Source organism: Drosophila ficusphila, unplaced genomic scaffold (assembly GCF_018152265.1).
Source record: "Drosophila ficusphila isolate 14025-0441.05 unplaced genomic scaffold, ASM1815226v1 contig_286, whole genome shotgun sequence".
NCBI classification, from domain to species: Eukaryota; Metazoa; Arthropoda; class Insecta; order Diptera; family Drosophilidae; genus Drosophila; species Drosophila ficusphila.
Genome location: NW_025064189.1, coordinates 8,748,682 through 8,888,177, shown reverse-complemented (window position 1 = coordinate 8,888,177; position 139,496 = coordinate 8,748,682). Strand labels below are relative to the sequence as shown.

The 139,496-nt window shown below is 42.5% G+C and overlaps 12 protein-coding genes, 7 non-coding genes and 1 pseudogene across 23 annotated transcripts; 12 read left to right on the top strand and 8 right to left on the bottom strand.

Moving 5' to 3' along the window:
• The first annotated feature begins 12,182 nt into the window (after positions 1 to 12,182).
• Positions 12,183 to 14,537, top strand: LOC108099206 (fork head domain-containing protein FD2). Its single transcript, XM_017202585.2, has 3 exons — positions 12,183 to 12,816; positions 13,723 to 13,978; positions 14,037 to 14,537. The coding sequence occupies exons 1-3, from the start codon at positions 12,455 to 12,457 to the stop codon at positions 14,535 to 14,537; spliced, it is 1,119 nt and encodes a 372-aa protein (XP_017058074.1). The 5' UTR covers positions 12,183 to 12,454.
• Positions 14,538 to 14,680: 143 nt separating this feature from the next.
• Positions 14,681 to 15,891, top strand: LOC108099192 (mitochondrial E3 ubiquitin protein ligase 1-like). 2 transcript variants are annotated; one of them, XM_017202564.1, is made up of 4 exons: positions 14,681 to 14,832; positions 14,890 to 15,365; positions 15,419 to 15,614; positions 15,669 to 15,891. In XM_017202564.1, exons 1-4 carry the CDS (start codon positions 14,728 to 14,730, stop codon positions 15,786 to 15,788), a joined length of 897 nt encoding a protein of 298 aa, XP_017058053.1. In that variant the 5' UTR covers positions 14,681 to 14,727; the 3' UTR covers positions 15,789 to 15,891. The 2 variants fall into 2 exon arrangements, with proteins under 2 accessions (XP_017058053.1, XP_017058062.1); XM_017202573.1 differs by lacking the exon at positions 15,669 to 15,891 and having other exon boundaries at positions 14,890 to 15,358; positions 15,419 to 15,503.
• Positions 15,892 to 16,168: 277 nt separating this feature from the next.
• LOC108099901 (mitochondrial E3 ubiquitin protein ligase 1) lies at positions 16,169 to 17,853 on the top strand. The gene is made up of 4 exons (XM_017203564.1): positions 16,169 to 16,315; positions 16,370 to 16,953; positions 17,006 to 17,213; positions 17,611 to 17,853. Exons 1-4 carry the CDS (start codon positions 16,211 to 16,213, stop codon positions 17,728 to 17,730), a joined length of 1,017 nt encoding a protein of 338 aa, XP_017059053.1. The 5' UTR covers positions 16,169 to 16,210; the 3' UTR covers positions 17,731 to 17,853.
• Positions 17,787 to 20,890, bottom strand: LOC108099893 (FGGY carbohydrate kinase domain-containing protein). 2 transcript variants are annotated; one of them, XM_017203553.1, is made up of 6 exons: positions 20,840 to 20,890; positions 19,921 to 20,145; positions 18,478 to 19,494; positions 18,344 to 18,418; positions 18,067 to 18,285; positions 17,787 to 18,006 (listed from the first exon to the last, which is right to left on the bottom strand). In XM_017203553.1, exons 2-6 carry the CDS (start codon positions 20,104 to 20,106, stop codon positions 17,857 to 17,859), a joined length of 1,647 nt encoding a protein of 548 aa, XP_017059042.1. In that variant the 5' UTR covers positions 20,107 to 20,145; positions 20,840 to 20,890; the 3' UTR covers positions 17,787 to 17,856. The 2 variants fall into 2 exon arrangements, with proteins under 2 accessions (XP_017059042.1, XP_043063712.1); XM_043207777.1 differs by having other exon boundaries at positions 19,921 to 20,137; positions 20,840 to 20,855.
• Positions 20,891 to 21,504: 614 nt separating this feature from the next.
• LOC108099942 (bifunctional peptidase and arginyl-hydroxylase JMJD5) lies at positions 21,505 to 23,189 on the top strand. Its single transcript, XM_017203620.1, has 2 exons — positions 21,505 to 21,983; positions 22,038 to 23,189. Exons 1-2 carry the CDS (start codon positions 21,711 to 21,713, stop codon positions 22,962 to 22,964), a joined length of 1,200 nt encoding a protein of 399 aa, XP_017059109.1. The 5' UTR covers positions 21,505 to 21,710; the 3' UTR covers positions 22,965 to 23,189.
• A 112-nt stretch (positions 23,190 to 23,301) lies between these two features.
• Positions 23,302 to 25,118, bottom strand: LOC108099952 (B-cell receptor-associated protein 31). Of its 2 annotated transcripts, none has more exons than XM_017203632.1 (3): positions 24,990 to 25,118; positions 24,328 to 24,899; positions 23,302 to 23,795 (listed from the first exon to the last, which is right to left on the bottom strand). In XM_017203632.1, the coding sequence occupies exons 2-3, from the start codon at positions 24,829 to 24,831 to the stop codon at positions 23,613 to 23,615; spliced, it is 687 nt and encodes a 228-aa protein (XP_017059121.1). In that variant the 5' UTR covers positions 24,832 to 24,899; positions 24,990 to 25,118; the 3' UTR covers positions 23,302 to 23,612. The 2 variants fall into 2 exon arrangements, with proteins under 2 accessions (XP_017059121.1, XP_017059130.1); XM_017203641.2 differs by lacking the exon at positions 23,302 to 23,795 and adding an exon at positions 23,830 to 23,940.
• A 243-nt stretch (positions 25,119 to 25,361) lies between these two features.
• LOC108100108 (protein DPCD) lies at positions 25,362 to 26,200 on the top strand. Its single transcript, XM_017203859.2, has one exon. It carries the CDS (start codon positions 25,502 to 25,504, stop codon positions 26,168 to 26,170), a length of 669 nt encoding a protein of 222 aa, XP_017059348.1. The 5' UTR covers positions 25,362 to 25,501; the 3' UTR covers positions 26,171 to 26,200.
• On the bottom strand, positions 26,181 to 27,317 carry LOC108100117. Its single transcript, XM_017203871.1, has 2 exons — positions 27,100 to 27,317; positions 26,181 to 27,039 (listed from the first exon to the last, which is right to left on the bottom strand). Exons 1-2 carry the CDS (start codon positions 27,121 to 27,123, stop codon positions 26,422 to 26,424), a joined length of 642 nt encoding a protein of 213 aa, XP_017059360.1. The 5' UTR covers positions 27,124 to 27,317; the 3' UTR covers positions 26,181 to 26,421.
• Positions 27,318 to 27,386: 69 nt separating this feature from the next.
• On the bottom strand, positions 27,387 to 28,862 carry LOC108099164 (UPF0415 protein C7orf25 homolog). The gene is made up of 4 exons (XM_017202512.1): positions 28,609 to 28,862; positions 28,227 to 28,553; positions 27,616 to 28,167; positions 27,387 to 27,546 (listed from the first exon to the last, which is right to left on the bottom strand). Exons 1-4 carry the CDS (start codon positions 28,765 to 28,767, stop codon positions 27,469 to 27,471), a joined length of 1,116 nt encoding a protein of 371 aa, XP_017058001.1. The 5' UTR covers positions 28,768 to 28,862; the 3' UTR covers positions 27,387 to 27,468.
• A 371-nt stretch (positions 28,863 to 29,233) lies between these two features.
• LOC108099651 (splicing factor 3B subunit 3) lies at positions 29,234 to 35,645 on the top strand. 2 transcript variants are annotated; one of them, XM_017203286.2, is made up of 9 exons: positions 29,234 to 29,364; positions 29,633 to 29,895; positions 30,550 to 30,915; positions 31,249 to 31,723; positions 31,816 to 32,150; positions 32,709 to 33,016; positions 33,192 to 35,166; positions 35,350 to 35,406; positions 35,599 to 35,645. In XM_017203286.2, exons 2-7 carry the CDS (start codon positions 29,670 to 29,672, stop codon positions 35,163 to 35,165), a joined length of 3,684 nt encoding a protein of 1,227 aa, XP_017058775.1. In that variant the 5' UTR covers positions 29,234 to 29,364; positions 29,633 to 29,669; the 3' UTR covers position 35,166; positions 35,350 to 35,406; positions 35,599 to 35,645. The 2 variants fall into 2 exon arrangements, with proteins under 2 accessions (XP_017058775.1, XP_017058783.1); XM_017203294.1 differs by lacking the exons at positions 33,192 to 35,166; positions 35,350 to 35,406; positions 35,599 to 35,645 and adding an exon at positions 32,330 to 32,436 and having other exon boundaries at positions 29,235 to 29,364; positions 32,709 to 32,822.
• On the top strand, positions 35,200 to 35,281 carry LOC122319937. The gene has a single exon (XR_006245405.1). It is a non-coding gene; the product is annotated as a small nucleolar RNA Me28S-Gm3113 (small nucleolar RNA).
• LOC122319916 lies at positions 35,445 to 35,529 on the top strand. The gene has a single exon (XR_006245384.1). It is a non-coding gene; the product is annotated as a small nucleolar RNA Me28S-Gm3113 (small nucleolar RNA).
• A 40-nt stretch (positions 35,646 to 35,685) lies between the features above and the next one.
• Positions 35,686 to 35,761, top strand: LOC122319928. The gene has a single exon (XR_006245396.1). It is a non-coding gene; the product is annotated as a small nucleolar RNA Me28S-Cm788 (small nucleolar RNA).
• Positions 35,762 to 35,922: 161 nt separating this feature from the next.
• LOC122319929 lies at positions 35,923 to 35,994 on the top strand. The gene has a single exon (XR_006245397.1). It is a non-coding gene; the product is annotated as a small nucleolar RNA Me28S-Cm788 (small nucleolar RNA).
• A 30,034-nt stretch (positions 35,995 to 66,028) lies between these two features.
• On the bottom strand, positions 66,029 to 66,541 carry LOC108099070 (annotated as a pseudogene).
• Positions 66,542 to 93,367: 26,826 nt separating this feature from the next.
• Positions 93,368 to 93,467, bottom strand: Trnai-uau. The gene is made up of 2 exons: positions 93,430 to 93,467; positions 93,368 to 93,403 (listed from the first exon to the last, which is right to left on the bottom strand). It is a non-coding gene; the product is annotated as a tRNA-Ile (tRNA).
• Positions 93,468 to 94,322: 855 nt separating this feature from the next.
• Positions 94,323 to 94,420, bottom strand: Trnai-uau. The gene is made up of 2 exons: positions 94,383 to 94,420; positions 94,323 to 94,358 (listed from the first exon to the last, which is right to left on the bottom strand). It is a non-coding gene; the product is annotated as a tRNA-Ile (tRNA).
• A 15,766-nt stretch (positions 94,421 to 110,186) lies between these two features.
• On the bottom strand, positions 110,187 to 114,216 carry LOC108099723 (protein extra-macrochaetae). Its single transcript, XM_017203349.2, has 2 exons — positions 113,357 to 114,216; positions 110,187 to 111,378 (listed from the first exon to the last, which is right to left on the bottom strand). The coding sequence occupies exons 1-2, from the start codon at positions 113,921 to 113,923 to the stop codon at positions 111,343 to 111,345; spliced, it is 603 nt and encodes a 200-aa protein (XP_017058838.1). The 5' UTR covers positions 113,924 to 114,216; the 3' UTR covers positions 110,187 to 111,342.
• Positions 114,217 to 120,071: 5,855 nt separating this feature from the next.
• Positions 120,072 to 120,143, top strand: Trnam-cau. Its single transcript has one exon. It is a non-coding gene; the product is annotated as a tRNA-Met (tRNA).
• A 4,443-nt stretch (positions 120,144 to 124,586) lies between these two features.
• LOC108099714 (probable serine/threonine-protein kinase mps1) lies at positions 124,587 to 126,227 on the top strand. The gene is made up of 2 exons (XM_017203337.1): positions 124,587 to 124,752; positions 125,143 to 126,227. The coding sequence occupies exons 1-2, from the start codon at positions 124,620 to 124,622 to the stop codon at positions 126,036 to 126,038; spliced, it is 1,029 nt and encodes a 342-aa protein (XP_017058826.1). The 5' UTR covers positions 124,587 to 124,619; the 3' UTR covers positions 126,039 to 126,227.
• Positions 126,228 to 139,496: the final 13,269 nt, after the last annotated feature.

The following is a 139,496-nucleotide window of genomic DNA, read 5'->3' as shown; positions in this document are numbered from 1 at the left end:
ATTGGGTTTTCGGGATTGGGATAAGGAAAACTAGGATTTCCATTGTGTACACATATACTTATGCCGACTTCCTATTAGATGCGTAACTCTGGACCCGCCGAAAAAAGGGTGGCGTCAACATTTTTTTCTTGTTTTTATTGCTGCCAGCAACATCAACAACAAGGACAATAACAACGGCCAGGCAAACTGGCAAATGTCCCACTTGTTACCAGAACGCCCCCTCCCAAAAAACAAAAAAAAAAAAATAGAAAGTGGGTGGGGCCGAACAGCATTGGCGATAGGGAAAATCGGGCCATAACTTTTGTTTTGCTACGTACATAAAATGGCGCCAAGCAACCTATATAGGCCAGACATCAGAGGCGAACAGAAGCCAACGAGAAAGATGTCTGCACTGAGCGAAAAGCCCACTGGCCCAAGATGAATCTATTCTGAGTGAGTTTTCGTATTTCAAACATAACAATTGGAATAGAATAAATATAGGAACAGATACGTTTCCAATCTCTACTTAAATATGTATCCCAAACATACGATTTAACCTACTTACATTTGCTCACACTCTTTTTTTCGGAGTGCATTGGCTTAGGGATGAGACGCAGGAGCACATAAAGTCAAGTGAAACTACTGGCAATAGCAATTGAAATCAAAAACGTGCCATCAACGGCTGCCCCTGGTTGTTGTTGTTTTGTTGTTCTTGATGTTGTTGTTGGCGCTGATGTTGTTGATGTCGCTTGTTGTTGCTGCTGCTATTGCTATTGCTATTGCCGGCGTTGTTATTGTTGTTGAAAGCATCTCTTCTGCACCAGGAGCCGACCATTATGTAAATTGCGTGAAGGACAAGGGGCGGAAGGGTGGAGCGGTGGGTGGCTTTCGGTGGGCGTTGCTAGTTGCTGCTGCTGCTTCTCCTGCTGCTGCTGCTGCTGCGGCGACTGCTGCGGTTGACCAGCAACCGCATCATTAACGCTTTGGACAGGCATTAGGAGAACGCAATGACAACTGGCTGAGGTCTCAGGCTGTGCGTCCGAAATATGAACTAAAGTGATTTTCAAATATGCCACACAGTCGTCGTCCCAGGCACTTTAGGACTAGCCATTGTTGCTGCCGCCTGCCATTGTTGCTGCTGTTGCTGTTGCCTATTGCTATTGCTGTTGCTGTTGGTGTTGGTGTTGCTGCTGTGCCTCGTGCCAGATTAAAAGCTGTCACAGACCAAACAAAGGCAACCGCAGCAGCAACACAAGGAGCAACAACAGCAGCAACACAAAGGATGGCCAGCAACATAGGCAACAGCAACAGCAGCAGCGGCAGAGGCATTTATTGTCCTCTCTTTGGATTTGCAATGTATGCCGATTTATAATCAATCAATGTCAGCGCAAAATTCGAAATGGGTGGTGACGCCTACTGCACTGCTAAAAAATGACATCGGAGAGCAAAGTGCGCCGGAAATCGAAAAAGGAGGTATAGAAAATTAACACGGAAGCGAAAGATTGATTTATATGAATCTGAGATGTGTGTGACAATCAAGAATGTTGAAAATTTGGGATTATAAAACTTCTTGAATTTTGTAATATGTTTCTATGGCAGAGCTGGAAATTTAAGAGTTGCCTCAAAATCACTGTCAATATATAGTTTATTCTTTTCTGAACATAAGACACTTTCTACGCACCCCAAATCTATGAATTTGATTGGAAATTATTCCAGTTGAAGGGCCTTAAGTAAAATGTTTTATCAGAGGTAGATTTTTCTCTAAGTGCTTTTCTCTGGCAGCCTCTTTTTCACTCGCTCCCCCGGGCGACTACGTGGAACGTATGCTGAAAAAAGCCTTCATTAGGCCCATAGACGTCACGACAGGACTTCGCTAGGGCCAAAGGCGCGTTATTTATAGTGCGTGTCCTATTAATGCATAATCGACGTCAATCTTGGCATATTAAAGGACTAACGCGGCCTAAGTCGCTTCATATCCTCGGGCTATCTCCCTGATTCTCCCTGCCCCCCAGCGTCCTCTCATCCCAGCTCACCCCTCGTCACGTTTTTTGGCGATTTTAAACCAAAGATAGATGGCCAGAGATATTTTTTGGCAGCCACTGGCTACTGGTTGCCTTGAAAATCCTTTTCGGTTTGGTTTTCCAGTGGTTAATAGACCGAAATGCGTGTCAAATTCGCCAGCGAATTGATGAACTCGGAAAAAGGTCCGCTGCCACCATTAAATGCATTAGCAGCGATAAGGAAAATATTTATGAATTTAATACTTTGTCTCTATAATGATATTTTGAAATCCGTAAGGTTTCTTTATAAAAACTAAACACCTGGCTTAAATATATACATATTTAACATTCCTTTTTTCCTCCTTAGCTTCTTAGGACATCCTTTCTATTCTCAGGTTGCTTTTTATAGCACACTTATCAGATTTTTCATTAAAAACCTATTTTAAATTCTATGTCAGCCACTGTTTCCTTTTCGCAAATCCAGGCCACATTCTTAGCCAGGAATTTACCTCGGGTCAATTATTTCACTTATTTAACAGGCTTTAAAATTTCGCCGCAAATCCACGCCTCCTCTAAGTCGGATGTTTAATGACCAGGAGACATTGTGACAGCGTTGACAACTCGCTGTAGAAATGGTAAATGACAGGAGTGGGGGGCGAACTCAGGGATTCAGTGAGCATTAGAGGAAGTAAGTCGCGGGCATAAAAAGCCGAGTTGTAATTTGAGTAATTAAAATTTGACACGATAATCGAAGCGCTGGAGCTGCGAAGCGGCTGGAGGAGCAGGAGGTCGGCCACAGCATAAAAATAGGACTGGAGCAGGTAGATCCAGATCCTGGAACCGCATCGGCGCCAGCCCTTTCGCCCAGATTACAACTTGAGCGGCCTTAATGCCCCGCACTTTATGTATATTTGTATATGATTCTTTGTGTGTATATAAGGCCTGGCAGTCAATGTCAAACCACAGACTATTAAATACACACGCCGGCACGCGAAAGTGCTGAAAAACAAAGCCAGCGCAAGTCGAGAGATGAGGATGCTGAGTGCAGTGGAAGAAAATACTTTAAAGCACACTTTTAATTGTCATTATAGGTATTTCAGTTGAAAATGTACAATGGAAGTGGTACCATATTTAGTTAGGCGTCCCTGACTGACAAAGTGAAAAAGTAAGTAAATGAAAGGGTTTGAGGCTTTGAAAAACAGTTCCTCCAAAGTTCGGGGATCATTATTACATGACGCCCCAGTTTTTCTCTCAGTGCCCAAATGGCTGCGATGACGATAGCGATGGCGCTGGCGATGGCGGCGACGGCAGCTTCCATAATTCGCCTGACGACTCCGGGATTCGTGGGGAGTAAAAGCCATTAAAGTAACAACCAGGCACAGCACGTTTTTACGGCGACAAAAGAAGGTTCCTCAGGATGGCTCAAATCGGGGGGCACGAGCGGGTGGGGAGAGGGAGGTGTCTGCAGACTCAATCGTAAGCGCAGCAGTCAGCGTCATAAACGACGGCGTCGGCATTTAGAAAGCGCAGATATTCCTGTCAAAACGATAAGCGCGCCTTCTCCAGTGCGAAAAGACAACCAGTCAGCCGATGGCTGAAGGGGGATGGTTGTGGATTTGAACGCCTGGCAATCCCAGGCAGTCCCAGCATTTTTATGCGGCATCTTTAAACGCTTTGCGGCATTGTCATTTATGTATCTATTCCGAGAGCCCGGACTTTCTTGCATTGGTTAAATGCCTTACGGTAATTTCATTCACTTACGCGCACATAACTTGCAGAACTCACGTATTCCCATTCGGATTCGCATTCGCACTTTCACTCCCTTTCTTCCGATGGCAGGGGGCACAAAGTTATGGCCAAAGTGGGGTTGTGGCAGCAGATCCCCGCGCGAAAGGTGCGTAATGACATTCATGTGATAAGCACACGCACACGCACACGCCCCCAGGTGAAAGGTGGGGAAATTCGTAGGGCTGCGGCTAATGAGGCAAATTCCCAGATCCAGATCCAGATCCAGACCCAAGCCCAGAACCAACAAGGCAAATATGTACATAAATCTTTAGCGGAATAGAAAATAAAATATAGAAAACGGTAGCAGTTGGTTGGCCAAAGCTGGCCGCAAGAAATATGGATTGCTGCCTAATCACCTAGAGCACCAACAAACGGAATTGGGAATGGGATGGGAACGGGAATGGGACAACTCCTAAGTCGCGCAAATCCCAAAAATATTTCACAACTTTATCCCCTTAGGTGGGATTTTTGCGGGCAAATAAAAAAAACCCAAAAAACAACGCAGCAAACGAGCATCAGTAGCACGTTAATCAAAATGTTGGCGGGGAGCCGGGGGACAAAACGTCCTGCCCGCCAGATATGGCCATCTTACCAGGATCCTGGATCCAGGATAGGTACTCAGGATATACAGGACCAAGGCATCGAAGGCAAAGCGAAAATTTTAATGGCTCAATAAAAATGCCATTTGCACAGCGCTCTGCTGGCCCGCAGAAAGTTGGCTTTAAAGGCAATCGGCCAAACCTCCGCCAGCCGAAAACAAAAGCCAAACAAGGCTTAACACATTTCCCCAAAATGTTTATCTAATCAGCGCAAAGTATCCTGACACCTGAGAAGAGCCAGAAACGACAGGGGCACTACAAAAAAATTTAAGGACACATTTAGAAAAAAGGCACTTTTTAACACAAACATTATTAAACAAAAAAAAATGTAAAAAGTAAAGCAGGTATCAAAAACTTACAACTAATTGAAGGAATGTGGAATATACCTTCAATAAATCTTTTAAATTGTAAACTAAACCTTTATCAAATGTAAAAACCAAACAAATCTTTTAAAGAGGTGTCTCGAAAAGACTGATTGCCATTTCCTTAGCTAAATTTTTCAAGTGCATGGACATTTTTTTTAAGTGGAGAAGGGCCAGGACTTTCGCCAGGAGGCAGCTGTCAGGGCATTAATCTGCAATTGCCGAAGATTTCCGCCTTCCAATCGAATCAAATGTAAATCAGGGAGACAGAGAGGCGAGTTGGGAAAATGGAAAATGGAGGGAGGCCATTTGCTGGTTTTCCACTGAACTAGTTGCACATCTCTGCGCCCTCACACGTATTTATTTCTTCTGGCTTTTTGTTTTCGGGCGGGAGGAGGATTTATTTTCGCCACCCATTTTTGTTTGTGGTGCGCTTTATCAAACAGAAAATTTAAAAAACAAATAACAGCCGAAGAAAACAGCAGCGGCCACAGTAACAACAAGAACAACAGACGGAGGCTGCCATTAATTTTTTATTGGTTCTCCGAAATCCGATTCATGCCTTCTACAAAGATTTCTCAAACATTTAAAAGTGCGAAAAGATCAAAGCGAATTCCAACTTATTGTTCCCCCGATTTCGCGGCTTAACCAGAGGAGAAATCTGTAAATTCCGGGAGGAGAGAGTACGACTACGAGTGCGTCCGAGTTTGTACTCGTAGTTCCCCTGATGATGTGGCATATTTGCTTGTAAACATTTGACGAGTTCCGTTTTTTCACTCACACCACCCAACACCCATCACCCAACAAGGGACCACCCACATTTTCCTCAAAACTCGGCCATGGAAAATTAAATCAGCAGCTTCTTGCGCTGGGGTTACAGTTCTGGTTCCGTTCAAACTGATATTTTGCTGGCTCTGCCAAACCACATATCAAACTGTCGACCATTTACATTGGGCTTACAACGAGGTGCGGCCCGTGCCAAGTGGTTTTTGGCTGCCGTTGTTTTCATAACATTCGTTTCCCCTTTCCCCCCGTTACACGTACTTCCCAACCAGTGCACACAGCCCCCCGAAACCAAAACCAACCGCCCCGTCCCGAAAACTCGGGCAACTTTTGACGCCACTCTGTCTGCCGCGCCACGCCTCGACGGCCTGCATTCGTATATAAAAAATATTCATACGTAGATGCCCTTTTTATTATGCACTCTTCGCCAGCGGGTGCGAACAGTTTTGTGGTGAACTCTGGCATTTCCCACTCCGCGATGGCTTCGCAGGCGGAAAAAACTGATACCCAATGGGGGTCAATACTAGCTGTTCGGCGAAAAGGTCGCTCGCAATTTACAAACTTCTGGAGTCAGGGTATCCTGCAAACTGCATTTCCCGCGGTTTCGCTAGTGCAGGTCACAGTAAAGATTTAAGACAATGAAGAAGTTGAGACCGCTTCGAAAGTTGTCGAAAGTCTTTATAACATCAGGTCTCTGAAATATTTTCTAGCATACTTTTTGAAATACTATATACTTGGAGCAGTCACAGTCCCTACCCCATCAGTTATGGTTTCTTATAAGTCTTGCCTTTAATCCCTTGTCTTTAACCCCTAAAAGTGAAAGCTAGAGCTGATGAAAGCGGATAGAGCCGTTCGCTTATCAGTTAAGGCCAAGTTTCGCCTCAAAATTGAATCTCCCGTGGGAAGTTAGTGCTGGGCTCTTTGATTCCAGCCCTTCGATCGCCTGGAGGGTATAGAAACTTCGATGTGGCAACAAGTGCCACCGCATTGCTGGTTATAGCGTCACTTGTGGGGAGTGTGGGGAGTATGGGGTTTTAGTACGAGGGCACTCCGGGGATAGGGGAAACCAGCCCCGCTTGTTTACACGTGCCTTTGTTGCGCGATGCGTGTGTTCCGGACTGCGAGTACGGAATAGGGAATACGGAATATGGTCGGGAGTGCGGGTGTGTGTATGGGCACCGCATGAAGTTTTGCCTACTTGTATTTACATACAAACAAGTGCAGCAGCAGCAGCAACAGCAAGAGGGAGTTCTCCACCCCACCTCCCCAATGTTGGCTGACTTTCCCATGAAAAATAAACAAGCGTTTGGCTCCGACAGTCGCCAAGATGTCTGCGACGGGCCCTGGCTTTTGCTGTTGCTCTGGCTCACCTGGTTGCCCCGAAAGGTGGCAGGGGTGTGCTGCAAGGTGCACTCACAAAACCGCTCAATAATAACTTGATTTACTCTGAAGGACACATCTTAAACTAGCTTTAAACTTGTGCGAAACTAAATAAATTAGAGGGATTGTTCTAGGAAATGATTTTTCTAATACTTTTAACTTACCCATGTTAAGTTTTTGGTTATTTACATCGAACTTTAAAATATGGCTGGAGATGGCACCTTTTTTATGATATTAAAATACGGCGAAATAGAAGATACGGCGAATTCACACACACATTCGCGATCGGGCGTCACTTGTTTATACATACATATATGTAAAATTGTAAGCAATTGAAAACTTGTTTATGAATGATTTTAAGTTAAAAACTAGAGATCACTTTGTCACTGGTGTTTAATTATAACTGCATTGTGTTTAACTTTTGCTTTTACATAAGCTTAATACTTTTTTTCTAATTTGGAATAAGTAACACAAGAATTAATGAAGCCGGCAAAAAATGCGATGCATCGCGATGCAATAACCTTAGTAAAATGGCGACGAATTAAGAAAGAGAGAATCGCCGTGGTCTATCAAAAGTGGATTTCTGTGGATTTCTCTTAATTTTCTTAAAGAGACAAAAGAGACAAAACTTAAATGGAGGAGTTTGATAAACTACAAATACATATTTATATATTTTTTAATACATTTTTATATTTTAAGCCATGAGACAAGAGTGTAAAATAATCGAAAAAAAAAACTTAGCATACATTTTTAGGTTCAAGTACTTTCCCAAATCGCGAAGAAATAAAACAAATTTAAATAATCTTAGTGCTACTTTTTTTGAGCAGTGCAGGTCCTTGGGGAGTTGTCAGGATGTTGCCACTGCCTGTATTTTAATAATGCATCGAAATGAAAGTGGCTGTCAACTGGAGATTTGACAGCTGCTTTATGCCGGCGACAAGGATCGATGATGGAATCGCAGTGGACTGGTAGGTAATGCCCATTGGCATCACGTCAGGTGCGTAGACAGACTTGCCACAGATTATTTCACTTAACGCCCCGGATAATGCGAGGTAATTGGGTGGGGGAAATGGGGAGGGCGAGCGGGGAAACCGCCGGCTCATTAGCACATGGCACTCGAGGAATCCCCAGCCCGCACTTACTCATAAATGCCATAGATCTTTTGGGGGCCACCAGCTGGCCCACTCGATGGCATAAACAGATTGCATGGGGCCCGCTTTGAAGTGCGAATTACCCGCGGGGTCAACTCCAACAAAATATCAACACAAAAACAACAGGGCCCCTGGAAAATACCAGGGAAAATGGGGCTTTGGTTTCGCTTTTCGGCCGTAATACATCTTGGAAATCTGTTTAATGGGCCGCCGGCCACTTGAGAGGCTTTTCCGAAGCTGTTGCTATTTTAATGTGGTCGATATTCTAAATTTAAACAAATAAACAAACATCCATCCAATGCTGCTTTTGCTGATACTGATGCTGCTGCTACTGCTGCTGCTGTTGAAAGTTTATTGTTTTTAAACCTGTGCCTGTGCAGCAAAACTGTTTGATATTCCTTTTCGTTTGCCCGGTTGAGTAGCCGATAATTTGGCACTTAAAACGTGCGAAATTCATTCACATTTCCACTTGATTCATTTTGGCCGGGAAAAGCAATCAATGTGAGTGCTCGCTTGCTTTATGTTTTTCCGAACACATCCGCCCAGCTCCTTTTTCCCCACCGTGAAAACGAAAAACTTTTCTTGCGGCTGGAAATCAATATGAGTAATACGAAATAATAATCCATGAGATTCCCGTGGTTTGGGGGCCACTCGATTTCGATTTGTGTATAGATTGCTCTTTTTGAAGATGCCAACCAGCGGCGAAGGCGAAGTTATCACTCAATTTATAGGTTTTTCAAGTGCAAATGAGGTGCTGTCAGAATGGGGGCATTACAAATGATTCGAGTGAATTAAAGTCAGGAGAAGTTAGGAAACTTTAAAGGCATCAGTTCAAATCGGTTTCTTTGATACGGTTAATTAAAAACTATAATTGAGTGTCAGTCTACGTTTCGAGCCAATATAAAGTATCCTTAAGCTTTCGTATTAGTTTTATTGATTTCAAGGGGCAAATCAGACATTTATCTTTGACTTCTTCAGCCAAGACGAAAAAGGGTGAAAACCGCACAGGATTACGCAACACAAATCAATTGCACTTGCCAACAAACTCAATGGCTAAATAAATTATGGTCTTCGCTTACCGCTATCGACTCGAAACCCGCCATTAATTAACACCAACCCTTTGGCCAAGGAGCGGAATCGAAATGGCGGCGATTACTTGTGTGTCCAACACCTGTTACCAACAAATAAGGAGCGCAAGGCGAGGGGAATTCCCGCCGTCACAGGTCAACAACCAGTTTATTGCTCACGCATTTCATTTCAGAAATCTTCTGGCGTTCCGAAAGTCATCATTATCATCGAGGACAAGGATGGAAGCGATGGAAACGCTGGAGACGCTGGATCCGAGCAACTAGTGTCAAGAATCGCATAAATTTCCGATTCCGGGACGCTGAGTGTGCCATTTAATGGCCGGCAAAGGTCACGTTCACACCGCCGTAATGGCTAATGGGCAACGAGCGGTCCTGACAATTCAGGTAATGTGGATAATTTGCTGTCAATGATGTGGAACGAAGGGGCCCAGCTCTGCGGTCCTCGGTATTTGTTGTCAAACAACGCAGCACCAGCCCCTCCTCATCCCATAATAGTCCGTGCTGCATTTTACGGCGCCTATAAATAGGCCCCACTGGATGTTAATGCCGCCCGATGAACCGGGGGCTCTTGGGGCAGGCAGCTCCCCATCGGGTTTTGACAAATCACTGCTTGTTGAGCACAGCCACAAATCCGCGCTGATCGATGATTTGTTGTCTTTGATCTCTGGAACACCGAGTGTCGAGTGATTAAATCAAATTTTGACAAGGTGCCGACTGGCACCCAAGCGCGTTTTTCTTTAAGTGTGCCCAAAATCGAAGACCTTACAGTGAAACTTAGTTATTACCTTCCAAGCTGTGTTCTTAAATTATTTTAAACTGAAAAAAATCCATTAACAACTTGAAACACACGTTATAAGATACTGAAATCGACCATCGGGAAATGAAAAAATTTTGAATGCAGTTTCTTCAAGGACGCGATTACCAATATTTAGAGGTATGCCACTTTGAAATCGGACTAAAATTGGCAAAGTTATGGGCTGTGGGCCTCGAGAATTATGTCTCCTATTGGTAAAACATCGGAAAACTTTGAAAAATCTGGCATGAACAGGGGTCAAAATATCGACCATCGGGAAATGGAAAATTTTTAATGTAATTTTTTTATGAACGCAATTGCAAATGTTTAAAGGTATGTCACTTTGGAATCGGACCAAAATAAGCAAAGTTATAGCTTATGGAAGTGTATTTTTGGGTTTCCTTTCGGAGGTTTCACCTTTTAAAACCCCGTTTTGGTTGGGAATAAAACTTGATAATACTTTGATTATAGCTTCCTTTTTATCAGAGTTTGTGGTATCGAAGTTCCACTGCATTTTTGTTCATGTGAGTCTAAAACAAAAACAGGGAATTGATGGCATAAATCAAGCGATGACAACGGGAACAACAACATCGGTAGTCACGCACTAAACAATAACTATGCAATTACAAGCAGCGATTAAGTTGCGGTCGGGAGCGGCAACTAAACAAACAAGATCCGAGGCGTTTTATGGCTTAGTGCGACCGATACGTCAAAAAAAAAAATAGAGAACCCCAAAGAAAACATTGTTTCAGACCGAAGAACATTAGTATTGGGTTCTAGACTAAAGGCAAACCGAGCTGGGCCATAAAAAACAATATTTGTTTCGAATACTATTCCCAGCATAGGTCTAAAAATAAGCAGCGACATCTCTCGAATGTTTGGCCATCGAGAAAATCAGAGGATCACGCGCACTAGGATAACCCATTGTTTTATGACCCATTTTTACCAGCGGTAAGCGATCGTAAAATTTGAATAAATCGGGAGAGAGCGTGAAGAATCCTTTGTGGCATCTTCCACACATGTGAATAACTCAGCTTCAATTGCCTCGGTATTTGGTATTTTCGATTTGCGTTCAATGTTTTTATTTCTTTCAAATGATCTCTGCTTTCTACTTGAGAACGGCACGATCGTAAAAATCGATTGTAGTCCTGTTTGAAATGTATACACATTATTTTACGACCTTTTAAGATATAGACCAAGACTTTGGCTGCTTTGAGAAAATTGCGTACTTGACGGCAGAGTTTACTCTCGCTTTCTTTCGCTCGGAAAAGTCGTAAAAATCGGAAGGGAAATTCTACGAGATAGCAATGTCAAGGGACTGCACGGAGATAAACCTTCTGGCATTATCTTGGGCAGCTGTTATCCGGCGTATTGTTTAAACGAAGTGCTTCGTGGAATCCTACCATTTTGATAGTGTTTACAAACCAATTGAGCAGAGAAGTTATCAAAACTTTTGTTTCGCTTTTAACTGGGGGGTCCTGAAAAAAAAACTTCAAGACCAGAAGTTCATTTTAAGTTAAACAATTAAATAAATTATTGTATAAATAAAAATCTGTTAATAAAACGTATGATTTATTAAATATGATATACTGTTAAGCCCCTTAATTTTCTTACTCTTCAATTAGCTTTTTAATCTCATTCCAATTTTCAATTCAAATGACTGTAATTCATGTGTAAACTTTGCTCAATTTTCATTTGTTGAAAATTCTAATTTACATATTTTTCAAAACACATTGGAAACTCTCACAGACTCACATACACATTCAAAAAAGATCTAGACTCCGCCCATCTTCAAAAATACAGACAAATGAGAACCGAATATCGCTCTGAGCATATGGATACAAATAAACATGGAAAGAGTGGAGAATATATTTTCAAGCAACGCCCCCTTTTTACGAGTCGACACTGTAGATCAGTTATATATCTCGGATAATCGGTAAAATACTAATATAACCAAGGATATTTAATAGGGGATTTTTTCAATGCCAAAAATCTAATTAAAAGTTATATTGACAGAAATGTAAACTTACAATTTTTGAAAGATTATTTACATTCAGGATGTTTTATTTTTTATAAACCCTAAATATAGTTAATTTTTGTTTTAATCTATCCTTAAGGAAATGTGTTTTCTTAAGAATTACTCTCCCCATCTCTCGGAGAACCTAAACACATGTGGATCTTTTGGTGAGGGTGTTTGCATATCTCTGTATTTATAGACCAATACGCTGCTCTCCCCAGAAACACAGGCACATGAGTACTGGATGAGGCATTACAAGTGATCTGCGTATCCGAGTCCATTCATTAGTCGATCGGACTCCTTGGCTGACGCAACGAGTAGTCAAATAGCCGCGCACGTTCCTCCCACAACTTTGGGTAGTATATTTTCGTGAGAAACAGGACAAAGATCCTTTTAAATAAATCCAAAATAAAGTGCACAGTGCGTGTTTTTATCGAATTTGGAAGAAAAAACACAGATATTATCAAATTAATTTAAATTACCGGAATTAAAGCAACCGGAATACTTTCGCGAAATGTTACCGTCTTGCTATGCCAACGGATCGGTTTTGCCGGATAACGAGGAGCTCGTTAGCTCCCTTCTCGCCAATCCGGAATATCTCAGAGCCCAAGTATCCCCCAATCCATTGGCACCAAGTGCCGTCGGAATGGAGGGTCTGATGTGCGGATCGTTTTCACCTGCATTTTACTACCAGGGAATCGACAATTTCCTGGCCCTGCACAACAACATCTGGGGCTTACCCATATCCTTCCTGCACAACTCCCATCGGCCGGAGAAGCCTCCCTTCTCCTACATTGCCCTGATTGCCATGGCTATAAGCAGTGCTCCCAATCAGCGGTTAACTCTCAGTGGAATTTACAAGTTTATAATGGACAAGTAAGCTGGTTATTTAAAAACTTTAAATAATAAATTAAGTTGTAAAAGGATTCCACTACGTATAGTACATTCTCTCCAAGTTTTTTTTTTTAAATTTTTTTTCACATGAATTTGTTCGTTCTTTTAAAAATAAAAATCATGAGAAATTTAGATGACAGTCCTGACTAAATCAAATGCCAAAATAAACAATCGCAACATTCCGAATTTCTATACAAACCGAAGAAGTCTTCATCCCAAGACGCATTTCAAAACAGTTGTCTCAACTTTTGCCAAAAGTGGGATTAAATCAATGAAATATTGAGCGTAAATTTATTTTTTTATGTGGAAAATATATAAATATCACAAGGATTACTTGATCGTTCGTTTGTTTCATAAAAAATGGTTTCATTTTAGGTCTTTAAGTTATGGCCATATTTTTTTGAAATATTAAAAAATGTTTTCTTGCGTATATCTTTGTATGCCCGAATTCTTTTCCTACTTAAGCACATATTTTGTAAAATGGCGGGCAAATATTCAAAATGAAGCGCTAATAACTGAAAATACAAGAACGAGAACCATGACTTCATGTGTTTATAAACTAAAAATTTCCGATTTCTTTATCAACATAAACAAATATTATTTTTATTGATTTTACGGACCGCGTTGCTTAAACAAACCAAATGAAAAATGTAGATATTGGCTAATATGATGTGTATCAACACACAACATTTTTGGTATTGTAAAATAATTACTATTTATATATTGTTTTGAAATATAAATAAAATGTATTGATTTGTTTACAAACACATCTGAATTTTTCTGATTTCTAACTTGTTTAAATAGAATAATATAATATAATAATAATCGTTTGAACATAAAAGGATGTTGTAAGAAGCTAACAAAATACTTATCTTATATTTCTTGTAGATTTCCATATTATAGGGAGAATAAACAGGGCTGGCAAAACTCAATCCGACACAATTTGTCGCTTAACGACTGCTTTGTGAAGGTTCCGCGGGATAAAAACACGATCGAGGATAATGACAGTGCCGGTAAAGGAAGCTACTGGATGCTGGACTCCTCGGCATCGGATATGTTCGAGCAGGGAAACTACCGACGGCGAAGGACCCGAAGACAAAGACACTGCACCAGCTCGAATCGCTTCGAAAGGGAATCAGGAAAGGTAACTATATAAACAAAATAATTTTAAATAACGTATAATAATCTAAATGTACTCCCAGGATTCCGTTGATGGCAACCACAGTGCAGCAGAGATGCGATCGCAAAGCGAACCGCTGAATGATTTTGACATCTTCTGCAACGAAAGACCCAATTATTCGGACAGGATAACGGATCTGCATCGGCAGTATTTATCGGTATCTCTGGGATTCAACAGCCTCTTCAACAACGAAGCGAGGAGCACACGACCATTGCCCAGTTCCTCCCTCTCCGAGATCAGGGAATCAGCTGACGATGTGGATGCGTCTTCGAGTTCCAGCAAAACAGCCCACAATCCTGCGGACAGTGCCTCCCTCCATGAGGACCTACATTCCCCGAGCGCTTTTACTCCTCCTATCAATCGTCGGGAAAATATTTCTTCGTCTGTGCCAATCCTTGGCGATTCCTTTCGAGGACTCCAGGACTTGGTGACCAGTAACACTGCTGAAAACTCATCTGCAGCGACACCAATTCGATCAAAGACTACTCTTTTCACCATCGACAATATAATTGGCAAGCCATAATAAATCCGCTTTTTACCCTAGAATTTTAAGTTACTAATTAATAAATGGCTTTGACCAAACAGTGATTGAAATAAAAGTTAATCCGAAAATAACTCACCTCTGCTTGTTTTATTTTTTAAAATCGAAGTCCCTCATGAGATCAATGTCAAAAATATTGAAAATTCACAATATAACATTATAAAAACGAAAAATGGAATTTTTTAATGACTTTATTGCAGTTAGCGTAGATTTAACTTTGCTTGGGTTTTGTGTACGTGAATATGTACACAGCAGACGAGCATTCCAGGTGCTAAAGGTGCGTATACTTCATATTTAGCACTGAGTTTGATAACTGAATGGAGTGTTTCGCAAGACGGCGCCACAATATAAAATCGATGGTCAGTTGAAATCAATCGTGGAGCGTCAGCCTGGCAAAAAGATTCCGTATGCGGTAATCAGGGGATCAGTAAGCCCCATTTCAACGCTCCCTGACCACAAGATAACCAATGGAATGATATATGAATTGCGTAACCAAGAACATGGCGTAGAGATCGGGAATACCATTGGAGCAGTTGTTTTGAATGTCGACTTGGTTTATGATGACTTCAATCACTCCTCTTCTTCGGTTTTTGATCACGTTTGTGGTTTCTTCTCCGGCGTTCGTCAGAGGAGATTGCAAACCGCGGAGGAGGTTTTAAGGGAAGGATCATTCCTCACTGCTTTTGGGGAACTAAAACTGGATGGAGATACCTTGCGTTTGCAGTCTTCGCAAAAAGGACCTCTACTCATTACCACAGCCAGCAAACGGACTTTGTTTAAGCGTTTAGAAAACGTCAATAAAGGCAATTTGTGGGTTTTATAAATGTTCTAAACTATTTTCTTTAATTAGGAATTCTTTTCAGACTAAAACTGCTAGTTTGCAGCGCTATTTCCATTGTCCTGATTGCTTTTATTCTCAGAAAAATTCATCGGCGGAGGAAAGTTCAAATAGAGGAGGTCATAATACACAATCGCCTTGAGTTGGAACGCAGACAGAACCGTTCTTTAAATCTTTCCCAGGATATGTTATGTGTGGTGTGCTGCGCCAATCGCAAAGAGGTGATAAGAATGATGAGATTCCTTTTACCAATAATACCCATATCCTTACTCTAGATCATTATACTTCCGTGTGGCCATGTGTGTCTTTGCGAAGAGTGTTCTCAGAAAATAACAGTTTCTTGTCCCGTGTGTCGTGGAACCATAACCTCTAAAGCAGCTGCCTTTATCGTCTAGAAATCGAATTACTATTGTCCTTATAGTAGGACCTATTAGTGTTTATCTGTTGATCGAATTACAAAATTTTATAAAGTAACTTCTCTCTCCATATTTCTTTAAAGCTTATTGTTTTTATTTTTTACAATTCTAAGGTATGGCAGGAAAACTTGGTAGAATATGAAAAGCATCAGGTGTTTTTAATAAAAAAGGGTTGAAATTCTTTATACTTAAGAACCATATAGTTTTATGTTGGGCTACATTCTTCATTAATAATGTTGAATATTTAATGAACTAGTTCCCCAAATAACGGTGCTCAATTTCGGGGAACCACAGTGTTGAAAACGCGTTAGGAATAGCATAAGAGGGCAAACGAAAACACAGCAACACTGAACGAAAAAACATATGTTCCCTAGATAAAAACAACAATAACAAACCAAAACATGGAATTCTTACACGAATCAATAGCACTCGGCGTTGATTTGATAATACTGGGGTTGTGTGCGCGCGAATATGTGCACTATAAACGTACTGCCCAAGTGCTCAAGGTGCGTATACTCTATATTGTTTCGCGTTTCACTTATTTAACTGGTTATTTGCAGACGGCACCGCAATACAACATAGACGATCAGCTGAAATCGGTGGTGGAGAAGCAACCCGACAAGAAGCTACCCTATGCAGTGATCCGAGGAACAGTTACCCCCATCGGGGTTCCCCTGAGGAGCTCCCTGGTGCCCAGTGTAAGCGGAGTCCTGCAGATCGTGAAGCTGCACGAGCACAGGATCACCCGGGGATTCGCTGGCTTCTGGACGGAGCACCACAAGCTGCTGCACGAGTCCGCCAACGAGATGCCCTTTGAGTTGCGTAACCAGCAGCACGGCGTGGAGATCGTGGACGCCTTGAGTGCGGCGATCTTGGATGTGGACATGGTCTACGACAACTACGAGCCCTCGACTCTCTCCCTCTTCGACCACGTTTTCGGATTCTTCTCGGGCGTCCGCCAGCGGGGGCTGCAGACGACGGAGGAGGTTCTCCGGGAGGGAAGCTTCCTCACGGCCATCGGTGAACTGGAACTGGACGGAAGCTCACTGCGAATGCAGCCCTCGCGGGAGGGACCACTCTTCCTGACCACTGCCACCAAGTCCACGCTTATCAAGCGATTCGAAGACGCCAAGGCAGCATCGATGTGAGTACAGTATTCCTGAAGCACAACATTTCTAAACGAGAATCCCTTGCAGACTCAAGCTGGTGGTCTGCGGCGCCATTTCCGTCGTCCTAATCGGCTTTATTGCTAAGAAGATCTATAGGCGGAAAAAACAGGAGCGGGAGGAGGCCAAAATACGCAGTCGTCTGGAAACGGAGCGCCGGGAACGACGCGCGAGGAATCGTCCTCACACTTTGTCCCAGGATCAGCTCTGCGTTGTGTGCTCAACCAATCCCAAAGAGGTAATTTGTGGTTATTCAACGCTGTTTTCATTCATGGAAAAATTTTTACAATTATTTGCCGTGCTCTCCCTTTAAACAACATTTTAAATTGTGTTCTGAATCTTCAGCACACTTTCCAGAAATTATTTACAATCGAAAAATTTATAATTAACTTAAACTTCTGATATTCCTTTTTCTAAAATTTCATAAGCTGTAAAATTTCTGGCTAGTTTCGATAGTATTTATAAAGTTTATGAGAACGTATTTACAGATAAGGCTTTTTAAGGTATTTTTACTGCTCAAGATAAAACCACAAAAATTTCCACATAGTTTTTGAGAATTTTTATTGATCAGAATATGACAAATAAACAGAAAAGCAATCGTTTAGGATTTTCTAACGTATATAAATTTGTTTTAGATCATCCTACTGCCGTGCGGTCATGTCTGCCTCTGCGAGGACTGTGCCCAGAAGATCTCCGTCACCTGCCCCGTGTGTCGTGGGAACATCGCCTCCAAGGCAGCCGCCTTCATCGCCTGAAAATCAACCGAATGCCAACCACATCACAAAGTACCTGTGTGCGGGTCAACCCAATATTTTGTTACAATGCTCAAGTGCGGCATTTATTTTAAAATTATTTAAAGTCTTGACAACGAAAAGCTACTACTATTTAGTGTCTCCCTGCATAATGGTCCTGTATTGGCGCTGGTTCTCCAGCAGTTGCAGAAACACCTTGTACTTGCGATTGTGGAACTCCAGGGTCTCCTGGTTTGGCTTCACCAGCTGACCAGTGCCTCCCATGGCTTTCGAGGCGCTCTGAAAGCACAAATAGTAGGTTGAAAGCAGTTTGACATTGATTAGGTTTGCTAGGCTCACCTCCAAGCTATCAAAATGTCCCGAGGCTGCGGCTCCCAAGGCAGCGGCTCCCACGAGAACCATTTCCTGTTCGTCGGGGATTAAGCCGGGCAGATTGCAGATATCCGCGTGGCATTGCACGTACAGAGGATTCTTGGCCAGTCCGCCGCAGAAAAGGAGCGTTTGGAAGGGGGCCCTGCCGTACTGATAGAGGTTCTCTATAATGTGACGAGTGCCGTACTGCAAAGGGAACACACTACTTGTTATCATACCCAATCAAACATACTGTGCAACTTACAGCCAGCGCCTGAACGAAGGCCAAGTACTTAAGGGCCAGAGATTCGGTTCCTCGGGTCATGTCCAATCCAGTGATCTTGGGGATGCACTTTCTGGGTTAGGATATGATTAAAAACTTGGTATAGCACTGCTTACCACTCCTCGCAGCGTGGGATCGGCGACGGGCGAGCGATTGCCGTGCAAGTCCGGCCAGACGTGGATGTCCTGGGTTAGACAGCTCACTTGGCTGAGTCCTCGGGCTGCCGCCAGCTGCGGCAGCAACTGGTTGAGGTACTGGTAGATGAACCTGTCCTCCCCCAGCTTCTCCTTCAGCTCAGCGTAGGATTCGTGGGACTTGAGGACGTGGTCCAGCAGGTGGCCCGCGATGCTCTGGCCACCCTCGTTCAGGAAGTACCCCGGTATGATGGCATCCTGATAGGGACCCCAAACTCCCTGGGCGAAGCAGGCCCGTCTGGTGATGCTCATATGGCAGGTGGATGTGCCAGCAATCAAGGCCATTTTGCCCTGGACATCGTCCGCTCCTCGAGCGTCCTTCGAGCGGCAGCCAAACATTCCCAAGGCGCCGGCATGGGCATCGATCAGTGAGGTGCTCACCACAGTGTTCGCGGAAAGGCCCAGTTCTTGGGCAGCCTTAGCCGTGAGACCCTTGCCCACTTTTCTGCCCGGAGGCTGGACATCACTGCCCAGCTTCTCGAAGTTATTCCGGGTCAGCTCCTCCAAGTCCGCCTGTTCGAGGAACTCCTTGTTCCAGCTTCCCTCTGCCGCGTCGTAGTTCCACTTGCAGACCACGGAGCAGAGCGATCGGGTGTCCACGCCGGTGGCTCGCCAGGTGAGAAAGTCGGGCAGATCGAAAACCCTCCAAATGCTGCCGAAGGTTTTCGAGAGATTCCGCTTCAGCCACAAGAGCTTCGGAACCTCCATCTCCAGCGAAACCTGCCCGCCCACGTACTTCAAAAGCGGATTCTTGAACGCATTTATCTCCTGCGTTTCCTGCTCGGCTCGGTGATCCATCCAAAGGATGACGTTCTGCTCCGACTCACCCGTCTTGCTCACACTCAAAGGCGATCCTTGGGGGCCCAGAACCACCAGGGAGCAAGTGGCGTCGAAGCCAATGCCCTTGACTTCTGACTTATCGACGCCGCCAATGACTTTCTGTAAAATCAGCCACTGGGTTAATCTAATCTCCGCGAGAAACGTCGCCGAACGGCAGAGGTTATCGCACAGAAAAAAATTTAAGATCAGGTCTGAGGTCTTTAACTTTCCAAATTGGCACATCTGATAACTAAGACTAATGCCTTAGATAAACCAAAAAAGGTATTATACTTTATTAAATAATTAAAACAAGATAAGAGATTCATAATGTAAATTTTAATTGATGGAATATAACAAAAACAATTTCTACAACAAATCTTTATAATATATATTTTTGGTTATTTAATCACACAAATTTGTTTATTATTATTCCACTTATTTTTCTCATTATTAATTTGTTTTTAAACTGTTGTCTTGATTGATTTAATTTTTAATAGATTAACCGAAACTGACCATAAAATGTTTCTTTGTGCTGCGGAGACTTACCTTGACCACCTGGCAGATGGACTGCCATATATTATCGGAGGACTGGTTGTAGTAGCCCGGCTCTGGGTTCCAGGTCCTGATGGTCTGCACCGCCTGCTCCAGGACACGCCCCTCTGCGTTCACCAGGGCCGCCCTCGCACTGCCCGTGCCCACGTCCACGCCCACAAAGTACGGTCCGGATGCCATTTCCACGTCGCCGCCTCCGTCACAGACGCCTCTGATCACCTTGGCGGTCAAATAAATGTTATTGACTCGCTGCAAAACGCCAAACCCAAAACCGTGCGAAGTCGTCGAGCGTCGGACGCGAACTGATAAGCAACCTGATATACGAGCGGCCAGCAAACCCAGAAATCGTGTAAATTGACACAAGCAACAGTTTGTAAAGATCTCGCTTGATTGCTTATGAGTTCTTTAGGGCTTGAGTGCTTGTAAACATAGAAAGGCTATTTATCTAGTGGTTTAGATTTAGTCAAAGTAGCCGAAACTAAATGCCGGGCTATAAACATTTTTGAGGCCTTGTTAGATTTACACTAATTGTTTCATTCAAACTTTTCTACATTTATTATTTTATTTTTTAATTACGTAGTAGCATGTCTAGAATTTTAAGGTGAAAAATAATTCAAACCCTATTCCTAATTAATTTATAATACATAATGATAATAGACAAAGAAAAATTAATTACCATGAATTTGGATATATGGTAGACAGTATGCTGTTTTATATTGCATCTTATTAAGCTGGACAACATTAAATTTTCTCTAAATTTTGAATTGAAAGAATATGCACACCTGGTTTAAAAGCAAACTAGAAATACAAGCGGAAGCACACCTTATTGTTTCTGAATAGCAATTATTTGAGCTATATTTTGCTTTAATGGAGCTCATGCGCAGGTTGTTTATCAGCACAAAAATACACAAACCGTTTTGCTTTTATTTTCTCCGTCACTTCTCGCAGAACCAGTCGCGTCGAGTTGCTCTCAGCCACTAAAGCAAAGCCCTGGAAGTGCCTTAAATCAAGTTCCGTTTCAATTCAGTATTCAAACTTAACAGCAGCTGTTATCTGTTCCCAAAATACAAAACATGTTTCGAGAATCATATCCGATGGAACTACAAAAAAAACTTTATCCATCTAAGTTTATCTTAAAGGTGTTATTACCCCTGATAAAAAAGTATGCAGTTTTAAAAATGTATTGATAAAGTAGATTTATAGATAAACGAGAGTATTATCTAGCCTTCCCCTTCACCACTTCACTCGCAATATCAATCAATATTCAATCAACACCGCAGATAAGCAATCAACACCGCAGATAGTGCTTTATGTTTTTAAATAAATATTATTTATTGCATTGCCGAAAAAATCCTATAGTAAGTAGTGGTTTGCTGTGTTTCTGTTAATTTATATTATTCATTAACAATTTGTCAGAATATCAAAACGTTCAGCCTAAAAGCATGCACTTATTAAGTGTTTATTTTTTTTAAATTTACACACCAGAGTGAGCTAAAACATATTTTTTAACATTATTAGACGAGCAAGTGAAAGAGATTTTTCAAAAGCAAGAGACGGAACACCAAAAATAGCTGACATAAGGTAACTGAAAACTTAATCATTTAAAATTCTCTGTAATGAATTAACGGAAGATGGTATTTGAATCGATTTTTGATTACTTATCGATTTATTATTACTTAAATATGTCTGGCAGCTTAGCTGAGATGTTATCAAAATAGTTAGTCTGGCAACACAGCGGCGATGTTATCAAAATAGTAAACAAATCAAGAGATTGTAAACATTTAATGGATCCCACTCTGTTGGAACTGACCAAGCTACTTCCCCGGCTTGTAGATATCGAAAATGTGATCCAGGATGAAGTCGAGTCGCGCTATATTCTTAAAAGAGCCATAGATCACGTAGAGAACCTGCAGTCCAGGAGAGATTCCTCGGAAGAGGAAACAAGGTACCTTTTGTGTGCGCTGGTGGACAGGAATAGGGAGCGCATACACACAGGTCACTTTAGCAGTGTTCCGTTGAGCACAAGAAAGACATATGCGATTGGTTGTTATTTCAAGGTACGAATTAAGTAACACATATATTCGTAACTAAAAACCATGTTTCCTACACAGATTTTCTTTCTACTCCTCGAGAGCACGAGTTATTCTCAAAAAGAGCTCTGCAGTGAGATCCTGGATGAGGCCCAACTTCTGGGCTGCATGGACGACTGGAGTGAACTGAAAACTGCCTTAATGGATTACCTTGATAAGGGAAAAGAAGAGGATTCCGAAGCACTGCCCGTTCTGGAGCCTTTAGTACGAGTATCCTGCGCCTGTGATATACCCCAACTGGAAGCACCAAGCTTAAAGGAATTCCAAACGAAGTGCTTTCAAGCCAACCAACCCACACTCCTGCTCAATACCTTCCAGCATTGGCCCGCTGTACATAAGTGGTTGGATCTCAATTACCTTCTTCAAGTGGCCGGAAATCGCACTGTTCCCATAGAAATAGGGTCCAATTATGCCAGCGATGAGTGGTCACAGCAGCTGGTAAAAATCCGCGACTTCCTAAGAAGGCAATTCGGAAGGAATAAGGAGAAAGCCAGCCCGGAGATTGAATACCTTGCCCAGCACGAACTCTTCTCTCAGATACCTGCTTTAAAGAAAGATATATCAGTTCCGGACTACTGCTCCATTAGCGAAGAAGATCCGCCGGGATCTGTGGACATAAAAGCTTGGCTCGGACCAGCGGGAACCATTTCGCCAATGCACTACGATCCAAAACACAACCTATTATGTCAGGTTTTCGGTTCCAAAAGTGTTATATTAGCTGCCCCTGCAGATTCAGCAAACCTTTATCCCCACGAAAGCGAGTTTCTGTGCAATACTTCGCAAATAGATGCCGACCAACTGGATCTAGAAACCTATCCCCTACTCGAAAAGGTCAAGTTCTATAGATTACTCCTCCAACCAGGTGAGTGTTTGTATATGCCCCCCAAATGGTGGCACTATGTAAGATCAGAAGCGCCCAGCTTTTCTGTTAGCTTTTGGTGGGAATAATACCCTAAATATATTTATTTTGGAATACTAATAACAACGAGACTTCTTATTGACCATTGCTTCAGAACTTCTAGCCAAAAAAATCTAAACATAGTGAAATGGTTGCAATACTATATGCTCATCTTTCCCCGGAAATACGTGCAGTAATATTTTATATTAATCTATTGGCGAAAATAACAAAACCTTACTTTCGATCTTTAAGCGACCATTGACCGCCAGCTGGATAAACCTGTTAAATGACGTCATTCGACCAAACAATATATAGCTGATACTAATCAGACATGATGTGGACTATCAGTAGAAAGATGAGTCATTCGAGCGAACAAAACTGGAGGAGTACTTTATGGTTGTTCTTTTAATAGCCACGACGCATTTCGAGTGTGTTACTGTGGCAAACAAAACTTAACACATATGAATTAAATACAAAAATTTCAGGCAAAAGGAACGAAAGGGGTAAGCCACTATCAATAACCATATTCGTTATCAATGGGTAAAGTTGTGTGTATGAGGATTAACATTAAGATGTGTGTGCTTTTTATCGATTTCAAATCGTATATAATCTTTTTTAAATGTGCCTGCTTTCGCTGCCCCACCGCCATGATTTTAAGTCTTATCGGTATTTAAATTTTGGACTCTGTTCCACTGAGCTTAATCATCCTTGTTTCCGGCGCCACCGATGGTGATCTGCTTCTGCAGCTTGCTATATTCCTCGGTGAGTCGGTCGTACTCGCGATTCAGGCTCTCGGCCTGGGACTTGACCGCCTCCTTGTCCTTCTTCTCGCGGTTCAGGTCACTGGTGAGCTCCTGGACGCGCTCGCGCAGCTTGTTGAGCTGCAAAAACGATTTCGGATTGAGTTTCGATTGGGTTTTCGTTCGATTCGGGAGTGTGGGAATGCTAATGAGGTGTGGGCTTTGGGTGGGATACTTAGGACACTCGGGCGGTGAGTCCCTGCACACGTCTCCGCAGTCTTGACAGCTGTTTAAAGAGTTAACAAGATAGTTTAACTTTCGAGTAGTGGCTATTGTCTTTGAAGGCCCAACTTTTGTGTTTGGGTGTGGTTTCAAAACGTTCAGCTGCGGTCAAAATAATAGCAGTAATCCTATGATAAATTCCGTTTGAAAGCTTTTGCTTCTCAATTTTAAGAGAGAGCAAATCTTTCTGTGAATATTCACATAGAAGTGCACTCATATCATGAGCTACTAAATATTGTTTGCCTATATTTTGACCACACCTTTTATATATGCATTGCCATATCTTTACAGCTGGTAGTAGCCGATAGAACTCCAAAGTCTTATGTGTTAGCTCTCTAGACATGCCATTCCTGGGGATCGGATGCAGGTGTACAATAGACAGTCTACTCACCTCAATCAGAGTGGTGTCCTCGCCGGCCTCCTTGGCCTTCTCGGTCTTCTTGTCCTCCATCAAGGACCTTGCGGCTGCCGTGGCGCTTTGGGCCTGCTTCATCGAGGCCTCGCTCTGGGCCAAGAGATTCGCCTGGGCCGAAACCAGGGTCACCAGACGACGGATGACCAGAACCAGGAAAATGGCGAAGCCGGAGATGTAGAAGTTCCTTTGGGCCCGGAACAAGCGCATGCTGTGCTGCATCTCCACGTTCAAGTGGACCTCGCCAGTTTGCTCGTAATTGGAGTATTTCCTCATTTCGCGAATGGCCTCCAGCAGGAACAACACCAAGACTCCCATAATTAAGAAGAAATATATGTGTGCCTGCTGGGCCAACATGGCCAGGAACTTGGATTTGAAGAGGCGGTTCCATCTATAGGGACTCGCCACCGGGAGGACCAACAAGAGGACCAATGCGATCTCTGCGTAGAGAAATCCAGCGATCAAAGTCCACACCAAACTCATTTTTAATGTTTAATTAATATTCCCAATTCGATTTTCGCTTGTTCGATTAGCACTTGTTCGTCTGCTGTCTGCAAGGAAAAGTGTTCCCAAATTAGCTGGTAATTCCACAGATTCCGCGGGTGTCTATTTATAACTACGGCCGGAGAGCTGCCGCTTACTTTAAATAGCAAAATTTAAGTCGCTGCTGTGATGAAATATGCGAATTTTATGTGGTCACCGCGGCCACGTCAACTCTGTTTTTTTTGTATACAAATGAGACTGCCAACCCGCGCTGCATAACTTACTGTGATAAAATAGCCAGATAAATAGCTAGATGAATAATATTTACATGATAAACAATATATTTTAAATTTCTTTTTGTTCCCCTTAAGCTTAAAAAATATTACCTTTTTTTATTTTTGACAAAAATAGGTTAAACATTAAACTAATAATTCCTCAGAATGGGAAATACCGTCCTCCGCCAAAAAATTTAACATTAATATTAAGAATTCTCGCTCGCACTGGCAGCCCTGCTCATTTGTAAACAAACTGACAGCTGGGTTGCCAGGCCAACGACGAAATGTGCTTCTCCACAACTTTTCAACTTTGCGCCATCGATCAAATTTTCTCCCTCCGTCAGTTGTTTTTTCGATTCCATACAAATATAGCTAGTTACCCGTAGTCCTCCGAGATGTCTTACCAAACCTGGCTTAACTATCTGCAATCCGCGGAGAAAAACTCGATGATTAGTGGTCGGGCTCGCAAGGTGCTCTACAAATTCCCGGACGGAAGACAAATGGCTGAGGAATACAACATGGAAACGGGAATTGTTCAACGCCGGGCCTGGAAATCAAAGAGCAACAAGATGATGGGTGAATCGGAGTGGGAAATCGAACTGGGCGAGGAGCCCCGTCAACTGAATTGGTCGGGAAACAAGCCACAAGGAACTGGCGAAGATACGGACTCGTTAGCTGGCGGGGATTTCACTCTGCGAGAAAGCAACACCGCTCCACTGCTAACCAAACGGATCACCAAAAAGAACATCGAGTGGCGCATCCGTAATATGCCCTATAGTCTGGATGTCTATAACGTAACGGCCGATCCCGAAAAGCGGGCCATTATCGTGCGCACCTCCAACAAAAAGTACTACAAAGTCATCCAGGTTCCCGATTTGGATCGCTGTGGAGTCAAGCCTCAACAGGAAAACATTTCGGTGCACCACCAGTTCAACACCTTGATAATCACCTATCAAAAACCAGCAATACTATGTGAAATGGAGGCGCAGGTTCTGCTTCTGCTTAAAAATGTCGAAACTGAAACGGATATGGACGACCTGCTAAAGGGTTTGATGGCCAAATAAAAGACTTAGATTGTACTAACTACAAAACAATTATATGTATTATTATTTACGAGGCGGGTGTGGGCTACATCTTTGTCAATACCGGTATAAGATAAGGGGTTTGAGTAAGATGTCATTCGTCAGATGAAATAGTAGATGTAGATTAAAAAAACCTTTGCAGAGGCGTTTTAAAACTAAAAGGCCACAATATTCAAAAGAGATCTCACGAGCTAAATAAAAACTAGAGGAAAAATGCCTAATCACAACTTATTTTACTTCTGGAAACTTTCGGCCATGCCGGCATAACTGGCCAGCGAGGGGGCCGAAGAAGAGCTGGTGAACAAAGTATAATCGAAGGAGGGTAATTCCAAAGGAGCCAAAGAGGGCAGGTCCAGGTCCTCACTTCCTGTCAGTCGATGATCGTAGGGATCCCGCTCATCTTCATCCTTTGCAGCATCGGTCTTTTTTAACGTATCTATTTGGGGCTCCGAATGGGTCAATATGTTGGGAGCCTTAGTCGCCAACGAAGAAGTGAACTTAGCATCGAAGTCCTGCACTGTTTTGTCAATTGCCTTGGCCACTGATTGTGCGGATCCTCCGGTTCCACTTCCTCCAGTTTCCGGCCGTAATGGCAACATGGGACTAGTTTCCTTCAAAGGAGCAAAGTCTTTTAACTTATTTAAACCATACTGAGTTTTCCGCATCTCAATTTGGCTCAGTTTCCGTTGAAAGTCCAAAGTTAAGGTGTCCAGAACTTCCTTGGATTTCGGCAAGGCCACTCGCTTTTGCGCATCCTGCATATAAATTAGTGAAGTTTCCAGGGCTTTGATGGCCTCTTCATAGCGATGATTACGTATAAAGCGCTCAGACCTTCGCTCGTGGAAATGGGCCTTTATTTAACAAAAATATATTTTAAACTCGTTAAACGCAAAATTTCTCAGAGTTCTTACCAAATTCAAAGGTGCGCAGTCCATGTTTCGAGCTGTTTTGGCCCTGAGTTTTTAGTTCTCCTGTTTGATGAGGTGTTTTTTAAAAATTGTATTCAATACAATTTTATTAAAATTGAGTCTAAATGTGTTGTCTTAGTCTTTTAAACAACTAAGACGTTTGTTATTTTACTTAAGTCGCAATTTCTCCAAATTTCACTTTTGTTTACATATGTTTTCAGTCCGAGGTACGGCAACTCTACGGCTATCGAATTTTCGATGAATAAGATTTATCGGAATAAAATATCAAATTTAAATTAAAAAAGTGTATATTTAAAATTTATTTTGATCGAATCAACAATAATCATTATAGATAGTTAACAATTTCTTCATTTAAAGTGGTCTCCCTGTGGCCTGTTTACCTTCAGTGAGTGCAACAGAAGCATGGACAAACACAGGCACATTAATACCCTGTAAAAATACATAATATAAATAAAAAATAAACTAACTAAGCTATATATATTGTTTACTAATACACACCTGCATCTTGGCTGACCTAACAAAAGCCTTATTCGAAGTCACTGTGAAAATTTGTCTGGCCAAGCCAAAGCTAAAGATTTTCAGACTTCTCTCGTTCACATTGGCAGTAAAACGTATGTGGGAAAATTCCTCCGGTATGGTTTCCACATTCGGGTAAACGGTGACCCTTTTCATCAGCTCCTCGGCCCGTTTTCTTTCGCCCTCGCCCCCCACAATATCCAGAATACTTTGGAAGGCGTCGTAGGCTAGCTGGCAGCAGACTAATGTTTTTCCTTCTAGAATTTTCTCTAGCAGAGGTTTAAGCGGGGAGGCCCTTTCTCTTTCCGCCTGTTCGGTGAGTAGCGGTTCCTTGTAGACCCAATTCGCAGACCCATTGGTCAGGGCGCTCACATAGGCCAGAAGAGTAGTCACATCCAGATTCAATTCATTTGAGGTGGTGGCATATTGATCCAAATCGCTATCGGGTGAGTCGAGCGATGCTGTTTGTACGCCCATCTCCAGAAGTTCTTCATGCAGTGAGTCCTCGATTTTGTTGGAGAAATAAAAAACAATCTGAAAAGGGATAAAATCATATTTAAAATAAGAAGGTTACCCAGGAGGTTCTTACGCACCTTAGGCCTCTGGAACATGCAGAAACTTAGCTCACTGGCCTCTAAATAATCCTCAGCCTGATCCAAAACACTTCGGGCTCCAGGACTCACACATCCCTTGGCCGCGTCCTCCACGGATTTGGAGTTTCTCGCTATCACCTTCACCCATTTGAGCCCATTATTGGCCACGATATCCACTCTCAGGGGACTATCTCTCGATTCCAGGCGGAACACGGCATTGATATCCACCACACCTTGTTGCAAGCGCAGAGTTTTTATCAGGAAGTCATAGTACACAAAATTGCTGCTGGTTATATGATGTTCTTTCACCGATTTTGTTGTAATCACCTTAGAGAAAATCGTTATTCAGGGAAAGTGTTCAGATCATAAGAGAAAGACAAACCTTATTTAGAAACTTAAGTTCCTGTTGGATTTTTCGTTGAACTTTGCTGACCCCGGGAAGATCCTCAAATTCGACTAACGCCTTTTTCAGTTCCTCTCCCAACTTTACTTTCTTGTGGGCTTCCACGTAAAGTTTCTCTTGATCAGCTTTATCTTCCATTTTTAAAATTGAGTAATATTAACAAAAATCTCGAAATTGTTTCCAACCGTCAGCTGTTTCTGGTTGGTAAACAAAAATGGCAGATAAGCTTTTGGTTTTACAACACTAGAAACTCTATTTAGAGTTTGACTTATGTGGTCATACTATTTCACTAGAGATGTGAAACTATCTGAGAAAACATTCGGTATTTTTGCTCACGCCACGAAACTATCGTGAACATTTATACGAAATTATATATGGATGTCCTCTTTTTAAATTCTTTATCGGTTATAAACAGTCGCCAGAAATATGTTATAGGGCGCAATCGGACCTAATGCCACATAAACAAATAGAAGTTCCTTGACAAAAATCTCACCACGGGCTATCCGAGGCTCCAACCGAGGTGGTTTTAGGAAAAGTTGGCAAATTTAGGGCTTACTCGATTTTGGTATTTTTGTATGAGGGGCTAACTACGTTCTGGTAACACCGATTCCTTCTTTTGATTTTCTTTCGGCGAATTGAACGGATGTGAAAATGGAGCTCTCTAATTAACAATAAACCGAAATCCAAAAGCATCGCTGCCGAAATGTACCAAGTCTCCCGTTAAACCGGCAGAAGGTAAGCAAATCCACCCGGTGCACTTAATATTTCCAGTGTTTAGTTTATGCACGAAGTATCTCCAGAAATCAGAAATGTCTGTGCTTTGGTCGCATTTGAAGCGTGCTAAATTAACAACTAAATGCTGCTTACTAGCATCGTTAGGCGACACGACTTCCCATACTGTGGCCATGGTTTTCAAAGCGGTACAATAATTCTATCAAAATGGGCGATTTGGGTGACATCTTGTCGGCGACTGTACCTAACCTCAACTGTACTTCTATTGCAGTTTTGGGCAAAAGCGAAGAAAACCTTACTGCTGCAGAATGTATTTGTACAACTTGACCCTGCAAAAGGGCACAGGCGTGACCCACGCGGTGCACGGCAACTTCTCTGGCGGAAAGCAGCAGGAGGTCCTGCTGTCACGTGGCAAGTCCCTCGAGCTGCTCCGTCCGGATTCGAACACCGGAAAGGTCCACACGCTCCTTTCCACAGAGATCTTCGGATGTATTCGTGCTCTGATGGCCTTCCGACTGACCGGCGGAACTAAAGGTGAGCATTTGTGTAAAATCATTCCTATATCAGGAAAAACTTCAGTTTAAAGTAAATAGTAAATCTAAAAATAGTTTTTATTAGGAGGACTGAATAATTTCCCAAGATTAAGTATTATCTTGAACATGGCTGACACCATAATCGTGATAACCTAATTTGGGCTACATGGGCTCGTCAAGTGACTTGATGAAGATATTATGAACCCCCTACTTCTATTTAGTTTTTTTTTTTTTTTTCAAATTGTCATTGAAAACCACGTGGTAACACAGTAGCTGAGAAGAAGAAAAAAGGCACGTGGGGTATTAGAAGAATTTCTCCAACTCTATACACTATTAGATTCACTATAAAATCATTGTTCATTGTACTATTGTCTACATCTGAAGTTTCTCCTGAAAATATCTTATATTAAATAATAACCACGCCAGGCCGCACAAATCCCTATTGAGGCAACACTTGATTAGTTGACCCCAGTAAGACCTTATAAACGCGTCTAAGTGCGAGAAAAACCGAAAGACTTGACGTCGCATTTGCCATAAACCAACTCAACGGAATGGCGAATTGAAACTTCGAGTTACAAGATCAACAACTATTTCAAATATTAGTAATTATTAAAAGAAGGTGACCAATCTAAACAAAGTTTTCCTTAATTTTCAGATTACATTGTGGTTGGTTCCGATTCGGGTCGCATTGTGATCCTCGAGTACAATGCCACCAAAAATGCACTGGAAAAGGTTCACCAGGAGACCTTTGGCAAGTCGGGATGCCGGCGGATCGTGCCCGGTCAGTACTTTGCCATCGATCCCAAAGGCCGAGCAGTGATGATTGGCGCCGTGGAGAAGCAGAAGTTGGCCTACATCATGAACCGGGACACCCAGGCCCGTCTGACGATCTCATCGCCTCTGGAGGCGCACAAGTCGAACACCCTCACATATCACATGGTGGGCGTGGACGTGGGCTTCGACAATCCCATGTTTGCCTGCCTGGAGATCGACTACGAGGAGGCCGACATGGACCCATCAGGTAGGCATCTGCGCAATACCTAGTATAACCCCGAGAAGGCGCTTTAATTCACAGGTTTAGTGGATTCAACCACGAACACTGTCTGTACTTAGTGCCAGATGAATTGTGATCACTGAACCATTGGTGTTGCTGTAATTGCCTAGCTACACTTCACTGATTTGTGACCTACACTCCAAAATCTTTAAAAAGCTTTTTTGTTATCAATCGAAGGGGTTTCAAATACCTTTTTAACTTTGGTTCAAGATCTGACTAAACCTTTCAAATAACTGCATTAAGAATTCCGCTCTCTGTTATACCATAAACCATAACCAATATCCCATTTGTATATTCCAGGTGACGCTGCCCAGCGCACTCAGCAAACGCTGACCTTCTACGAATTGGATCTGGGCTTGAACCACGTGGTTCGCAAGTACTCAGAACCCCTGGAAGAGCACGCCAACTTTTTGGTTTCGGTGCCTGGCGGCAACGATGGTCCCTCGGGCGTGCTCATCTGCTCGGAGAACTACCTGACCTACAAGAATCTCGGCGATCAGCACGACATCCGTTGTCCCATTCCGCGCAGGAGGAACGATCTGGATGATCCCGAGCGGGGCATGATTTTCATCTGCTCGGCCACCCATCGCACCAAGAGCATGTACTTCTTCCTGCTGCAAACGGAGCAGGGAGACATCTTCAAGATCACTCTGGAAACGGACGACGATGTGGTGTCCGAGATCAAGCTGAAGTACTTTGACACGGTGCCTCCGGCCACGGCCATGTGTGTGCTCAAGACGGGCTTCCTTTTCGTGGCCAGTGAGTTTGGCAACCAGTAAGTGTACCCTAAGTTAATTCCCCTTTTCATATTTTGTTTTTCCTGATTCATAGAATCGTTTTTAATTTGTACTCCTCTTAAACTTGCAGCTACCTTTACCAAATTGCTCATCTGGGTGACGATGATGACGAGCCGGAGTTCAGTTCGGCCATGCCCTTGGAGGAGGGCGAAACCTTCTTCTTTGCGCCTCGAGCCCTGAAGAATCTGGTTCTGGTGGACGAACTGCCCTCGTTTGCCCCGATCATCACCTCCCAGGTGGCCGATCTGGCCAACGAGGACACCCCTCAGCTGTACGTGCTGTGCGGTCGAGGACCTCGCTCCACACTGCGAGTCCTCCGTCACGGCTTGGAGGTTTCCGAGATGGCCGTCTCCGAGCTGCCCGGTAACCCAAACGCAGTTTGGACTGTGAAAAAACGAGCTGATGGTGAGTGAAATGCTTCTCCTAATTCACAATCCTTAAGCTAAGACTAGACTAAGATTGAAACGTGGCTAATAACTCAACTGGTGCATTGATACAGATCGAGATATAGATTACACCTAGCTTTACACACGATTCCCAACAAGTCCCACAAGTTATCAACCACCAGTTCTCTCTTATTTCAGGCGCTTAAACACAGACGTCAATGTGTGAACTATCGAAAAAGACAAGCGATTATAGAGAATTTTCTCTCGTTTGTGTAAAATTTAAATTGTCTTTTGTGAAGCGATAGGTAAGGCAACATTTACTGCAGCTCATAAGTCAAACAGATACTACTACCACCACTACTACCTGAAAAACAGAAAATACAGAACTATGTTTAAGCCAGAAGGACATTGAACATGATGCGATATTTATCAACCGTGTTTCAGCTGAATTATCCATTGATTACAACTTGATAAACTGATTATTCAATGTCCCATGTGATAGGCAAAACTTATTATTCGATGTTTACATTAGCTTCATACTCACCACCAAAGTATTGTTTTGTTCCCCTACTTTTAGACGAGTTCGATGCCTATATCATTGTGTCCTTCGTGAACGCCACCCTAGTGTTGAGCATTGGCGAAACCGTCGAGGAAGTGACGGACAGCGGCTTCCTGGGCACCACGCCCACCCTTTGCTGCGCCGCCTTGGGCGACGATGCCCTGGTTCAGGTTTACCCCGATGGCATCCGGCACATCCGGTCCGACAAGCGCGTGAACGAGTGGAAGGCCCCCGGCAAGAAGTCGATCACCAAATGCGCCGTCAACCAGCGCCAGGTGGTCATCACCTTGTCGGGCAGGGAGCTGGTCTACTTTGAAATGGATCCGGTAAGCATTGGGTTCTGAATTCTGGAGAGGGGTTATATTTCTTGCTCTGATGACAAAAACACGAAAAGAACAATCATGTTGAGACACTATGTGTCCTGCAGTGCTGAGCTTTACCATCAAACACAAGAATTATCTTCTTTGTAAGCAACAAGCTAATTGGATGTTTTCATTACAGACTGGAGAGCTGAACGAATACACCGAGCGATCGGAAATGCCTGCCGAGATCATGTGCATGGCCCTGGGAACAGTTCCAGAAGGCGAGCAGCGCTCCTGGTTCTTGGCCGTCGGCTTGGCGGACAACACCGTGCGCATCCTTTCGCTGGATCCCAACAACTGCCTGACCGCCTGCTCCATGCAAGCGTTGCCCTCGCCAGCGGAGTCGCTCTGCCTGGTGGAGATGGGACACACGGAGAGCACGACGCAGGGAGCTCTGGACGATGAGGCTCCAGCGCCGCGAAGTGGTAGCAACAAGGGAACCATCTACCTAAACATCGGCTTGAGCAACGGCGTGCTGCTGCGAACCGTTCTCGATCCCGTCTCCGGGGATTTGGCGGACACCAGGACCCGGTATCTGGGCTCCCGTCCGGTGAAGCTCTTCCGGATTAAGATGCAGGGCTCTGAGGCTGTGCTGGCCATGTCCAGCCGAACCTGGCTGTCGTACTACCACCAGAACCGCTTCCACTTGACGCCTTTGTCCTACGAAACACTGGAGTACGCCTCCGGTTTCTCGAGCGAGCAGTGCAGCGAGGGCATAGTGGCCATTTCCACCAATACCCTGAGAATTCTGGCCCTGGAAAAGCTGGGAGCTGTCTTCAATCAGGTGGCATTCCCCCTGCAGTACACTCCGCGCAACTTCGTCATCCACCCGGACACAGGTCGCATGCTCATCGCGGAAACGGACCACAATGCCTACACAGAGGACACGAAGACCGCGCGCAAGGAGCAGATGGCGGAGGAGATGCGCAGTGCGGCGGGGGATGAGGAGCGCGAGCTGGCCCGCGAGATGGCCAACGCCTTCATCAACGAGGTGCTGCCCGAGGACGTCTTCTCGTCCCCGAAGGCGGGACTGGGCCTGTGGGCCTCGCAGATCCGCTGCCTGGACGCCATGCACGGCCAGACGATGTTCAGTGTGCCGCTGACGCAGAACGAGGCCATCATGTCGATGGCCATGCTGAAGTTCTCCATCGCGGCCGATGGTCGTTACTACCTGGCCGTGGGCATTGCCAAGGACCTCCAGCTGAACCCGAGGATCTCGCAGGGCGGCTGCATAGACATCTACAAAATAGACCCCACCTGCTCGAGCCTGGAGTTCATGCATCGCACGGAGATCGACGAGATTCCCGGGGCCCTCTGCGGCTTCCAGGGTCGCTTGCTGGCCGGCTGCGGTCGCATGCTGAGGATCTACGACTTTGGCAAGAAGAAGATGCTGCGCAAGTGCGAGAACAAGCACATTCCCTACCAGATCGTCAACATCCAGGCGATGGGCCATCGGGTGTACGTGTCGGATGTGCAGGAATCGGTGTTTTTCCTGCGCTACCGTCGCGCTGAGAACCAGTTGATCATCTTCGCCGACGACACGCATCCCCGCTGGGTGACGGCCACCACTCTGCTGGACTACGACACCATAGCCATCGCCGACAAGTTCGGCAACCTGAGCATCCAGCGGCTGCCGCACTCAGTGACCGACGACGTGGACGAGGACCCGACGGGCACCAAGTCCCTGTGGGATCGTGGTCTGCTGTCCGGCGCTTCGCAGAAGTCGGAGAACATCTGCTCCTTCCATGTGGGCGAGATCATCATGTCGCTGCAGAAGGCCACGCTCATTCCCGGCGGATCGGAGGCGCTCATCTACGCCACATTGAGCGGCACCGTTGGCGCCTTCGTCCCGTTCACCAGCCGCGAGGACTACGACTTCTTCCAGCACCTGGAGATGCACATGCGCAACGAGAATCCACCGCTCTGCGGACGCGATCACCTTAGCTATCGAAGCTCCTATTATCCGGTCAAGAACGTCCTGGATGGCGACCTCTGCGAGCAGTATCTATCCATCGACGCCGCCAAGCAGAAGAGCATCGCCGGCGACATGTTCCGCACGCCCAATCAGATCTGCAAGAAGCTGGAGGACATACGCACTCGATATGCCTTCTAAGGTCAGTTGGAATCGATAATAATATTATTATTTTGGGTTTTGTGATGACATAGCTATTTTACCTTGGGACACCTATGAAATGCCTTGATTAGTGTAAACTTTATTAACTGATAATAGCATTTTCATAGAGACTTTAGTTGTGTTTTAAAACAGACAAATAATGTTTTGATTTTTGTATTTTCAGATTCCAGCTGAAGACAAATCAGAAGCTCAAAGGGGGGAACTATCTTTATTGGATAAGGTAAGTTAACCAATAAATTAGGAAGCTATATGGGCTTGTAGTTTCCAATGATGATCTACGATTTTACCTTGGGACACCTATGAAAAATCTTGATTAGTGTAAAGTTATGTTTTTCTGATAGTAAAATATTTACATTTACTATTTTAAATTTAAGCGAATAGATTTAATTTATTTGTGATTATTTTCTTACAGTTCCATCCAACAAAACCATTAAACGCTGCCCTTAAAACGTTTTTAAGGTAAGAAATAAATGCGATTTAAAGTGATTTGTTTTTCGATTTAACACAATGATGTTTTTTACATATGTTAGACTAATGAAATGATTTGATTGTAAATTAGTAACTGAGGCCCTTAAAAATAAATTTCTTAATTTTTTGAATTGAATATAAATAATGGCTTTCAATTTCTCTAACATTCGCTTTTCTTATTTGCTTGCAGGAACATCGAAGAGAAAATCCAATGGACTTCACATTTGGCCATTTTTAAGGTAAGAAGCAGAATCAAATAATTGTTACATTTGCACAATGATGTTTTTACATATGTTAGACTAATGAAATGATTTGATTGTAAATTAGTAACTGAGTTTTAGTAAACCAAATTAAAAATTGAAAAATTAAAAAAGCAATTGAAATTAACCTGTCTTTGTTTTTGTTTTTTGTAGATCTTCTTGCGTTGGGGTATGTGGCGTTTGATTTTACTTTAACCTTACATTAGGTAAGTTGTTTATTGAAAATAGCATAATATGTTTTAACTAATTAAACTGTTTTTTTCCTTACAGTCTGTACGTCTGCATTAACTGCACATTTATCACCAATCAACCACTAATCGACTGCCGCCTATTTATGTTAGTCTAAGCCACTGTGCAGATGCCACGATCATTTGCACAACCTAAATATAACCATCCTTAGCCTTAGCAATTTTTAAATAAAATGCAACCGAAAGCGAACCCAGGAATGTGAGGTGATTTGTTGGCGGGTCTGCGAGGACGGGTCTCTGCATAATTCCAGTTGATGTGCGCCTGTCTTGTTGCGGCCTTATTATGGCCATTACCATGTGTCTTGGCCATTAAATCTCGGCCTTGTTTGCACTGCTCTTCCAGTGGAGTCCCGTTATGGGACAGGCAGATATTTGCTAAATGCCTCGTTTTCCATCCGCCCGGTGGTATGTACGCAAAATCGTTGTAATTTGTTATGTTTGCGGCATAAGCACAGTAGTTATGCAAATTGTCGCTCGGCCCGGTGGTCGATCGCTTGCCAAACGGGGCAAGTGCCTCAGTGCTGGCTTGTTTGGCTGCTCCCGGGTAGCTAAATCGAAATGTAAATACGATTTTTATCAAATTATATAGCGAGTTTTACTGCTCATATTTAGGTAATAAATGAATTTGAAGTCTGCTTCTAAGGGTTTGGGTTCCAAGTAAAAATAAATATTAGCTTAGGATTGTATTAAGTAACATGAGCTACACATATGACATCTCTGATGTTCTCAAGAATCCACAGAGGCATCGAAGCAGCCTCTTTTCCGATCTCGACCAGAGCTGTGCCATCTGGTTAAACGATTTATTAACTTCATTTCTAGATCATTAGATCGCATAACACGGACATTCATCACTTGGCACTGGTTCTCTCGGCCATACTCGTTTTTTGCCAGACTGGCACGCAAGTGCAATCTCAAGATCTCTAGGCAGCATCTACGCATGCGATTCGCGACGCCTTTGCTCTGCTGGTTCCTCTGGCCAAACGATCTGCGCCTTCGATAAGGACAATCAACGCTTGGCGCAAACACTTGGCACCCCGACCAGAGAAAAAAAAAACACAGAAGAACAAGCGCAACCTGCCCTGCAACACCTGCCACGCCCCCTCCGCGGCGCCTTGGAGCAGTTGCCATTTCTTGGATTTTTGGGAAGGAAGGTGGGGACTTTAGAAGTGTGTGGACTGCGGCGAGATGAGCAGATGCCCAGCAGGAGATAAGACGAAGGCCTCCCCTGTCTGCGGATTTTCAAAGTGCTGTCCGGTTGGCTACTTAGTCATCATCTCAGGAAAAAGTTACTAGCCAGGTCGACAATTTACATTTTAATGTCTTTTATAATCCAATTAATATTATAATATTTAATATACATAAATATTTATTTAATATAATATAAATATTTAATATCCAATCTTAGCTACTCTACCTCCAAACATCATCACTGATCCTTTGTTTTGGGGCGTGAATTGGGGACTGTGCGCATTGGTGGCTATCAGAGCCTTTTGATCGCAATCTGCGTTTTAAAGATCGCGGAATCGGAGTCCAATTCGCAGAGTTCCCAGATGCTTATCACCGCGAATGCCTTGCGTGATAAAATTTCGCACGAAGTGCCCCGAGATCCGGGGACTTTGGGGCATGGGTGTTGGCGCAGCAGCTTTTCAGCTGTCCGCCAGTTGCGTGTAAGAATTTTCAGCGAAATTCAGCCGGACAAGCCGAGATTTTAATCAGATGTCTGGTCCGGAGTCTGGATGTTGGACGTTGGATACTTGAGGCTGGATAGAACAGAAGAGCAGGCAGCTAGACCGACACTTTCCCTGAGCGCGACTGCGAATTAAATGGCCGTTCGCCAGTCACGTCTTTTCACAGTTAGCAACTTTATTAAAACTAACGGGCATGGCAAATAATTAAAACGCAGCGGAAAATTGCAAATTGCCTGCCGTGTAATAAATAGAATCATCAGAGTAGCTGGCGGATCCGAAGGGGAGTTCCTGGTCCCGGCCTCATCAGCATCAACATCAGCATCGGCAACAACATCATCATCATCAGCGAAAGGCAGAAAGCAGCAGCGGCAGCATTATTTTAATTCACTTAGCATCGTTGACGTTGCTTTTGGAGGCACGGTTAGAAAATATGGGGAATAGTCAATAATTGTTGGGACATTAAGTCTTCGCATTCTTTTTAAGCAACCCATAAAGATATTATTAGCAAACAGTGTAATACTTTTGGTAAAATTAGCACTTTAATTTTAGAATTTTATAAGAAGAGGGATGGTCAACTTATTTCACAATACATTCAATGAAGCTACCAGGTAAGTAAGACAAATTAAAGTATTTTAACTTAAGACCTATGCATTTCTTTCAGTGCCTGTCCTCGGCTTGGCTTTTCTTCGGCCTTAACTCAGACATGTGAGCTTGAGCCGGGGTCTTGAAGACTGAATCTGAAGCTAAGACTTCGGCTTAGCCGGCTGCTGGCAGCTCGACAAACCAATTATAAAGCGTAGAGTTTGATGTGCACGTGTTGGGAGAGATTGCGATTGGGAGAGGCTGTGATCGCGATCTCTAACCCGCGGCGGGTATATCCAATATACGAGTATCCGTATATATCGACCATCGGCCAATTAATGTGCGATAAGAGTCGAGCAGGCGAATTAGTTGCTATCTGCGATCAACGGAGGAAAGTAGGTGAAAGATGCTGGATTCTGAGATAAATGTAAGTGGATCATAAGAGCTAAATTTGAGAGCGGACTTATACAGTAAACCTGAAAATTAAAGGCATGTTCCTAAATGAATGTTATTACGGAAATAACTATAGGTTCTTAAACATAAAGAAGGTAAATTACCCATTTAATACATACTTATTATATTATTAACCTTTTAATGGGCTAATTTTGTGCTTTTGGATGTAAGAGAATTCTGTATAAGAAAACAATAAAGTGATATAAAACTATTTAAAAATGTTGTAATTGTTTTGGATTAATCATGCTTTACTTACTAACCTTGTGATACCTCTGCCTTAAGTATTTTCCCTTGGCAGTGGCATTACCTAGTCGGATTTGAGTACCTGATCTTGTGCAGCAGACAAACTGCTGACTGCCAAGGGGGGAAAATGAGGTGGGTTTGGGACGAGGCAGAGTGACACTCACATGCGGCAGAGCCCCAAGTCCACAAGTCCGCAACTGTTGATTGCTGTCAGCAGTCTTTCCCCCGATTCAAACTCGTCGGTGCTGCCTTCTCTTCTCTGGTTTTTTTTTGCGGGGTTTTGTGGTTCTTGGGATCTGACCCCATTCAATGTCATTAACTCGGCCCAAGGTCTGTTTGTTTTGGCTGGCCCCAAAGACTCTGGCAATTTCGCATAATTGGCTGAAAATTATGAAATGCTACGAGGCCCAATCGCAGACTGCTCGTTGCGGTGGCATCTTCATTTCTTTCGTGGCCTGCTGAACTCCGTTGAACTCTCTCCTGCAGTTCGACACCTGGAGAAAATAATGTTGGGAATTCTAAGTGGCTTTGCAACAAACCAAGTTTACTCAAAGTCGATTAAGTTTTTAATCCGAAACAAAACCAACATTTAAGTTCATTAACATCTACCCTAGTTCAGTTCAAAAATCCGAAATGTTCTCAGCTTGTCAACGACTCATCGTTCTGTCGAGTCCAACTGTTCGTTAGCCCGCGGGCCAAAAAACATCTCCATGGCTCCAAAGTCGACTGCTCCACTTCCTTTCACCGACGAGATCAACTGTAAACGCTTCAGTCACTTAGTCAACAATCTGTTGCATCTAATTGTCTCTGCAACAAATTACTCAATTCCAGTCGAGATTGGGATTCGGATGTAGATGCAGATGGAGACGGAGATGGAGATGGACAACGAGATCCAGAACGAGCTCCAAACGACGACCGGCTGCTCAACTGGTTTGACATAATTTTCACTTTAGTTTGTTTTTAAAAGCACAAATTTGCACGCAGCTGAAGGATCCGCAAGCCGAGATCACTGCGAGGACGATAATGGTTAATGGTAATGATGATGACGCCGCGCTGAGTAACTCAATCGCCCAGATCCCCACATGGACTCCATCTCCGATTCCCGATCCCGATGCCATCTCCTCGATGAGTCAAACCTGCACTTTAGTGGGCGTGGCGCACTTCCGCAAGTAATTTGCTGCGGTTCTGGCGGGAATCGGGGTGGTGGTCTTTTAATGGAACATTTTAATGCTGAAACCGATGCTTAAAATCAAAGTCATAAAAAGAAGGCACAGTGGGGAGAATTGGGAAATAAAATGCCAGAACTATGACCAAGACTTACAGAAAAATTGTAGAAATTTGAGCATTTCTGTGATGCTTATCTTTACAAAACAAAACTTAGCGGTACCACAAATGTCATAGTTTTTATTCGAGTAAATTTAAGAGAACTTTTCAGGGCTTCCAGTACCATTGTACTGCGATGATGGGGACAGTAATGGTGCTGTCGAGAGTGCAGTTGCCACAGTCGCAAGATAAATACGCAACTTGATCAGTCGCACACGGAGATCATCAACACAGAGCGGAGAACACACAGAACACGAAAGATGGCCCAGATGGATCCGATCCGATCCGATCCGCTGGATGGATCGGTTAATGGAGGAGGGTAAAAACTTGCCAACGGAGACACGTCAACAATGAGGCATAAAAACGGGAGCAGAGTCGCATGCAACATAATTGAAAGCAATTTGTGGTCCTGAATCAGTTTCCAGTCCAGTATCTGTATCTGAATCTGGTTCCAGTCGCCAGATCTTTATATCTTTGGATCCCAGGCAACAGCGTCGGCATAAACATTACATTGATTGCCATTGCCCCACACTCGCTCCACACTTCCAATCCTCAATCCCCATTCCCCCACTCAATCCATCCATCCATTCGTCCATCCGTTCATTCATTCATTCACTCGTTCACTTGCCCAGCCAGTCACTCACTCACTCGCTCACTCCATCAGTCACACGTGTTGTTTGTCAATCTGGAGCATGAGGATCGCACACTTTTACACCAAAAAAAAAAAAGGATTTGAAAACCTATTAAAAAATATTCATAAGATCATATCGATTAAAAAGGGAAATTCATTAACAAAGTGTTTGTAATTCCCATGTTAAAGTAGTTAGAAAAGTTACATTTTTGTTGGATCTTTAAGGGAGGTTATATTGTATATTCCAGGTTTTTACTCCACATTTCTCCAAGTGCATCGCTGCAGAAACATATACAGAAGGTGAACGGCTGTTCGAGTGGAGCGGAAGTCGCTTAATTCCGGCGAACGGCAGCCCATTCGCAGTCCATCTTCATCTTCCTGCCACCTGAAGCGCACATTTCCCAGTTCCAGAACCAAAGATCTTGCAACCTAATGGGGTTGTGTCGGCTGTTACGCAATTGTGGCAATGCCTTTGATTTGTATCTTTGACGTCGTGGTCGCGGCTACTTCCAAAAAGTAATTGCAAACAGCTGAGCAACATGTGCGGCCAGTTGGGTTTTCGTTTTCCATTTTCGAACTGCCTTTCCCAAATTCCTGAATTGTGCAAGATCAGAGTAAATGCTCTATTTGCAAGCTAACCAATTTGGATACATTAATATCGGGTTGGGATTCGTTATTACCATAAATTATGAAGGTCTTTCTTGATTTGTTTTTTAGTTTTTATAAATACACTTTAGCATGCGCAATAATCTGAAACCCTTTCCGTTTCCTTTGCTTTTTTAGTTTCCTAACTTGTGATTGCGCTCAAGTTAAATTGAATTTAATATGCAGATAATTTGACCATGACAAATGGCAATCTGTGAACCATTAAATTCAGGGTTCAGTCCGTGACGAATTCGCTCCTTGTTGCTGTTTTGCCATCGCGTTTTTGAGGTCATTTCGCTCGCGATAAGCTCCGCTGAGCAATCAACATGGGGGGCTTCTGGGAGGGGTCTCTTGGATACACATCCCCATCCACAAGCGAGTAAACTCGTTTATGTGTGATCCGTACATGCAATAGCCACTTCCTACAGATGTCGGCGTTTTATCATTGCGGCCAAGTGTACGATGTTTTTATTGTTGTCTGGCGGACAGTGAATGAAATGATGTTGTTACTATACTACATATAGAAACTCTGTAGAGCTGAAATCGCATACTTGGCTGATCATCTTTGCATTAACAAGAACTCAGTGTGCAGAAATGAAAACACAAAGATGTCAGGTGGACTTAGGGTTCTAACTTGCTAACTTTTTGCCCGAGTGCATTTTGAATGTCATCTCCAACCCATTTCGCCCACTTAGCATTTTAATTGTGGACTCGAACGACGCACAAGGCGAACTGCAGTGGGGCTGGAAATCCAGGTGGTGCAGGTTTTCTGATGTTCGGCTCGGATCGAACGAACAGCTGTTGCCCATGTTAATGTTAATGGCAAATCGCGCATACGCCTCGTTGTGCGGCCAAGCGTTGCAAATCGGCAGTCTGTTTGCTTAGGTGGCCCCCGCGATTCAAGTGCAGTGCCCATCAATAAAGTGAAATTTGTTGGACGGCTTCAGAGCTTCTGCCGCTGCCGCTGCCACAGGGTCCACATAAATGCCGCACAGTATCCACTCCACACACTCGTATTTATTTTCAACAGCAGCAGCAGCTGAGCCGCAGCAACCGGACGCACGTGTTCATTTTCATTTGGCGCAGAGAACCCAACAACGATAAACAGCCGCAGCCATGCACTTGGGGAAAAATCTTTGAAAAAGAGGGGGCTAAATTTACATCATACAATTTAAGCCATTTTACAGAATGATGATGAGTAGATTTACTACACAAAAATCATTTAAAATAGAAGAGCCCTTTGGAGTTATAAATTGCTTAAATTCATAGCCATTGTTTCTAATTGTTTTATTTTAGAAAATTTAAATATGTTTCAAAAAATAAAATAAAAATGAAATAACTGTTTGTTCTTATAGCGTTTGAAATATTTTGTATTCAACCTTTAACTTCTTTTTTATTATTACCATTTAATGCATTTTTTTTGCAACATCATAAAACTAAAATGTTAGGTTTCTTTTAATAATTATATTTATTTCTTTTAGTGCCCGGCAGAATCTTTGTCGACGGCACCCAGCGGAAGACGACCGACGACTGCGGAAATTATTCATTCAAACCAAACTGCTTGACTGCGTCGACTGGCGTTTTCACCGAGGTTTTGTTCATATTCAATGTTGAAGAAATTTGAAATTCATACAAATTGCAGGGCGCACCGACAATGGATTGGAATTGGGATTGGGAGCGGCGGAAGGTGGAAGGTGGAAAGAGCCACCCATGCAGCTCAGCTCAGCTCAGCTCCACAATGTCCGGCAGTTGCGATAGTAACAATAAAAAAAAAAACTACGGCGACTGTCCGTCAAAAAGTCAGCGAAGCGCAGAGGAGCAAAAACGCTACGCTTTTGTTTAGCTTTAGCCCCTAATAATTATTTCTGCCCCTCTTTGGTATAGTTTTTATGCTGGTTTTGTTGTTATTGTTGTTGTGTTAACAATTGCATAACACAAAGGCCGGGATGAAAGCTTCGTGCTGGAAGCCTTAAGCTTTCTCTACCAATCCAATCCATCAAGATCGGTTTTTTGGGGAGACACACCGTAAAAAGTGAAACAAAAACGAACCAATTCAGTTCGTCTTTCACACAGGTGTGCGCAATCAATCAACATGAGATCACATTAAACCGGAGGGCAACAATGGCCACGATAATCACACTCAGCTGGGTGTATAGCCTCTATAATACAGTCGATCTCGAGTAGGTTGAATTTCACAAGGACGGGAAAAGTTTTCATAAATAAAACAGTTGCTTACTATATGATGTTGTTTGAATAGACAATTTATAAAAATATATTTTCAATTGATATGATAGTTATGTATATTTAAAGCTTTAAATTTAAGGGTTGACTTGAGGCAAGCTTGCCTGTAGTATTTTTTTTTGGATCTACGCACCCGCAACGTGGTCCATGGGTCCACGCACATAAGCGTTGATAGTTCGGCCAGCTTTTGTTTTTTTTATAACAATTTTTCTGTTTGACCGGGGGCCTCATTAAGACCCTCACATTCAATGGCCATTTGTGGCCACCTCGAGTGATTCCGAGGGGCAAAAGTGGGGGTCTAACGTAACCCCGCCGACTGAATAGAGCCAGCTGATTGCTGTAACATTCCACACTTAATTAGTGGACCTCCGAGCGGCGGCTGAAAGAGTTGCACGCTCGTGTGTACATTTTCAGCTTCGTTTTCTTTATTGTTGAAAAATTAACAGAAAGAGGGAGAAAAACCAATGGCAAATCATTAACGTTGCGTGAATTACCAAGAGGAAGTTGAATTGCTGCGCCTTGGGAATCAAATCAAGTTTTTATGGCCGTCGATAAATAATATTGATCTATTAAAAGTTTATTAATTTAATTACTTTATTATATTTTCCACTATTACTAGGTAAACCGATTTCTAAAATTAATTCTTGGCACTTGTTTGACTTTTTAATTTGCCTGAAGTGCTGTTTCCACGCCACCTAGTTTATAAGATTTATGGATCCTAATCTCTGGATGGCGGCACCCAATTGGTAGGCTGTCAGTCGATTTCCATATGAAAGTAATCAACGGATTGCCCTCTTTTTCCCTCGAAGGGAGTGCCATCCACATAAAAGAGCCGAAAAGCCGCAAGTCAATATTTGTCGCGGCGTTGGACAATTTTAATTGGATATTTGCCTCAGTCCCCTCCGAGAGCCTCCTTGTAAAAGCCACAAGTCAAGAAAAGCGACAAGTGCGGCGGACTGTCCATATTTTTGTGTCTTAACGCTAAGCGAAATTAGCATATGAATAAGCTTTTGGGCGGCACTCTGTTCGTGTGTTTTGGCTCGTTTTAGCTCGGATCGCTTGGGTTTGGTTTGCTGCTTTTTTTCTTCTTGGATCGGGTGTCCCACTGTAGAAGGCGGCATCCATCAAAGGCGGACCACACCGAATCGCGGGGAGGGGCACGGAAACAGGCACAGCACAAAGGCAACATGTGCACTTTAACGCACATGAAACTGATCCCGAATTGGAGGTCACGTAGTCGTCCGCAGAAAAGGCCAGTGCAGCACACTCGCAGAAAAATAAATCCATAAAAGGTAGTTTGTTAATTGATTTAAATTATAGAAGAGTTCTAGCAGGTTAATACATTTGTATGATATCGAAGTTTTAAATTTAAAGCAGTATTTCGAATAAATGTCATTGAAGATTGATGTTTACCAAAATGCTTAGGTTAAAAAACATATAATTTCTAAGAATTTTTACAATTTACAATTATGAAAAATCAACCCGTTTGTTTCCAATTCCAACCACCCTTCCATATTGCTTGTGTGTTTTGAATATTTTGTTTGCAAAATAGTTTATTTTTTAATTGCTAATTGTTGAAAGATTATTAGGAACTTTTTGTGCAGTTTTTAAGGAAATATTTCTCAGAGTGCCGGTCCAACGCCTTCGTTTTGGACTGGCGCATATAAATTACACAATGCAGCCGTTGAAACCAAAAGCAGCCGTGGCAACAACAAATCGAGTGGCAGCGGACCGCAACCGCCGATGGAGGCAAGTGAAACCCTGTAAATGCAATGAAATGGTTTTTAACTTGTGCAATTTTTCAAAAACAAAAACCAAAAAGCTGGCGAAGACGAAAATTAAAGATCGCAAGCCGGCCGAAAGTCGGCATGCCAATAATATGGTTTTGATGTTTCAACAAGGTCAGCACAGCTGCCACTCCCCCTGCCCCCTGACCCCTTGAACGCCTCCTCAATTGCAGAGCAAACAAAAGCCATAAACAAAATGCGCCGCTTCACGCAATTTTTTAGAGCCAAGGATCGCTGCACGGGAAAAAAGTACAACCAAATTTTTTAATAATTTCAAATGTGATCTTTGTTTTTTCTATATGAAAATAAGGAATTAAAGACTTTTAAATTCAACGATCATAATTATGAATTTTTTTTTATTAATTTTACAGATATTGTTTTGTATTTAAAATATTTTTTCTCAGTGTTTGGTTAAAGTTCGAAAGGTTTTTCCCCGACCATCGAAATGTATTTGGCCCTGCCTTAGTTCGTCTTAGTTAAGTTGAGTTCGCTTCGCTGGTTTCTTCGAGCCAGGTCTTTCTCTTTGAACCTCAAGCGCCGGGTTGGGGCTTTTGGGGATCGCGAATCGGGGGAATCGAGGTCTTGGGACCCGAGAGCTCTGATTGGCAGACTTTATGCCCATCAGTGGATCGATTTAGCATGCTCGGGGATTTGCATCGGATGCAGATCGTGAAGTCCCAGGGGTCACAGGCCGTTTTAAACACATTAGTGGTAATGGCTAGAGGTCCAAAGCAAGGGCTTTAAGTATGGGGTCGTTCGATTTAGATGGCTGAAATGCATTCACAGGAATTTGAATAAATGTTTAAAAAAATTGATCATTTAGGATTTTAATTCAATAACTCTCTTACCTAATTATTTCCGCTCTTCAAACGAAAGAAGAGAGGATTCCCTAAAATCCTCGGCGATTCCTTCTTCTCCGCTATTCTTTTAGTTTGCCGCCATTTTCATTATTTCGCTGCGCTTTTTTCTACCGGTCGCATCTTTTCCCTTCTCCGGATTTGTTTTCTTTTTTCCCGGAATAAATTAATTAAACATATTAAATCCGTTCTCTAAGCGATATTGAGATAGTTTATGCACCTGTGACAAAGTGATCTGTTAAAAAATAAGTTATTCTACCACTTTTAGACGCCAAAAATCACGCGATGCCCGTTTCTTGTGTGTGTGTGAACCAAAAAAACGAAACATATTCGTTTAACGTACTTAAAAGCAACTAAGAAACTGTATTTACACTTAAAGTCAACACTTTATGGGTCAAAACCTACCAGCAATCTTGAAAATCAAGAAATATTTATATTTTAGTGGTTTTAAATCGGCGAGACGCTTTCTCGGTACAAATACATTCACACAGGTGTCGCGCAGTTGCGTATGTGTGTGTGTGCTAATCCTGCGAACCGAATTCGCAGCGTTTGTCAACTTCGCCGTTATTTGATGAAGAAGAAGAGTATAAAATGCCGCATTGAACTTGCGGCGAATTTATTATGGCGTCAAAAAATGTGACCATTTTAATAACAAGAAATAAGGAATAAGTTTCATTTAAAATATAATATATATTTTTTTTTATTTTTTTTAGTGAAACAATAAAGTGTAGTGTCTTTACAAATTGAGTCATTTAAATTCTCAAGTAGTAAAATTATACAAAAAAATTTAGTAATTTGTGTTGTTTTTATGTTTATAAAGCGTATAATAAAAAGTGCGATGGTCTTTAATTAGTGATTTTTTAGAAGCACAAATGGAAAGAATATAAAATAATGGTAAGAAAAGTAAAACTTGTAGTTTATCGAAATAAATAACCACATTCCCCTTTAATGACCACAATATGTATTATATTGAATGTCATAAGAAAATTTCCCTTTTAAAGAAGGTCTTCTATAAGAATCAGAGAAATACATAACCTCCAAATGGCATAAATTTACACTTCACTTAATCAATAAAACGAAACACCTCATTCCATCCATAGAAAAAATTGATCAAAGGCCCGTGGTCGGCTGTTTGTATACGAATAAGTATCAAAATGTATATGTTTTATTGACTGCGGATGCAGTTCATAAACAATGCCAATGGTGGGCAAACCGTAGTCGTAGTCTGCTATCCGGAGTCCGTTGTCCGGAGTCCAAAAACAGTCCGTGATCCGTAGCCGCAATATGGCGCGCATCTGTTACATGTTACCATATTTTTCCCAGCCGCCGATTCGAGGAGAATATCGTGTATTTATGAAATCAAACATAAGGTAGCCAGTCGATTGGTTCTATATCGCTTTCCCCTCTGCAGCTGCACATTTGGCACACATGACAGCGGAAATTTTCAGAAAAAAGGGGGTCGACTGGGGCGGAAAACCACACACATGGCCCGACACCCAAAAAAAGGGAAGATTTTTATGCATTTCCAGTTAAATCGGAAGTGGAAATCAAGATCCAACAGAAGCCAGATGAGCGTGCCGCGATTATCACGCTATTTCTGGAAGATCGGGGGTAGACCGAATGGTACCCACATGTCACTGTTCTTCCTCTTCCTCTGAGGGGGCGGAGTGGGCGGGGGCTTTTCCCGACGAGCTGCTAATGATGCCAACGGGTTAAAATGTGTGTTGTGAACTATTTTGGGGCAAACAGAGCTGATTTTCATACACTTCAAAAGAGCATTGTTGAATACCTAAAATTGGTAACATTATCGGAAAAAATATTTTCCAAAAACTAAAAAAAAAACAATTTTTATATATTTACCGTTTGCCAGAAAACCATTTTTTTATTTTTATGAGACAATACATATTTATTACAAAAACTAAAACTTAAGAAGATTCGTGACTATGTCACCAATTAAAAATATATAAAAATGGAAAAAAGGAAAGTGTACCTCAAGTTTCCAAATCCCCTGAGATAAAGAAAAATCTTTTTATTTACTCTTAAACTTTTTGTTATGGTCCACCAAGTGTTGCTCAATATTTTAGCTTTGTTTATGGCTCCTTGATATACCTCGCGTGTCATATTTTATGATCAGCCATGGTCTACGAAATGGGCGTGCTCTCGGGGACACTTTCCTCGGTCTTATTAGCTTTAAATTTAAACTGGCAGCGTGATTTCAGGGCCTTTAAAACTGTAAGCGGTGTGTCGCACGAATAATCCACAATTTTTGGCCGGGCAATTTTCGGGCATTCAAAATGCGTTTTGACACAAAATTGACATTTAACAAACTTGTTGGCCATGTTGAGGCAACTGTTTAGTGCAACGAGCTGCGACAAGTGCATAAAACACGCCCAAACGACGACAAGTGCGTTGTCAATAGCTGTAGATGTCGCAGAAAATGCAAAAAAAAAAAAAGGAAAAATAAATAACAACGCTAAAATGGTCAGTACTGGGCGAACAGTTGGCCACGATCCGTAGCGATCAGATCGGATCCGATCCGACCTGCCATCGCCATATAAAGCGGCATATGGCGGCGCTGTCTCTATCTCTATATGGCCATTCGACCGATATTTCAAATATATACTTTTTTGCTTTTTTCGTTTTCTCGGCTTGCGTATTTGGCGAATTATTTCAGCCAGCTGCCGCGATGCGGAGTCCATACAATCATATAATTTCTGCAGCTGGTGTTGGAGGCCTTACACCTTTCACAATCTGACATAACCTTTTATGCCGAGATAAATATGAGAAAAAAATGTTTGGTTTTAGGGCACCCAAGCTCCAACAGGTACAAATGTATCAGTTTCCATCCTTAACGTTAAAAATTTATTCAAATAATTCATACACCGCATCAATAAAAAAAGACAGAACATTTTTCAATTGAGCTAACAGATCTTAGAAGTAGAGAGCCCCTATTAGAATCCTGTTTATCCTCTGTGATTAATCCCAGAACTGCATCCTCTCGCATCCTGCAATCTCAGCTCTTAACATTTGCAGCGCATTAAGCTGATTAATTGAAGTCATCATGGACTCTGGCAGGCAGTGAGCAAGAAATTGGAGGCCGGAGACGCCACCAGATTGCCACATAAATTCACTTAAGATTGCAACGAGCTCCGCCAATGGCAATTTGTAGACAGTGCCATCCACTGTGACTCCATGCCTTCGAGTCTAACATCGTAGCCAATTTTTACTCAGAGGCACTTGAGATCTACACTTAGGTTCTTATGCTTACAACTGTTTAAGAACTAACAACCACAGTTTTTAACATTTGATTACGATAAAAATAATAATGCTAAAAATTTTGTATTAGCCCAGAACGGAATTTTGAACCATTTTCTTCGAGTTTCTGAAACATTGGCGTTCTGTGGGGAAGAAAAATCAAAGAAGAGGAATTTCTCATTGTGTAAGCCAGCACCCGGAAAACAGCTGTGACAGAGTGACGGGGGAATTGATTAAGCGAACATTTAGCGACTGCTAATGAATGTGGTGCAGCAGCAGCATCGAAGTTGCAGTTGCAATTGCAGGGGCAGCAAATGTCACACGCGATGCTCGGGGTCGCGAACCGCTGAAAACGACAAACGGAGGCGTCTTCGCAGCCAATCAAGAACCCATTGGAGCTGGATAGGCGGAGATGGAGATGTGGAGATGCCACAAACTTGCGCAGAGGAACTCATCATCAGCTGCGTTTGGCTGCAGACAAACTGCAATTGACTTGAGCACTGCGATTGCCCCTCCTTGAGTGCCGGCGCGTCATAATCCCACATGGTCTGGGTCTGGGTCTGGCTTTGGATCCAGCTATAGTATAATATCTATAGTTTCCAGGCTGCGAGTGAGTCTGCAGCGGTGTCTGCCGTTGACTCGTCTGGAATGCAGATGTGTGCAGTTGCAGTCGGACAAGCGGGCAATCATGAGCTAAACACTGCGGGAAATTCGTATTCCAATTCACAAGAAAAGGTGAATCAAATATAAATTTAATGTTTAAAATTACAAGGTACAAAAAAAAACACCATTACACGGTATACTATTTTTGGGACTGAAAAGGATTTTATTTTTTTAAATTTTTGTCAGTGCTCAACCCACTTGCTGCCCAACAGTTTTATATCAACAACGCTAGGCATTCAGTCAAGGAGTCGTCATCCGACCAGTCGCCCCCATTCCATTTGCTATGTTCATTCTGATTCCCGTTCCCATTCCCATTCCCAATCCCCCTCCACTTTTATTCCCATTCCACAATTTCACTTCCCACTTCCTTGGATGCAGATGATGCAGCTGCGAAATTTACCAGATTGTACAAATATTACTACTTCACTTGAAGACTAATTAAATTTGAATTTTTGCATTAAACGAGCAAAGGAGAGAGTGGGATGGTGATGACTCAGGGGAGGTGACTTACAGAGGACCACTCGAGCTGCAACTCCGACGCAGCTGCAGATGTTATGCGAGATGCTAGATGCGAGATCCCCAGGAAAGACACTTGCAGAGGCGTTTTGCCTGCAGACAACTTGGACCTGGCTCCCTGCATTGCTGTTTTTGCATTGGCTATTGCTGTGCAGCTCCACATATACAGCTATATAGCCCCATTCCCCACCTTCCCACATCTCGGATCCGACTTTGCCACTTGGCTGGTGGTCCCAGGCGTCTAAATTTATGGCTTAATTTGGCGCTCTTGTTAAATGCGTGTGTTTGTTTGCGGGGGGCGGCTGTGTAGGTGGGCGTTGCTGTCAAAATTTTGGACATTTTAAGTGTGTTGTTCTTGTGAGTGGGCAAATATTTTAACAGCTTAAGTGCAGATGCTTAATTGCAAAGGGATGAGCTGAGAAAAGGGGAAGATCCTTTAATTAGCAGCTAGACTAAATATGGAAATAAAATGATTTTATTTTTTGTGAGTTTTTTACATTTATAACCTGTGGTTTCTTAAGAATTTGCTGAATAATATTCAATAAGTTTTGGTATTGACAACATTCCCTAAAATAGCGGAGAAATCTCACCCGTAAAAGTCAGATACACATGTGCATGTACACAAGCGTTGATATACTATGGGGAGGCACTGTAATCCGTTTGTCTGTTGGCCGTGGTAAAAACATTTTCGCATATCGATCGATTTGCATAGAGTTATAGAGCCAAAGGTAAGGTTCATTCGCCGCTGAGACTGTCTGGCAATCGGCGATTGGTAAGCGAGGATTGTCTGAGATAAGGGCGAATGTCTTAACTGGTCTCCCAGGCCGCAAAACGCGGGGGCGTTCGGCCGTTTTGTGGCCAAGTCTGTTGTAGCCGAACCTTTTCTAATTGTCATGCGACAGGGCAGCTCCGGATGTCAACGATGTCGATGTTGTGTTTCTCGTGTCGCTGTGCGTGCCTTGTAGTCAATGCCCGATGTGGCCGGTCGGTCTGCTATATTCGTGAGCGGCTATATAGTATTTTTCAGTGTCAGCTGGGCCTGATTTGAATGCGCGTTTGGTTCGGGCTTTGGCCATTTCGGTGGGCCCATTTGATTGTCGCGCTGGCCCATAAACAAATCGGGCTGCAATTAAGCCAAATACAACGGCGACAAGACAATAACCTGATGTCTGAGCTTTAAAAATAGCCACTCCTTGTCTGCCGATCTTTGTACATAATTATAATTATCCACAGCCGGAAATCGGTCAGCCACTTGACGGCTTTTTATGGAGTTGTCGCATAATTGAAATTTGATTTGGGTTAACAGAAGGTGGAGAAATTGATTACTATGCTAAGAACCAAATTTTTAAATCAAGAAAATGTTATTGTTATACTGAAATAAGAACAGTAAAATTGCATTAGTTCTTATAATTTTTTCATCTAATACATTTGATAAATTTTTCTTTGGGGCACTGCTGTTATTTACATTTAATTCTCGTTCATTTCTACTCCAGGCATGAGTAAGAAGGGGGTGTTGGGAGTGTGTCTCAACTCGTATGTCGTGCCAAAAGGTGCAAAAGTTATGATTTATTCGATTCGAAAATAAAGATAACACTCTGTCAGGGTTTCGGGGCAACAGGGGGCAATATCGTGCCGACGCCAGCAGCGTTAAGTCTGGCACAATGGAGGTGACAAATCTTGGCCAGCCAGTTGGATTAGACACCTGCAGATTGCGACACCGGCAGAAGCAGGAAGCTAGGATTGCCCGAATGTTCATGGATGAGATGCATCTCGAACATCTTTGTATGCAATTGAACATGGGGCAAAAAAGTTTTTCGCATCTGTATTATGTTTCCAAAAAAAAGCTTTTCTGCAGTGATACAACAATCACTTCTTTGGATAGGAACTAAGAATCACAAGTAAAAAACTTTCAAGAGTTTTAAAGCATCTAAATCTATGTTCTTCAATAATTTGATTTTCCGCATTAAGAGAAAGAATGATGAATTCCAATCAGCATTATTTCCGACTGTCTACTACGTGACCTTATCCCGAAAACCCCCGGCAATGGAATCTCGGTAGCCTTCAAGCAAATTAGAGATGCTCCTTCTCCAATTTGTTGGGCAATTTGTGCACAATCTCCAAGGGAGCTAACCCAATCAAGCAAATTGATTGCGCCGCTCTTTTCTAGGACCAAAGCAAAGAGGCGGACTCTCCCATGACCGTTCAAATCAAACAAATGCGTCAATTAAGTTTGTATAACCAAATTGAAGCGACACACGACCTGGACGTGCGTCAATTAGGCGAAAGGCTGCGATAGGATATGTGGAATGGGGATGTCTATAGCGACGGTGGTTGATCGAGTCCGAGTCTGAGTCCCCGGCACACGCCCATTTTCTATGGAGGGCGGTCACGTGGCCGGGACTTCATGCACTGAGTCAACAAGGCCTGGGATCGGACCTCATTAGTCGGTGCACTGCAAAAAAAAAGGGTTCTCTGATGTTGTAAGAGATTTTCCATAAATTATAGGTTTCTTTCTACAAAATTCTTCAATACCTTATTATCCATAATATTTTCTGTTTAAAACGTTTCATGTGTGGATAAACTGAAGCTTATTTATTTTGTTAAGTGTGACCTGTCTGCAGGTAAAAGTTGAACGCAACTGGGAACGGAAACAAGCCTGCAGCTGCCTCGAATTCCTGGGGCCACGTGTCAGAAATGCACGTACCCCCTGCGACAATATAAATACATATAAAACCCCCCGATTTTGCACTCCCGGTGCTCGTGTTGTGTCAGCGAACAAATGTCGCCAAGCGCTGCTTGACCCAATTGCCATGCTGGGGTCATGATAATTTCAGGAGCTTTGGCTTTTGTGTACTTCGTGATCGTGAGTCGAGTTCAGCTTGCTTTTTTCGTTCAGGCTTTATGGCTGAATCTGAAGTCAGGCCAATAGCAAGGCGCTCCTTTTGACGGTTGCAGTTTTGCACGTGGTCTGGAGCCCAGAGACAACAGCAATTCGAAGACAATTTCTGCCTCGTTTCGGTTTCCCATTTGCATAAAAATCAAAGTATAGAAATGCAATGTCTTTTGGCATGGATTTATGGCCGGGTAGAAAAGAAGGCAGCGCCGAGGTGGGCGCCACACGAGGGAAAAATCAATAGGAAAATGTATACACAGACTTTTTGTGGGGGCCACATTTTCTTGGGGGTTGCATTTCTCTCTCTTTACCTTTATGCAAATCATTTCAAAATGGCCGACTTCGTGCGCGGTGAGAGCGGAAGGAAAATGCATTTCCAGAGAGAGAGTGGCCCGTGGCGAGAGAGTGGAGAGTCTCCACAAAAGTTTCGTCACCCGGACAACATTGAAGGGTCCTTGTCAGGGGTTGCTGGGCTCCAAATCCGGGGGTTGTTGTCTGGGAAAGTGGCCAAATCGATTTCTGGCGACACCAGATGCAAGGAATTTCGTTGGCTCAACTTTAAATGGCCTGGGTGTGATTGGGTCCTAAACTGGTAAATAAACTTGGTCTTTAACCACCTTAGCATGGTTTTTGTGGGAAAACGGGGAATTGGCACCAGATGCAACGATTTCCGTTGGTCATGGATATTAACTCCACTTTGGGTGGAAATAATATAAATATATCTGGAACCCCATTGGATTTCTACCAAAATAAGTATTTAGCATTTCATACCACCTTTTTAATGTCAGATATGTCATTATAAGATGTAACCATTTCCATTGACCTAACTCAAAAATATTTTCTTTTATATCTCGGCATTATTCAAAATAAAATCTCAGTCGGTGGTGTTAGGAAACGCTGAACAATTTTCTGATAAATCGCAATATAACTCTCAGCTGCCATTATGATAAAATAGAACCACCCGTGTAAAAACCAATCTTAACCACTTGACAGCAAGGATGAGGACAAAAAAAGAGGAAAGAGGGGGTGGGCAAAAGCGATCCACACGTGGCCTTTACAAAAGCGACACGAGGCCGCGTTCTGCTCATTAAGAGCGTCTGACAAGCGTTTTTCGTGTTTCGATATGATCTTTGGAACAGCCCAAATCCGAAACACGGCCCTTCATTACTTACCAAAAAACCCCTGCAAAGATGAAATCAGCTAAGCTGACAACGCTGTACAGTGCGCAAAATGCGTTAATCTTGCGACCTCTCCTACCCCTAAATTGTTGCCACTGTTTTCCAGTTGAATGCTTTGTTTCTGCATTTAGTTTCGGGCTACGTAAAATGAGTTCTTGATTTCAGTAAGATAGAGTAATGTAATGTGGGAAAAAATTATGTGAATACATAGAAGTAAAGGGAACAAAGCACCTTTAGGTTAAAAGATCCTATTAATAGGGTAATTCCCATGCTAATTCTTGCTACTTTTTGATCATTTCTATTTTGTGTTAACCATTTTTCTTGGCTAGAGCTGCAACATCTGTTCGTGGCACATCCGTATCCTCCGGAGCCGAAATCACGTAATCATGTTACGACATAAAACTGACATGACATTTTCAGCAAAAGCGATTAATATCGCACACGACTTGGACTTGGAAATTGGACTTGGAAGTTGCAAGTTGCCCGATTTGCGGATTGCCAGTTGCCAGTTGCAAGTTGCAAGTTGGGAGTAGGGAGTTGGGTTTCGTATTCGTATTGTTGTCGGTGCCACTTCAGCAACTCTTGTTGCTGCCGCTCTGCTCCTGGGGCGACTTGGAAAAAAGAGTCTTTTAAAATGACTTAATGGGGCACAGCTCATAAATTCACGAATTTGCATAAACCGATGCTGGGACTGAGACTATTTGGGCAACATTTGAGGGACAGTTGGAGGGAAGCGCCTTCAGGGCGAAGTGAGTCAGCAAAGCGGAATCGAAACTGGAGACCCGAGCGACTCAAGGCTCGCATTGTCAGAGTCTGTGTGACTGGCAGCCTAATAAACACAATTAACTTCATCATTTTGAACTCAAATTATTTCATTTCAATGCGATAAAATCGCAAATCACGAAGCGAAAGCTGAGCAGACAATAGAGCCAGAGGACCACGACCACGACGACCAGGACGGTCGGTGAAAATTAAGTCAAACTAAGGCTGCAAAACGTTTACCAATCGGAACGATCGGGACATGCCGGTACACGGGGATAAATATTCAATTATTTTGGGGGAATTTGAGGAAAGCTTCAAGCATTGGTCTTTATTTTAAGTATTCTAATATGCTTATCGATATTATAACTTAAATACAATTAAAATTAATCCCTTTTCGATAAATTTGTGAAAAATCTCGACAAAGGCTTTTGTTTTGAAAAACTATAAGCTTAGTTTGTTGATTTGGGTGTTAAAAAACAAATATTAAATAATGTGTTAAGCTTTGTTTTGAGTGTTAAAGCTAAATTGTCTGTCCAGAGCTGGAGCAGCCGCCCGCGCCACTTTCAATTGGAGTTTGCAGGCTGCTGCAGCTGCAACTTCGGGAATGGAAATGGGATGGGGAATGGGAACTGGGAACTGGAGTCCGGAGTCCGGAGAATGGGGCCTGGGGATTGGGGATTGGGGGATCGGGATCGACGGCCTCGAAGGAGCAGAAGGAGAATAATGTTGCATGTCGCGCCAATTGTGTACACGATTTGACTTGGCAGCCTGACAGTGCCTGCTGCCCACTCTTTGGCCTGTTGTTGCTGATTTCGCCGCTGCTGCTGCTGCTGCAGCAGTTGCTGTTGCGGAGTTGCTGTTGCTGTGTCAGCTAATCAGACGGCAAGTATCTCATCTTCGAGGACTACTAGCAACTGCCAAAACACAGGCAACACACAGACAACACAACAGCCAACAGCAACATGCACACGAAACAAAACTACCAAGTCATGTTCGCTGCCTGCAAATAAATCTCTCGGCTGCTGGTCGGTTCAATTGGGCACCAAAAACCAACAGAAAAACATGAAAAAGACCAAAGAAAAAAACTAAAAAAAAACCAAAAAAAGGTGGACACAACACAATCAGAGCCAAAAAGCCAGAAAGAGTTTCCTGGAAAGAGTTTCCTGCATTGGTAATATCTATGTTGCCAGTTGGCCGCTTTCAACTGATTTAGATCGCTAAATGTTGGCAGTTGACTTTATGAGGGTCAATCAGGCTAGGGCAAAATGCAATGGCATTCGCTGCAGACAAGAATTCCATTGCTACTTCCAACTGGAGCACTGATAAAGTGAAAGAATCGGTGGCCAGTTCTCCCATTACTTGTAACAGATGGTTTTTGTGACTTTATGTGGGATAAAGATTGCAGCACTTGAAGATCTTTGACCTGCTGCTAAGATTTTCTTTCGCGATAGCTTTATTTGGCAGAAAAATAATGGAAATGACTATGGAAGCTTGGAGCTTTGTTTGGTCTTGAGAATGGTCCTTCTGGGAATAATACTTGATTTATTACAATGGCGCAAAAATATCTGCAGTATTTAAATTTTTTCATTTCAGATAATACCTTATTGTTCAGTCATTAATGTACAAAAATATTGCTTGCGAAAATAAGGACACCTTATTAAACTCTTTAGTTATTTATATGACAATTTATTTAATAATATGTATAACTAGTTAAAGATTTGATTTATTGAGTCCTTATTTACCACACAAAGTTTCTCGAACTTGCATGTGACCATTACCCAACTGCAGTTCATTCATCTAATTGATCTCAGGTGTTGACTTGTATTCATATTCATAGATGCATCTACTCCACAAAGTACCCCTTCTCCGCTGCCCCCTTTCGACCCACTCAGTCGGCTGTCCATGTCCTCCTGTGCCGGCCACTGATTACACTAAACGACTGCCGAGATAGCCGCCTGGCTGTTTTGGCTCTTTTGGCATTCCTGGACGCCAAGCGCTTTCAAATGCCCATAAAAAAGGGGGAGAGTGTGGAGCAGGGGTGGGGGAAGGGGGCAAGGAAAGGTGGGGCAACCGCTGCGCAGGCGCGCGTGTTTGGAAAGAGTTCAAGTCACAGCTGGAGACTGCACTGCTTTTGGCGCATAACTGGACAAGAGCTGCAGTTGGAGTCCGCGTCTGAGATTGAGCCTAGACTGGCTGGCAATGCACGGAGAAAAATATTTACTAAGATTAATATAATTTCTTACATTTTAGTTAAACTATTTTCCTTTAAAAATTTGATTACCAGTTTTTGAAAAATAACATAGTTAACAAAACATTTTAAGTTTAATGTGACTATAACTAAAATTGATTCTTTTGATTTTATATAAGTTTTGATTAGGCTTTTCTTCCGTGCACCTACTTGAAGTGGGAAAAGCGGAAGAGGAGGAGGGAATCGGGTGGTGGAGGGCAATCCGTGCTGAGGTTTTCTGCTGTCGCCGCCGTGTTGAATAACAGGCAGCTGAGCTTTGTTGGACAAGGCGGGAGTTGGCCTGGCCATAAAAAATTGGAAAATGTTGCGTTAATGCGACGTTTGTTCGAACACAATTTCCAAACAGATCGACGCCGGCAATTGTTTGGACAGCCTGTGTCCGGGGTTTTGGGCTTAAAGCGGATCGTTTCGGATCTCGAATCTGTTCCTGTGGCCCGAACAGATGGAGGGACTCCTTGAGAAACTAAGGCAGACATTTTGGCTGGCTGTGTTAAAGCATAGAGATTTTGTTGAACTTATTCATCTACTTATTGGGAAAAGAGGGGAACCTTAGGGGTATTTTACTGAGAGTGTAGACTTTTATTTAGGGGCCTATGATGCCTAGAGCTTTGTAGAATTTGGTACTTTCCTTTTCGTGCCATCCCCCCAAGAATGTCTCCACCACACTTGGAGCAATATGTCTCTCTTTTTCTCTCTTCTCTTTCTGTGAGCTCATCCACTGCGCAGCAATGGCGTCTGCTCCACCAGGCGCCACCCACTGAAAAGGGAGGTGGAAAATGCGAGTTGGGGTCCTTGGCAACAGGATGCGTCTGGCATCGATTTTCCCAATGCGATAGGGTTTCACTGCGGCCGAAAGGCTTCCGGTCGCATCGTCAGCCGAATCCTTCGGATGATAAACACAAATCCAAACACGTGCACCGCATAACGGCAGATTCCAGGGGTTAGTCTCCGGCGGAACACGTGTCTTATGATCAATCTAGATTCTGGAAACGGAACATCCAGTTGAGCACGAAGCACAGTGGCCACATTTTGAAAGTAATTTATTTTGAAAGAATATTAAGTTTATTAAACGTATTAAGCATATGCAGTAGAGGGAGTCTATGCATAAAATCCTTTCCTATGTCACTAGCAAACTTGAATTAAGGCTACACATTCTCAAAAATCTTAAAGAATCGACCCACTGTATCCAGTCGGAAGTAGGAAGTGCAGCCATGGGGGTGGCGTTTCGGTGATTCAAAAGTCTTTGTGATGATGTCAGCAAATGCGGGCACAAAAAGGACAATCGATTGTTGTGACACCGCTTGTGTGCACTCCCATTCGCATATCCATTCCCTTCCTGCCAACTTTTTCTCTCATTCTGGGCAATTTATCCAGTTTCATGAGCGTTCAATTAACGCTGCCGAGTCGCAGAGAACCGTCCTCGTCCCATTCTCATTCCCTTTGCGATTCAGAGTGCGATTCCCGTCCCAGCATATTTTCATTCGATCCCACGGCGACGGCGTCTGGCAGCGTGCACGTGCAGCGCAGGACATTTATTGGATTCTCGGCGTGCCTTTATTTGTTTCTATATTTGCCCAAGATTCCAATTAAACGCCAGGGCCCTTTTTTCGACGTGGATCGTCGTCTGGGCTTTGCGATCCCATGGCGAGCGCTCATTTCCTTTGGATTCGCGAGGAAACAGGGTGCTCGAACTTAGTGGTCCTTCTATTAGGAGCTTACAAATATATTATTACTCTTTTATTTGACCTGAAACTACAGTTTTCTCTTGACATTTCTATAGTTTCCCAAGAGCAAACCGAATTAGGGCTTCACCAAACAGTCTGAAGACCTAGAAGACTTTCAATTGCCGGCACCTAAGTGGCTTCTTTTTGTTGTCGGTGTCAACGTGCCTGCACCCTGTATTCAATTAAAGCTCTTCTTGGCCATTTACGTTAAACGCCAATGGCGCAAACAGCAATTGAATGACTCTGTGTTGGCTCTAGTCAGGCCATCCCCCTTTTGGAAAAGTCCCCCACCATGTAAACCACCTCCTGCCATGCCATTAACTCAATAGGACGACGGCACACGCTGAGGATTAGACGTGTAATCAGCATAAAATGTTGCCAAAAGCCGCGCCCGACGCACTGCGCTGCAAAAAGTGGCAAACATGAAATCCCATATTGCGATACTGCGAGCTGAGCAACCGCATGAAATTGTAATGGCAACAAGAGTGTGAGCAACGGTACAGTGGTAACTCCATTGTGTTGAACAAATTTTAATCTTTTACCTTTCTGCAATTAAGTGTAGTAGAGAATGTTAATCGAGTATATATTATTAATATCAGACAACAGGAGCATAAATCGAATAGGTTAGGTTGACTTCTGATTTTATAACTTGTGAAAAATTAGCTTATAATGTTGACAACTGTATATTTACCTTATGAGGCAGATTCACGTACGGAGTGTTTACTGTATCTTGTACGCTACAGGCCACTGCGACGCCGCTCTGGATGTCGATGGAAACGCGGACGTCGCTCGTACGCATGTCCTTATCCAAATACAAATAAGAGAGGGAGAATTCGAGGCGGAGAGAACACGTGCAAAGCCGCGGGGGATTGCACGACTTTGTCCGAAATGGAGTTCAAATTGGGACTGAGACTGGAGTTTTGGGCTGAGCTGGGCTGGCTATGTGGCTTTGGGTTCGGCTATGGGTTTCTGTTGGCTTTGGGAATGGGACGTCGATGTGGGTACGCACCGAAATCTCCAAGCGCGTTGCCTGTCGCATTTAATAACTGTTTTTAATAAGTGTCCCTCGGGGTTTGCTCCGCTCGTTCTGACCCTCTTTTCAGCCCACTGCCTCTTTGGCATTATTTGCATGAAGGTAAATACTGACAAAAAATTGAGACAAATTCAAGGATTTGAAAACAAATATTGAAGAGACTGAGTCTTTAAAGTATATAAGATAATAAGACGCTAATAATTCCAATTATAGGATGCATATAGTAAATATAATATAATAAACAATAATATTATATGTTTGTGGTAAAGTGAGTTAGGCAATTTTTCTCTCTGCATAAGCGTATTCCCAGTTGAATCGCAAACGTTGTACTCTAATTGCACGCCCCGGCGTTTCGTAGTTGTTTTTGTTGTTGGACGGAGTTTTTGAGTCACGCGGCGACTTCAGGTGCAGTGCAGAAAAGGAAGAGTTAAAGGGGGATCCACAAAAGGGGGTCTTACTTAGGGGGCGAGTGGGGAAACACCCCGGACTCGTGCAGCATGCAACATGTTGGCCGCAATTTATTAGTGCTGCCATTATCGTTTTTCTTCAGATTTACCTCCAAGTGCCTTGCTGCGTGTCGTCCAGTGTTCAAAGTCCCCTTGGTCCCCGAAAGTATTTATTACTATAATTTTCCATATGTTTTCCTTGTGCGTTCTGCTCGTTGCACTGCATTTTTTCTCGCTTTTCGCCTGTGTTTTTTTCTTTTTTGGGCAAATTGCGTCTGGAAATTGCGGTAATAATTTGCAGCTTACTAAATATGAAGATCAGCTTTTGGAGCACGATCCGTGTGCCTCCTCCTCCTTCTCGAAAAGAAACCAGAAAAAACGGGGAAACAAATTTATTAACTTGTGCAAAATTAGTCGCTTACAGTCGTTTAGACATTGCAATTTGATTTTTATGGCCGTTCGCTTGTACACTCCGTGTGTATCTATGAGATACATTTGAGTGTTAACTCGCGGATCCTTTGCCAGCTGCACCGTCTTTATGGGTTTTTATTAAGTTTTATGACCCTGAAATTGTTGCACTAATCAGCCGACAATTTATGAGGCATTTGTGCTAGCCCAAACTAAAATTTGTGGTCGTGTTCATAAAAATCAGAGAGACACAAAGCCGTTCGGCTAATGAAAATTAGTCGAAATATGCAAAGCATTCGACTACGGCTTCGGCTACCTCTGATTAGTGGCAATCATAAAAGAACTCCGACTGGAGTCACTTTTAATGGCTTTCCGCCACTCGGGGACTTGGGTGGCCCCGAAAGACTGTAGTTTGGAGAAACCGAGACCCTAGCCCATCGAAACTATCTATAAATTGTCCGGACAACTGCCTTCGATGTCGCCTCAAATCGTTATGAGTATTTATAGGATGGGAAAGGTTAAATTGACGTGAATTTCAGGTTCTATTCGATTCTATCCGCAGCCAGAAGTAGATGTTCTCCAGAGATCTTTGACAGTTTTATTTCAAGTGCGTGATCTGGTTGATTTAGGGGCCATCACATGGAACATAGCTTCATTTGTTTGGAGGAGATGACACTTTGAATCGATACGATAGAACCATTATAAGTTTTCTTCAACGCAAACATATAACGAAGCAGTATTTTCTTCTCAGAAGACTTACCTTAAATGCACAAAAAAAAATACTATATAAAAAGATACCTCTGGCAATATTTTAAGATTCCCTCTTCTTTCAAAAACTATCACCAAAACTATCCTTATCCTATTTTTTATTATATCCCCAATTGATCGATGTTCCAATACTTCCCAACACGATTTCTTTCTGTTTCCCAGAGCAGCTGCTTGGGCACAACCAAACTGCAACTAAAATCAAAACCGCATTTAGTTATACATAAACTTTCAAATGCCAGCCATAAATCTGTCTAGGCAGGCCCCCCCTTAACCTCCCGCAGCCCACGACTTAACCCACTCCTTGGAAAGACATTTGAAGAGTCGCCAGTCGTCGCCAGTTGGCATCTTCCATTGGCCATCTTCCATCTTGCTGACAAATAATTTACCATAAAATCAACGACAACTGCCAATTTTTCAGTAATTAGCCCCGGCAGAGCTCCCCTCTTTCCCTTTTTGGAGCACTTGAGCGTAATTAATAAAATATATAAGCCCCCATGATCTTTCGAGGCGCATTGTTGGGTTCAGTGAGGCTGCCTGCCAGGCATTTGCAGAAAATTAATTGTGCTCCACGCAGATTAACACATGCGTGGCAGGCTGCAGAGGAGAGCCACTGAGGGACTGGGGAAAAATACACAGGAAAAAATATTAATAAATATAGTTGTTCTCTTTAAAACAAAAACATAAGAATAATCAAATAAATAATTCAATTATAACAGTTTATGATTGCGAGCTCAGCATAAACGCATTTAAACCATATGTCTTCAACAAAATGTTACCCTTTGAGTCCTTATTTATTCTTATTGCGTGAAACCTTTTTTTTTCCACTGCATTCAGAAGATACTCCTGCGTTTTGGGAATTTTGAGCGTTTTACAAATTTGAAAATTTCTTGCCGCATTTTTACGACTCCCTCCGCTCCGTCCGCTCGATGTCTGCATTTTTATGTCGATCGTGTGTTGTCACCGAAGTTTGCCTGCTGCCCCCTCTTGCAGCACGTTGCATGTGGCACGCGCGTCGCATAATTAATTAAAAACGCATTTAAACGAAGCTTCACGACAGTCAATCGTTCGTGCACATTTGGCCACAGTCTACGTAGCATGTGGAGCTGTCTTGGCGCAGGTTTTATGCATTTTCTAAGAAGCCTTTCGTCGACCGCCATAAATATAAATAAAGAGAATGGAGAACTATATTATTCTCGTTAGAATCGCTGTCTCCGCCTTTGTGTCTTGTGTCTCTGACTAGACGGCAACATGTGTCTTTTGACGAAATGCTGACAAGCCTTTAAGTTTGCGGCTGTTCTGTGGATGCAAGAAGCCACAATTGCTGACCTCTTTTACGGCCCCTTTCGATCCGTTCACTTGAGATTTGCATACGGCGATGGCAACCTCTGGCTGGCAGTCTTTTGACCTCTGTTTTCGAGGTTTTAGGTCGGTTTGGAAAGGTTGAAAGTTGGCTGGGAAGACAGAAACATTTCTGAGAACAACAGTCAGCAATCTAAGATTAACAAGAGGTGAGAGAAGTTCAAACTAATAGAATGTATAGTAAAAAACATTCGTACAAAGATTGTTTATCAGCGAGAGATTTTAAGGCAATACTACGAAGTTTTTTTGACTGAAATTTGGTTAGATGATTTACTTTGTCGTTATTGCTAACTGGCTATCCTTACTTTTCTAACCAAATTCTTTTCACAGTTTCAATTAATAACTATTTTTATTATAACCTTAAAATGTTCCCTATTTGTTCCACAAAAGACCGGATGTATATTAGGTCCTAACTCAATCAAATCAAATAAATGTACTTCCCAAACAGATGCCCGAATTTTGTAGAATTTCAATGATTGCTCAAAAATTGGGCTGCCAAAACAATCATAATTACTGTGAAGCAAAACATCCTCTATGTTATTTACTTGCCCCTAAAAAGCAAAGAACTCATTCCCTTGCCTACCATTGGGATTTTCAAGCGAATAAAGTTTGGATCTTAGCCGACGCATATTTATTTATGAAATTCCGTATTTATATCGCCTTTGCTCTTTTTGGGTGTTCGAGAATTAAATAGCTCACTGAAAGCCACTTAACAGTTGATTTCAGTTGAATTTAATGCAACATTAGCGCTTCTTTATGCCACTTCCACCGCGAGAGTCCCGCCGAGGTGATAGAATCTGCAGACAACCCATGGCAATCGATGGACGCCCATGTGGCAAGCGCCGTTGATGGGAAACAGCTGACCAGCGAGTACCGAAAATATTTTATTTATGCGCCAGATAAATAAAGCGAAATACCCCGAAAAACGGGTGCGGGATCAAGGGAAATATATATAATGCTTCGCGGCACCTCTGATTGGCAGGCCACATGGATGTGAAATGGTAGAAAGTCGGAGCTGTCTGGGGATGAAGTGCAGAAGCATCGAAAAGGTGGATAAACTGATGAGCTTTGAAGCAGAAGGATATTTGGGAGGGGAATGATCTGTGTGGTCTTTTAATTATTTTTGTGTACATTATTGTGTAGCATTAAAATCTAGATTATAGACAATTCAAAACAATTTAATAGGAAAACTTTTCTTGATGATTTGCTAATGCCAAACAATCTTAGCACTATTTAGATATTAATACGGTATTCATGATAATTTTATATCACTGCCATAACATACTTACATAACAAACTTTCTCATTACCTGATTAAGCCTGCAAAATAGGCGCATGAAGTGGTAATAGAATCCTTCAACCAACAGCAGTTCACTTAGCCCCGCGATCAATTCATAACAGATCGTTGGCCGGGCCAAGAAATCGCTTCATTTAAGTCCACTTTGGTTGCGGCCGGGATCCTCGTTCGCCACACTCCTCAGTACGACACCTCGAGAGCTCGAGAGCTCGGGAAGATCGGGACGGGGGAACCGCCATAACGATCATTGTCATGGATGGTCAGCACAGCGGGGTGGCCATAGCTGTTAACTACTGTACTGAATGGGCGCATTTGCACAATTTGCACTCACTTTTTAGGCCGTAATAAATTCGCATAAATTTTTAACCGAGTGGCGTGCCAATAAGCGAGCGATTTGTGAGCCTAATGAAGGCGATTTGTTGCGGCACCAACTGCCACTAAATTAGACACGAGAATGGATGGGCCACAGACCCTCAAGGTGCTATCAATGCTCCCCATACACAATGCCTTCAGGGGAAATTTAACGAGCCGCCATTGATATTCCCCGCATTCGCTTTATTTGAGAAATCTATGTGGAAATATTTTATTTTATATAGTTCGATCAACTGGTCTGCGGATCGTCTGATCGTGTTTAGTACCCGTTCTGGACAGCGTCAGAGATGGGCTGTCCAGAGAAGGCCTGTTACCACCCCATTCGGTGAGAAATGTTTGTTTCTTTTCCATTTCGACTTACGCACTTTTCACACAAACACTATTTGCTCCGAACTCTGCACTCAGAAAATTATATTGGCTTGAATTTAAGCTCTCAAATATATAGTTGGTACTAGAATTAAACTTCCGAACCAGACTTCAATAATTCAAATTTTTCTAAAGACATCCATTTTCAATCAAGCGCATTTTTGGCATAAGAACGTTGCCTTGTTGGAAAATGTCTACAGCTGGTCGAAATGGGAAATGAAAACACCTGCAAATTGCAAAACATTGAGTGGAATTTGTCAGGGAGGTGGGCTTTTGGGCCGAGACACATCCTCCCACATGACCGCGAGGCAATAAGTCAGGACAGAAATCCAACCCTCGCAGCTGGCAGGAAGCCAAAGCCCACGAGAGGGGGAGGTTGTGGCAGGGGGCTGGAGTCCCCCACGCGACACCTCCCACATAAAAGCCAGCTGGCTGGTAAGAGCCGGCTCATGAATACATTTGAACTCGTTAACTCCGACACACCCCAACATTTGCGTTTGGGGGTTGTTCCGAGTCCTTGCCCTTCCGAGCCACTCATCCGACTCGCCCCCTCCGACCTCCGGCCATGTCCTCGCTTTGCACGTGCACAATTTCGAGTTCATCAAAAGGAATTTGCTTTTGGGGAGCGTCCTCGTCTGACATTTATTAGAATTCTTTCGTTTCCGCTCGCTGGGGAAACTGGGGGGAAAAGCGATGGAAAAAGGGCGTAGAAAATTCAGCGTCGAAAGCTTTTGGCCAGGAATAAAGTTTTTGTGCTGTCACGGCTAGATCACTTAAAAAAAATATTTAAAACTTGTATAACAAATATGTATTAAACAAATTGTATACATAGGCTAAAATAAAGCTTTTGGCTATCAGATGTAGGGAACATTGATGTGCTCGATGTTTTTTTTAAATTCTTTCTCACCTTTAATTTTTTTTTCCTCTGCATTGAGTTACTTTGTTCCGGTTTGTTGGTTCTAATGTTGGTTGCCATTAAAGTTTGGTTTGTTCTCGCTTGAGGAAAACGTATCTGTGGCGGATTTGGATGCCTTAAAGCTATTTGCAGGGGATTGAAATCAGAGCTGGAACACGCCACGCATTTTGACTTTTGCAGCTGTAAAAATGAGTTGGATAACATTTTACTCTGTCTCAGGGAATTTTCCGTAGCGAATCCTTTGATGATTTCCTCAAAGAAATTGACTGAGGACGAAAAAATTAAAGGTAGTGAAAAAATTTGGAAAAAGGTTGAATGGATTTAATAATTCTTTTCTCATTGTAAAAATCTGGAATTAACCATTTGTTTTATGTTTATCTTCGTAATTTCGGAACAGATATAAGCTCATAAACTACCCCTCTTTTGTTTGTCAACTAATTCCATGTACTATTCCCTCGACTAATTTCGTTGCCAAAACAAATCAAGAAGAACAAACAAGACTTGGACATATTTGTCGGCCAATTTCGTTTTAGTAGAGGGACAAATTAAAATTACTTATTAACATTACCAACTGGAGCAAACAAACTTGAGCAAACATTCGAACAAATTCAACTGTTTGTGTGCCAAGCCCTTCGTCAAAAATTCGACATTTGGTCGAGCACAAAGATAAACAACCCGACAGAAGAGGATTAGGACCACCGATTGCGACTACTGAGCACTTGTTATTCCAATTTAATTAAGTTAATTGCTCGGATTTCGTGTCATTGGGCGATGAAGTTCCTGAGGGTTGATCGGGGATTTTCGAGCCCAAAACCATCGAAATCGATGGCACCTTTCACGCATTTGTTTTTCGTGCGCAACCCTCGAACAATGGGATCAAAATGTGCACAGACTTGCGTGCGAATTATATTGGCAAATGTTCTGAAAAAAACAGCTCGGCTGAAGAATACTTTTTCGCACATTTGTTTTGTAATTTCCGCATTTCAGCGGTTCTCCTTTTGCTTTGGCAGGCATTTGTCTCTGCAAATATTTGCCATTTCAATGGGAAATCTGTGCGGATTGTGGTGCTGTTTTCTGTTTTCTCCGCCGAAAGGCTGATTCGCCGATCAGAATCCCTTAATTTAAGTGGGCGCGACAGTTGTTCGATGGGAAGCGGCAGCTGCATCCGAGTGGTACACTAATTGCACTATGCAAATGAATGATTTTTCACTGTTTTACCCCGAAATACCAGACAAACAGATGGCTCTATTAACCACTTGGGCATTAGTAGTATTAACAGCTCATTATGGCAAGGTGATGCAAGCCAAGAATATTGTCAAGGCACTTAAAGAATATAATATGAATGATTTTTTGTTTGTTTTTAGTATTCCTTAAATTCCAATCAAAGCCAAAACCTCTAAAAACTCCCCATAGTGAGGTTCATTTCGGTTAAGTGCAAACTGAGATCTTGGCCATGGGGAATCAGATTTTATAACTTAATCAACGCAGCCGTTGCTAATGGCACATGTGGGCTTTGGTTTCGAATACTACATATTGGTAAGATTCAGTTCGCCTTTTCCATGTCATCAGACCGCCCCTTTTGTGGCTGCAACTTGCGGCACAAACATTTGACCAGCAAAAAGCGCAAATGTTGCAATCGCCTTAATGGGGGTGGATTCCCATAGCTTTTGGGGGTATGTTCTGGGGAGTTAGTCGGCGTCGAAAGTCAAGCATAAATGCGTTACGGACTATCAATCTTGATTAGACGTGATTTCTGCTCTTCGAGCACAAGGACAAAGCATTAAAATTAACAGCCGAAGGGAGGACATCCCATGAAGTGGATGACAACAAAAGATGGGCACGTGTCCGAAAGATATATAGCTGGCATTACCGCTTTTAAAGAAATTTGTTCTGAACAGATTTAATATCGTCTACGGTTACATGACTCAAGTTGTGGAGCGGAAAAGCCAAACAACTTTGGAAAATGAAAACATAAAAATGTCTGGCTGCAGCGATTTTCTCATTATTTTGCACCGTTTTGTGGCAATTTCAATAAACAATAAATCCCTACCGTGTGCGGCCCCCAAAAGCAGCAAACATTGTTTGACTATATATTTCTCTCCAACACAAAAGCCCCGATCTGGTCACAATTTATAGCAATTTTCACATGAATTGAACGGACCGCGCAAGGCGCAGGCGCCTGCCAACAAGAGCGACAACAAGCCAGCTGGGATCGCAACGGATCGGAATGGAGCTAATCTGGGGTTGGGACTTACACTCAGAAAAACTAAGAGGAACCATTCCTATACACTAAGTGTTTTTACTTACTTTAAAGGAAAACATCCTTGGCAAAATACCAGTAATTTGTCACTTCACATTTTTTAACTTGAAAAGTATGTTTTCTTTTCTTAAAAAAAATAATATAAAGATAGTTACCAATTTTTTTCTTTTTTCCGGAGCAATTTGCAGAGAGAGAAGGGGCCAAACAGTCTGCTGGCCTGGCTGTCGTCGGGGCGTATGAGTGACGCGAATGGAGTTGGCCTGGCTGGATGGCCGACTGACTGGATTACTGGCCATTGCCTGTTGGCCAGCGAACATAATCGTAAACAAATAAAATTATTGCTGCCGATCATGCACACAACTTTATGCATACACGGGAACCATCATCTCCCTCTGCCTTTACCTATTTTGCACTAATTTTCCATGCGAAAATGACCAAACTCTTGGCACGAGGTGTTGCCGCAAGCTGTGTGTGTGAAATATGCAGCAATAGCGTGAAAAAACATGAAGGCAAGAGGCCCAGGTCTAGGCTTTTCATGAAAAGCAGCTCGCGCACACAGCGGGAAATGCATTTTCGCGTGTGGCGGCGCTTGGGCAAAAAAGCTGGCCAGCACATCTGGCTAAAAAGTTAAAAACGGGCAGCAAAATGTTGCGAGACCACATAATACAGGTAGTCAGTCAGTCAGCACCGGTCAGCGATGAGGTGTTAGTTGAGGCACCGTGGTCTTGGAACACTGAACAGTGAAGGGAAGCTGTTGACCATAAAAATTAAATATTAATATATATTAAATATGTAAAAATAAACCATCTGAAGTCAAATATAAATATAACTAAAAGTTTTAGCAGGTCAAAGAAAGGTAGGCAATCTGCAGGTTTTCAGACAAGTTATTTTCATATTAATTTGGCTGCATTCATGACGATCATTACATGTTTCGGAGCTTCTCCATTTAAACGCCATTCCGTGGTCGCTGATTCAAGACGTCTCCGTGGCTAATGAAGACTTGAGCATGACGTGCTGATAAAGATCGCACATGAGGCTAGTCTTCTCCGGTGGGTCTTCCTATTTTATTTACACTGTCATCACTGGCTTCGTTGTTGCTATACCAATGTATAAATACGGGGCGCTGGATAAACGATACGCCGCATGACTCCTGGCCGAATGGGCTGATAAACGCTTGAGTGGGCGATACCCCAAGGCCAACCCCATCATTAGGACATTTGTTGGTCTTCCTGCAGTCAGATGTTTACGGACTACAGGCAAAACAGACTAAAATGAGTCCACATCTGTCATCAAAATATTGCAACTGGGAAGACTTTCTATTGGGTTTCTACATACATCTAAAAACAGACCTTAAAACTGTAAGAAAGATTTTACTTAACATGGGAAATCTTAAATAAAAATATTTTTTTAATACTTCAAGTAAAGTTTATTGTTTGGTATTAAATAATTTGACGTCAGTTTTACTTTATCACAGAAAATGAAAAACGAAAGTGGGACATTGGCTGGGGCTTCCTGCTCTATTTCTATGCTCAAGGGTTGGTGCTTGCACCCTCTTCAGGATCAACGGGCATATCAATGGCATTTGTTTGACTTGTTTTTGTTGCCTTTGTTGGTGCCTGGCTTTGTTGTTGCTAGCTTTTAGCATAATTAAACGACACATGCCACAAAGTGCACTTCTACGCATTCATATCCTCGTTCCGACAGCGTCATCATCATTCGACACGGCATCCATATGTTCTATTAGTTACCAGTCCATACCCTTACCCGAATTTCGTCACTCACAAATTACTCCGTATGGCTGAAAATTCGTAACGAACATAAGGTTTCATTTTAGATCCCCCACATCCACCATTCGTTTTAATTTAATGCAAATGAGTCCGGCTGATGGATTAGTTTTATTAACGCCCCGCCTTTGGCGCCTTTAGCTACCTTCCACGTTGATGGATAGCAATGAAAATTCGGTTTCGGTGCTTTTCATATTTAATTTAATCATGCAGGTACAGGGCGGTTGGATGATAATGATAATAAAGGCCTGTAATTGACGATGGCCGGCATGAATACCATTAAAATTAATATTATTTCAATAGACACAAGAACACCTGACACATGCATCAAGATAAAACAGATCTGCCTCGTTGCATTGAGAGATTAATTGCCCAACCTCGACAATATTACTTGCTATAATTGTAGAGGAGAAATTTATGTGTCGATGTGCTGGCCGAAAGCCAGAAGACTATCTACGAAACATTCTTTTTGCTCTGCTGTTAATTATTTTATTACAAGTGCCAAAGACACAATACGGAATGCACCAACGAAAGCTGAATTTCGTTTCATTGATAATTTCGTTGTACGTTTTATGATTTTTACACCATAACTTTTTAGATTTTTTATAGCTGTCTATGTTTTCAAAGCTTCTATAAAAAAATAACTTTAATATTTTCCTGGTTTGCCAAGACCAATAATCCCGTGTGGTCCACACATGCCTCTACACATTTCACAGATAATTATGAAGTGCATGCGTGTAAAAATGTGGGCATCCTTAACACCTCAACTGCTAAGTAAAAAAAAGGAAAAATATTTTCGCAATTTTTCGGTCATAGTCATAAAAATGCAAATTGAAGACGGGCACTGGCAAAAAACGAAGGAAAATGCTGGGAGAAATGAAGAAAAACAATTAAAATATTTGCAAGGCGTGTTACAACGCCGTTGGTTTTTAATGATGTTTTATTGTCTGTTTCGAGACGACGAGACGAGAGTCGAGATGTGATCATGATCACACGACGATGATGATGATTTTTTCAACTAAATAATTGAATGCAGCTGGTTGGCGGTTGTCGCATTAAATTTAGGTGTCTTGTCGCCTGGCGTCTGCATTGCATCGCCTCGCAATTGGAGGCTGAGCCAACGACCGCGACAAGTGACAAACTGGCAAACTGACTGACTGACGGAACGACTGACGTACCGACGTTCTGACTGAGCGACTGTCTGAGGAGCGAAGTCGCGACGATAATAAATGAAGCGATTGCAAGTGTAACAGAACAATGACAGCAACAATTGCGGTGTTTGGCATTTGCCAACAGCCAACAGCCACAAAAGCAGCAGCCGCAAGCGCCAGACAAAGGTCTATTAATAATCAGTTTTTGGTTCAATCGGAGCACAGTGGTTGTATTCCAATAATATGATATGAAATTTATTTAAACACGAAATCATAAACCCCCTTTATTGGATCTGTGAACTCATTGAATTGTGAATTATATAATCTAGTTCAAATATTTTTAAAATTTGTCTTTAAATTTGCCTTCATTTAAATGCCAATTTCATTAAGATTTCATCGAGGATCGACCCACTGTGACCTGCTGCCATCGGCAGACAAAAACAGCGACGATGACGACGACGACAACAGCAACAACTGGCAACTAACGATCGACAACTGCAGCGACGACTCTCCAACTTTGACTCCAAGACTCCACGAGGAGACTCGAGGAAAATCGGAGGAAAATCAGAGGAAAAATCAGAGGCAGACAGGCCGGCAAATGCGTCGCGTTGGCTTTTCCAAAAATAAAAGCCAAACTAATGAGCCGGCAACATGCAATGCAACAACTGCAACGCACGTGCAGCAAATAGCAGATATCGAAAATCAAGAGGAAAAATGAAAAAAAAACTACAGTCAAAAACAAATAATTGATGGCCGCTTGCAATTGTTGCTGGTGATTGACAGAAAATAGCGACAAAAATCAGCATCTGATTGACAACTCAATTGTGTGTGCGTACGCGTATGTGCCGAAAACGAGACTTAATTGATTTTAGGAGCATTTCCCGATTTTTTCCAGCCTCCTTCTTGCGTCTATGATTTATGGCCACAAATGTTGCGCGGAAAACTTTCAAGTCCGAAATAGATGAACATGCGTCTTCAACTTAATTTGCTATTGGTATGCCACTCCCCCACTTTTTTTTTGGCTTAAAAACTCTCATTTGTCATCGCATATATATATCCATATATATAGCTTCAGATCGATCCAATCGGAGAACTGCAGTCGCAAGCGCGTGTCTATTTTGACTGTCAAAATTGTTTTGCGGCTGTTCCCGTTGACATTTTATTATGTTTGACTTTCTGTCTCTATTCATTTGGAGTGCTCCAAACATTTTTCGATGGGGATCACGTCTTGTTTTAATGTGTTCGTAAGGATTTCGATTTAAAACTTGTGTCTTAGTTGGCAGACAAATCGCTTGCACTCAAGCGTTTGACCTCTAGACTGGAGAAGATCATCGAGGGATGGTGGAGAATCGGAAGAAAACAAATTTTTTGTTGGGGAAAAACGTTTTTGGGCAACAAATTGAACAATTTCTATTAAATTAAAATAGATTTATTATAAGGATAAATGGTTATTACAATTGTATTTAATTAGCAGAATAAATGTAACGATACTAAACTAAAACATTTGAGCTTTGTCCACGTCAAGCGCTTTACTTCTCAAATCTTTACTGAGCAAGATCTATTCTATGTCTTAGCCATTTTTATACAACTCGTACTACATTTTGCAACACACAGAACGGCAGCAAAAACAGCCCAAGAAACAGCTTCAACATCTTGCCAATAAAGAAGCATAATTTCTGACAAAACACTCCCGGGGTAACAAGATCCGAGAAAACATCTTTAGCCAACCGATGACGAGGGGGAAAAAGTTGCAAGACTTTCCCAGTCTTTCCCCCTACTAAATGATATATAAGTGCATTGGCAAACAATAATAGCAACCGGCGGCAGCAACAGCAACAACAATCGGTTTGCATACACCTGCAAACTGTTGCCGACATTTTTATCCACCTGTCCCCTCTGGAGGCCCCTCCTTAAATCCGATCGGAGCAGGTGTTTGCCTCCACTTGCCGACTGGCTGGCTGCATAATGAATTCATGGGTCTCCCATCGAAACCCCCCTGCAGCCCATCCGATACCATTATGCACCCCACATGCATTAAAGTTTCATTCATCTAGTACGTAGTTCCATCTTCCATGCACAGAAAAAAAATTAGTTTTATGATGGGTTGAATTATGCAAAAATATAACTTAACTTCAAGTTTTTGGTCTTGGCTTTTAAAATCCAATTATGTTGGCTTGATGTCTCTCGTTAACATATGAAGTACACCCTCTTTTTTTCAGGTGCCTGCCATTTCTTGCACCTTTTCGATTCGCATTGGCATATTCAATCAGCGCCTGGGCAACATCTAAACAGGTGCAATTCTCTTTGGCGTTTTCTAATTATTTTTAGTCGGGGGCTTTTATGACTTTTCACTGGCACTAAGGCGGTCCATTTGCAATTTGTTGGTGCCTCCGCTGGCTCATAAATTTCATTACGTTTTTATTGCACAATTTTGCATGTTGTTTATAAACAAATGCATTCATTGCATTTGCCGCTAATGTGATTAAGCGGGTCCAGAAAGCACTGCAACAACAATGGCCAGGCAAACAAATGAAATTAGCAGCAAATACCATAAAATTCGCCATAGTGCACCTGCATTACATCAAAGTGCAATAATAATTATAATAACAAAACTTCGGCTCTTACATTTCTGTCAAAGTGGGCACATAAAATCAAATTCGAGTTAAAAACTAATTAAATTTATTGGCACTACATGTTATTGGAGGTAAAAAAAGTATTTTCGTTATGCAACCACCATACTTGGTTCGCTTTTAAGGTATTTGGTCAGGTTATTTACCTATTCACGTTGGATTTTAAAGTTTTTCGGAAATGATTTATTAGGCTTTTAAAGCTCCCAAACGAAGGTATTAAAATTATCCTTTGTACTTTAAGTGAATGTTAAAACCAACTTTTAAATTTATGATTTTTCATGTACTTTATTACTTTGCTTTAAAAGTTAAAAATGTAGTCTCTTAAAAACCATATTTAACTTATCTCATTTCAGATTACTCAGAGGAGAAATAGTATTTTATCAAAAAGTTTGGTAAGTTTAGTTGTTTTGATTATCTTTATATAATATTCATAGTTACTATTTATTTCTTATGTGCGATTATTTTGAAAACAGAAATTAATATTTTATTATAACTATTACACCTTCCTGAACCAATTTTCTCTTTTTACTGAGATGCAATTTCTCCGCTGCCTCTTAATTTCCGGGCATTTTCCAGCTAGCGACATGGAGAGCAAACATTTTGCCACTTTAACGTTCGTATTAAGCGACAACATTAATTAACTTGCAATTTAGCATAAATACATCATCGCTCAGTCGAGTGGCAAGTTGCAAGTTGCTGGTCGCAGGTTGCATGTTGCATGCCGGTGCTGCCTGCATTTTCACCTGGAAAACTCGTATGAAAAGTGCTCCAGTTTAACTTGGTGCACGTTTTCGACAGGCGGGTTTTTATAAAGGGGAATGGGGATGGGGATGGGGATTGGGTCTTAGGATTGGGATTGCAATTGCGATTGGGAGCTGGCCAGCAGCAGCAGGCCTTGTACGTGTACGTCTATATGTTGCGGCCACCTGTTGCACTCGCCGAGTTTGCTGTTAGTCAGCCGCTGGGAAATACCAGTTGGCTAGCTTGACTTCGTTTTCCTTGGATCACAGACCTCTGCGGTTAAGACTGTGAGCACCGGTAAGACTTCGAGGTGTTGCGCAGACGCCGTGGGCCGTCGTTGAGAGTCTGTTACAGTTACCAAAGTGCAGATGGACGCAGATGTTGCACAGTGAGAAATAAGATATCGTAAATTTATTTTCTAAATAAATTTAATGGTTTTATCTGCTTTATCGGTTGAATTATTGAAATATTCGTTTTACTTACCGAAGTTTGCATTTGTATATATACAACTTAAGCTTTGGAGTTTGAACTAAACTTAAATAAAATCAACTTAAATCGTTTTAAGAGGTTTAAAATATATTTTCGGTGTGTACCCACTGAATGATGGAGCCTCTGGATGGCGATGCAGATGCCGTGCCTGCATGCAGATTGGCGTCGATAAGGTGCAGCTCCAACCCATCCCCACTCCCGATGGCCATCCCATTCCATCCCGAGCCCCGAATCCGCCATCTAATGGCCTTTCTTTTGACGTTGTTGCTGTCTAATTGCGGGGCGTTGTTTCTCCTCGTCGAGGAGCTGCTCTCAGCGCTTTTGTGTTTTTGTTTGCACTGTGGCTGTTTTGTTTTGGGCAATTTGTCTAAATGACACTAACTAATTGCCAGACTAACGCCCCATAAATGGGCGAAAAAGCAGTCAGGTGGGACAGGCAAGAGAAAGACACAATGGAGCCTACTTTCACCTGGAGAGAAGTCCGAGGTTTTGTGGCCTGGGTCAGTTTGGGGTCTCAACTCATCCATGTCGCGGAACTTTGAGGGCAGTGCGTGGGCCTGGGGAAAACCTATTATTTTGTTGTTTTTTTTTCGGGTGAAAATGCCTATGGCAAACTTTAAATTAGAAACAAGAATTCATGGGGATATTGTATTATAGTTTATTGTTTCTTATTTCCCTCGCTTATGTTTGCCATAAATTATCGCACGGAATATTTGTGCACACATTGTTATATTTTATTATGAGCATTTTACTTTGTTCTGTTGGAAATTCTTGTGGCATTTCGTGAATTTCGTGGCCGCGCGCAGCTGCTGTCGATGTGTCTTTTCATTGGTGTGCAAGAGCCGGCGCGGCATCAGCATCTCTCGCTTATTTAAAAACTTTAAGTGTCAATTGTTGTGACAAGTCGAAAAAGCGTGAAAATATTGCGAATGAATGCCGATGGACGGACTGGCGGACGGACCGGTGGACGGACGAGGGCCACAGGTGCGTATGAGTAACATTGAGAAGGCGGCCAAACGAAACTAGTTGAGCGGGCCAAATGGGATCCACAGTCGTCAGTGCCTAACTGAGAAAACCAGCTGAAGTCGCGCCACTTGACAGGCCAAACGGTAAAATTGAAGTCGGCGTTTGAAGAACACTCAACGAAATAGTTGATCTGAATTTTAAAGAGGTGCTCCGAGTAATTTTGAAGTGATTTATTTGTAATTGCAGTAAGCTGGAACGTAATAAATTGATAAATATACTAATTACAATGTGAAAGGCTCTTTTGAAAACACCCCACACTTTTCGTAGGGAACTTAATGGCCTTTCAGCTGCTCGTTTAGGCGGGGTCTGCCGTGAAATTTTTTCGGGAGTGCTTGCCATAAATCTGCCGGCCATTTAGTGTCCATCATTTCGTCCGGTTAGTCATCGTCATCAGTGGCAGGCAAATGAATTGCCGCCGGCCATTTTCGAACCAGCAGCAGCACTCGCTCGCTGTAAATTTGTCAACTTTCGGTTCGGCTTTTTCGGATCGCCATGGATCGGTTTTGTGTCTTACGGATCGAGGTGGTGCTTGTGCACCTGCACCTGCTGTGCTCATTTCACGAAGCTGCCGTTTCTGCTGCCATTAGCAGCGGCGGCTGCTAATGGGCGCCCAGTACCGCCCCACCAGCAACAACAACAGCAACACCAACAGCAACAGCAGCAGCAACATGTGGCGCACAGCTGCAACACATCAGCGGCAGGGTTGTCAGAGTTGCCACCCACTGCTGCGGGCGATCTTGTGCGACTTTCAGTGTGTCATCAGGCGTTTCCCTTCACCACAAAAGAAAATCACACAAGTCGAAAATCATATACTCTTTATCTTTATAATTATAATAATAGTGAGGAATATCCGTCTTCTGATTTTCTGATTTTCTTTATATAGCTTTACTCCTGAAATGGTATATGAAGTTCAATATACTTAGAGGTGTTGTCTGGCTGCTTTGTAAGCTTCCCACTAATTTAATATACCCTTTGCAAGGGTATTGAAAAAAACTTAAGAAATATAGTCCGCCGACCTGTCATTTTCCGTCTCTGCACCTGTTTGAAGGCATTTCGCTTTTATTGATTGCAGCCCCTGAATCCGAATCTCTGCCTCCTTTACCTTTATGTTCGAGTTTCTGCATCTGCATGTGTATCTCTTACTGCATTCGCAGTTTGCAGTTGCGGTCATTGAGCCGCTGATTTGTGGCGTTTCTAAATTGTTTTTCATGTTTCGACGGCAGCTGCATAATATGTGCACTTTATTGACAGCAACGCCAATTTGATTTAGATACCACTCAGCGTGTTTTTTTTTTTGCAGTAAGTGCGTAGCACGATAGCGTAGATTGTTTGGGGACTAAATAAGTGAAACACTGAGAACTCTGAATATAAAGTGATTAAAGGGTTAATTTAGGTACTTTTAACAATTTGCTAATGCTAAGGATCTTGAATGCTTTTCAAATCAGTACAAATCAGTACTAAAATTAATACAGGCATCATCATCAGCAGCAGTAATTAAACACCCGCAACTGTGACACTTTTAGAGATAACGACTGACTAGACGTTTGATTTGTCTAGGTCAAATACTCCCTTGTTCTAGATTAGAACAACTAAATTAGTTCAATTTAATTAGTAATGTACCAAAATGAATGAGCTCGTAACGCAAATAGCGATAAACGTAATATGTTATAAAACGTAGTTCCTTTTATTTTAAGTTTAGTTAAGTAAAGCAAAAGTGAAATTCGTCCAAGACTGTTGTGCAAATAAATGTATTCTGTCAAAAGGTATTCAATATATTTTATTGGATCCCCATTTCCATACGACCCCATTTTAGCCTGGGTACCGGGTGCAATTACACGCCATCGCATCATTAAATTATCCGCCGACTTGTGTGTGTGTGATTTGGGGGGACTTGTGGAATATATAGTGGCGCACTCATTGCCATGACTACAAATACTATAAATACAATGCCGCAAAATTCAAGTGCAAAGCAAATGGGGGCTTTATCGGAGTGATGCGAAGTGTACCCGACCGACTGAGGCAGCGGAAGCGTCGCTGATAGCTGATAGCGTCGTCCGTCGTCCGGACCAGAAAGCACTACAAAAACCCCACAATACAGTATAATACTCGTACAAATAACCAAATGCCGAGTGCAAGAGAGGCGCTATGGGCGCTGAACCCAGTGAAAATGGGGCGTGACCACCTGCGGAACCACCTGTTCAATGGTGCGATTTGTGATGTGGTGCGCAGCTTGTATTGTTGTATTGCCAATGACGAACGATCGTTAGGCATTCTTTTTGTTTGTGTGTTTAATTTGCTCAGGTGTTATGCACCTGATTTGCGCGCTATCGTAGCGGCCAACGGCCGCATAGAGATAGAGTCGCATCTGGGAGAGAAAAGGTGAAGTGGAACACCGAGAGAAATCTCTAGAAGTAATCATGGTCCCTTTTAAACTGTACCTAATGGTAAGAGTATATAACAAGTGATCAGATCAGTTATTTTTCCCTCAGTGCAGGGACTGCGTTGTGGACCAGGTAATTACTTAACCCACCTCACTGGAGCTGTGTTGTTTGCGCATCAATTGCCATGTGAGGGGGAGTCGGTTACCGGGTGGGCCATTTACAAAATGGCGGATCAGTTATTTATTCATTTTCTGAAGCTCAGCGAGAAGCAGGAGATCCCCCAACCATTTATCTTTCCTGGAACTTGGTTGGGGAAATGCTAATAATATTTTATGACACCCTTTCTTCCCCTAATGATAATTGCTCAATTGCTCGTTAATCTCAGTTGGCTTCGAGTAGCTAGCGGATTGATAAAAATCTGGGTGAAAGTGCTCGAGTGCCGTCATAAATAATAAGTCACTTGTTTATTTTTGCGCATTGTTCTGAGTACATTGTAGTTAGTAATTGCCGAGCAAGAAAATACTCGTAAAATATACTTTGTAGGTTGAATAATAAGCCCTTATCTGTTTTCCTAAAGCCAGAAGATTCAAGGAAGCGGGATATAAAATTTATAATTTAAATTAACTCTTTGGAGTTTGAAGTGGTATTTTTAACCTTTTATTAGTTTGTACTTGCAAAAAAGCGTACAAGTGCCTTTCAACTTGGCTAAGTCCCAAAAGCTTGAGATTTATGGATCGAAGTCCCGCTTTTCGACTCACTAACTGAATGACTGACTGACTGACAGCCTTCGCCGTTGACTGGCAACAACAAATGACACGAAGCGGGCTCACAAATGTTTAACAAGCAATTCAATGCGATCGCTAATGGTATTGCTGTTGTGCTGTAACATTGTTAAATATTTGTTGGACATTTTCATCTCGAGCGCCGAACTCTAGCGCATATAGCGCTCGTTCAAATAAAAATTGTATAAATCTAAAACAGAGTTTAAAGGCTCTTGCCAAATGTTAATGCGTTGAACACGTCTTGGCCATTAAAGCGGAGAGCCCACATGACGTATGCGTTATGACAGGCCGAATGCTGTTGTTTCGAGTGTGTTTTTTGTTTCGGTTTCTGGTTTCTGGTGTCTTGGCCAGCTTCTCGGAGCGCACCCATTCAAATGAGTCTCGAACCCGCGCACACCTGTTGTTTTGGCCATGGCAATAAGGTTTCTATGCGCTTATAAATTGCCATATGTGTGTGTTTCGTCGGCTAATGCCATTGTTTTACGCCAAAGTTATAAATATAGCCAGTTTTTTCCCTTTTGGCGAGCAGCTGACAGCATTTTTGGCCTGCCCCCTTTGATGATGACATAAAATGGAACAAATGGCCTATGAACGTCGCAAATTAAGGCAGTGCAAACAGAGATCCAATTGGAAAACAAAGCCCTGGCTCTGAAAACACAACATTTGTTAGGTCCCCCGACTCGCTTTATCATCATCCGGATTTCCCACCCCATTTCTGTATGGTCTGTCATCTGCCTTATAAAACTCGTGTTAAATTTATTCAAAACCTCTTGACTCCGGCATTCAACCCCTGGCTGTCGATGCCAGTGCGGTTGGTTCCTGTCCGCGCCAGTTGGCCAAGGGGTGCGTCCTCTGGAGTGGTTGAGTGAGTGTTTGGTACCCCTTCGAGTTTTCGATCCCCTTTGTGAAGTGTTTTTCGACGGACTGATGTTATTATTACGTTTGTTTGCACATTTGTCGCCCCGAATTGGCGGACAAATTGCGGGGCGAGTTCATAAATTCTCGTGTTGCGACAATTATACGAGTGCCACGCCCCCTTACGCACCTGCCACTCAAACACCTGTTGCAACTACCCTTTTATTAGCATCGATCAGTTTATTAATGCAATAAATCGTTACAAATATAGAAATAAATATATATATTTCTTAGTCTTCTAATTACAATAGTCAGTTAGTAGTTCCGATGGGGGAAAACCTTTCGAAACCTATAAAACATCATGGTGTAAGATTACCTTGATTAGCAATGATCACTTCTTTAAAGAAATCTTGATGTACAACCGCACTTGAGAAATGCCTTATCACTGGAAATACTACGACTTTGTAGTTGGCCGGTTAGTTAACTGGCCATCTGCTAATCATTTCAAAGTCACTCAAATTGTTATTTAACAACTTTCATAAACTAATCGCAAAAAAATATTTATTTAAACTGTTTAAATCCGCACATTTTCATGAAACTGTATGCTAATTAACTATCAACCCATGAAATAAAATAAAAAATATTAAAGTAGTTTTACTACCCTTCTTCAATGATCCATAAACACCAAAATTATACTGCTTCCGGTAACCCTTACTCATTTTGCACGCGCCACTGAAGTGAACGAAATCTCAACCAAAAAATAATCCGGATCCGCAGGAGAGGCCATAAATTAATTAGAGCGAGTATCGAAGAAATAGTTTCGATTAGTGCAAAACACCTGTAGGCCAAAAAAGAGCAAAAGCCAGCAAACCAGATCCGATTGTAAGCCCGTTTGGCCAGACGACAAGCGTTGCTGACGAAAAATATACAAATATACAAACAAGTGAGCAGATAAAAAACAGATTAGAAATTCAAATGATGACATGTCTGGGGCCGAAACGAAACGTTCGCGCCCATTCTGATAGCACTGCTTACACAAGAAACCCGAATACAAACACCGAAATGCGTGGCCATAATGTGAATGGATCGAAGATTGCCCGGTTAGACACCTGTGGCCACTTAGGGGCCTTTTATGGCCAACAACCAACAACAATCGGGCCAATCTTCTTTTCTGGGTGCAAAGCAATTCCAATTTCCAATTCCAATTCCAATTCCCAGCTCTTGTACTTGGAGTGTGTGTAAACAATATTTATCAGTTTGCACTCGGGACTCCACTACTTAAAATAGACCTCGCCGACTCATTTTTCTTGGGTGCAAGCTGAGTGCCCTGGTACTCGTAGTACGATGTACCCATGTTCCCACCGTACATCGCGCACTCAAACACCTTGGCACCTGGCTTATCGCACACACGCTACGCATTACGCCCGCGCAAAGCCAAGAGCCGCGGGCAGAAAGCAAAAAGCAACGCCTTCTGATAAGCGAAACTGCTGCCAGATGGCCAAGTCAACCTGCTGCGAAGTGGGGTAAAGTGGGCCGAAGGCATCTGCCTCTCCATGGCGTAGTGCACGTGGAAAAATTACTACAACTTCAAAACAAAATATACACATTTCCTTTGTAACTACTTCAAGTTTATAAAGATTAAATATCATTATTTCCTATGGTATATAAAATTATGAACTTATTTTATAACCAACACAAAGGCACTTTTATATTTTTGCACACTCCCCTCGCCCTTATGTTGCTGAATCTGCAAATATTTCTTCCGGTGCAGAGGCTTCCCCGTTATCAGCTCTGATTCCGCGTATGTTGTGACTCCGTGGCTTAACCCCATTGCTCCGATGGCCATGCCGATGCCCATGCCCACATGCCAACAGGTGGTTGCACCGGAGCTATATAGCTTCGGAATATAACATTGTAGCTTCGCAGGCCCACAAAGCCCAGAGAGCCGTGACTGGTCTGGTCTGGTTGGGAGCCCAAGGTTCATTACGTAGCTTCTTATCTGGCGCACGTTCTTTTCTTTCCGCTTTTTTGCTTTTGCTGGCTTTTAAGTGCGTTCCCCCTCCTCGCTCCCAAGACCCCACCACAGGCCCCTCGTGTTTGCTCGTTGTAATTAGGCTGATGAATTTATGGAGCCTACGTATATGCGAGTATACTGCCTGATATGGTTTGAAGTGCGGTGTGCTTTGGTTTTGTACATTTTCGCAGTGCGATTGCGCAAAGAGGCAAACAAAAAGTATTAACCAAGCAGCAACAGCAACACAACAAAAAATTTAATTGAGTTTGCACTGATTTTTTGAGTTCAGTCGTTTTTGTTTTTGTGCTCGTCGCACGCCTTCCCCAATTGATAAAGTGACAATTTATAGTCCCTTTTAATTGATATCGTCATGCGTTGAGTGTGGCCCCCTGTATCCCTCGAAATCCCCAGTTTCTGTTTACATGCACCGGGAATTATCAGTGAGAAATGTGCACTTGAATTTCCGACAGCCCAACACGATCTGTATATCATGTGGCGTGTTTTTCGACTCGGTTTCGATTTCGATTGCCCTCTAAGGGTGCCAAAATTGATTTTGATGAGCTAACCGCTGACCGGATGTGCCAGAGATCGATCGATCGATTGAACGGCAGTCGAATGTTATAAAACAATGCCAAATTAAGTTTATTTTACTCCTGTATATCTGAAATATTGCCGTAATCGCACAATAAAATATTATATTTAAATTACTGAAGACTCCTGTAAAAGATAACATTTTTTACCAACTTTCATAGATTATGCTCCCAACCGGATGCCCAATCTTTTATTCCCTGCCGAAATCACCAATTCCAGTCGCTTAAACAATTCAATTTGAATATCTCAATGGAGTGACCAAACTGCTAACGGCTGCGATAAGTCGCGTAACAAATTTCTTTCAATTAAAAATACTCAGACGGCATTTAAAAAGCCATTTCAGCCGCTTTGGTTCAGCCACAGCTGTATATTTATACACATATGTACGAGTATATATATAAGTAATTACTTACGACTGCATAAAGATAAAAGCCAAATTAGACGCTAATTTTCGGGCTACAACAAAAGCTGACCGTAAAATGCAGGCACAAATTGAAATTGAAACTGTAGCAGGGGGTTTCGTTTTTTGTTTTTGTCCGATGGGGGGAAACATTTACGAAATGTTTTTTCGCGCAAATAACTCAATTGAAATGCCAACGGAACTGACACGCAGCGACAAGAAATTGAAAATTAAAATTGCGCCAGAGACGAAAAAACAACGAAAAACAATTGAAAAGGTTACGGGTCGGAGTTGGGGAGGCATTTCCAAGTCGAAGTCATGGACTAATTAGAAAATGCAAAGCCAAGCGGGCTAATTGCTGGAAAAAAGTAAAACAAAATCGATCTTGGATGGAAAGAGAGCGGCGCCACGAGAGTGGGCTCCAAGTAGCAACAGCAATAGCAACAGCAACAGCACGGCGGCAACAGCAACGGCAACAGCAACATCACAGCAGCAACATCAACAGCTGGCTTTCGATTGGCGCAGGTGCAGCTGCCTGGCGCTTAGCTCAAAACTGAAAACTGAAAACTCAAGCTCAGACTTAAGCTGGAATGGAAGTCATAGCCGCAGCAAAAGCAAAAAGCTGCAGCTCAAGCCAAAACCAAAACTGACGTCGTCGTTTGGCGCACAGGTGGCTCAAGATTGAGCGGCCGGCGGGTGACTCACACGTATTTGCGAGACTCCAGCGCAAGCGTATCGAAAACAAGTCAAAGTCGAAGAATTAAGAGCGAAGCAGTGGTACCCTACAAATTTTGGAAAGTATAAAGAATATTTCTATCATAAATATCTGTTTATTACGTTGCATGCAAAGAAAGACAAGTCAGGGTATTCGCTAGACTAAGAAGAAAAGGTTAAACAATCTCAAGAAACAAGAAAAAGTAATATAAGAAAAAGTTGTATAAGTTTTTTATTTTATAAAACGGTGTGAATCTTTACTTGAGTTAAAAAATATATTTTTAAGTTCAAGTTACCATATTGAAAAAGCACATATTATATATTTTATCATGGTTATTACATTCTCCTCATAGAAGTAATATGCCTCGGTTCAGAATTAGTTGTGAGGTATCTTAGACATATAGCAATTATCGCAGTTGCTGGCAGGCGGCTCCAACTCAGACTTGCCCCCTCTCATTGTTTGCTATTTGCTTTGCATTAGCCGACATTTAAGCACGGCTATCGATTTAATTTGAGCTCCGATCCGACGGCGGCCTCCCCCGCTAACTGGAAAAAATAAAATAAAAGACCAGGCCCAGACTCCAGACTCCAAAGGCTAAAAAAAAACCCCAGACGGAGTCCGCGGCTTAGCAATTTGTTAACTGCACCTAGTCGAGCGCGGAGTTCTCGTAAATCTTGGCCCAGTCGGCAGGTTGACAGATTCGTTAAGTTTTATAAGCCTTCCCCCTGCTCCTTTTGGCCCTCTAATTTGGCCCGTTCGCGTTGCGTTAAATGTCGCAGAATTTTGGGGAATTTTTCAAGCTATCGGGAAACTGGCAATTTCTGAAGTTTTTATGAGCGCAGCGGTCAAAGTTCAGAGCCACAAATTAAGTGACGGCTCGCGCGACTTGGGGGTGTTGAAAAACGCGTCGTGATGCTGATATGATCGAATGCAGTTTTATTTTTCAAGAAATTTGGGTGTGCAAGTAGACGTATGCTGAGTTTCTGTTAATGAGAACATATTTATAGAAGCCCTATTAAAAGCAGAAAACATTGTATAGGCAATGTGTTGACCAATTCCGGGGCCTTTTGACCTAATCTTTTTGACCCCCCTGATCTTTTCGTCCGCAAGGAATGTTGATTGGATGAAAAATGAAAATGAAAATGAAAACCATTCCGAATTCGTTGACTCTGACAAATAAGCTAATTTCGAACTTAAGATAAGCACGCCAGCGATCAATAATATTAAATCTCCCACGCTGGAAGCGGCGGGAATATTCATCAAGGTTTGGAGAGCGTTTCCGCTGGCATTCGCAGCTGCCAAGACAAATTGGCTGTTCATCAGCACATAAATTTTAAACAACAAGCGCAGTTGTTATTTTACTTTTTTTCGCTTGCTTATTTTTTGCATTTGTTTTTATTGCATTTGCAACGGCAACCTTCAAAAGCTTCAACATGAACATGAACACGAACGTGCGATGCACTTTTCCGCAATGCAACGCCGCCACCGCCGACGGTAAATCAAGCCCAGAAAGTGGGAGCAGGATGGGCAGCCACCAGAGAGGGACAGAGGCATATCAAGCGTAAGAGACAGAGACAGGCAGCTGAAGATGCTGGAAAAGAGAGAAAGAAGATCGCTAGGATGCACAAAAAATATGTATATTTAAAAAATCGCTTTAATATTTAATTTCCAACATATTTTTATCCCGTAGAGAAATCTGTTGCAATAAACATTTATTTGTTCGTACATTTCGTTTAATATTGTAAACCCAAAGGAGTCAATTTTGTATCAAATATTTCTCAGTGTAAATTCAAAGTAGAGGCGTGGGTTGCCGGCAGGTGCGTTCCACAAATGATTGACTGACTCAATGACTAACTGACTAACTGACTGAATGACAGACAGACAATGACATTGCAATGCCGCCGTCGCGACTTGCACAACAACAATATGCCAGCAAAATTGGCTTTTAATTTTTTTGTTTTGCTAAACTACTTAACGAAAAAAAGCGCAACACAACTAATGCGAAATATGCAAATATCCAGATAGATAAACAAAACAATTAAGGCACGTGCCCATCGGGGGAAACAAGGCTGGTGGCCCCGATGACCATAAACCCATCGCAGCTGACAGCTGACAACTTTATCTTTATCAGAGATGATGCACAACATCATCCCTCAGCCACCCCGTCCTCAATTTTCCAGATCCCGCAATCCCTCAATCCCCGGATCCCTCACCTTGGCAGGCGGAACACGTTTCGTCGCTCAGAGAAATCCGCTGGGAAATCTGCGAGTTCTTAGCAGCTCATCTGAATTATTCATAACTGACTCGAGTTCGGGAGGTGAGTATGAATAATATGGATGCTAAGGCTTTTAGGGGTTGTCCATTTAGTCCGTGGTGTCGTGGCAACAAGATTGCCATATGTCACATATGTCTGGAATACCGAGAGCAAAAGAGCTAAAAGTGTTGCCACAACAGCGACACGAGGCGTATGCGTAATTCAAGACCTCTTCGCTGTTCTAATTGAGTTGCAGCAATACTTCGGTGGACCGGAGGACTGCGGGGTGGTGTCTTATTGGGTTACCATTCGGATGCAGCCAACGATGAACCGATTATGACAGATGGCCGGCCAAGCTGCCAAGTCTCAAGTGCCGCGCCAAGGATGCACTTACAAAAATAAAGTAGAAGTTGAAAAAGATTGGGAAGATGGAGGGTACCTTAAATAGGAAATCCAAATAATTCGAAAGAGTTTTTCTGTGATGTTGAAAAGTTATCTTTTTTTGGCTTAAAAACATTTACTTGGGATATATTAATTAAGTCACATCATTTTTTTTTTGTGCATGCTGCGCTTTTTGGCATGTGGCATAAACAGCGGCTTCAAGCAGCACTTTCAACTCGATCTCAGCCACATGTTATGATTGGTTCGTGGGTGTGTTGAGTGACTCACGGTACGTGCTACTGTTCGACAGCGCAAAAAGTTATTAAACTTTTATGTATATATACACTCATTTGTGCGGATACGTTTCCTTAAGCCCCTCCCGTTATTCTCCATCCTTGGGGACCGTTCAGCGTAATGGATGAAAGGGTTAAAGCCGCTCGATCCGAACACGTGTCGTACGTGGCCACCATTAGCGTAAACATTTCGAATGCGTTCTTGAGTGTCTGCCAAATTGCATCCCGATATAATGTGAATATACATTTCTTGTTGATTTTCCTTCCATTTTGTGCTGGGTCAAAAACTTAATAACATTGCCAATTTTCCGAAACATGAAAAAGCCAGAGGGTGATTTTTGGGGCGGAATCGAACGAGCCTTCAACAAATTGAATTTGTTTTAGCTTGAATGGAGTTCGATACAATCATGGGAATTTCAAGGGATCAAATGGTGCGGTAGAGATTGAACAGCTAAACAAACAGTTTAGTAAACTTAAATGAAAAACTTTTTAGTTTTGTATAAAAATATATTTAACTAAAATTATTAGTTTATTTCCACGCTAACTAGCCCCTTTAATATAACATTAAAAATATGTCTATGTAATCATGTCTTATGGAAGTCTTTTACTCTCTGCATAAAACTGTTCCCCTCCCACTTGATATTGATTTCGCTTTTTCAAGTCATTTCTCATTGATTCGTTTCGCTGACCCCAAAATGTCGTGGAAATTTTGCGCACTAATTGCACGGCGAACGCCCATGGTGATGACCCAGTGAAGCCGGTGCCAACGAAAACATTTGGCAGAGATACGATCAAAGCGAACTGCGACCAGAAGTTCCATATGTTGGGTAGACAAACTGCAGTTAATAGCCGTTTTTTCAGATCTCCATCTATAAGCGGTGGAATGGGGGCGAAGGAGGGGAGATGCCACGGAGTGGACTCTGTGGCGCATCAACGTCAATAACATCATCAACGTCATCGGAGAGGGGAAGGTAGGTGGGGTCAACCTACTTCTGTTTTTGTACAGACAAAAAAGTCAATACCCCGTCGAGTTTAAAAATACTTACAAAAATATAAATAACGATTTAAAACTTGTTGCATTTTTGGATAAACGTTAATTCATAACTAACTAAATTCAATCCAAATTTAGGTAATATTTTTCACAGTGCCTCAGCTGCAGCTGAAAAACATCAATCAAAGGCTGAGCTTTGTGGTTGTGTTGGTGCGACGTCACATCTGCGATCTCTAATATTTCCAGAGCGCCACCTACTGACCACCTCCCCCTGAACTCCTCACCTCGTGGCACTCGCTTTCAATGAAATATTCACACAGCAAACGTTTTCATCAAATTTACGTAACGTAAAATTCAAATAATGAACATCTGTGCAAACAGGCGAGTGCGATCTGCTCTGCGTGCCCCGAAATGCCTCCAAATTGGCTCGCGAGCAGCAGATGCGGAATGCGCCTCGGACTTTACCCACTTTTCCCGCCCCCGTACCCCTTACTCCCCTCTTTTTATCCCTCAGCGGTATCCGCTCTGTTCCCATTTCCAGCCAGCTGCCCATTCCGTCCGTCCGTCTATCCGTCTGTCCATCCGATCCATCCATCCGTCGCTTTGGCGTGCTAATGAAATCGAGCGCGTTTATTTGTTTATATGGCATTTGTCAGCAAACTTAGCATATGGACAATCCGACCCTGATATAAGGAATGATTCAGAGGGATTTGCGCGAGAGAATTCAATTTGAGCTTCAAGAATAGCTTATCGAAAAGTTGAAGAAAACTTGTCCAAACATTTGAATGACTTTGACTTGTTGCTGACTTTCAATTAATTTTTAAGCGGGGAAAAACGTTAAATACTACTGTGAGTATTTGAGTTAAGCTTCGGTATTAAGTTTATAATTTCTGAAGTTTCCACCCTATAGTCTTTTCATATTTCTATCCCCAGACTTTACCGTAGCTATACCCATATTCCGTTTCATTCGCGATGGTAATTGAAGCTCGTCGAGTGTCTAAATTGAGACAGAGTTGTCGAAACGCCGTCGATTTCACCGCCTCTATTTATTTGTTGTATTTGCTAGTTTCGTTTTCTGTATTTTAGCCGACGTTCTGAGTTGGCCACCAGCGTCGATCGTCACCAGTTGATTGGCCGGTCCGTCACTTGAATTAGCTTTATGTCGCCGATGCCGATCAAGATCGGTATCTGTATCTGTATCTGTAGCTGTAGCTGTATCTGTATCTGTATCCGTAGTCGTAGCTTTAAAGTATCTGTATCTGGATCTTTGACTGTATCGCTCTTAAGTTGCCAATGCAAATTCTCTAATTGTTTATTAACAATTGCCGCCGGCCGATAGTTAAGCAATTAAAAGGCACAGACACGGCGCGATTAATGGTTATTTCTTTTTTTACGATTTTGCTTAGTTTTATTTTGGAGTTGCGGCAATTTGTCTGCTTTGATTTTGAGCTTGCCACCATTGTTGTAGCTGTTTTCGCCGTTTTCGATTGAGTTTTCTGCTTCGTATTAGCTCTGGGATTATGTCATGCAATTAACAATGGCACATTGTAGTGGTTGTTGCTGCTGGTGGCTGCTGGTTGCAGCATGTTGCTCGTGTGCCTGTTGCTTGTTGCTACCGTTTTCGGCTGCAGAAATTTGGCTTTTTGAATGCGGATTTGCCCGGGCTCGCTGAATTGTCGGTTTGCGTGCACTTAGCCGAACTCTGCGGTTGCCTCTCTCGACGATTGTTGCATGTAATTAACCAGCATTGACATGTCTAGTTATGCGTTGCGACAACAAATTGACGTAAGCGCGTGCGTCAGCGTCGGTGATTCGATTCCCCGGGGTTCCAGTTCACGTTCAGCTCACATCTGCGATCTGGGCGTGACTTATGCCAGTATTTCTTGGCACCTTGTGAACGAACAAGGCTGGGCGGGCACGTTCATTAGATGAAAGTGCACCTGGTTTCACCCGCACAAACTATTTCCATTCGCACGCAAGTCGTTTGCAATTTTATGGAAAATTCTCAGCTGGAAAATAGCGTCGCTAATATAAAAGAATGTGGGAAACAATCATTACAAAAGCTACAGAAATATAAATGTAAGTTAAAATAACTTTCCCAGTTCTGTAGAGGATTTACTTTATTGTTTTTATACTTTTACTTGAACTGCCCAGTTTGTAAACGTCTCCCTGCGTCTCTTTTATTTATAACCCACTCTCAACAAAATGAAAATAAATGATCAAAGTAATTATGTTAATGCAATCCAATAATTTAAGGCAAAAGCACTCGAGCGTAATTCAAGGCATAAACCTTAATTAATGCCATTAATTGAAATATTCCGATTGCAACCGAAATGAAATTTTCACTTCCATGACAAATGCCCACGTCGAGTAAATGTTAAGGCAAATCTTTTTGGCTGTGCGATCGGTGTAAATGTCGGCTGGATCTCCCGGATTTTCACACATCCGAACACCTTAAAAAACTCGAGAAAAGGTGCTGAGATGGAGATGCATGCGAGATGGTGGCCACATCCACTTGAGATGCAACGCACCGCACGCTGCAATTAGTGTTAAAAGACACAAACATGCCGACGTAGACGCCGCGAGCTGATGATGTTGGCCAGATACCACATACTCCTCAATCCTCTGCCGATGCCAAAGTCAGGAAGAGCCACTAATTGGCCTAATTCTCACTTCTTTTTCGGCCCACGCAGCGTTGTAAAAGGGGAAGAGGTGAGTTTAAGGGGGAGATGAGAAAGTGCAGAGAGAGAAAGAAATACCTAGATGCCTAGATTCCTCTTAAATTAAAAACAAACAAATAAAAATACTTTTCAATACTAATTAGTGACTATCACATTTATAGCTTCTGGATTGTAGGTTAATTCTTCAATTCCTTGCAAAGCATACCTGATTTTTCCCAGTGCCTTACGGGCAGCTAACTTTTGATCCTCATAAATAAACAACGCGGTGAACGAGAAGCAGAACAAGCGGCAAACACGAGTGTCAGACAAGCGACCGCCCAACCGCAAACCTCCCCCCGATATGCAGATGAGTATCCACGAGGATGGAGGATCATGTTGAGCATCAGGGGCAGTGCCATCCACGCGATCATGTTGCGGGCGGATCCGTGAACGGGTATCGGTCCATTCCGACCCAACACGATCCGATTCGATACGATACGATCCACTCCGTTCCGTTCCGGTACGTGTGAGATGATGTGCTGGGTGGTCTGTTCCAAATCAATTGCTGCCCTCGGAAGAGGAAAGGCCCTCGTGTTGTTTATTTTGCATAAATGTTGCCCCAAATATTGCAGCTGTAAACACATAACGAACGCAGTTGGATTCCCGATGCCCGATTCCCGATGCTCGAATCCTAAATCCAGATCCGATCCCATCGTGATTATGCTGCCTCCGGATGGGCATCAAGCATCTGCATCTGCCCGAAAAGTTTCGGCTGTGTAAATATTTGTTTAAAATTCCGCACGCCTACCACTCCACAAAAAAAAAAAAAATGTATATAAAAAACCCAAGCCTTTTACCCCGAGGGCCACCGATCTCCGTATTTTCCCACTCCATCTGCGGGGACCACCAAAGCTTGCTGGACCGTTCGAACTTGGAGGGCTGCAGCTGCTCGGAAAATATGCTAAGTACTGGGAGTACTGTGGATCGGGCACTAAGCTTAAGACGACGTAATTGCTTTTTAACAATAATGTCTAATTAAACATAATTGAGAATTATTTATATAACTTCTATGATTCTTATTGTTCTCGGTATTTGAATATAAATTAACATAGTTTGATCAGAAAACAATATATAGTGCCTCACTATTTACTATATTGTAGTTTTCGAACCACTGTGCCATCGATCGTCTTGCGGACGTCGTCGTCATCGATGCTGTGTAAACAAATCAGCCGCCGGACTGCAAACATTTTATTGGCATTGGCTGGCTGCGCTTTTTGCTCCGGCTCTCGGATATAGCCGCTATAGCTCTTTGCCTTTGTTGCTCGATTTTTATTGACTTCACTCCAAACACTCGGCACTCCACAACGCCCACACTCCCCCATTGGACGCCATAACCATACCCATTCTTATTTCGATCCTCTGAGGGGATCTCTTTTTCAACACCTTCTTGTGGCCGCATCTGTTTGGCGTTTTGGAATCGTTGTTTAGATTTAGACTCTGCTGCAAGATCTGTTCATAATTTCAATTGACTTGGGCCGCGCGGAGATCGTAAAAATTATTTATGTGAACAGACGAACGAAGACTCGCCTTAGCGGATATTATTCGATTTCCCAGTGATTAATTGCTGCTTTCTACAACTCAGCACAGCTGTGAAGATCTCCATATCCACATGGCCACGGAAAGATAATGATTATCATGTTTAGTCGGGGGCACTTTTGTTGAATTTTCAAACAAACTCTGCCTGTCTGACACTCGATTTGTTTGGGTGGCATGTTCAGCCTCAGGAACGAACGATTTTGATTTAAGAGTGGATAGGATATACCTTCTGCAACAGAACTGGGTGAATATGCTTTTGACAGATTTTCGAAATGTTTACAAGCAATGGCCAAGTGTTCGCTAAGCCATCTGCACAGCGCTCTAATGTAAACACAAGAAGGACTTAAAGAAAACCACTAAATAACCACTAATAATCCATGATAAAAAGTTAATTCACCCTATCGAAATTTTGTTAAAGGACTTATAGTAATAAATTGTTCTTCTTTTTATCTCTAGATAAGGAGCTTGTTAATTTATTCACTACATTCACTGAAACGGGATTGAAATATCCGAAATAAAGGATAGGTGTGACCCAAAAACAAAAGTCCCAAAGCGACCTGCTCCAGGTGAGGCTCGAACTCACAACCCCGGCATAGCTCATATACACACAGAATACTGATTATAAGTACCGTGCGCTAACCAATTGCGCCACTGGAGCTGATGCCCGGGCGCCGCAAAAAGCTTCAGGAGACCCCCAGCACCCAAAAAATATAACAATGAAATATCCTTTAAGCTCCCTTTGGAACTTTCCCTTTCTAACTTTCTTTCATTCATTATTTTCGACAAAGTTTCTGACTGGCTCTAACATGCTTATCATTATATTGATAAGGTAATTTGAAATTGTTTTAATTCTAAGCTCTGATTTCCAAAACCGAGACCTAACTTAAGAGTAAAGCTAAGTAATTCATTGACAAGACGGAGATTGTCAAACCGACCACATACTCAACAAGAATTTTTCTGCCGAAAGATTCGTTCCTAACTAATAAATAGGTTTTTAATTTTTAAGAAAAAATTTTAAAAGCTGGTAATTATGTAACAATTCGTTTAAACTTATAAAAAAAGGTTAAAACAAATTATAATCGCAAACAAATTTTGTATAGGATTTTAAAATTAAATATTGCTATAGATCCTAAAAATCGGTGATGAATGTAAAGGACTTTTATTTATTTTGTATATGTAAATAAATTACAAAGTCTTGTAAAAATTAGTCTGTTCAATAACATTGCTATAAAAATTAGAAGACAAAAAACTATAACTTAAAAACGATTAAAATAAATCTTAAAATTATATCTAAACTATGTTTTAAGGTTTAAAGCACAAAAAAGAACCAACCTTCTCCGGGAAAATCTTTGTATCTTTGATCCCAGACAGACTCCAACTCACATTGTTTATTCAAAAACTACTTTCAAAAATGTTTTTAACCAAATATTTATTACTTAAGCTGGGCCTAAACAGTAAAAAAAAATTAGAAAAAAATAAAATTCCCTGTAAAAATATATAGTCACCAGCGACTTGCTCCAGGTGAGGCTCGAACTCACAACCCCGGCATAGCTCATACACACAGAATACTGATTATAAGTACCGTGCGCTAACCAATTGCGCCACTGGAGCTGTTGAGTGAGCGCTGCCAAATGCTAAATAAAATGCTCGGCCCTGAAAATAGAACTTTTTCTCTCACTCGAGAGTCCTCTCGCTCTCTGTCTCAGACACCGACTCTTTCTCTCTTTCTCTTGGGCTTTCGCCAATTCATCTCGCGCTGTTTCTCTTGGTCTCCCTCTTTGCAAAATTTGCGTTTTGTTTGAATGAGCTAATAAATTAAAAATCTGTGTTGTTATAATGATAAGAACTGAGAAGAGAAAAAATCAGAGCAGCACAAACATCTGAGCATCCGAAAATCCCAAAAAATTGTGCCAAATAAATCAACGGTTGTATTACTTTTCATTTAATTGAAATGAAATGAAAGGGAAAGTCAAGACTTTAGAATTATTAATATGTATTAGGTCAATGAAAAGTGAATTTTGTCGCGATTTTACTTTCAATAAGCAATGGATGTAACCCATTAAACAATGCAAATGATTGGCTTTTCACTTTCGTTCGTCTCGTTAGTAAGTTACCCATAGAACAGGTGTGCTGATTACAAAGAAGCCCGTGAAAATTACAGCCCCGTAACGGAGGTACTAGCACTGACCCCCTCCCATGCATTACCCCCTCAATTACCAATGCCATTACCATGTCAACAGCCGGTGCAAAAGCAACAACAAAAGACGGTTGCAACAGTTCGATTTCATCTGAATTTCATTTGCAATTGCAAAATCCCAGATACGAGGAAAAGCACAAACAATGTACAGCTTTAAGAAATCCGATGGCAGAAATACTCTTACCAAGAAAAATATAATAAAAATTAAAAACAATAATTTCTGATAAAAATGGTTTTAATTAAATAAAAAAAGATTTATGTGAATATTAATAAACACTGAAAAAATAATTAGTGCATAAAAAACAGATGAGAGAGACAAAACGCAACAGTCAGGAAATGCAAATCCCACTAATTACCTAAGTCGTTGCTTTGGCTTTATAGGCCATTATCGCTTCTTACTAAATAAAAAGCTTACAATGCCAATAAAGTACAAAGGCAATCCCCGTTAGTATAAAGACAACAACAAACACAGCAAAGCAACACCTGAAGTCATGACAAATGACCACCACATGACATTAATAATCATAACTCAAAAGTTAAGAGGAGAAAAAAACACTGACTTTGCAGCGGAAAAACTTGGTGGAGCATGCAAAGTAAATCCCTTGTCATGTCATGTTGTAATTAAAAATTATTAAAAAATATTTCCATGTGACAGCAGCCGTCTCCGCAGTCAGTTAATAATACTATAATAATACTATATGACACTATAGAATTACCGAACAATTATGTCGCAAAAGCTGAGAACTGCAAAAGTGATGAGAACTGGTGACAAAAACAAATTAATAATATTTCAGTATACGTAAAAAGCTAAACGATGTGCCACATACCTACATAAATTAGTACACCATTGTGTAATTGTAATGCTGGGAATTGAACGAAATCGAATTAGAAGCGAACTCTATGCAATCAAATCAAAGCTATATAAATATACATCGGCCTCATGAAGGAATAAACTAGAGCACAGATGAAGGGGATGGGTATGGGGACTCTGGGGAAGCCAGGGTAACCATTGACGACTCTACGAGACTGGCGCCACTGGAGTACATAAATAAGGAATGAAACTGTGAGTGACAACAACAAAATAGTCACAAATTGCAGGCACTCTAATACCCATAAAATCAGAACAATAGGCGAAAAAACGATAACTTTCTTTAAGTAAAATTTGAATATCATCTCGTTAAATTGCATAAAGAAATGTTACTTCCGCCAGTTTATTGAGTTAATGACTCATTTTTTCATAAAGCCAAAAAAAAATGTGAAAATCCACAAAAATGTTTATCAGCGGTACAGCCGCACATGCCAAATCTTGGAGCCACTTTCTCCAGCCGATAAGCGGGGAAATAACAAAGAAGAAATGGGGAAATTCTTGGGCGAGAATGTGCGCAAACAGAAGTATATCTTGGGCATGTATGTAAGTTCCCTTGCCCCCGGTAATTAAGATAAAGTTGAACTGGACAGACGGACCCACGCTGGCGAAACATTGATAAGCTGCGCTTTGGCTTAGTCATTTTTAAAGAACAAATATGGTCATAAAAATACGGATAAATAAAATGATTTTAAAATGGATACTCGTTAAGTAACTATAATTAGGTTACGCCGCAATGAATTATCCGAATGGATTATTAAATAATTTAGTTTGTAGGTGTGCTATACTTATGGGCTCATCTGTGAGTAGTTATATAGCGTATAGTCCACCCCTGCAGCTGTGGGACCTTCTGCCCGGGCAATCTCGAAGACTGCGGGTTGGCACACAAAAAAGTGCATTAAGATTACAGCTGGCGACCGTCTGACAGTTGTTGGCTTCATGGAAGGAGCTTATCAGCTGTCGATGCACTTGTAGCGCCACTTTCAGTTTCGCTTGGAGACGCAGATGCGGTCGTAAGATGCAGATGGTGTGCGAGTTGCAGTTGGAGCTGGGTGAACGAGTTGGGGGGGCTTGGAGGGGGCGTGGAGCCACTGGTCGGACAATGCGATTGATTATTGACTCAGCTGCAATAGCCTGGCGAACTGATGACACGGAGAAAAACGCTTGGGGAGCTATCCGCCTGGCAAATACTTTTCTGAAATCTTAGTTTTAATATTTTTGAAATAAACTATATATTTATAGGTACTTTAAAATATAATGTAAGTAAGTATTCAACGGAGTAAATTAATTTTGTACACCAATTTCTAAGCTTATTTTTGCCAGATTTCAAGTATCTGTACAGTGTAGACTTCAGTTTTACACAGGGGCCACTTCAGGGCAGCCTCACTTAATCACGGATCAGATCAGCCGGCGGCGTAGCATCGCCGGAATTGTTGTTTACCTTCTCACGCGTCAGCGGCTAAGACGCAAAATGCTTTACAGACCCACAAGCTGCCGCAAGGTACAGAAACAAGGTAAAATTGCAGCAAAAGTAAAACGCCTGCGCATCTCGCTGATTTCCACTAATCCACTCATCCTCCGCCAGTGCGATTATCTTTCTCCCTCTGCCATTTTCTGGGGGCTCTCACTCGCACTCTTACAGACAGCACTATGCATGCTATTTGTTTGGTTTATTTGACTTTCTCATTAACTTTTGCTTACTTTGCGGCGTTCGAGTTTGTCAATACCCTTACCTTGTTTCAAAAGCGATCTAAACCTGCTAACTTCTTATTGAGTGTTAAAAAACCTCTTTGTTTCAAAACGAGATAAGAAAAGGACACCGAAACGAAACATCATCAAGAATGAAGATCTATAGACATAATTATGAATATACAGAAAGTACATAATGATGCAAATTGTTAACAGTGGTAGAAAGGAACTACAGATGTTACTTGTTTGCATTTGATGTTATAACTTGTACCTCAATTCCCTAATTAGAGTAACCCCAAGTCGTATTATCCTGGCTCATTATAATGCCCTGGGCCTCGGTGCCAGTGTACATTGCTCAGTACCCGTTGTGTGTGTTTTGTTTAACTGAAAGTTGGCGTCGTAAGATTTGTATGCGCACCTGATCAAACTTCACGTTCACGTCATTTGCTTGTGTTGCGTTGTTGTGTCGGTCAAGCGGAGTCAAGTTTGTGGGAATTTATTCGCTCAATTTTGTTTTTGCCAGATTTGACTCGTGTGCTAACTTATCTCGGTCGGCATAATTCTCGAGGAGAATACCTCTATCTCTGCGATGGCAATTAAACTCGATCAGCTAGTGATTATAACCGGCAAGAGCTGTAAATTAAAAAATTTAGACAAATTAACGCAGTCGGCCGCTGCGTGCAGCGCATAAAAAGTAACGAAGAAAAAATATGCAAACGAAAGCAGCCAACACATTGGGTGCATTGCAGGTGTTTGAACTCGATCGTCGATCGTCGCCAAAATAAAAAATTGGAATAATTGGGCGACAGACGCTGACGCCGCCGTTTGTTGGTGGAGCGGTGAACATAAAACGCGGCGCGTGCAAATGCGAAATGCAAAACAAACAGTTTTCGATATCGAAATTGTCTCGATAATTAAATGCGTTCAGCGGTAAAAGTATGTCAGCAATACGCTGATTCGAATCGTGGAGCAGAGAGCAAAGGGAGAGCTTGGTTACTCGATATTTATCAGGTGTGCCGTTCAAACACTGGTCCATATCGAGGGTTGGGTGATAAACCTGACCCCAAAGTGTCAGATAAAATACAATACACCTAAATGTAAATCTCTAAAATTATTATTCGTATTGATATGTGTTTCAAAATATAATATTTAAATTGTTTCGATTGATATCTTATTAATGTGAACTGTGTAATAACAACATTTAAATATATATATATTGGTTAAAACTACTCCCTTTTTGTGTTGACCAGTGTCCCTCGTACGATTTTTGTGCCAGGGGGGGGGCCTTCGCCCAGCTGAGCCGAATTCGATTCTAGGGCGTTGACATTTCGAGGGCGCAGCAATTGTCCAATGTTTGTCCAATTCGTCACCCAGCCGCGGACCAGATCATGTCACTATATAGCCCCTATCTGCCCCGCAATTCCCTCTTTCGTGCAATTCGAATTTGAGTTTCGTCAACTTAATCAGAGACGGCGGCCCAGTTGGCGCATGTGCACAAGACCCCAGCGCCGCCACAACGAGCTGGTGACAAATCTGAGCTCCGGAGTTGTACTGAAACTGGGACTCACAGAAACACTGAAAAAAATCTATTATTGTTAATGAATATTTATGCCAATTCATATGTTAAAATTGCGTTTATAAGTTTTCACAATAAGTTTCCAGCTTTTAATGTTATACTTCTGAAGCGTACTTTCTATTTCTTTTTATCTTCCGCCTTTTTTTCAAGTGCTTTGAAGTTGTACTGAGGCCGTGCCCATTGTTTGGAGCGAATGCATCTGCATGTGGGCGTCGCTGGCTCCAAATCGGAGCTCCGGGTAAAGCCCCTCGATCCGACGGGTCAGAATGCCCCGGCCAGAAGGGTGTGACAACGTTTGTGGTGACTGCCTGTCGCCTGCTGGCTTCGATCTCTTTTCTATTTTGTTTTCGACTGTTTTTGCGCGCATGTGGGCTTAATTTATTTTGACTTTTGGCCATTTAACTTGAGATTTATCTGGCCTAAACTATGCGCAAACATTTTCCCGGTGCCCGGCTCGTTGACGCGTGGATTAAATGTGCCAAATGACTGAGCCTCGGAGATTTTCGTTAGCGGATTACTCAATGGGTGTGGTCCCAGCCAAATCGTCCATTTGTGGGGGCCCTGCACTCTGCAGATGTCCAATTGAGTTGTCAGAGGCTAATTTGCTGCTCCCCTCCAATCAAAAATCAACAGAATGAGTAATCGTCGATGGGTGTGGAAAGTGCAGAATGATGAAAGGAACTGGATTTGTTACTGCAGATTTGTTCAACGAGATTTTAAGGCTGATTATTACCTGCCCTTTGTATCCCGATTGAAACCCCTAATTTTAGTTGAAATGGAAAGTAAAGCCTTTAATTGCCATAAACAAGGTCAGGATATTGAGCTCCATTTCCCCTAAATTTTGATCTCTTTATGAAGAAAAATCGAGGTTATTTTCAAAACTGAAACTATTATCCGATTAAACGTATCCGTTTCCAATGGGAAGTTACTTTTTTAAGGGAAAAAATGGTTATTTAATTTACCAAACGGAAGTTAATAAGGAAGCATTTGTTGAAAAGCAGGTGCAATGAAATTTTTTAAGACGGAAATAAAAAATCAGTACGAAATATTCTATAATCCGATTAAAAACCATCTTTTTTTGACTAAAAGTCTTCTTATCAAGTACGAAGAAAATCTTCAAAACTAAGGAATCAATTGTTTGGATTAGATTCAAAATTATATTTAAAGTGAGCAGAGTCTGGAACAAATGGACTCTCAGCCCATTTAGTGAAGTAGCTATCCAACAATTGAGGAAGCTTTCCACTCGATTCAAAGCAATTGAGCATATTTTTGTGAATCGTCTGCATCTTTTCACCAGAGTTCAATCTGGCACTTGAGCTGCATTTCACTGCATTTCACTGCTCGTCACATCTGCGACTGCAACTGTCTCAAGTACGCTATGGAGTTCTTCAAACTCTGCTGACAGTTTCGACATATAGCGGATGGCCCAGCCTGATCCGATCCCGAACTCTTCCACCGACGTATGCAATGCTATGTCTCAATCAGCAGAGGAGATTTCTACCAAGCCGATGGACCGACCATCGTTTCCCACATTAATTATGGAACAATTAAAAGATGCGGGGAATTCCACTTGAATGGCTGTCAATAGGGCGAACAATGGGCCTCTTGAAAGTGGGTTCCACATACCCGTTCTCGAGCCCCTTTTCAGCCTAGGGGTTATATACGTATATTTACACCCGCATACAAGTCGTATATGCGATGTGTGAGCTGATGACCTCCAGCGTGGACAAATCTCGGAGAAACAACAACAAAGTCTCGGCACTAATTTCGTGGAAATTACCCACCAGCTGTGTGTGTTTGTTACGCATTTCCTCTCAGGTGTGCGGCAAACAAAAGCGCTGAAAAGTAGGTGCAGCTGAAGCCGAGAGCCGAGAGCCAGCCGGGATATGGCCTCTGAATCTGAATCTGAGTCGGAATCGGAGGCTCGGGATTAATGAGCGGCGAGCAACAGTTGCACACAGCAAAGTGAGTGGGAAAATGGAAAGGCCGCCGCCAAAACAGCAACAAATAAGTCAGTACACGGGGAGAAACATTATATGAAATATATATAAAATGTTTACCAAATTATTCAAAGCAATTAAATTTGATTTCTGATGTGCTATGAAATTGTTTAAAGCAAAGGCCAATTTAATATTGTAAATTCTATGATTATTTCTTTTCGGGAAATCAGAAATCTGTGATGTTTTTTCTCTGTGTGGGTTTCCAAGCCGCCTTGTCTCTGACTCTGTCTCCGTTTGGGATTGAGACCGAGTCTGGGACTGAGACTGAGTATGAGACCTGGCGGTTTGGCTAATGATGCCGCCGCTACGTGACGTTCGTTGCCAAGTGGCTGCCAAAGAATGGCTCACCTCTCTCGCCTTTTTCGTTTATTTCTTCTTTGTGGCTCATGGTTTTATGAATTGTTTGGCATTCTTTCAGACTGAAGACCGAGCGCTCTGTGTCGTCGCTGTGGCTGCGGGTTTCTTTATCTGCCGACGCACCTCATTTTCCGGCTTTCGTAAAAAGTTCAACAAAATGAAAAATTCACGAAACAAACAAACAAAAAAATACAAAAAACGGGGGAAAAACATTGAAAGAGCGATAAGTACGAGTAGCTGCAGATGCTGTCATCTGGGAACGGCTGCCGTTGACGATCTGCATGGCTACCGTTGCACAGCCTACGCAGTCGCATCAGACCGATCATTATACACTCGGAAATTCAATATAAAAATATGTATATTTATTTCAATTTATAGCTTTAATTATAAGGTTTAAAAAAATCAGGGTTCTTGCAGCTCAATAAAACTTTAATCATTTACAGAAAAGAATGATAGCACCAAAAATAAAGAGAAACGGAAAATAAATTATGTATATTAACTCAATAGTGATTTTTCCAAGTGAACCATTTCTGAATATTGATCATTAAAATCATATTTGCAATCTTCTCCTTTTTTTTTGAGGAATTTTAATTGCAACGACGACTTTCCACTATAAATCAAAGGCTTGCGATGATTTGTTTGCAATTTAAATGCAAATAACGACCACCCAGCAGCCACAGATTCAAAATTATAACTTAATTTTGGAAGAAGTCTGCAAGAGACCGGCAATGAGATGAAAATGCCTTCGAGCCACATGGGCGATGAATTGCGGGCCAAAACCGAATGGCAAAAGGGAAGGAGGAGCGCTGGCCTGGCCAAAACCACAAGACAAAGCCACACAAAGCGATCCAATGCGACCGAGGGGCATGATTTGTCTTCAAAATACTCAGAGGCCCCTCGGAACCTTTTCCCCTTGCGGAAAAAACGCTCGAACTGAATCGCATTTCGAAACGAAGTAGATAGATACCTTTGAAATATAAAAAAATATAAACTTACTTAGTTATTCTTTCAGATATTAATTTATAAATTGGGATAGGGGTTTAACGTCAATTATATTTAATACCTAACATTTTTTAAAAAGGAAATATTTTTTAAAAAGTGTTCATAAAAGAAGAAGAAAGATTGTTTTCCGTTTTATTATATAAGTGGATCCCATTTTCGTAAACCATTTTCAACAACACAGGGCATCACATAAGAGCGCTAAGCTGATCACAAGAAACGATTCCGAGAAGCGCATCGCTTTGTCCCAACCCTTCTCCCCCAAGATCCCCAGTCCCTAACCGATTTGCAAAAAGGCTCCAAGCCCAAAACCAATCCCCGAAATATTAATAAAAGTCGTCACCGTCAAAAGGAAGCGCAGTCCATTCCAAAAACAACACACACAAAAAATTGCAAACCAAAACCCACAGAAAAAAGATCGGAAAAAAGAGGAGTTATGCCACGCCGGTGTTCAGCAAATTTCAATCTCGGCTCAAAGGCAAAACCTTCTCAAGGGGAACCAAAAAAAATGAAAAGGTACAAAAGTGAAAAAAGTAAAAAGAAGAAGGTTCGCTTTTGGCCTGCACGTGCAGCATTGAAATGCGCCGCGCGTTGGACCCAAAGGATCTTTGCCAAAAAAAAAGTGGAAGGAGTGAACGAAACCCAGTCGAAGCCAAATGAATTGAAAGAATTCCTTGCGGGGCATGGAGACTCATATTCAGTCCCAGACTGCGACTCAGACTGAGATCATCTACAGAATGGGAGTGCACTTGGAAAACTACATGTCAACCTTTGGCTTAATTCTCAATAAATAAATTTCATTTAAATATAAATCTTGCAAATGGTTTACATCGTTATAAGGCAAGCAACCTCTTAAGTTTTCAAGCCATTTAACATGGCAGAACAACCCTAGTTTTTTTTTTGCAAGTGTAATACTGCAACTGAGCCCCAGAACCTTGGCAAACCTTCGACGAATCGTCTCAGATCAAATGGTGAGATAGCCCTCGTCGACGGATGGACTTGGATGACCATTCGCCTCGTTTTGACCAAAATGCGACGACGGAGAAGAAATTCTTTGGCTTCGCTCTGGCCTTTGATTTCAGGTTGCCTTTCTGTGTGAATAGTTTTTGGTTTTTGGGCTTCGATCATTTTGCTTTGTCGCTGGCCTTTTGTTTTTGCGGGGTTTTTTTTGCCAGAAGAAGAGGTGGCCCTATATTACGATTTGAATTTCAGATTGAGTTTTAATAGCCGCAACTCAGCCGAACCACACCTGCATTTGCCTTCTTTTGGCAGTTTTGGCCGCCTTGGCAGTGCAGCCGCAGGAAAAAGACGATGCCTTCTAGATTTTAAGCTCGGATCTCGGGGTGTGAAGTCTGCACTGCGCATACGAGTTTACGGCTAAGAAATTCAATTTCACGCTTCTTTATTAATTGGCCAAGCTCTGGGCAATCGCTTTTCCCCAGCCTCTTTTCATTTTCGGTGTGGATTTTTTGGGCCGCTTGCGTTAATGAGATTTTTGCGCTGCGATTATGACCAAGATTTGAATGGGGCTTGGCTTTGCTCTTCGGGAAGTGTAATTCGATTGGCTTTTGAGATGTGCCGACTCAACGTGTTTTGCCATTGAGCGGCGATGAAGCGTTAATTAGACAAGGGAGATGCTTGATAGACAGGCAGCAGAAGAATTCCCTATAATTTGCTGAAAAGTTAAGAACAGTAATAAAGGAATGGATTTTTCCTTAATAAAATGAAAGTTCTAACCTATAGATTCTACGAAAAATACGCCATCATATTTACATTTTTAGAGGCAAGAGATTTGAAATTCCTAAATGCTTTTATCATTTTGTAAATAAATCTTCATCATACGTCCGTCTAAGAGAAAATGCAAACAAAATTCAATAAACATTTCCAGCCAATCAAAATACGAAAAACAGCTCAAATAAAATAGCGAAAATCAATAAGCGAATGCAAATGTTTATGCAGAAATTGACGCACTGCAGGCGTTGCGGTGTTGACAACAAAGTTTTTCAAAAAACCAAAGACCCGGCAGAGTTGACGATGTCTCAAGCTGGAAAGGCCAGCCCCTCATCCTCTATCTATCTATCTTTGCAATATTCCGCAGTGTTGGCGGCATCTCCACACATTTTGGCAGCTACTGCGGCAACGCGTGAAAAATAATATTTATGGCAAACAAATTTCCATCTATCGACAGCAAACGGCGCCGCGACGCCAACGTGAATGCGGTTTTTTTTTGAGGTGTGCTGGTGTGTTTGCGGGTATGACTGCAACTGCCATATAAAATAATTAGGCAGTCAGGGGTTAATGGCGGTAGGTGGTTGGGGAGGAGCGGGGCAGGCAGCCAACTGAATGTCAACGTAAATTTTGAAGTCTTTGCCGACTAAGTGCGTCCATCAATGGCTCCATAAGTTTGGGCTGGCGGCAACCTAAATCAATCCTCAGACTCAGTACAGTGCACTTGGAAAATCTGACCAGTGATGCTTTCAAAACTTTAATCAACATTAATGTTTTTTTTTATAAATTAACTAATTACAGTTTTGTAATAAATGTAAGGTAATCTTAAGAATTGTTATTAAATAGTTTTTAAAGGTAATATAAGCTAACAATTCCTTCAAGTGCACCCCCACCTTCTGGTTTTGGGGCCTCCAACATAATCGTAAATTATATGCGAGGTCTGTTCCTTCGTCGCCATTTTTGGGCATCTTTGGACCGCAGCTCCGCTCTGACATGGCATGACAAATGGCAAATGTGCGACGGAAGTTGGCCGGAGCTTGAAGTCCCGGCCTGGAGTCTCTTTGGAGTCTTTGGCGACTTTGGAGCTGGCGGCAGCCTTTGTGTTTCGGGGGCTTTCTGCCAATAGAGGAAGAGACTTGTGGCATTTGTGACAAGCTGGCTGGGTTTCATTGATTGCAAATTTAATTCGCCTCAGCGGTGACAGATAAGAATCGCATATCGAATATCTGATGGCCACGCCCATTTGACTGGCAATTAACCTGGCCAAATCGATCGATTCTGTTTCCATATCTTAAACAGAATTTGTATTTGCTGATCTCGCCGTCCGATAACGGAAAATAAAACCAAAAGCCTGCGGAGCAAGAGCAAAATTTATTGAATTTAATAACGCGCCAAGTTTATCGCAAAAAGTTTTTGTCAATTTAACAAATTGCAGCTACAACAGCAACACAACACAAAAAAAAAAAAAAAGGCAAAGAAAAACAGCCCGGCCAAGCCCCCGTGAAAAGCCTCAAAAAGCCAGTTGGGCAGGCCGACAATGGAAATGGAATTGAATTCCTAGACGGCTAATAATGTCTTTGTGCACAATTGACGGCCAAGTGGACAGGCGTGCAAATGAATGCGAGTCTCCGGACCCGCAGCTCGGCAAAAGAATTATGTTACGATCTGCAGCAGGATCGGGATCGGGGGAAACTAAGGGGCTAAGCTCTGGTCACCGGGGAGCGATATCGCCAAGATCAATGAATCAATTAGCAAAACGAAATGAAAATGAATGAAATAACCAACTGCAACGGCAGGAGCCCGGTCAGTATTTATTTGCTATTTTTTTATTTGGCCAAAACACAGGCGAGGCGTGGGATGGCATTTATCAATGTCGGATTTTCGGCTCTTGTTATTCGCTGTCGAGGGGTATGGATGTTGTTATTAGAATCCTGCGGGACCAAAAGAATTTATTTTTGGGTAACCAAATAAAAGCAAACAATGCAAACAATCATCAGCAATATAATTAAAATTAATAGAAATTTACTAAAAATCAATATCAACAGTAAACTTAATCAGTGAAGATTTAAACTAACTTGAAAACAGGTTCCTATGAATAAATCCTTATTATTATTAAATTGTAAATTTGTAGAGTGTTTATAACTTCTGTCCACTGGATTTTTAATGCTTTGCAGCTGCTGCTGGTGGTCTTTGATATTGCTGTTGTGGCTGCCGCAAGTTGCTGTTGGCAGTTGCCACTAAGCGTTGCCGTGTTCCCCATCGCATATCAATCTCGGCAACTCGGGTGGCGCATTAGTCAGAGCCTCGAGGCAGAGGGAAAAAATTGAATAGCAACAATTCAATTGGCGATAAGGAATTGTGCATAATTTTATTTAATTTACGGCTTGACACTCGCCGCAGTTCGTCATCGATGGCGGCGGTGGGTTTGTGACCCCTCGGCTTCTGCGGCAGCGGCGGTCTTTCGATCAAATGTCAGGCGGCAGCAACTGCAAATGCAACTGCAACTGGAAATGCAACTGCGGCAGCAACTTGGGCAGAAATCGCAACTGCAGCAGCCGCACCTCTCGACCATTGTCATCGCCATTGTTGGCCGAAAAGCTGAAATCCGCAACTGAGTCTCGCCAGCCAGAGCTGTCATTAGGCCAACATGTGGCGGCCACTGAACCACAGCAGCAGCAGCACCACCCCTTTTCTGCACCACCGCCACCCATGACAGAGCCACAATGGCTGGGTGACGCAGCTGAAATCAATGCTGCCCAAGCCCCTGGATCTCCCACTTTGAGCCTTTCCCGATCGTCAGCTGCCGTTCGCCTTCTGGACAACTTCCGCCAGCTGATGGAGTTCGTTTCAGTTGTGGTGGTCGATGGTCGCAGTTTTAGCTTCCGATTTGTGCACCTGTGTTGATAGCCAGCCAAACTAATCAGGTAAACAAGTTGGCGACAACAACATTATTGGAATTGTAAAAATTTGATATACTGGAATACAGAAGATCAGCATCTTATAAAGCCATTTTGATAAGAATCTTTTATATTTGCAAGACAATATACTGAGGTGTCTATGCTACTTTGTTGCCCGCAGCTGTGCGTTTACATATGTTTTCCAGTCAGACTTTGCAAGTCGAACATCGACTCGGTTTCGATTTCCTAATTCGCATGGAACTCTCACCCAGTTTTTCCGCTTTTACCCCGCCGCAAAGACAGATGGTCGCCTCAATTACACTAAAGTCAGGCGTTTCGGTTCCCCTTAACCCCTTGTTGCCCCACCCCGGCCGGCTTAACCCACGAAAGTTGCTGAGCCGTGTCCGTGCGCTGCTTTTGTGCATTTGTGTGCTGCCTTTATTTTGCTGGCGTTGGTGTCTTGACTTTGTTTTAGTTTTCGTTTGCCGGTTGTTGTTAGCGAAACAGGTGCGTTTGGCTTGGCGTTTTGCAGGTGTTTCCCAAAAGCCACCACCAATCCACCAATAGCAAAAGCAACAACAACTGAAGCGGTCGCGGACTGTTTAGTAGTTACGCTTTACCGCTAGTTACACAAATTGCCATCAAGTAATGCCGCCTTCCCCTTTATGGAACCCCTCCATCCATCCCCTCGAGTTAACCAGCGGCGCCAGTTGCTCATGCGCATTGTATTTCGTGTGAAAATCACAATTAAATGCGATTTTTATGCGCACCTCGCCGAAGTCGTCGGCGTTGTTGATTGTGGTTTAGCTTTCGTTCCGGAGACCTCAGTTAAAGCTGGAAAAAGACACTTAACCCTATGCAAATGTGTGGCCTACAATACTACCTTTTCATATTCAACGCATTGTCGCGTGACTCAGGTTTTATTATTTATTTAATCTCTTCTATTTTAAAAGTCATAATGGTGAACCAACAGCCACATATTTACTGAACGTGCTCAGAAATTAAAAACCCTAATTAGGTATTAGGAACATTTTACTTCATTTGCCAAATAAAAAAACAAACCAGACCTATTTATTTTTATAAGCTTGTGTTTATATAATTTTTCAAAATACTATATTTGATGGGTATATTTTAAAAAGGTTTTCAGAACTTCCCCTAAAAGATAAAAAGTATCAAGAAGCATTGAAAGTTCGAAAAAATTTACAATTTTTAATACTCTTGACTTTTAAAAGCCAAAATTCATAGAGTCAAGATGGGATATTATGTGATAAATTCTGTAATCCTTCCCGTAATCCCCGCGGGATCTCAAGGGGTTAAGCTGGGAGTTCGCCAGCTATCGACCGGGGTTCGTTTAACACTCGGGAGCTCGGCTGGTTCAGGCTCAGCTGTCAGCTGCGTGGTTGGAAATGTCAGCTTGACAATTATTATGTCAAAATTTTCCGGCACGGCCATTGGAAGGCTGAGCCGAGGCGACGGCATTCGCAATCGCGCAGTTGCCGCAGCTGTTGACTGCTACACGAGTTTTTATGGTAATTCAAGTTTCACTGATTTCTCGTCTCAGCACAGTCGCACCCAAAAAAATCATTACATGAGAGAAAACCCGAGACTTGCGACTGAGCAACAGCGACTAAGGTGAGCGCACTAATTGTACCTGGCCAGCGGCTCTCCCCCGAAACCCCCCAAAGCCCCCGGACCTCAGACCCCAAAGCTCTGCAAACAATTAGCGCATACCAGAGTTTGGTCCGGAATCAGAGATCATTGGCCCCCAGAACGGGCGACGCTAAATAAAACGCACTTATGCACAGGAAAAAATCACATATTTTAATATTTTCTATAGAAAAAAGATTTAAAAAAAAGGAACTGTCATCAAACGAATTTTATCGAGTATGGCATTTAAATTGTAAGGATTATAAGTACGTAAGAGCATTAAACCCCAGTAAAATGTATGTAAATCCGTTTTCTCAGTGTACTATGAATGTCCCCCATAGACAATGCATGTGAACACCAGTGTTTTTGGTTTATTTTCCTATTATTTTCCATTTGCCTGGGATTTTATTTTGAGCGGCAGTGCATACCCTAACAAGAAAATAGTTATGCGGTTTGGTGGTAATGGAATGGGTACTTTTTTACGATTAACTAATTGCTCAATTACGGAAGGCTATGTAATAAATTAAATAGAAGCTAAAATCTGTCAAGTAACATATTTAAAAAATGTTGCATATACAAGACTCCAGAGTCTAGACCAAAAGATGTTTAAGGTACTAAACTAACCCACATTACTTTCTAAGCCTTCTTTTAAATTTAAAACCCTCTATTCCGGTATCCAGATTATAATGCCCTACGTAGAGCATCCCAGATTTGAGTCCCGCGAGGAAAAGCTTTCCGTAGCTACCATATTAAAAGTGTTTCTCTTGTGTTTCACTGGGGTCCGATCCGAATTGACATTTGAATGGGGCGGCTGGCACCGAGTGCCCCGAGTACGAGCTCCGATCTCGAAACAAACCCGAGACTATATAGTCGCAATTGCCAATTGGTCAATGCATTGTAGTCGCAATCATTAACGCTAATAGGCCAGTAGATAGCGGGAAAGAGAGGCAGATAGAGGGAATTGTGGGACTGGGAGGGCAGACAGCTGCGGGGAAAACCCGAAAACACAAAACCCAAAACTAAATCCACACCCAAGTGGTCAGGAAAACAAAATAAACGGGAAAACAGCAAACCGAAGTGAAGAATTTTTTTTTCTTAACGGAAATTTTCTGTCCACAATTCGCACACGTGTGCAGGTCGAGTTTTCCACGGGGCCCTTAGGGCCATTTTACCTGGGAAAACCAAACCCCTAATGACAAAGGCGGCGGCTGCGTGAGAAAACTCGCTCGTCCATGGAACTCCGGAGGTATTATCATCCACCGTATTGTTCTGGTAATTCGTTGCACTTGTTTACATGGGAAATGGTTTTTCACTAGAGTTTTTCCTGCCTCCTTTGGCTACTTGTTTTCAGGTAGTTACCCACCTTTCTGGTAAATTCGGCAATTTCGTCAATCCCCCTCTCAATAAAAATCCATTGTGGCATTTGATTTTTAATATTTTTTTAATTTTTGCAATTTATTAAGAGCTAATGTTGTTTTTTTTTTTCTTTTTAGACATATTTTTTCGCATCATCAAATGTTTTCTTTTACATCATGATAGAGTTTTTACCATCGAAATGAGAACAAAAATGTTTAGTTTCGATTGCGGATCAAATCATAATTAAAAATCGCACAATTATGCTAAAAACACTTTGTACAAAGTATGCTACAGATCACAGAACATATATTAATGTATATTTATAGGTTTTAGTGTATATCGGGTAATTATTATTATGCATTATACGTTAATTCGATTAAAAAAAGAGGAAAACGATCCAAGGGACTCGGAAAAACTAAAAATGAGGTGTGTGTGTTTTGTGTGTAAGCGAAAATTAGTGCCTGGAAATGAACTTTCTCAAATCTTAAACACTAAGCGTACTTTCGATATAAATTAATGAATTTGAATGTGTGTGCTGCTGAGTTGGTTGTTCTTGTTAATTATTGGCTGTGGCTAATCAATAATAGGAAAAGTTCTTCATTGATTAAAATTAATAGGAAAACCTTTTGGAGAGAAATCATACTATCGTAATACAGAATTCGATAATTAAACGTAATTCCAGTTTTGTTGCCTGTGCATTTATATTTTTTATTTTATTGCTGATCTCTGTTTGCTTTGCATTAGTAACATTTTTTCTTGCGTTGTTTAAACCAAAACAAAACTAAAATTAGGAAAACAAAAATATATGCTTTAGTGTAATTTCAAGCGTTAAAGGAAAAATTAAATTGTTTAAAGCTTTGCCAAGTTTTCTTCCATTCATACTTAAGCGCCATCCTAGTTTAAATGTTTAATTAATATTCATAATGTTTACTTGCTTACGATGATCTAATGCTAGGTTTTTGTGTTGTTGTGTTATTTTTATGTTTAATCTAAACTCTTTTGAGCCAAAAGCGAGTCTCCGATTTCCCCGATTATAATCCACGGGTAAGGAGAGTTGAAGAGATGCGCCTCGGCTGCAGTTTTCTTGAGAGTTTTCACACGTTATTTTATGCGGAGATCTTCACACGAAGGTTGCGAGTGGAGTTTTGACTGTACTTTAATTATGCATTTAGTTAATAAGTTCATAGGTTTTACGGGTTTTCCCAGCTGGGCGTTTCCACGCTTACGACTGCCTGCTGTCTTTCTCCGCATTCGATGGCTAAAATGAGAGAGAATAGGGGAAATTCCAATTAGTATTTATGTGTGATTGAAGGAGAATAATTTGTTTATTAGCTATATTCATTTCGCCATTCTATGTTATCAATTAATTCGCTGTTTGCTGCTTGTTGTTTTGTTTTGGGACACTCGATGAGAAGATGATGACGATGGAAAGAGGGGATGAGGCAATTCAGAGGCGCCAAGAAAATCAAACGAGCTGTCACTGAGGTTTGTTTTGTACTTGTTTGAGTTCTTAGGCACTGAGCAAAATGTTCAAATAATTTTTAAAGAGTTAAATGAATATAAATCCTTCATAACTTTTTTTTGTTTGTACTAATTTTTAGATTACTTCATAATTTCGAAACGGAGTTTTTGTCAGCTTGGTTAGCATATGTGTTCCCTACTTTCCAGAAGATATCGGATTTTTAGTGCGGTTTTCCCCCAGTGTCTTAAGTTCTCTTTCTCTCCTTTTGCTCTCTTACTGCGAGGGGGCGGGTATTGAAAGGGGGCAGGATCCGTGGGGGAAATACAATGTAGAAAGCGACCGACTGGCGACTGGCGCACAGCTGCGCGAAAAAAATTCGAAAAAAGAAACAACAAAAACAACAGAAAACAACCCACAGAGAGAACATTTTGAACACGTGCATTTCTTTTTACAGTTTTCTGAGTGCCCCCATGTGTTCTCCTGTGTGTGTGCGTGTTTTCGAAAGAATTCTCAGATTGTTGTTTTTTTTGTTGGCGTGGTGACACATCATACAAACAAAAATTATATATGTTTGTGGGTTGCAGATGTTTTGCAACAAAAATACAGAGTGCATTACGCACCAAATTCGCAGGATACGAAGTTCAAAACCCACCAAAACATCTTAACGAACAAGAAAGGAGTATCGAGTTCGAAGACCACCAACGTAAAATTTAATTAAGGGTTTTCCACCTTCATAATTAATCAACAATCGACGAATAAAAATTAATAACACTTGCTGGGGCCACCCAGTCGAACATTTGTCCGAAAATCCCATTGAAAAAAAGCTTTTTGAACCTGTTTTTACGTAGGTCTTAAACAAATTTTTTTGCCAGCATCATTAATAACCGAAATAAAAGAAGAAAAGAAGCTGCGCTAATGAAGTAAGCCAAAAAGCAAAATAAAATAAAAATACGAAGACTGATGATTCCCCAATTTCAAATTCCGTTTTCAAGCTCGCATGTGCGTGTGTGTGTCTGTGTATGTGAAATAAATTTAAGTATCTGCAGGTGTTCATTTAAAACATCACAACAACAGAAAAAGGCCGCGAGAAAAAAAATTAACAGCTACGTATAGGCAACACACAAAAGAAAGAAAACGATGGCGACAACAACCGCAAAACCCATACAATCGCACAGAGACAGTCTGTGAAATGTCTATAAAAACCGAAATGAAATTTTTGGGTGAACGGGGGCTACGAAATCGGGGAAGGTCGGCGCAGATTTATTGTTGTCGAAAGCCCAGCAGAGAAATTTTACAAAATTCGCTAAAGAAATGGGCCTCGTCCTTACAAAAAAAAAAAGAACACTCTCACGCGAAACATTTGTCAATCGCCTTATGAATGAGGTCACTCGTAAAACAACAACAAGTAAAACCAAACACTTTGACACTCAATTGTCTTTTATATTTGCAATGCAAATGTCAAACAGCTGCGGTCAAAATACTGGCACTAAACAAAAACCCCAAAAACAGTGGTTATAAATGGTTAAAATTATATGGACACTTTTTTTTTTGCCAAGGAAATTTTAGTTTGCACTGTGATTTTCGCGTTTTTACGAGGGACTACCTAAACAGCATAATATTTTCTTTTTAAAACATTTATTTTTTAACAAAAAAAAACTGTTAAAACTTTTATATTTTTCAAGTTTTCCTACAACTAATATTAGCATTTCGATCGCAGCTGCTCATCTGCCGACTTCCTATTTCACTGTTTTGTACAATTTATGTGGTAACTCACCGTTGCTAAACTGTTGGGCAGTTGCTGCTGTGATTGCTGTTGGAGTTGCTGTTGCTGCTGTTGCTGCAGTTGATGTTGCTGCTGCTGCTGATGAGCGGGCGCCACGAGCGTGTTGGGCGTTTGGCGATCGGTGAGCGGGAGACGGGCGGCGGGACTAGAGACTTTCGCCGGCGTTTCGGCGGCCAAGCGCTGGGCGAGGACATCCGGATCCGATTCCGCTTCCGCCTCCACATCCGCATCCTCCATCTCGCTGTCCTCGTCCTCGTGCAGTCCGTTGACCGCCGTCAAAGCGGCCGCCGCATCAAAGTTGCCCATCTCGGGATGCGTTTCCAGCTCGGTCTGCAGATCGCATATGTAGTCGATGACGTGCTGGATGATCTCCAGCTTTGTGAGCTTGCGGTTCTTGGGCATGAACGGGACGAGGTCCTTGAGCTTGGACAAGTACATCTTCATCTCGGCGTTCTCCCCATCGCCGCGGTGCGTGGGGTGGCGCGAGATGCGCCCGCTGGCATTCAAGGCCGGCATTCCGGAGGCACCTGTCTGGCAAACGGCCGTCAGGGACTTCATTTTCGAGATGATCGCTTTACGCTCCTTGAGTAGAATCTTGGCGGTTGTTACACGGTCGTACCGGATTACTTGCGAGGTTCTTAAATATTGGCTTTCTTTACTTTTTCTTTGATTTGGATTCTGTGCGAGTTATTTGGCTTGCTGTGCTCACTTCACTTTATTTTCTCACTCTGTCGAAGTGGAAACGAAACACTTTAATCCAGCGTGTTTTTCTGCGTTTGCGTTTGCGATTGCTATATCTTTTGCAGCGAACGGTCGGCAATTTTATTTTCGAATGAGTAGTTCTCGCTGAGAGGGCTGGCTTTTATACCCCCGACATGGCAGAGTAATATAAGGTAGACTCTTCGGGTCGGTCCGTCCGTAAAGAACACCTACAATGAGTGCGAGTGAAAGGGTGTTTTCCAATAGGTGCGAAAGGAATAGCAATAGCAAACCAATAATCCTATTATTGTTGTAAAAAAAAAGATTTTTGTCCGTTGAAGACTTTCTTCTAGTTAATACAATAATTTAAAGAATTGCTTAGCAGGACAAGGTTTTCTCAATCAGTTAAAAGCCGAATAACGTTTCCTCAATAGGGTAAAAACTGATGGAGAGTTCTTTCAGCAAACGCGAGAGAGCCACCCCGAACCTTAACGGACCGCACCCGAACGATCCGAAGAGCACCGATAGGCGGAGTCTATACTCTCGGTTTTTCTCGGCTGGAGAGAGAAAGGTGGTGGAAGAGTGACAGGGAGAGAGTGCGTGAGGGGAAAGTGTTAATTGAGAGTCCACAATGTGGATATCGGATTTAACTACGGCTTGAAACCGGATTTCTGGTGAGGGGAAGTGTAGAGTTTTCAAAGTGTAGAATCACAAAAAGGGTGTTTGTCTATGGAACTTAGTTTCAGGAGGAGAACTAGAGCCCACCATGCGAATGAGACTGGTAATTTAGCCAAAGGAAAGTGTAAATAGGGGAAGTGTAGATTTATAGTCCACTTTGAAGGAAACATGAACTTAATATTCGTATTATATTATAAGTATCCATAAGAGAAATGAAAAAATCCTGATATGTTATTATGATTATCTACGGATATTCGTAAAAATTCTCCGGCTGTGAAATTATTATATTTCAAACAAAAAAACAATTTCTGTTATTAATTTCTGTAGCAACTTATTGAATCCACAGAATCTCAACAAAGTTTCTGTCCGTTCCCAACTTTTGTAGAGTGGTCATATCCTCCACACAAGTCTTACCTCAGCATCCTTATGTTGAGTTTTTGCTCCAAGATTGCTAAACAGGAACTCTCAACTTTTGTTTTGTTTCCACAAAATCCAATCCACAGGTTCCAATCGCATACGCCTTGTGTACCAATCCAACCGCATACGCCCTGTATACACAGGTTCCAAACTTCCCCTGTATGGCATACAGTCCACAATAACTCACCTCTGTAGACCCGGCTTTACGAAGTGCTCTTCTGAAAACTCTCCAATAAATAAGAATATTCTCTACAAGATGCAATGCACTCGGGTTTTTGAAAAGGGGAAATGGTTTTCCGATTGGTCGGCGGCTTTTCTCAGCAAACTGAGAAAACACGAGCATCAGCTCTCGCATAATAGTTTTCAAATCTCTCTCGATCTCTGTGACTCAGTTGTTTGTTTTTCTTCTTTCTCATATTTTGTGAATGAGCATGAAAATGAATGAAAAGTGGTTTGGGAAAAGGAGGTTCCACAATCAACACGAAAAGGCAAAAAGACAATGCGAGTGGCTAAACGAGGGCTTGATTAATTACGGAATGAATATTAAATTTATTCATGTGTAAATTGGTTACCAATAAAAACACTGTAGGGTTTTTCCTTATGATTAAATACAAACAATTATTCAAAATTTTTTATAATTTAAAAACAAAATCTTTCATAGTCGTTTTTGAATAAAATTATAATATTAACTGTAGCCTTTTAATTTGTCATATTACTATTAAAAAAAAGATAAACTCTCTTGGGTATGAACCCATAGAAAACTAGTTATAAATGCATTAAACAAATTATTTTTAACAAGTTTCTATGCTCAGCTTATCTTAATCGTATCTTAATTTGGGTCTACAACATCTTGAACACTTATGGGTGTTCGAGGCGCCTCGACTCTTCTCCCACTTCAAACCGAAGTTGCAGGGTTTCTGGGCGAGAAATTCACGATCATATTACACACACATGAGAGGCCGACAGCGAACCCATTGAGGAAATTGTGGAAATTTTCATTGAAAATGAGCGGGCGCGTCGTTGTTTGTGAAAAACGACTCGTCTGCACTAGAAACGGTTTTGAATTTGGTTTTTATAGGACTGAATGGAATGGAAAAAAGAAAAGAAAAGCTTTTATTTATTTTACGTGGACCTTCGTGCCTTTAGTTACGGCGGTCCATTTACGAAGTTCCGCGGAACGCATTTCAGGAATGTCCCGAGATGTGTTCCTGGAAATTGGGGGACAAGGTGTTGCATGGAATACAACAGAAATCCATGTTCCATGTCGAAAAACTAAACTCGAAAATAACTAAAAAATGCTAGCAAAAAAAGCAGCAGCACAGTTCGAATTTCGTCGGGAAGTCCGAGGCAAAGAAATACCGATCATAATTTTATGACTGCAGCGGCAACGACGTCTCAAGATTATTTGCCTTCTTCTTCGGGAGATTTCAGGAGATGCAATGGGGCTTACTTTACGTTTCGCCTGAATGACAAATGAGCCGCCAAAGAACAAACAACAGGTTAAGAGCAGCATTGAATCTGAAAAAAGCTTCCAAAGGTACAGAAAATATATAACCGCTTTTATCAGATAAGTGCAATTTATTTATATGCGAACTAGATCATGATTGGCAAAAAACCATAGAAATAGTGCATAATTAGTATAAACATATTAAATATAAATACCGTATATATACTCAAACTATTTTTGAAAGTGTATTTTAAACAGAAGAGAAGGGGGCAGAGATTTGCAAGCCATAGAAACTTTGTTGAGGATGCGATGAAGATGAGGATCACATGTCAATCAGCGGGCGGGATCTTGCGGCGAAGCAACTTGTTGGTTCCTGGAGGAAGGGGAATGTTCGCAAGTGGAGGAGTGGGGGACCCCGAGGTATCCGAGAGATGGCGTTGCAGATATGCAGCCGCATGCCGCGCCGCGTGCATTGCATGTTGAAATCCAATACCAGTCGCCGAGCCCCGCTCCCGCGGCTCCAATCTCCAAAACGATCCGATCCCCGATCCCCATTGAAATCCTCAATGCTAGTCGCAGTCCCTGCCGAACTGATTCCATTCCAATCCCAGCTGAGGACACCTAGTTGCCATTAAAGGGGTGCTCTGCCCTGTCACTCTCCGGTGACATCCCATTAATGATTTCGCCTTGGAATTCGGAACCGATTTCGTTTCGCTGCAGTGATAAAAATCTTTATATCATACAAGCATACATTTTGCATTAAGTATTTTTTTTAGTCTGTAGGTTTTAACCTTAATATTTTGTAGTCTGTCTTTATTATATGATACTTTCTACCCTTGTGATAAAAAATGATTATTATACCTTATAAATAATTTATAAACCTAAATCATTTTCTGTTCCTTTGAAGAATTTGTAACTACTAAAAACATTTGAATTCCCATGGTAAAACTGCATTTGAAGGGACGATATGTTTTTCACTGTGTCGTTTATTTATAAACATATTTTGCATATGGCCAGCGATGATGATTGGCGATTGCTGATCCAAGATCCGAGATCCAAGTTGGAGCCAAGGCTCCTTGCCTCGCACTTTATTTTTCTTTGGTCGCATCCGGCCTCTGTCCATGCTTTATTTTGTCTTTTTTTTCAACTTGTTGTCCGTATGGTAACTGAATACTAATTTCGTTGCGAAAAAAACATTTCATTGAGGCGTCGATGATCCCTGAGCTTTTGTTTACTCGCCCCCTTTTCCCTTCCACTGGCGAAACAATAAACTGAATTGCGTGGGAATGGGAACTTCAACAGAAATGAATAATTTTTTTTTTAACATTGATCTTATTGCAGTTCTCTGTAGAGTTCTGAGTTTAAGAAATGGGAGAAATGTGAGTTGAGTGTTTGAAAGCCATCTATGTTGCTAGTTTTAGTAAAGGTCCCGAGGAAAGGTTGTTGTTAATTATGGTAATCGATGCGAGGTATATTCCAACTCTATCATCTGCTTAAGAATCACATATTGATTGAGAGTGTGATCAATATTTGATATTCTTCAGATACAATTAGGTTTCAAGTAGATTGCTTTAGTAAAATAGTAAAAAAAATAAAGTAAAATATTTAAAAATATAGGCTCATCCAAGATCAGCTAGTTTATAAAACCAACTGCGAAATCGGCTTTCAGAGAAGGGCCAAACTGAAAACCAAACGGGGATCAGGGAGTCGGGAGCTGAAACCGAAGCGGCAGTGAAAACAGCGGCAGAAGGCAAATGAACTGCTGTCAAAATAACCCCAGCCCCTGTTACTGTTACCCAGTTAGGGTAAAAAAGGACACTCGGCGACAAAGGCACACAAAGGACACAGATCGATGGAAGCCAAAACGCGAATGGGAATTGTGCAGCCGGCTTGCCGATAGAAAAGGAGCGAATGGGAGAGTGTGACAACCAGGTGAACAGATCAGATGCGATTAGGGATTATTATGCTATTACGCAGGATACGATTAACAATGCTCCTCGGCAGGACAACAACTGCGCCGCACGCCGTCACATATGCTACACCAAATTCTCCTGTTTTTCTCTGTTGGTTTCGAAAAACATACAGTATACAGTATATGAAGTTAGGCAAATGTGCTGTATGCGCTGTATTTTTTGCTACCCTAATTGAGTGGAAAAACGACTGTTCGAGGGCAGTTGTGCAATGCATCTGCAGGATAACTGCTACCTTACCGAAAAACCGCCGGCTGCCCTTATTTGAACTGCATTTTACCGTTTCGCCACACCGGGCTTTTTTCACTTTCCCCCTCGTTAATTGCGAGCAGCTGAGGTGAGGGGAAACGACAAGTAAATATGGCTTTGAATATTGATCACACTCTTAATTAATATGTGGTTCTTAAGCAGATGATAGATGTGGAATATCCTTCGTATACATTACCATAATATATCCTAAAACCAAACTACTTGATGCCCATTTGTATCTGAAGAAGGTGCTCGAAAGGTGCTTTTTCGAAAACAATATCTATCAGGGAGTAGTTATCCTCATTAGTCGGGCGACAGGAGAGCTCGGGTCTGTCTAGACGAGAATAATGACTGAGGGTATTAGAGGCTTGCCAAAAATGAGACATTTGGCTGGTGCAACTTCATTTGGCAGGTCAGGTAGTCGGATGTGCAGCAGCAGCAGCAGCCGCCTCTTGGCACAAATATTATGGCCACAATCCGCTCTTTTGGTCACAACACCATTTCCCATTCCACTCAGTTTTCGCACAAAATCTCAGCAGGTGGTCAGAACCCACGGATTCCCGTGCGTGTTTGGTTTTTGTTTCGGCCTCGTCAATTTGTCGCCAGTTGCTAATTGCTTACATTTTCCACCAGCCAGCCAGCCAGCGGTGGCTGCTGTTGTTTTTATTCCGAAGTTAAGAGATGATCGAGCCAAGCCAGGAAGGCCACTTGGCCTCTTGTCATATCTGGGATGATGGATGGGCCCGAAGAGCCGGTCTCGTGCGGTGGCAAATGGCTTCTTGAGCCGCTTAGGTCCACAAAAGAGGCCAAAAGTGGCTTCCTCCTGATGACTTCTTTCCGATAGCCCACTCGAAAAGGAGCTAAGCTGATGTCTTAACCGAAAGTAATCACCCTACGAAGCGAGTTGGCCATCCAGGCAAAACGGGGTGCTTTATAAGAGTAATTTGTATCCTATAATTAAATAATTGGTGTGCCTAATATATTTTATTTGCAGAACCTTTATTTTTCTTTAAGTGTATTTATTTCCCTAATAAAACTGCTTTCAAAGATTCATTTTCCAATGGTCGAAATTTTGACCCCTGTTTATGTCAGATTTTTCCAAGTTTTTAATGGTTTTCAGCATAGTAAAATAAATAGTTTTATATATAATGCTATGAATAAGGCCTAAACGAAATAATAATAGGAGATGTATTTTGCAATAACGTTGCAAAGTTCTGTAATCCGATTTTGCTATAGTCACTATATGAGCAGAGTGGCGCAGTGGAAGCGTGCTGGGCCCATAACCCAGAGGTCCGAGGATCGAAACCTTGCTCTGCTATGTGTTAAATTTATTTTTTTGTCCCCCCCAAACGTATTTTAACTCTATTTTGTTGCATCCGCTTAAATAAGAAACTCATAAATACTCAAATGCAAATCAATTGTAAATATAGTAGCCAAAAAAAACCTTCCCATGGAAATGCCCAGTCAAAAGCTGGGAAAATCTCAGCCGAATGCCAAACAAGATGCCCACATAAATCTTTCGGCAAAAGCGTGCGGGTTCGAGTTCTGAGTTCTAAGTTCCAGTTCGGAACTCTCCTCCTTTATCTTTATCAGCTGCACAGTTCTCGATGCCAAAGCGCGAGAAGCAGATATCGCACAGCTGCTCGAGGCATTCCACGCACATGTCCACGATCCCATTGAGATTTCCTCCTCGCTGCTTTTTCCTCTGTTTCTGTTTCTGGGGTTAAATCGCGGAGAAGGCGGTGGCCATGTGCTGCTCTTCACTTCGACTTCACGTCGACGGCGGCGGCTGCATGCCATAAAAATGATGAGGCGAACTGGTTGCTGCCAGCCGTCGATTGAAGTCGCAGTTTGGCCAGCAAAAGATGCTGATAAGTGCAAATTAATATACTACAAAATATGTAAAAATGTTTATATATTTTTAATATATAGCTTGTCTTTGGAAGGAGTTAAATAGGTTGTCAAAGGTAATGCTATCTCATAAATATTGATAGTAATTCCCTTGGAAGGCTCTCAAAACCCGACATATGTGCCGCGGAAGTAGCCAATCTGGCATTTCTGGCATTTCTGGTGCCCGTGTGCCGGCTGCATCGCATGTGCGATCGGGACGAGGAAAGCGCACACATGTGACGTGGACAGCTGGGAGGATGGAAGGGCCTTGCCGAGGGGGTTGGTCGGGAGGGAGGTTGGATGGTTGGATAGGCAGGCAGAAACAAAGGCAAGCCGAACAGAAACGTCCTTGCCCCGCAGCAGGAAGCTGGCCGCAATCATAAAAACTTGAACGATCGACACGTGTGCAGAATTTCCGCGCGCTCGCTCTCTCCAGCAAAAAAGCGGAAAAACGCCAAGCCAATGAAAATGTCTGTGGAAATGTATCGCATATGCTGGATGGATGCAGAGCATTCCCAGACTAATACCCACAGATATCGATATGCTGCCATTGGCAAAATCCCCCAGGCAGCTGTGCCAGGCTCTCTGGCCACCGTAAACCGAAAACGGTAGCCGTGGTGCAACTTTCTATGCCCATGCAATCAAATCGCAAAAGCAAAACGCACCGCAAACGAGGGAAGCTGCGCGCGGCCGGGAAAACTAAAAGTAGGGAAGCCGAGAGGCACTGCAGCGAACAGCTGCCAATGCCGATGGACGGACGGACACGATGGTCGCCTGACTTTCATTAGCATTTCTAACGGCCAACGCAGCTGCCACAGACGAACTCCAATCCAATCCACTCCGACCGATCGAGGCTCGCCGTAAGTAGCCTCTGGACGCTGGACGCCGAGCGCTGGACGCGAACTGGATCGATCCGAGACGACATCGTCAGGCGGCCGAGACAAGGTGAAATCTGTCCGGGTGCACTTGAAAAAACAAGGGAGTCAATAAGAAGTAAATAAGAACCACATACTTGAAAGAAATATATTGATTGCGAAGTTTTTATGAATGTTATGCAATGAAATGTAACAGCGTGTAACTTAATATTATTCAGTTTATATATTTTCCATGTTACTGAAATTTCATGAATATTTCTCTCAGTGCAATTACGGCAGCTGTACGTTTTGCCCGCTGGCTGCATTTGCGTTGGAAATATTTTTAATTGCTATTGGAATTTTTCCATGTGCGCCTCGTGGACATCTTTCATTCGCCTGCGGATTGCGGATTGAGGATTGCGGATTCGTGTGGGTTGCTGCTTGTTGCAAGTTGCCGGTTGCCGGTTGCCGAACTGTATCGCAGCAGTTGGTCTGCAGCTCCAGCTTGCACTGCGTGACAATTGGCCAGCCGGCATTGAATTCAATTAAAGCCAACGCCGCTGGCCAAAAGCGAACTGCGATGCGATGCAGCGCTGACCGTTTGACATAATAACTGGCCACATTAGCAGCAATTGGCAGTGGTCAATTAACTTTTTTCTGCACATTTCGCTCTCTTTGCCCCGTTTCTCGCCACGCTTGTCGCGCTTTTCCTTATTTGCAACATTCATTGACACCTGCAACTCTGGAGCTGCAACTCCTGCTGCAATTGCTGCAGTTGCTGGTGTTACTGGTGTTGCTGTCGTGCTCATGTTGTTGATTGGCAATCAATTTGTTGCCCGTTTTTATGATTCGCAGTGCGTCAATGTCAACTAACTGTTTTTCTACCTCTCTCTGGCAGTTGGTAATTTATTATGTTGTTGCAGTCGCAATTAACACGGCAGCAACATGAGGCATCGGCCATAACAATGGCCAAAAGTTGATGTTGCATGTGGGTGTTGCAGCGGCAGTTGCGATGTGCGATGTTGCCGCTGTCGAATCGTGGCGCGTGTGGCAGACGTGAAACGTCTACCAGTTTTCAGTTTACCAGTCAGCCGAACCCAGACATATGGCCAAGATAAGCGGCATAATTATGCAAATTTGTTATAACAATCAGCGGCAGCCACAGCAACAACTGCAATTCCGCGGCGACGGCAACATTTTATGGCCAGCGTTAAATGCCGTCAACGGCAATTGCGATTGCCATTTATGGGGCGTTAGAATCTAAGTTATAACATAATCACCTGTGATAGTTTTTATTTATTTGCCTATATTTGAATACCCGCCGGCGTAACACTTTCAACTCGTTTTGTTCGGCGTTTCTAGGACCTGAACAAAGCCTTCATAAATCGCCTTTGGCCAGGCCGTAATAAACTTGAAAGCAGCCCCACTGGGGAAATTTGAATACAAACATTGACAATTGACGGAGTCTGTCGGAACATTGGGTAGCAACAAATCAATTGCAGAAGCAGAAACAATCGCATTCATATGACAGAGTAAAGTGAACAAAAAATATGGTCAACAAATTTAATGAGAAAAATATAAATATATGTATTGCAATTATTAGTTTCCTATTGCTCAGTATTGTATTATTGTTTTTTTTTAAATGAGATTAGTTTCTGTGAAAAGGGTTAAATAATTTCGATGGAACTTTTTTTTTTTTGAGTGCCTTTGGTATTCAGATTCCTTAGTGGCTAGGCCTCAATCGCTGTTCTCCATTCTGGCTGGTGACTACGCATGCATAAATGCCTTTATAATCATTTCGTTGAACAAAATTTAGACGTCACTCGGCTGTCAGTTGGGGTTTGATCGCCTGACGAGCTGGACATGTGGAAGACTTTGCAGGAGCAACAACATCCGAGATCCAAGAGTCGAGAGTGGAGAGGCAAGAGACCCAGGGCACCAGATCATGTCCATATTTGCATTTTTGAAATGACACATGGAAATTTTACGTTGTTTTGCCTTTTGAAAGCGAGCGGCCAACAGATTGACAGCAGCTGCAACCGATGACAACAGCAACAGCAGCAGCAGCAGCAGCAGCAGCAGCAACATGAGACCATACGGCAGCAACAATGGCCTGGAATGGAATGGTGAGCGAAAGTCGTGCGCAAATCCGAGCAGGCGACAGCATATGGATATGCTATATGGGCTATATGTGCTATATATGCTATATGGATATATGGCCATAGCCCGGTCGTTGCCAGAGATAATTGCTGTCGCATATTTTCCACGCGTCCACTTGTTGTCGCCGACCGGCACACAAGCAACATTGCAGACACAGCAGCAACATGTGTTGCCCCCGGCTGCTGGCCGTCTGCCTTTTCGGGTTATGCCAACGGCAACGGCAATGGCAACGGCAACATGTTGCAACCGGTAAATCGGCAAACTGGCTATCTGACGCCCGGCTGTGCAAATATTTGGAGCTTCCCCCGATAGGATGTTACTTACTGCCGGTCATTATCATTTTCAGCATATGTGCGCCCTATCGCCAGCGTTTTTAATGCACTCCGCTCCACTGTGCGGCCAAGTTCAATGTCTGGCACAACAGCAACAACAAGCCACGAGAACAACAAGCAAACAAAACAAATGCAAAACGCGAGTAAAAAGCGTTCCAGAGAGAGATAATGTAATTAAATAATATAGGCACTTGATAAATGCCCTGTAACCATTTCACAATAACACTTTGTTTTGATCTAGATTAAAAATTAAATAAATAAAATAATTAAACCTATTTTTTCGTGACATATAAAAATACCTGGTTGGGAATATAAATACTTTCGATTATTAAAAAATCCTTCTGCACCTGTTAAACAAGTGAAATAGCATTAAAAACCGTTAAATTCGATGCACACTTCTCCATAATTTTTCACGCTGTATTCTCCGAGAGAACTTCTGGGGGAGAGTGGCCAAAACCAGAGAGAGTGGCGCTCACCTCTCTCCTGCGCACCGGCAGTCGCCTCTTTTGTGTGCTTAGGGCCCGTTTTCGCTCAGTTGGAAGAAAAAGACGCAGCCACATGGACATGCACAGGCTGATCTACGAAGTCCAGCAGCGTCCCGCTCTCTGGGACTCCGCTCATCCGGACCACGCCAACCGGCCGGAGACGCAGCGGCTCTGGAACGCCGTCGCCGAAGCCACCGGGCTCAACGGTGAGTGCACTGCGAGAAATTACAATGGGCTGTTTGTTTCGGGTTGCTAGCAATAAAAGTTGTTATCTACATTAGTCATTGGTTATTACAAATTTAAGAGCATACTAACACATTTAACATTTGGTCATGTATCACTTAATTACACTGCAAGAAATTATTTAAATGAAGAAAATATTTAATTATTTAAATTAAAATGGGAATAAATTTAAGTACAACAAATATATAATATATTGTTTTTTTTTTTTTTTTGTTTGTTTACCTCTTGTGGGTAATGAATTTGTTTACTATCACACAATTGTCAACTTGTAGTGGACAAACAATTATGGAACTACATTGATAGCAACCTTTGCTTGTATTTTTTAATCTTTTTGCACCCTCTGTGCCTTTTAGTGGATGTGTGCCGCAGCAAGTGGAAAAATCTGCGTTGCAGTTATCGCCGCCAAAACAGACGCAGTGGTCTCTTGAAGCACCAACAGTCGGCCTCGCCTGGTCACCAGTGGGTATTTGCGGAGGCCCTGAGTTTTCTGGACGGCCAGCGATTGCTGAAGGAGGACAGGGACAGCAGCAACAACGAGGAGGAGCCGGAATTGGAAAGTGCATTCAAAGCAGAACCCGAGCCCATGGTGACGACCTTCAAGTCGGAGGAGTCCTCGGCCGCCGAGGAAATGGAGGCGGACAACGATGCCCTGATGCAGGAGTTCCAGAACGCCGCCACTCCGCAGGCGTTGCGCAGACTCTCCCAGAGCATTTCCCTGGCCAGCGCAGCAGCTGAGGAGCAGGTGGCTCCTTCCGCCTCCTTGGGACTGAAAGTGGGTCCCGGAATATCCGTAAATCCGAATTTGGCACAAGGAACGGCTTTGGCAGCCGCGGCAGCCAGCAGTTGCCACTGTGCGAAAAGAGTGGACGAGCAGGTGAACTTCTTGGAAAACCTAGAGCGCGAGGAGCAGCAGCTGATGCAGTCCACCAGCCAGGATCTGGCCAGGTGCAAGAGTGTCCTGCACGTGGGCGACTCCGACTACAACTTCCTAATCAGCTTTCTGCCGCTGATGAAGCAGATGACGCCCCTTCAGAACATATTCTTTAGGGCCAAAATGAGCGAGCTGCTGCTGCAGACAATGCAACAGCCGCCGGTGCAACAGCAACTGCAGCAGCAACAGCAACCGCAGCAACTGCAGCAGCAGCAACAGCAACTGCAGCAACAGCAGCCCTCGCAAATGTTGTTGAACCAACAGCAGATGGCCTTGGATCAGGCGCAAGTGAGCACCAGCTCCACGAATTGGAACTGAATCAAGGATTGGAGCTAAACAAGTGGGATATATATATATATATATATATATATACACTATGATGTGTACGAACTGAGAACAGAGAGCGATAGCGCCACAGTGCGCAAGTCCAGTGCACCGTGGTCGCCTTCCGCTGAGATTATTTGAGACTTTTATCATTGAATGTGAATAAACGATTTTATTAAAGTACGCTTTTCAAGCTTTTAATTAAGGGAGTTTTCTTTAAAAATTATCTCATACTTTTCCAAAGGCTAGCTAACTAATTAGAGAAATACAGAATATATTTCCCATAAGGGTTATGCCACTCTGTGGCACTGAACACAAGTTAATGTATTGCATAGCTTTCATTTAGCAGGATGATTGAGCCCTCTGCCCGCGATCATTGCTCTTTCCAGCTGCGCATGCGCCGCAGAGTAAACCCAAGATGATAGTGACAATCGTGTGGGCGTTCGAGTGGATTCTGCAGCCTCGACTTTAGCTTCAGCTTCAGCTTTTGTGCCTTATTGCCAGCTGCAGATGCAAGGGCATCCGACGTAATCTCGCCTCCGGCTGCCCACACATGTCCGCATTTAACCGGGGAATCAGGGAATCGGGGAACCTCGCCGCGTCGCCTCAATAAATTACTGAACACTAGAATGAACCCCGTCGTCGGTGGTCCTGCTTTTCCGTCCGTCCGTCCGATCGACCGTCCGTCCCTGTGTTAAAAGCCAAGTCCAAACTTAACATGACCATAAAAAAGAACGCGGCTACAAAAGCAAACAGAGGAGGGGGATAGGTCGCTCAAGAAATCAACGCAGCTGCGGATGACGAATCGAAATTGACATTGAACTGCGGCTGGAGCCTCCAGAGGCGTGGGTCCCCAGGGGGGTCGGGGAAGGGATTGGGGGGGACTCAGGGGGAGAGGCGACAACAATCGACTCGGTGGCTTTTGCTTTTGCCTCGGCGACGTCATGTGTTTGAACTTGTTGCAGCCAGTCGGCCAGGCAGTTGGGGCACGGGCATGGCTATTGTCTTCAGATCTTGGTTGTTGGTTGTTGGCTCTTGGCCTGCCCCATGAATTCCAATTTCAATAGCAGCCACAGAGGTTACTAGTGCACTCAAAAAAAAATATAGAGAGCAAAGGAGTTATATTGGAAAGGAGAAGGTATATAACAAAAGATGGTAGGGCTTCAACAATATTCAAATAATTAGTAAGTAGTGTGTTATGTTAATACACTTGCTGTAGATTATATTTATTATTAGCATCCTTTTCCTAGGACTTAAAGGTCCATTAACAATATTTTCCAGTGTAAACATCGCTCTGCAAAACAGTTTAAGGTGTGTTCTTGAGCTTGAAAGCCGTCGAGCCCACAGTGGCAGTTACCGAGTCGAGTCCAGTGATTGGAAACAGTTGGGGAGCTGATTGAAGGGGCGGGGGCGCAATTAACGGCAGCCAAAAGAAACATTTGCAAATCGAATGCAAATTGACATTTGTCACTCGAACGTGCCCATGGCCAATGCCTTAAATTCCACGCTGCCGAACATTCCAAATTCGATTTCCATTCGCCGCTCTTGGCCGGACTCCGGACTTTTGAACAGGGCCAGAAAAGCGGAGCGGCATGAATCCAACCGAAGAACCATAAAGATAGATAGCCGAATCGGTGATGGATTTTCGCACCTCTCCTTCGACGTGTTAATGATGCGGATGGCCAAGAAGTGCATTTACCTGTTCTTTTCGGCTTTTGTTCTTTCGCCGCCGCCGCCACGTCAAATGCAAATTTCCCTCTATTCAGCTCACGTGAAATATTTGTTGAGATTTCCATGAGAGAGTGCATTCTGGCACACAGGTGTTAAGTCTCGCAGGCCATTGTTAATGCGTTGCAGTTGCAACCTCTTTGCTTCTTTGTGTGCCACAGCCACCGTTAGCATGTTGCGGAATTTCCAGAATTCGCTTAATTCATCCTCATCCTCGGGCGGTACAAAAGGGTTTTGCATTCCGCATAAAAACCCCACCTCTTGCACTTTTTTTGCCTAGTTCGGAATGGCCATCAGGTGCAGCAGAGGCAATAAACGTTGCAGATGTTCAATTGCTGAGTAATGAAAGGGGTGGCCAACAAAGGGATTGAGCAACATTTGGCCAGCACTCGGTTTTGGCCAGGTAATCGAGTTCAGGAAGCCAGTTGGCGATTTCCGATCATGTTTCGGGGATTATTATATTATAAAAATATCATTTTAAATATTTACTTAAATGTATTTACTGAAATGAATGTTATTTATTAACTTTTAATAATTATTAACTTTTATTTTTTAAACGAATGAACACTAGTAAATCGCACGTTTCCCATATTTCCCAGAACCTTACAGTCAGATTTGCAGCTCTATAATTTAGCCTCATCATTAATTTGGCTTTTGTGGCCGGCCCGAACGGACTTCTTTTCGTGACCATAATAAATGCCTGTGACACCTCTTAAGAAGATTATGCACATAAGGTTGCACATTATCCTCGCTGCCCAGATGATTCCCGTCGTCTGGGAAAGGCAGCTCCATTCGGAGTTGCCTCCCATTCAATGGGCCATAATCTCGATCCGTTTGGGCCGCCACAAACCAATCAAAACATGCACTTAACATTTGGCTGATCCCCCGGCCAGCTTTACGAACATCGTTAACACACGAAAAATAAGTGTACAAATGCTGAGTCACTGGTGCTGCGCAGTCCAAAAATGTACCGCCCTCGTCAGAGGTCCCCCTTCCCCTCATCCCCTCCCCCATTTCCCCACCACATCTCCATCACATATTTATTTTCCATTGGGCCGGCGAGCAATCAAGCGGAGTCAGTGGGGCCTTTGTATTGCCATTGCCTCGAAGCAATCAATGCTGTATGACAGCTAGGTTAACTGCCACCTCCGTCCCCTCCACTTGCCCCTCTAAAAGCCCCTCAAACCCCACCACATCACATCTGCGATCCTACGCGCTTCCTCTTGATTTCGTTAAGTAAATCTCCAACTTGGCCAGGCGGCTGGGCAACCTTCACGTGCTCGTCGTCGCCGGCGTCGCACGGTTGCGGTCGAAAAAATAGTTAAGTAAATATTCCCCAGCTAAACACGCACAATAAACATGAATAATTGAACAAAAATCATATAGCTGCTTAGCCATCGCGGAATTCTAAGATTTAAGACTATGCAATTTGCTAAGCCTCCTGCACTTTGGATTTATGTTAACTTGACTGTTTTGGCCAACAATAAATCCACCGAAGCAACATCTGCCATTTCAGATGGCTTTGTAATAAGCTCCTAGAAACTTGATCTATTATTTTGCCCCCAAATGTAGATGTTGTTGGCGTCGCCAGCTGTCCGTCCGCGGTTTCCATGGCTCGCAAGTCGCGAGATCATGATCATGGCTTTAACTGGCTCTTGGATCTTGGTTGTTGGCTGTTGGCTGTTGGATCTTGGCATAGTACCAGTCGCAGTCCGAGTTCGAGTATTTTTAACTCTCCTTTGGACTGCGGCTGCGTTTATTGTTGTCTCGTTGGGATCCCCCCGTACCCCAACCTTCGCCGCTCCACAGCGTCTGTTTTCTTTTTAAACGCTTTTAAACACCTGAGAAACTTGCTTTTTAATGTGCGCACATGTGTGCGGTGCTCGCCACGAAGCGGAGATGATGATGAAGATCGCCTCGCTCCTTCGGGCTCCCCATCTCCATCTACTCCCATGCCCAACTGCGACGACTTCAACTGCCTCGTTTGTGGCGCGATGATGAAGCAAATATAACAAATCTGAGAGTTATCAAGCGACGACCGTCGCACAGCTGAGTAAATCAATTGACGCGCACAATTCTTGGAATTTTTTGTCGCCGCTCTTTGAGAGCTCTTTCCCGGCCCTGATCTTCTATCTTTCGCTCCATGGAGCTGCGTGGGGCTATTCGGAATTAGATGCATTTACCTGTGCAGCATTTGCATGGCATCGAGGGGGAGTGTTAAAAAGTTAGTGAGGCAAGTCAGGAAATCAGAGTACCTATTTTCTAAATTATATTTATAATTTAAATATGAGGTGTTCATAACATAATGCTCCTAACCTCCAAGACTGCTTTATTGGTTTATAAGTCTTCCTGTACGTAAACGTAAAATAATTACAGGGAACAGAGCCTCAAAATGTATTGATGATGTGGTAGCAATTAGAGTAGTTTTTCCCTGCTCTGGAATAAATTCAAGCCGGCTCCCTGATCTTTCCTCACCAGTGTAAAATTACCGGCCGACAAGGACGTTAATGGTCCAATGTGCGCCTGTGTGAGAGTTACTAGATGGCTGGCCGGATTGTGGGCCCCCACGGGCAATGTCGGACAAAGACGCGATCGAGATTTATACCTAAATGATTAACCATTTCCCCGCCGACCCCGAAACGCCTGCGGATGCATCTGAATCTTCTGCGGCTGTGGGTGCCACTTGGTGTGAATTTGTAATGCGTCTGCCTGCGTTCGGTTTTCTTTTCTTTTCCCGATGGTTTTTATACATTTTCTGTGTTTCTGTCTGCTGTTTTTTTTTTCGGAATGCTGCTGCACTGCTGACCATTCTTCGGCCGGCGATTGACACCTGCATGCATTTCTCGTTTCTCAGGTGTGCGGAGCCCCGGAGCTCAGGTGTGTGTGTTCGTTCGGATGTGAGCTGTTTCTTTATTTTATTTCACTTCTTCATTTCTGTCTTCTGCCGAGGTTGAGTCATCGGCCATTAAAAACACGATATTGCTGACTGTGATTGTGTGATTGGAAAGGATTTCATTTCGTCGTCCCAGGTAGTTTGTTGTGATTGTCCCAAAAGGCATGACGTGTCCGGTTTTATGAGTAACCTTAGACCTTCACTCCCTAATGCATTTTAATCAGTTGAAATGCATTTGTTTCGGTTTGAAAGGACTGTGGGATATGGTAGAGAATATTAGATAGTAAAGCCACAATTTTTAGAGATCTTATTAATACACCCAAAAAGAATTATTAAATGCATATTATAATAAAACAAATTTTCGAACAAAATCAGGCACTCCAACATGTTTAAAAACCAACAGAGGCGGTCACAGAAATTTCGCCAGCTCACAATCTCCACCTTTTTGGCCCAGAAACAAGGTTACGGGCACATAACCGTTAATGCGCCTGTGCGCAGGTGTGCGAAAGCATTAAAATTCCACTCGAAGCCAAACAAAGCAAAAAGCAGCCCACAAAAACTCTGCTAAATGGTCGAAAATTTCACAAAAGCTCAAAGCCAGCACATTAAAATGTTGGCGATCGTTCCCGCGCCGCTTGGCTCTCTTTTTGGCGGGGGTAAAAATTAAATGACTGCACAAAGTTCAGACTTCAGAGTGCAGGCTGAAAAATACTCCTCTTCTTGTAAAAAATGGCACAACAAAATTTCGCACGACACTCAAATCACGACTAAAAACTTAAAGCGAACTGTACACTCTTAAAAAAAAATATTAATAGAATAGGTAAAATATACAAAAATGTTTAACAAAAAGCTTAGTAAATTACTTTATCAAGTAATTGATGATAATCATGTTAATAACTTGTATTTTCCCATCAATTCGTATGTATGATTATTGCATATTTTTGAGTGTGCTAAAATATATGTTTCCTCCTCTTTAAGTTGGCAACAATTTCAGCTTCAAGTTCAGTGAAGTTCAACGCGAAAAACGTGCGGGAGCAAAGGAGCGGTTGGCAAGGAATCCGCTAAGAGAAGGCGGCTAGGACCGCTGCAGTCATTATAACCAGGCAATCAAATTAGTGGGCATCGTGGCCGTTGCTTCGCTTCCCAATTCCTCCGATCCGCTGTCATTAATGAGGCGGCTATATCGGCTTTATCGTGCGGAAGCTGCAGCTCTCCGTCGGATCGAAAATCAGCCATCAGCCATTGATCTTGCAGGTGTTCGCTCTGCCAAAAAGCTGCGTCATTGATTAGCCACAGAAATCGGACTAGACCAGAGATATAAAATATATACACACAGATATATATATATATATATATAGCCAAGGAAAGCGCAGGGAGCAACAACAAGCGAGTAAACTTACTGGACAGTTGTATCGGTTCGTTTTGCAGCTGCCAAAAACATAAGTCACGATTTTCGCTTTTGTTAATTCATCAACGAACAATTTGCATTTTTTTCCCAACTCATTTTTTGGTATACCCTTCGGATTTTTGGGTATTCCAGATGTGAAGTAATGGTTATACCCATACTTATACTATCTTAATCCGATATTTCGTGATGTTTGTTTGTGACTTATCTTATAAACCATCTGCATAATTAGCTGCGTTATCTGGTTTCATTCTCTAATTCCCTTATCTCCTCTCCACAAATAATTTCCATTGTGAGCATGTTTATGTTGTCTCATAATGCAAATACACACAGAACAAATTAGTCGTGGTTGTTTAAAGGTATTAGAAATAATTTATAGTAAGTGCATTTCAAAGCCGCCTTTTTCAGTCGCAGATTGGACCAACTTATATCAGTTTCTGGCTTCATTTCTTTAACGATTTCTTTGGCTCGTTAATCTTTATTTTTCCTCTTTCTGGACAACCCTTTGGCTGTCTTAGCCGAGTTGCAGTTGCAGCTCCCACTGACAACAAACCAACTTTAATTAGCATTTTTACGCCGACAACAGCGGCGGCAACGACGACTGGCTGCAATTATCCAACTAGACTGCAGTTGCGGGTGGATTACTACCGACTGCAACTGGAAAAGCAGCTGCAACTGGAAATGGCAACTTAGTTGGCCAACTCTTGGCGTTTCCCATTCCCAGGCTGGAATTCCAGCCTTCTTGCCCCGCTGCTCCAACTGCTTAACGTATTTCAATTAAACGGGCCGTCAAGCGCGATAAGAGCCAGGGAAAGAGATCCACAACTTTCAAGATCTATCTTATCCCATCCCATCCGATCCCATTCGATGCGATCCAAGCTGAACCGTCCGGTAGCCACAGTGACAGCAATGTGTTAACAATTTTCGCGCCACAGCTGCTGCTGCTCGGCATCTGCGGATCTGCGGATCTGCGGATCGGATCCGCAGTTTGTGCCACTCCAAGTAGCCTAATTACGAGTCAAACTCTGACATAGATTGCACTCGTTGGCAGCAGACGGTAGCCGAGAAGCCAAGTGGCAAAGTGGCCAAGTGGTCTGGTGGCTTCTGCTTCTGCTTCTAGCCCCCAAAATTATTCAGACCTGGCCTTGACTGTCTCACTGTCAGGGCAAAGCATTAACCCTGCGAAATAACAAGACTATTTAAATATACCCATATTAATATGCAATGCTGTTTCTTTAAGTATTTTTCAATGGCAAGCTTATTTTAGAGAATTCTTTGGATGTTATTATGAATACAAATATACTCCTAAGCTTTATATACTTAAGTTGCCTCAATGGGTTAACCGTTTTCTGCCCTGCTATTAGCGGGCTTCGTGTTTAATCCTCATCAGCATTTTCGGCCTCTAAAAAGAACACAAAAGTCAAAAGCCGAAAGCCGAAAGCCGAAAATCCGAAACGACAACAGCAGCCCAAAATGTTAAACACAAATCAAATTAAGCTCTTGTTACAGTCAGCCCCAGTATCGCGGATCATTAAAAGTTTCACCACATGATTCCCGTTAATGTTGCACACACAAAGAGAACATGCAACCCACCGAATCAGCAGCAACACCCATTCATGCACTGAAAGGAAAAAGGAAAATCGAGATGAGAAATAAAATGCATTAAAATGCAATATACAGATGCAATAAACGTTTCAGCTTATCAAATGGGTAAATATCTTATAAATATTTTAAAGTGCATCAATCTACAAAAATAAACCTCAAAACATTCTAATTCAAATAGATTTTTTTGCAGTGCTGCAGATCCTGCTGGGAAAGCTCGAGACTCCGTGGCTTAAGATTTCGGTTAAATGGTTGATCAGAAGCCCGCGGGCCACAAAGCAACGACATCGATGAGCAGTTAACTCCTCTGAAACCCTCGATTCCCCCGCCAAACCCCGAAATCCCCTGCAAAAAAGTTCACGATGTGGCAAAAGAGGTCGCACAGTGCCTGCGATCGAGATTCGCCGCGTAATTACACTTAAGTACCGACAACAAGCAGCAACAACGATGCCGAATTCGAGCCACAAATTAAATGGCCGAAAGGCGCTTTCGTCCTGGCGCAAAGTGAATTGTAATTGCGATCGAGCCAGAGTTTGTGATTTTTTTTTTTTTTTGGGCTCCAGTCGGGGATCTTGGCAGCTGCGGATCGGAACAGAACCAAACCAAACCGAACCGAACGGATCGGAACGGAGCTGCAACACTCAAAGCGCGACTAAATGCGCAAAAATGTGGCCAAGACGGTAATTTACAATTGCAGCCAGTTGTTGCATGCCACACCGCGTTGCATGCTCACCAATTTGGTCACCCGATTGGGCTGTGGATGTGGATGTGGATACCCTACCCGCAGGGCAGTGATTCTGGATTCTGGAGAACGCTGAACGCAGAACGCACCTGGACCATTAAATACGTTTAAGTATCCGGAGAAAGTGCGATCAATTTAAGTTGTTAGTACAGGGGATCCAAACTAAGATATTAAGAACTGGAAAATGGTCTCACTTTTAAAAATGTTGTTATAACGAATACTTGTTAGAATATATTATTGTACTTTATGAAATAACAATTCATGTTACAAGTGTAATTTAAAATATATTGATTAAATCTAAATATATTTATCCTTTTTTATTTATTTATTATAAATCAATGCAAATAGTATAAAAGTTAATTAAAAGTAGCTTTTATGAAGATCATTTTCTTATAAAAGAAATTTCTTTTACCGCACTTCTTAAGAACATCTCTTAGTCACTGAAACCCAACTAATTCTCAGCCCTTCCGAAAACAATCTGCCAAAAGCTACTGTGGGTCCGGGCGACTGTTCGCTCCTGTTCGCTGGCGAAATCGAAAGAGTGTTCTGGACAGGAAATGTGCCCCATCCCCATCCCCATCCCCATCCACATCCCCAACTTCATCGAAGAGAACAAGAGGCGCGACAGAAGCCCAAGAAGAATGCAAACATGAAACACGATAATTGAGCAGCGTGGAAAAATTGCCAAAGACGCGAAATGGACAAATACGAATTACAGTATCCAAATCAGTGTCTTCCTGCCCAGCGGCATTGGGCACAGAGCTCCCGAGAACAGAGACCCATCCTCAATCTCGAGACCCAGCTCCAGCTCCTGTTCCTCCTCAGAGGAGGCTGCTGCGGATGGATGGCTTCGAGGGGAGGACGGAACCTCTTCGCCGAGCTCCTGTGGCTGCTGCAATTTTGTATGTTGCGGCAGCTGCAAAATTCATTTGACAAAAGCGCCGAGTGAAATCAAAACAAAGGGGTGGACACACAAAGAAAAATTAAGTGGTCATGAAAAATATATATAGAAAATTAGTTTGATTGGGTTTAAACAATATAAGTATAAGTAATTAAAACAGTACAAGTTTCAAACTTGTTAGTAGAGGATTTTAAATATTTCAAAAGCAAAAGAAAGCTAGTAGTAGTTAGTAGTATCTCTCAGTGAAACAAAGAAGAGTTGGGGGAGATGCAAAGATTGAGGCAAGAGCAAACCCAATCTCCGCCTGTCCTGAGCAGCGAAGGGAATTCAAATAACTTGGCGTTTAATTTATGGGAATGCGCGGTAGCCAAAGGAACCGAAGGAGTTTCTGGAGATTCTGGAGGATAGACAGAAGGAGGCGATAAAAATATTTTGGCCCAAATTGAACTTTCCGTTTGGCGGCGCGGCTCCTACTGCATTTTATTAATTATGCGCGTAATTTATTTGGTCAGACATTGGCAATTTCACCCAAAAATGGAAACTTCCTTTCGGTCAGCAAGATTGCTCTTCGGATCTTGGTATCGTCGGAGTGCTCAATGGATGCCGGCGGGCATCATCAGGCTGCACATAATTTACATATTTTTACCACTCGCCGGCGCGCTAAATTGTCACAGGTGAAACGCATGCCGGCGATACAGTCCAACTTGCCTATAGAAGTTTGTTTTATACATAAAGTTAAATATAATAATTACCAAGAAAAAAACAGATTTTTTTACATTTCATATATTATTTAAATATTTTAAAAACTAGATCGAACATATTTGTTACTTGTAAGAAAATCAACTGACTCTAAAACCTCATTTTAGTTGTTGTGTCTTGTAAGGAGTTATAGAAGTCCATCTGTATCTTTCTCCTCTTGCAATTTGGTAGATTGTTAACTGCACTGTCACTCGTCGTCGGCCCGTGTAATTTGTCTGCATTCGCTTATCAGGAGACCAAAAGACAGGCCGAAAGGCAAACCAAATGCAACGAAACCAAGCCGAAAGCCGTGCCCTGTTCAAAGATAATTTCAACTCGCTATCACAGTCCCGGCAAACAAACATTTGTCTCTGCCTGGTCAGCGGCATTTGGTCGAGGAGTTGGAGGAGGACTCGAAGTGGCAGCCAGGAGAAGGTCCGAACCCAAGGACCACCGCCGCAGTGGCTTTATCTTATCGGTTGCATTCCCAATTCCAATTCCAGTGCCCATTCCCCGATGATGACTTGAACGATTGCCCATGGGACACTTGTTCCCAGGGTCTACAAATAGCGAGGAGAGGCGAGAGATAATGGAAGAGGAATGACTGTTAGCTAATTGTCTAGTTATCTAAGCGGGGGGAGATCTGTAAGTTGTGGAAGTAATTCCAAAATAAAATGGTTTTTATTTTAAGTGTATGTAAACAGACAAGTGAGAAACAAGATCTCTGATCTAATATATTTAAATTTAATATCAAATTATCAATGGTTTTACCTGAATGTTTGAAGACTCAAATCGAAACTGTTTAATCCACCTCTGGCACTTGTCTCCTGATCCTCGCCTCATAATGTTCATCTTGCGTTATCCTGTTTGCCGTTGGTGTGAAGCACTATCGCAGGTACTGAGTAATCGAAAAGTCTGGTACCTTCGGGTATCATTCTTACCCTCCATGTGGTGCTATCCGTGTGCCGCATCCGTGAGGATCCGAGGATCCCGAAATCCACTTGAGGCGATGCCTTTGCACGTGTGCATCGTGTGGAAATCTCTGTTGACATTCCAGGAACCCCGTGACCTTTTGATATTTCGCCGACACAACAACCAACTGGGCTTCGGTTTCGCATTACCCCCAGATGCATTCATGTCTCTGTCCGAAATCACGTCGCTTCGTTTCCTTTCCGTCCGTTCGGCTTCTCGAGGGATGTACTTTTGTTTGGCTTTAATAAGCGTTAAGTTGTCGGGCTCACACAATGCTGATTAAGGACAAATTGTATGCACAAGGCGACTCAATTTTCCCTTTCCCACACAAAACAGCCGAAGGACGTGGCTCCTGATCCCCGGCTTCTGATTCTACCGTATTTAATGTTGTTGCTGCGATCCCGCCCCGAGGCTCTCGATCGCTCCGAACAAGTGTTCAAATTAATGAGCCAAAGATTTGTTAATTTTCGTGGCTCATTTCGGAAGGCAATGGAATGCACGCACAAGCACTGGAAGAAAGTATAAATATTGGATAAAAAAATAATCCCCAAACAAAGATTAGTATATTATTCTGAAAGAAAGCAAAGAAGAAGTTCTTACTATCCAAAATTAAGATAAGAGAGTTATGACTTTGCCATGGATTGGCTTATTAATATATGCAATTAATAGAATAATTCGTAGGAAATTCTGGTAGAAATGCAACCCCACAGGATAATTTCTTCGAGTGCATCCAAGACAGAGGGCGTGGCATGCACGCATCACATTAATCGTCGGGCAGGGCAAACAAACCGCATAATGCCATCGCATCCCGGCTCCATTCCTCATCCACATCCACATATCAGCCAGGGGCAAATGGGCAAGCCTCTGCCTGCGAGCATATTAATGAGTTTTGAGTTTAGATTGAGGAATGCCATGCATCCATCCAGGCAACGGAGGTGCTGGGGAGGGGACCTCGAATCCGGGGGACAGAGGTCGCGAACAAGTGCAGACGGCTGTGATATGAACCCGAGGAGAGACCCCCGAGATCCCGGCATGTGGTACGAGTATTTCCCCGAGAATCGGGGATCTCTGGGGTCGTTGTCTCCGCATCGGTGGTGGGTTTCAGGTTTATCGACGCACCGGAGGGGGCCGATTATCTCGCCACCGATGAGGCATTTAATTATTCCAATTTGGCGTGGCAGGCACTTGTCGATTGTTTGGTATTTCCCCAGCTCCATTCCACTTGGTTATTTTCCTTGAATTCCATTTACATGTTTCTGGTTCGGACTTTTCTGGTTCCTTGCAGCCCTTTCTCTCCGTATCTTTATGTTCTTATGTAAGCTGATTAGAAACGCTGATCGCCAGTCCGCTTCAAGGAAATCGCTTTTCCCATTAAATACTATCAGGAGCTGGGGCTTTGGTTCGCCTCGAATCGGAGTTCAGGCCGGTTCACGTTGATGTAATCGCGTTGCACTTATCACCCGAGACTTAAATAATCGGAGCAAATATTTAGCCTGCATTAGGTCATCGTGGGCTGATAGAAAATATGATGAACCAAAGGCAAGCACAAATATTGGGCACTGACTTTTGCCTCAAGTGCAACGCGTGAGTTGAGCAAACATGCACCCAAGCCGAACGAAAGTCGAACCTCAAGTCGGTTCATGCCAAGACCAAGACCAAGACGTTTCGTTTGCCACAGGAAATGCATTCATGCCAGGAGGAGTCGGGGGACGTCGTATTTTAGTGCAGCGAAAGTCGTTGATAAGAAGCGTATTTCATGGTAATAGCAATGACAGCAAAGGCCCAAGGAGCCGCACAGTGGGACTAGTTACTCTAAAGACTCTAAAGAGTTGCAGGTGCTCAACAAATTAAAGAGCGTCTTGGTTGCTATCCAAATTTTGTGACCCAATAAATAGAAGATATCTTTAGTAAGAAAATGTAGCTGAATTTAGTTTTGTCATCCCCATTTAAACCCCATCTTCACCCATGAAAATCAGACTTCCAAATCAAATCCAACCAATCCCTTTAAGGCAAATTTAACCTAGCTCAAACCACTGTACTCGTGCACTCCACATTGATTCAACATCAACAAGTGGATCCACGCACACCGCGACCAACAGTTGGAGTTGGACAAAGGTACACACGAGTAGTGCTGGCATATAAATTTAAACTGGTGTTTGTACACTAGTGTGTTTGCCTTCGGTCGGGCAAATTATGAAGTGTCATGTTTTTCGAGACCGAATCCATGTCCATGGCAATATGAAGTATCGAGTTACGTCCACAAGACCGTGCACTGTCTCTGAGGTTTTTGAATCGCCTCGGCGTGTTTCTTTTTCCCAGGCCCCAAAGAACTTTCGAGTGAAAGAAAACGAAAGACAGATATGTACGATATGTATGTGGTGGACCCCGAGAAGTCACGTCGTGACCCCAAGTAGGTACCATTATGTTTTATGTCTGAACCCGACGGTCTGTGACAGTTTTATGGTGCGTTT

Excerpts from the sequence above, each read along its gene's own strand:
- LOC108100117 (XM_017203871.1), bottom strand. The coding sequence starts at position 27,123 with ATGGACTGCGCACCTTTGAATTTG. Across the intron at positions 27,040-27,099 it reads ACTGCGCACCTTTGAATTTG|GCCCATTTCCACGAGCGAAG; the intron begins GTAAGAACTCTG and ends TGTTAAATAAAG.
- LOC108099714 (XM_017203337.1), top strand. The coding sequence starts at position 124,620 with ATGGACATGCACAGGCTGATCTACGAAGTCCAGCAGCGTCCCGCTCTC. Across the intron at positions 124,753-125,142 it reads CGAAGCCACCGGGCTCAACG|TGGATGTGTGCCGCAGCAAG; the intron begins GTGAGTGCACTG and ends TGTGCCTTTTAG.
- LOC108099942 (XM_017203620.1), top strand. The coding sequence starts at position 21,711 with ATGGATCCCACTCTGTTGGAACTGACCAAGCTACTTCCCCGGCTTGTA. Across the intron at positions 21,984-22,037 it reads CGATTGGTTGTTATTTCAAG|ATTTTCTTTCTACTCCTCGA; the intron begins GTACGAATTAAG and ends TTTCCTACACAG.
- LOC108099164 (XM_017202512.1), bottom strand. The coding sequence starts at position 28,767 with ATGGAAGATAAAGCTGATCAAGAGAAACTTTACGTGGAAGCCCACAAG. Across the intron at positions 28,168-28,226 it reads GCATGTTCCAGAGGCCTAAG|ATTGTTTTTTATTTCTCCAA; the intron begins GTGCGTAAGAAC and ends ATCCCTTTTCAG. Across the intron at positions 27,547-27,615 it reads TTAGGTCAGCCAAGATGCAG|GGTATTAATGTGCCTGTGTT; the intron begins GTGTGTATTAGT and ends GTATTTTTACAG.
- LOC108099901 (XM_017203564.1), top strand. The coding sequence starts at position 16,211 with ATGGAATTCTTACACGAATCAATAGCACTCGGCGTTGATTTGATAATA. Across the intron at positions 16,316-16,369 it reads GTACTGCCCAAGTGCTCAAG|ACGGCACCGCAATACAACAT; the intron begins GTGCGTATACTC and ends GGTTATTTGCAG. Across the intron at positions 16,954-17,005 it reads GACGCCAAGGCAGCATCGAT|ACTCAAGCTGGTGGTCTGCG; the intron begins GTGAGTACAGTA and ends AATCCCTTGCAG.
- LOC108099952 (XM_017203632.1), bottom strand. The coding sequence starts at position 24,831 with ATGAGTTTGGTGTGGACTTTGATCGCTGGATTTCTCTACGCAGAGATC. Across the intron at positions 23,796-24,327 it reads AGGACACCACTCTGATTGAG|CTCAACAAGCTGCGCGAGCG; the intron begins GTGAGTAGACTG and ends TCGTTTTTGCAG.
- LOC108099192 (XM_017202564.1), top strand. The coding sequence starts at position 14,728 with ATGGAATTTTTTAATGACTTTATTGCAGTTAGCGTAGATTTAACTTTG. Across the intron at positions 14,833-14,889 it reads GAGCATTCCAGGTGCTAAAG|ACGGCGCCACAATATAAAAT; the intron begins GTGCGTATACTT and ends GTGTTTCGCAAG. Across the intron at positions 15,366-15,418 it reads AACGTCAATAAAGGCAATTT|ACTAAAACTGCTAGTTTGCA; the intron begins GTGGGTTTTATA and ends AATTCTTTTCAG.
- LOC108099893 (XM_017203553.1), bottom strand. The coding sequence starts at position 20,106 with ATGGCATCCGGACCGTACTTTGTGGGCGTGGACGTGGGCACGGGCAGT. Across the intron at positions 19,495-19,920 it reads CCATCTGCCAGGTGGTCAAG|AAAGTCATTGGCGGCGTCGA; the intron begins GTAAGTCTCCGC and ends CTGATTTTACAG. Across the intron at positions 18,286-18,343 it reads CCTTCGTTCAGGCGCTGGCT|TACGGCACTCGTCACATTAT; the intron begins GTAAGTTGCACA and ends TTCCCTTTGCAG.
- LOC108100108 (XM_017203859.2), top strand. The coding sequence starts at position 25,502 with ATGTCTTACCAAACCTGGCTTAACTATCTGCAATCCGCGGAGAAAAAC.
- LOC108099651 (XM_017203286.2), top strand. The coding sequence starts at position 29,670 with ATGTATTTGTACAACTTGACCCTGCAAAAGGGCACAGGCGTGACCCAC. Across the intron at positions 29,896-30,549 it reads ACTGACCGGCGGAACTAAAG|ATTACATTGTGGTTGGTTCC; the intron begins GTGAGCATTTGT and ends CTTAATTTTCAG. Across the intron at positions 32,151-32,708 it reads TGTGAAAAAACGAGCTGATG|ACGAGTTCGATGCCTATATC; the intron begins GTGAGTGAAATG and ends CCCTACTTTTAG.
- LOC108099206 (XM_017202585.2), top strand. The coding sequence starts at position 12,455 with ATGTTACCGTCTTGCTATGCCAACGGATCGGTTTTGCCGGATAACGAG. Across the intron at positions 12,817-13,722 it reads TACAAGTTTATAATGGACAA|ATTTCCATATTATAGGGAGA; the intron begins GTAAGCTGGTTA and ends TATTTCTTGTAG. Across the intron at positions 13,979-14,036 it reads TCGAAAGGGAATCAGGAAAG|GATTCCGTTGATGGCAACCA; the intron begins GTAACTATATAA and ends ATGTACTCCCAG.
- LOC108099723 (XM_017203349.2), bottom strand. The coding sequence starts at position 113,923 with ATGAAGTCCCTGACGGCCGTTTGCCAGACAGGTGCCTCCGGAATGCCG. Across the intron at positions 111,379-113,356 it reads TGCCCAACAGTTTAGCAACG|CCATCGAATGCGGAGAAAGA; the intron begins GTGAGTTACCAC and ends CTCTCATTTTAG.